Consider the following 144,179-nt stretch of genomic DNA (forward strand, 5'->3'; position numbering starts at 1 on the left):
TATATGAAAAAAATCGCCATCCTGTTGATGACACCTATGATGCAGAGAATTCTTGAGTATGAACTTGGTAAAGTTTTACTGCCATCTCAACATCCAAAGATTAACAACTCCACCAGATAACTTAGATGACTCAGGGGGATAGTTTGGAAGACCTGCATTCGGAGCCAGGGCCGGATTGGCAACCCAAAGCAGGCCTGGCAATTTTCTCAGACCAGCCCCTGGGGAATCACTTCCTCGTCCTGGGAGGCTGGAAACTCTTGCTGTTTTTGTTACATATGGCTGATATTGCAGCATTGGTGCATAAGCGGCCCTCAGTAACAAAACCGGCCTCCACCGCTGCAAAACTGGCCTCCACCCTTCCAGCCTCCAGGGAAAATGCCAGATGACCAGTACAGCTTCAAAAATAGGGGAAAACCCGGTAAATCTTTGGCATCTGGGTAAATAAAGTCGTATATAAAGAACAAATGATGCCTAGGACATCAATAACGCACTTTTAGTACTAGGTGAGATAGTTAAATTACCCCATCTTATGACAAAATATATTATCTTAAACACAATAACTTCTTGTATTTGTTTTTGTAAGGCTTCCCACCTCCACACAGAGCGCACAATATATTCTTTTTCTTATTTATTTTTCAATTTAATTGAAAAAGAATTAGATTTAGGCTAACATAATTTTTTAAAGCCCATTTCGCACGTGTAAACAAACTAACATATATATATATATATATATATATATATATATATATATATATATATATATATATATATATATATATATATATATATATATATATATATATATATATATATATAAATTCAAAATTGCCTGCCAGCCGCCAAGCTCCGCTCTTCTCGAGCCACTTCACGAAGGCGGTTCGTGTGTAGGTAGCGAGCCTTAATGTAAATTCAACTTTCAACTTCTTAATCCAAGTCAGAAAGCACACGAACAACTTCTTGCTGAAGAAACGCTTTAATGCAGGTTCAAAAGCAAAACAACTCTACGCGTTTCAGCTGTTTTGCTTTTGAACCTGCATTAAAGCGTTTCTTCAGCAAGAAGTTGTTCGTGTGCTTTCTGACTTGGATTAAGAAGTTGAAAGTTGAATTTATATATATATATATATATATATATATATATATATATATATATATATATATATATATATATATATATATATATACACATCACTTTTTACATAAATAAATACAGACAAATATACATACATTGATCCATTGGCATTTCTTTTTCAAATGTAGTAGCCCAATTTCTTTTAACAGGATGCTTGCTACATGTAAAGACTCAGCATTCCTTCTCAAGTAAGATCACCCAGACCTACAAACAAGGGGTATAACAAGTATATATCTTTTTTAGACCTATCTTGAGTCCTTTACTCCTTGCAACAAAATATATTTTCTTCACAACTTAGAATACTTTGGTTGGAGTCTTCTTGGAACAAAATGTCGGCCCTGCCCTGAGCCATATGGATTCAGCAAAGAACATGAGGCCTGAATGGCGATGGATGTCAAACTAATCCCTCAGGCAAAAAACACAGATATGGGTCTCTGCATGGAACACACCCAACTCTACAAGCTGGCCTGCAGAGGTTTAGCCCAACTAAAAAAAACAGCTTCAGAGTTGTAAAGGGATCAACTCCTAAAGGTGCAGCACATGAAGGCTTCAGAACTAAAGAGAACTCCCATGAAGGCACCACAGCTGGAACTCTTAGACGTGATCAGGCAAAACTGTGCAGGGAATGGGATACCCAGGGTTCAGGAAATACTTCAATAGCAGCCGATGGAGCTGGCAATGAAGTAGTAGCCAAATCTAAATCAACGTCATCCTTAAAAAAAATCCTGAATGCAGAATGGGTAACAGGTCAGTGGACATAGAATGTAAGTGTCACATCCCTTAAAAAAGATGCAGTGTTTAGAAATAGACAGGAGAGTGGAAGAACGCATAGTGCCTAGAGGGTTGTAATGTTCTTGCAACATCTGCAGAAACACCCAATATCTCCTGACTTAAACCTGCAGTTTCCAGGTGTTGGATTCCACCTGGTCAATGGTGGAGCAGATAAAGAGTCCACAGAGTATGGACAGCGGGACATGCCAGGCTTCTGTCACTGCTAATAGATGGAGAAGAAAGAAGGAACCACATTCTGTGTGGCCAGAATGGAGACATTTCTTTTACAAGTGCATTCTTCAACGACCCTGCAGTAAAAAGCAAACGGAGGGAAGGTAACAAATAGGCCTTTGAGTCAATTACATTGTATTGCATCTGTCCCCCATGCTCCCAGAGTATTTCACCTGGTATAACAGACTGGAAATAGATCAGTCTAAAGAGATGGGGGACTGATCCAGCCAGGGGAGTTCCCAATTGGTTTGGTATGTCCAAAAACTGATCTCACCTCAGAGCAAATTCCATGGCGCACAACATCTGCCTGGCAGTTCTCCAACCTGGATTCTAACAAACTGTGATGGCCACTAGAAAGCTTCTGCCCACTCCCTCCACAAGCATTTTGGCCATTTGAGACAGCGGTGGAGATCTGGTGCCGCCCTGGAGGTTTATGAAGCATTTGGTGACCAAATTGTCCATCTGAACCAAAAAGTCCTGACATTGAATTCTTGGTGCAAATTTCTGAGCTGCCATCCTGACGGCTTGGATTGCCTACTGTTGAGGAAAAACAGCCCAAATTACAACCGATGCCCAGGCTGCTGGCACAAGACGCCTCTTAGTTCCCATTTTGATCAGTTACCATATAAAGAGACGGGCGCTGGAAGCGGGAGTGCAAGAACAGATTTTTATTTCTCATGAGGAGAGCCTGTCATTTCGGACACGCGCACAATGTCTTCAAGAGGTGCTCTAACAAGTTTCTCTGAGGCTCCGTCTTTTATACACAGGTTTATGATGCACAAACATTCCTTATTGCAATAAAGAAGCTTTGAAGTACGAAAAGGCACGTTTGGAATCCCAGCTTCAGGCCTATTCCCAAACCTGCCGCTCGGATGTCGTTTCCCCTCCCAAATGTAACATGTGATTGTAATCTTGCAGCCGGACATTCCAACAGGACACGAGGGCAAGAGGGGGTGGTCAGATCTAAGGTTGGGCAGGCGATAAGATCGGGCACTTCGGTGGGTGTATCACGTTTTGCTATGCGGGGCCGGGGGGGTACATCCATGAGGCTTTGTTTTATGACTTGGGACCGGGTCGAGAGGCCAGGTGTAGCCGGGGGAGGGTCATCAGAAGAGGGGAAGGGTGTTCCTGGGAGGAATGCAGGGGGTGTCGGTCAGGCAGGGGTGTCACTTTTAGAGCAGGGTCGTGCAGAGGGAGAGGGTTTTATGGCCTATGCATGAGAGAGCGGGGGTGTTCACCGGGGGGGGGGGCGTGCTGGGGATTTAACAAACGGACAGAGAGGTCTTGGTGCCTAAAATGGCTGTCGTGTACGTGCGTGCATGGGCCTATGCTGGCGGGATGATGCGGTCAATGCTTCGCGGTATTCGTACTGCTTACAGCGAGGGGTATGGTGAACACAAATGAACGCCGCTTATGTACATATACATTGTCATTTTCCACAGTCGTCGCTTTTTAACATAAGTTAGTTCATTTCCGTGTTTATCATAACTGACGGGGTGTACATATAGCCATGTGTGGTCAATGAAATAGCGTTTGTCAATACTGGCGGATTGCATATAACCATGTGCAGTCGATGCGATAGACGAGGTGCAATACAGATGAATTTACATTTGTCGTGTTATATATACAAGTCTAGAGATCGGTATACTACTCAGTCGGAGTCAATCAAGGAAATGTTCCGACACATTATGGAACCATGTTCTGACTCTCTCTCCGGCGGTATCAATGTACAGTCAAAAGTGACCGATGAAACATTTTTGAAAGCAATACAGAGTGGTTGAGGGAGGAATTCAGTTCAATACAAGCAAGTAGTCAGGGGGGGGTTAGAAAGTTCAGAAAGGGGAGGGGGGTCTTCGCCACAGTGTCTTTTTAGCAGCGAGCCATCACTGGTAGGCTCTAGTAGTTCGTTTTCCTCCGTTGGCGCTGTTGAGCACCGGCGGTGGAGCTATAGGTCCAGCTCGGATCCATCCTTACACGTCGCAGGGTGCGATCTGTCCTCTGCTGTTAGACCACAGTCCTGTTTCCTAACTAATCTTTTTTAAGGGTGCCTCATGCTGGGCACCTGCATTTCTTTCTCCTTCCGTGGCAAACCCTATTCTACCTAAATGCTGTTCTTCTTCTCTGAGTCAAAATCCATGTGAAAAAAAGGGGGGGTTGTCGGATAATCGAGGGAAGAGAGGGCGGAGTGGGATCAGATCTTTGAGACAAACCAAGGGAGCAAAGGATAACTAGCAGGCAGGCCCATCAATCGGGCTCAAAGGGGCGGGGACTTCTGGCACACGTGGGTCAGCAAGCAGAGGGCTTCAAGGCAGCCCTCCATCCTTTCATTTTCCGTGTTTGAGAGTGGTACCTCGTCCCGCGTCTCGTTGCTCTGCGGCTCCACCTTTGGTCGGTGTCACATGTGCTTCATGATCTGCGGCTAGGCTGTGCGTCACGTCCGGCCCCTCTCCTCCGGTGATTGTGTATCTTTGAATGGGTACAAAACAAGCTTTAGAGAACTGGCAGGAGAAGACATTTATACATTTCAATTCCGCCCCCAATCTTAAGTAGTTGGGGATACGTTCATCGGTCACGGTCAAAAGTTATCACTATGGAATATGTATGCGGGCATTTCTACTGAGTTTGTACTAAGTCTATCATGACGTATATGGAGAGAAGTCAGACTCCTATCAACTGCGTATTCCATCAAACTCGAAATCGGATCCTTCGGTAGAGACTCGTCTTTCTAACCCAAGCCCTGGCAGTCTTCTATCATCATGAGAGAGGGACAGAGGCTAAACATTCTTTTCTCGGGGAGCAACGGTTAATCAGGTTCATCAGTTATACTTCGGGGTATGGAGCTGGGGTCAATCGGGAGAAACGAGGACGCTTTGGACATCCGTACTTGGGTGCAGAGAGGTGGGGCAATCTGGGCATTGGGGATTGTGTTTCCAATGAACTGAGAACGGAAGGCCACTGACATATAGTCCCCCTATAAAAAAGGCCAGATTAGGGGACATCAGTCGTCTTACCTGTCCTTTCCTTCTTAGCCAATTCAAGTTCCATCATTTTACAGAAAGGAGAGGTAGTAATATGGCAAATTACAATTGTTTTAGTTTCTGTCAATTTTGCCGAACACCTTTGTGATCAAAAACCAATTAGGCTTGTGCCGGCGGGACACAACGTTACCACACAAAGGAAGAGGGAACAGGGGGACCCTCAGAGAGAGAGAGAGTCGTCCGCATTTTAAACTAACTATTCGGTACACGTACGACATGGAGAGAGAGAGAGAGAGAGAGAGAGAGAAACGTGTACAATAATAGGCCATTTAGTGCGCACACAACACAGAACAGCAGGGGTCAAGTTATATAGAAACACAGGCTGAGGGACGACGTAGATCCATACATTACGTACACATGAATTCAGGCGGGGGGGGAATAGTACATGTATTATATACAAAAATCCAAGACAAAACATAGAACAGTACTTGGCCAAAAAGATTTCTTCCTGCATGCTGCGCATCCTTAGTATCCTACTTAATTCATCTGGCTACCTTTGCTGGTGGCCTCGGTTGCAAATACTTACACCTTTGTCAATTGTTCGGGAACTAACCTGGTTGGGCTAATACTCACGGTGGGATCTTCGAATCATTTTTAGCGAATGGGTATCCAGGCTGAGGCAACGGAGGGTGTCAGTCGGGAGAACAACGGGGCAGCTTTGAGTTTCATGTCTATGAGGGTGCAAGAAGGAGGTGGTAAATCTTAAACATTGACAATATTCCTAGTCTTCCAGGAGGAGGGTACTTGGGTAAACCTCACCCCGGAATATTCCTGAACCTTTCCCTATTTAGTTACCGTATGAATTTACTCATGGGTGCACGTCATCCTTGGTTGCATTATTTGGGGTGCCGGTTGGAGTCATATTTTGTCATACTGCAATAACCCGCCAAGTTTCTGCTTCAGGCCACCCTCCCAGTCGCTGGGTTCAGAGAGAGAGAGACAGTCGTTTCTAAGTAAGGGAGTGCTATATCTTTGTTTGTTCGCCGTGTATAGGCACCATGTTCAGACCCCTTTTTCCCCATTCCATCGGCCGTTCGATCATCACTTAAGTCATACATAAAACAGTTCTCTTATCAATCCAAACGTGTGCAACGTGTATTCAGTCGAGCTATACACATCAGGGCATACACGCGTGCATTCATATCACACAAATTCGTCACGTTCTCAGGGGCAGTCCCCATAGACAATATACAATTTTCCCTGCGGAACCATGGCGTGTTGCTTAGGTCTTCTCCATACTCTAGTCGACGTTCCGATGTGACCTGCAGAAAAGAAGGGAAAAAGAAGGGGTGGGGGCAGCGTTTTAAAACACATCAGCGCGATTAAACCCGAAAATGCTTTTAATTACCGCATACTCGACCTAGCTCCGCGGGATGCAGTCCCTTTCATCTCGGCGTTTAAGCCCAGAGGGACCGGTAGTGCGGGAGAGATAATCATTGATGGACTGTGTATTGCATAGATCGCCCAAGTGTGGTATTACGGATCGTGTGTAGGGAAGGGTCAAAACAAAGGGCAGTCAGTGTAAAGTGGGGGGTGAACTCGTGCTCTCCTTCGAGGAGGAGGGATGGTCTACAGTGGTACAGGGTCGTTTTTGTTCATCAGGCACGGAAACTAGAGGGGCTAGGTGGCATTCCTTCGGACTGGCTTAGGGGCATCTGAAACAACTTCCCTGATACATGTGGCACATAAAGTAAAGGCTAAATACCGGGACCTTTATCGATTGCCTTTACGTTGCACAAAAATAAAAAAATATATATATAAAAAACACACACACACAACAAACCTGGACCATTCATATTTGCAATATTTCTGTGTACTTTGCTTTTTAACCTTTAAGTAATCGAGTTGCTTCATTTCACCTGTATTTTACTTATATCGGAAACAGTGGCCATTTATTCGAAACTTACCAATCTAAGTGCTACAACTATGTTTGCTTTTCAAAAAAACCTTTATTTAAAAATGTTGGCGCACAAATACTGGCCTACAACCACGTGGGCCGGCCACGGAGCAGACTGGAACTGTACATGAGGGGATATTTATTTGAGGAAAACGTAACGGAGTCGGTGGTCGTTGATTTCATAAAGGTGCGACAAGTGCAATAAAATCATATCGAAAATTCATTGTGGGCAAGTACCATAAGTGTCGAAAATTCGAACTTTCAATAATACGGTAATCAATGACGCGTCAGAACTTAATATCAATTCATTGTCCAAATGTTCAATCAGTACCCATCCCCTCCCGCCATGCGCTTCAAAAACTGCATACATATCTCATGATATCAAGGCTGAGCAACCGGAACACAACAGGGAGTTGCGAGTTTCATTCGTACCGGCGCCATTTTGGGTGAGGTCAGGCAGGTCCAAGTATAGTCAAAATGTCTCCACCAACTCGTGGTTGGACCAGAGCCTCTTTCGGCAGTCCAAAAGTTTCGTTAAAGGGCAACAGAAGGGGCCGTCGATATGAACCATCAGTCAAAGGGGGGAGGGAGGCAACAATCTTTCCTACCGGGTCATACTGGTGTTCCACCGGAACTGATCAAATTGGTAGTCTGCAGGATTTTGGTCATTCAAACTGAGGCTGGCGCCAGCATGAGAGCGCCAACGTCTCGTGGCTACGTCTTGGTCGTTCCGCGGGCAATCATGGCAGTCATTCCCCATCGGGGGGGGGCCGCGGGGGACGGGGGCCCCTGCAGTTCTCGTAGAATCTTCAAAGCTGAGGAGAACGCTTCTGGACGGGGGACTCATTTTGTAGCTGACAAGCGACCAGGCCATCTTTGCACGCCAGGTCCAATCCTGCAGAGTCGACCGTTATTTTATGAGTTCCGCGGCAACCGGCAGTCGCTGGATCGCAAGAGCAGACGGACTCCAGCCTGTCGGGCGCGGCGTTGCACCGCAAGAGTGGACGAACCCTTGTCGGGTGAGTGGAGCGTTGGGGGTGCAGCTGAGGGGCCTCCACCTGGGGAGGTGGGAGAGGCTCGTCCGCGCCGCCTCTCCCTCCCAGTGCACCCCACGCCGTCTCCTGGCGCTGACATTCGTGATGGCCGGACCAGGCGATGAGAGAGGGGGTGGGGGGGTCGGAGGTATAAGCAAGACATCCCCCCCCCCCGTGGCCTGCAAGGCGCCAGAAGAGGAGGATGGGAAGACCAGTACATTCCGGGCCATCCACCCCACGACCTCTCCGGCCGATGGCGGCCAGCCGGGCCCCGCCCTGCACGTGTCGAGGCCTCGTCTTTCGGATGGGCGTAACTGTGGACCTGTTGCACTTCGGGAGCTTCCGGAATGGGGGTAGGTATCTGCTGACTTGTATCTATCTTATGTTACCGTTATGGGGCGTGGCGGGTGGTGGGACAGACATGTTTGGAGCAGTGAGGGGCGGCGGAACCTAGCTACCTCGTGGCTGCCGTGATGTCAAGCTTGGCTTCTCTCACCACTTTCATGTTTCTTATTGCGGGCTATTTCTAACGTTTCTTATTTCTAGCAAAGTCTAAAAAACTCATCAGTGGCCTATTGATTTTGCTCGATTTCTTTTTCCTTCCTTTTCTAGTGTGTTTCGTGCTAAAGTTTCTGTTAACAGGATACGGTGATCACTTCGTATTTTACATATGTCCTTTTTATTAGGGGCGCCCTCCGGTTGAGCCAGATGATCTACCTCTAATAAATGGTCCGGGTGGAACTAGTTTACCAATCAGTGGGGAGTAGATAGGCATGACAGATTACAACGGGGGACAAAGGTCCGCATTACCTACCCTTCACTACTTGCAAAGACTAGACAGAATATTTCTATTCCACGTTATTTGCAAACAGAGAATACCTCAAATGAACTATTCCTTGAATAATAAATGTCCAGACAATCAATCAATCAGTGGGGAAAAAAACAGGCATGACGGATTACAACGGGGGACAAAAGTCCGCATTACCTATCCGTCGCTATCTGCAAAGGGAGACAGAATATTCCTATTCTTCTCTGTTTGTAGACAGGGAATATCTCAAAAGAGCGATAATCGATCAAAAATCGATAACAAACAATCAGTGGGGAGAAAGATAGGCATGACGGATTACAATGGGGGACAAAAGTCTGCATTACCTACCCTTCACTATCTGCAAAGGGAGACAGAATATTCCTATTCTTCCCCGTTTGTAGACAGCGAATGTCTCAAAGAGCAACAGAGCAACCAATCAATCAGTGGGGAGAAAAACAAGCATGACGGATTACAACGGGGGACAAAAGTCCGCATTACCTATCCTTCACTATTTGCAAAGAGAGAGGAACGTTCCTATTCGTCGCTGTTTGCAAACAGAGAATGTCTCAAAGAGAACCAATACTTCAAGTAGCAACCAAGGCTAAATGAACCAATCAATGAACAATACCAGTATTTAAATACAGATTCCAATATAAACAATCAATTACTCAATCAATCAGATGGATAAAGTCATCCTATCAATCAGACGTAAAGACGTCCTACTTAACCTTACCCGGACCGGACCGTGTGGACAGTTCTTCGCCTTCCCTTTCCAGCGCCCGATCGTTCTCTTACTCCATGTTTTTACCGCAGCATTCCTGTGGGATCCCAGTCAGGACAGTAGGTCGCTTGAGAGAGGTCCGTTCGGAATCGGTGAAGTTCATTCAATCGGCAGCCGGACGAGGGCCCTCTCAAGGCAGGTATACTCCAATCGTTCAGATGTTCACCCCATCGTCTGGACCTCTCTTACCGGACCTTATGTCGCTGATGGGCCCCGCGTTGGGACGCCAATTGAGGAAAAACAGCCCAAATTACAACCGATGCCCAGGCTGCTGGCACAAGACGCCTCTTAGTTCCCATTTTGATCAGTTACCATATAAAGAGAAGGGCGCTGGAAGCGGGAGTGCAAGAACAGATTTGTATTTCTCATGAGGAGAGCCTGTCATTTCGGACACGCGCACAATGTCTTCAAGAGGTGCTCTAACAAGTTTCTCTGAGGCTCCGTCTTTTATACACAGGTTTATGATGCACAAACATTCCTTATTGCAATAAAGAAGCTTTGAAGTACGAAAAGGCACGTTTGGAATCCCAGCTTCAGGCCTATTCCCAAACCTGCCGCTCGGATGTCGTTTCCCCTCCCAAATGTAACATGTGATTGTAATCTTGCAGCCGGACATTCCAACAGGACACGAGGGCAAGAGGGGGTGGTCAGATCTAAGGTTGGGCAGGCGATAAGATCGGGCACTTCGGTGGGTGTATCACGTTTTGCTATGCGGGGCCGGGGGGGTACATCCATGAGGCTTTGTTTTATGACTTGGGACCGGGTCGAGAGGCCAGGTGTAGCCGGGGGGGGGTCATCAGAAGAGGGGAAGGGTGTTCCTGGGAGGAATGCAGGGGGTGTCGGTCAGGCAGGGGTGTCACTTTTAGAGCAGGGTCGCGCAGAGGGAGAGGGTTTTATGGCCTATGCATGAGAGAGCGGGGTGTTCACCGGGGGGGGGGCGTGCTGGGGATTTAACAAACGGGCAGAGAGGTCTTGGTGCCTAAAATGGCTGTCGTGTACGTGCGTGCATGGGCCTATGCTGGCGGGATGATGCGGTCAATGCTTCGCGGTATTCGTACTGCTTACAGCGAGGGGTATGGTGAACACAAATGAACGCCGCTTATGTACATATACATTGTCATTTTCCACACAGTTCGATGACCGCCTGTCTTCCTGAGGGTTGACTTTCCTAGGGCTGAATAAGTCTCTATGGTCGCACCCCAATCCTGCGTCCGCTGTGGGGATTGGTGGTTGAAGGGGGCTAGAGGTCCACTCCTCTGCCCAGATGTTCTCCCTGTATCCACCACTACTATGATCATCCGATTAGGGGAGACGCTGGGATCAATGCTTGTAGTCCTTAAGACTAAAAAACGTTTTAACATTGAACCAAGGATGTATGTCGTTACCACGCATACTTTTTCAACGCATGCCTTTACCACGCAACTTTTACAATGCAAGTCGTTACAACGACTTGCGTTGGGGGGCGCTGGATAGTGAATAGTTTAATTTACTATTCCAACTCCAGTCCCCGTGGATAGTAGGGAAGGTTTTGGATAGTAAATTAAACTATTACCTATCCTAGAGCGCCCCCCAGCGCAAGTCGTTGTAATGATTTGCGTTGTAAAAGTTGCGTGGTAAAGGTAGTGCGTGGTAAAAGTTGCGTTGTAAACACTGTTTCCCTTGAACCAAGGGTTTCCAGTGCAGTCTGGCCCAATGAACTAGAAATACCGTGGCTGACATGTTTGTGTTTTTAAGTTTTTAAGAGTATAGCGAGAGTCGGAGTGAAGGGGTTGTAAAAAATGGGAGTAAAGGGAGACCACGAGGTTTTATAATAAAAAGGAGTAAAGCAGGAGGGGGAGTAAGTGGTTTAAAAAAAGAAGGTACAGCGTGAGTTGGAGTAAGGGAAGCCTATGGTCTTTGAGTAGCTGCCCTTTTTAGGAGAAGATCGCTGACCCATTGACATAAAACCTTTTCCTTCAATGCATTCTTTTGCCAGTCTGTCAATCCTACTCACCTGAGCCAGAAGTAACGTCAGAGAACCAGGTGGTATTTCCTTCTTGGAGCACTGGTAGCGTAAGTAAAGGGAGAGCAGAAGAACCATAGAGGTTTATTGAATATGAAAGAGTGATAGAGAAGGCAAACATTGAGGGTCTTCAGTGCTCATTTCTAACATAGAAGGCAATGAAGAGTCGCACATCAACAGTGAATGAGCAAATGTATCTTTCTAGCAACCAATCACAGTTCAGCATTATAAAACGCCATATAATACCACCATGATAGCTCTAGCCTCTAATAAGAGCATATGACACTCTTTCTGACCTAATGTCTTTGGGGATATCAGGTCAAAAAAACAATTCATCCTTTGGTATACCTTATATTATACACCATTCACAATCACCTGACATTTCACTCAATACAAAACCGAACTCACAGAGGGGAGTATAGTTGTCAGCTCAAAATAGTGTATCAATCATACAGCAGTAATAGTAGAACTTATACACGTTTGTTTATTCAAATCATTTAAAACATATTGTCATTATTACAAACAGGAATCACAAAACCACCTGTTCACATATATCATATATCTCTATGAGATTCTGTATGATTGAAAGAATGAGAAGACTGAGTGTGTTTGTAGATGCATTTGTGTTGTTGTAAATGGGTGCATTTTGTGAGGTCTAATCCCGTCGAGTTTAACTGAGTCAATGGGACTAAAGTTGAAGGTGACAGTGCTTTGTGAAAAGAAACAGTTGACTCGAACATGCTTTACTGTCCTGCTAGGCAGGGAGTCTTGACAGGTCATCTTGAATCCACTGCAGACTGTCTTGCTGACACCCCAGTGCATTCTGGTCAATGTAGTCCTTATGATGTAGGCTGGTCCAACCAAAGCAGTGGTGCAATCGTTCTGTTATAATGCTTGTATAGGAACTACAAGAAAAATATATGTAACTAAAATAGTTGTTTGCATTTTTCATTTTTAACATTTCGAACGCTCCCACAGCGAACCAAAAAGCGTCTGATCTGAAGCGCGGTAAGACACAACTCAAGATGAATCAGGGTATGGAATAAACTGGAAGGAGCCGGTATCCAGCTAGAGAACAGAAGGCCAGGTTCAAGTTCAAGAGGAGAAAGCCAGTTAAGGAAGGAGTGACTTGATCAAAGTTACCAAATAACTCTATATCACAGTGGGTTTCATGTTCCATTCTGTTGTTTCTTCTAAAAGCCAATGTAATATAGGATTTTGGTCCACTAGGTTGTTGATTTGAGAAGACAGGACTACAACTCCCAGAATGCATTAGGGGTGCAGCTAAGGGGGAGTTGGTTGTCAGGGCAGAGTCAGCCCACGTTAATGTTTGCGTTAATGTTTGTGCCTCTAACTGGGAAGAGTTTCATGGGGAACTGATTATTTGAATAAACTACATTCACCTTGGAATGCAACACACACAAGCAAGAATTGGCAAAGCCAATAGATCTAGTGTCACTGCTGACCTTCTGTCTTTTCAAATATTTATTTTGTTTCTGAATGTTTTTTGTATGAAGACACCTGACACGGAAAAACTCGTAGCAATGTTGAGGGCACAGTTTCTAAAAGAACCGTGTTTAAGTGACAGTTTCTTCCAACCATTGCTTCACAAAGAAACCAGGCTCAAACCATGAAAATGGATTCCCGGAGGAAGAGCACTCCCTGGATATGCATAGGGGCATTCTGCAGATCCGTGATGTTTAATGACGAATTACAGCCCTGAAAACACCACGCATCTGGAGTTAGACTAACGCATTTAAGTGCTAGTGTGGTGGAGGTAGTTCCAGGACTTGACGGCGAGGTAGGAGAAGGAATGAGGCGGTGGTTGATGTAGTAAAAAAGTAGTAATAAGCTTTATTTCGATATAGAAACATATCATAAAAGCAAAACATGACAGCATAAAAACAATAGTCGAAACAAAGCAATTTTACAATTCATAGTACCGTTAAACATTCATATTTACACAAAAAAACATAAAATTTATACAGAATGAAAAAGAGACACTCTACTGTAACATCAGTTGTTTAGCAGATCTTATGCGCCAAGCCCAGCCTAGGAATTTAGCCAGACAAATAGCAAAAAAAGGTCTTGTATCTGAGAGCAATATTCTTATAGCTTCCAGATGTGAGCGGGTTCCCAGGCTCCTGCAAAGAGGCTTCAACCACCTCCGTCTAGGGGCCCTATAAACTTGACACTCAAATAAAAAGTGTGCAACAGATTCAATTTTTAACTCACAGAATGGACAATGCGGTACAGTTTGGAATGGTGGTTTCCAGGTAGAGGTAAACTGACATAAAGGTAAGACCCCAACCCTGAATTTAAAATATAATGCCCTGTCATGTGAGCTGTGGATCAAATCCAAGTATGGTTCTCTGGAGGGGATGTCTTTAACCATTAAGAAATTTGCAACAGATTTTGGATGATTTGAATTAGATAGTCTCTCACTATCCACCCAAGACCAGTAAGCCTTCTTCAGTTCTTGTTTGGGAGGTGCTGTTTTATTTTCCCACGCAGCTCCTAGACCAAGTTTGTACAATGCCCTCTTGACCTCTCTGAGCCAGGCGATCTTATGCCAGCCAGGTAAGGACAGAACATCTTTTAGGGCATCTGCATAACTGTGGAGCTCGGGGACGTTCCAGATTCTAGACCATAGCAGTAAGGGGCGTAATTTGGCTTGCTCGCAGATTGGGCGAGAACCTGCGTCAAGCAGGATGGGGATTGTGGGGGTGCTCTGGGGAAGCCTCATCAGATCTTTATGGAATTTATTTTCTAGGTGGGCCAAAGTATCCACTCTCTGGGTACCCCAAAGTTCTGCACCATACAGTGCTGCGCTCACAACCCTACCCCTATAAATATCAAGAAGTGCCCCAATAGGTTTTATAGAGGAAGCACGCTGCTCTTTAAGTAAAGCACCAACTACCCTCTTATGGGTTAGGAACACTTTTTGGTGATGGGCCTTCCAGCTCATACTATCACAAAGACGTATGCCCAGATAGTCAAATTCTCTGACCCGTTCTAATGTAACAGAGTCAAGAGTGGGGGGTTTAACAGATTTCTTAGGCGGGTTAAGGACAAGAAATTTGGTCTTGCCAATATTTATGGCCAGACCTCTGATGTCACAGAAGGCCTTAAAGCTGGAGAGTAGTGACTGTATGCCTGCAGGTTATTTCGAAATCAGGAGGGTGTCATCCGCAAACAGGAGCGTCGGGATTTTCCTTCCCGCCAGGGATGGTGCATCTGCAGGATGTTGAAGAAGGTGCTCCACCACTCCATTAACGTAAAGCGAGAACAGAGTGGGGGCAAGCACACACCCCTGGCGGACGCCCCTGTCTACTGGAATACACAGGGTTTTTTCGCCCTGGACACCCCATCTGATTTGGGCAAAGTTGTTATCATGGAATTTTACCAGCAAGGCCAACAGGTAAGGTGGTAGACCTAACTCGTCGAGGACCTTCCATAATAACGCTCTTGGAACCAGGTCAAAGGCTGTTTTTAAGTCTATGAAGACTAAGTACAAACTGCCCCCTCCTAGCACCACTACCTTCCAATAGAGCATTAAAAGGCGAAATGTCTGCTCGACGGTACCTGTCCCTGATCTAAAACCTGCTTGAAAATCAGACAATATCTGATTTTCTTCCACCCACTCGAGAATTCTGCCCAATACCACTTTCCCTGCTATCTTTTGCGTTGAATCCAGCAAACTGATGGGGCGATAATTAGCTGGGTCTTCCCTGCTACCTTTCTTGAAAATGGGGACTACTTCGGCCCCCCTCCAAGAGTCAGGGTAAGACCCCCCCAACATAACCTCATTAAGAAGGGCAACAATTAGTCTGCTCCAGAATGGGGGATTATTTTTTATCAGGTCGCCCGGGATCCCATCCGGGCCTGCCGCTTTGTTAGAAACAGTACTCCTGATTGCCTTCTCTACTTCCAAGATGGTAAATGGGACTTCATTTGGTAGGAGATCTGTGAAACTGGGCTTTAGGAGCGGTTCTAGGTTCAAAGGCCCTATATGAGCCGAATACAGTTTCGAAAAGTGGGCAAACCAGGCAACACCAGGGATGTTACAAGTCAGTTGTTGATCAATGGGCTTGTCTCTCGACCTTAGCAAGTCCCAGAACCCTTTAGCATCTTTCCTTGTGCTCGCCTCCGATAGGTCGCGCCAAAAATTGAAATCAAGCGGTGGTTGATGTAGGCGGGCTCGGAGTTTTGGAGGGTCTTCTAGGCGTGAGTCAGGTGCATGAAGTGGCATATTTTCTGAACGGGGAGCCAGTGAAGGGCTCTGAGGGGGGTGGGGGGGATGATGCAGTGTCTCCTGGGGGAGTTTGAGGATGAGTCTTGCTGCGGTGTTCTGGATGGTCTGATGGTGGTTGAGTAATTGTTTGGTGGTTCCAGCGTAGAGTGCGTTGCCGTAGTCGAGGCGGCTAGAGAGCAGGGCTCGGGTGACTGTTTTCAGCTGAAGTGAAACTAGTCTCTAGGCTCCAGTGTGCCAGCAGAAGCAGCAGTCTGGTAGCTTTCAAAAACCTCCATCCGGTGAAGCTCCAAAGTCATCTGCAAGAGTGTGCTCAGTATATAATCCAAATATTTGTAAATTTATGTTTTTCATAAAAAGGTAAAACACATTGAAGTGACACTGTGCCTTCATCATAGTCTGAAAACGTCTTCATAGTTACTTGCTGCATTTAGGCGGTGTTCTGCTTTTGGACATGATGCTAAAAGTGTAAACGGACTAGATTGTGGTGGTTTTTTCTAATAAAAATAATATTTACTGGACTTTTTTTTTAACTAAATAAAATAATTTGCAATATTTGAAATTCAGTTTGTGCGAATTTGTGTGTGAATGCGCGTTTGTGTTGTCATGCATTCGGGGCATGATGGGAAGTGGCAAGCCATGAAACATGATATATCTGGCAAGTCACCCTGTGGATGACTGAAATCTTCAGTCTGTTCTTGCTTTTCACAGATCACTTTGCTTTACGGTCTGTTTTAAGTCAATTTCTAAATGCGCAAAGCAAGCGTTTCCCAATATTTATCTTATTTCATGCTTAGAATTGCTTTATTCAATTCACAATAATTCCATGGTTATAACTGCTTTATTCAACGTACGATAAAGTGTCACTCAAAGTGTCACACACATGGCCTTAAAATGTCACACAAAACTGGAAATGTCACACAACTGGAAATATCACACATAAGCAAAATGAAAACTTGGCAGCTATCTCCTTGACTATGAAGATATCTTGAATCTTCATATACCAATGGATAAATAAAGCAACTTATGTTCACTTACTTTGAGTTTTTCTAAAAGATCCTTGAAAATATTTACAAATATTAAACATGCACTGCCCAGTTGTACAGCACACCAACATCTGGTATACTTGTCTATGGATATGATAGTACTTCTCAGCGGGGACAGTGACACTACTATTCAGCAGGCCCCCTTTTCAGGTTCTGCAATGCCTTCAATAGCACTTCCCTAAAGGGATGCTGTACCTTTAATGGCCTGGTACCACGGCTAGCTGGCGTTTCCAGCTGAGATGCCCAGAACTGAATGGGCACAGTATTTACTTCTCCCTCACCTCTCAGATCAGGTAAGATAAACGTGAGTTAGGAGTGTCACAAAAATAATACTGTTTGGGTTATTTAGCCATGGTGCCCCTTTCATGAAATTTCCACTCACTCATACATGTGTGGGCGACACTGTCCCAACCCTACCAGCCTTTCAGAGATACTGTCCATTCTTGAATTCTAGATTGCCAAATGGGATTGTCCTTTGATAATCAAGAAGGACCAGGGCCAATCCCAGTAAACCTTACATTTGACTGACACCGCTGCAGCCTACAGTCCGCTGTGAAATAAAGCTTGGTGGGTTAAGGTGTCTCCTTGTGGACGTCTTTGTTTACTTTACAGAAACCAGGGTCCAGTCCCACGTTTGTCAGGTCACTGAGCTCTGGTGACACTTTGAAGTTCAGTAGCTTGAATCTCATCTTCCCTGTCATGTCCCTGTTTCACAGAAGGGCTGCTGTACAGGGGTAGCTACACTTCAAAACCTTTAAAAATGTAGATTGTATTGTATTGTAATTGTATAGCTTACTATTCCATACGAGGCGTCGAAGCGCTTTTTTCGGCGGGTAGCACGCTACTCCGGGACCCATAGAGGATTTGTGTTGAATAAGTGCAGTGAAACATACAAGTAAATGTAAATTTTAAGTGGTGGATACTAGCCAGTTATTTGGGTTCGTAAGGATAGAAGAGGAAAGAAGGTTTGTATTTATATAGCGCTTCTAAACCCCTGATGGGGAGTTGGAGCGCTTTTTTGGCGAGTACCACGCTACTCCGGAAACCCATAAAGTATTAGCGGTGAATTAGTATGGTGAAATATGAAAGTAATTTGAGTGGAGGATATTAGTCAGTTACTTGGAGTGAGAAGGATAGCGGAGGGATAGAAGAGGGGAAAAGGTTCGGATTCATATAGCACCTGTTACCCCTGATGGGGTGTTGAAGCGCAATATATATTATTCATATGTGTGACACACTGAGCCAGTCCTGTGTTTTTCAGCCCATAGACGCTTTGCATTCTGGGACTTGTAGTCTTTGTTTTACCATTTAAATGTGGGTTTTAGGCAAAGCACGGGTACCTAAAAAGCATGCACCGAGTGAAAGTGTCCCACATGGGGGGCAGCCATGAGGAGGGGGAAGTTGATTTGAAAAGAAGAGAAATACGCTCACGATAAAGTACACAAACGTTGTATTCACAGATCTGCAAATGGTTGGAATTAAATTCTGATCAGGATAATAAGCCAACAATCATTTATATATACATATTTTTTTCGGAGTTTTATATAGCGCGAACTTGACCCGAAAGTATCAGAGCGCTTTATATGAGCACCAGTTGCGTTACACAAGGACACAATTATCAGATACCCTCCGCAGTTTCATAAGTTTGTAATTTAATGCTGGTTAAAATACTAATCCATATACGATTACAGTTGCCGCAGATACAGCTTCGCAGTGGACCATTTCTTAAACGTCTTCGTTTTAGCCCGTTGCAGGGTAATTCTGGGACTTGTAGTTTTCCGTTTTGCACTGCAAGAGTGGGCCTGTGTGTAATGCTGGGGGCTAAAAAATTCCAGCATCGGCTGTCGTGCCAGGCACGCACTGGGGACCCTTGGCCTTTCTTTTGTCGAATAAGGCCTTCTCAGAGTCATCAAGCATTGGCGCTTCATTTTACCTCCAGTTAGGAAACAAGGCCGTGTGTCCCTTGCTTAGGTACATTGTGCTTGGCCCCGGGGAGCGGGGTCCCCGGAAGCCCTGCCTCCCGGCCCCTGCTCAGAGGAGGAGACCGCCTCCTACCGGCTGACTCCCATCAGCTGCTGGCTATAAAGCCTCCATCTCGGGAGGCTGTCCCTCTTCCGGCCTCCTCGGTAGAGTTCTCTGTGGAGCTGTGTAGGTCAGGCAGCTCTCGGTGCGCCAGAAGCCCCCGCCATGAACTCTTTGCTGCTCACAGGGTGAGTCTGGACAGGGTTAACTTCCGAAGTGTTAGGAGACATTAGAAGCTCACTTATTTGAGGATTACGGAAATATTTGGGGAGTCACTTTTTGTGACGAGCAGTGTGAATTCAAAGATGAGGCTGGTTTGAGGCCTGTGTAAGACTAGCTGGGGGGCAGTAGTGAGTAGATTAGATAGACTTTAGAGATGGTTAGAGTTCTGGTTGCCATGCGCCCCTGTACCTCGCACCTTCTGAAGCTGTGCTTTCTCCAAACAGAAGGTGCATACTGGGACTGGTAGTTTTGTTATTTGGCTTTTGGGTCAGAAGCCGGTGCTGACCAGAGCTGTGACGCCCCTAGCCCGCGGGCAGCTACGCAAGTGAACCTGAATTTACACTACTAAAATGTAGGGTACTTTAGAGTAACTACTGCTGAGGGACAAGGAAACCTAAAAAACATACATTGGCACTACAAGTGTCAGATGGAGGAAATAAAGCAACTTTGGAATGTGCATTTCTGTTCTATAATCTCATTTTATCAAGCAGATCTTCAGACGACGATGCCAATTAGATGTATTAACTATTACAAGTGTAGAGTCGCCATGTAATTCCATGCCCGGCAGGGCAGTTATTTATACTTGTGCCCAGAACTTGGTTTCCTTTATTATGGCGGTGCATTCTGGGACATGTAGTATTGGATTAGCTCGCTTTGGAGTCGGGTCCGTAAACACCGATTTGAGAAGGGGGTGGCCGGACGGAGATAGATGCATCCTCCTGATAAGTAGACCGGTTTACTTTGAATGGCATTCTGCCAATGTGCTCAATGTTTTAATGTTATTTAGACCTATTCCTTTCCTTCAAGTGAAGGAGACCATTTTCCTGCCACTATTGGTCTGCGTTCTGATGCTTATGAAGCGATATATAAATATTGATTATACCGTTTTTTTTTCATTCTTCTCCCTTAATTTTTTTTATTAAAACCACGCTATAAATGGAAGCTGGTTGAACTGCAGCCTGAAAATGAAAAATCTGACCTAAATCACGGCGTCCCTGCTTCCGCACTGTGTGATTTTGGTAATTCTTTTTCACGAAGCCGCTTTTGTGTACATCACATATGCCCGCATCTTCAAATGCGCGAGTTCGGGAAGTGCGCTGTGAAAAAAAACCTCTCGTATTTTATTTAATAGTTTAGTGTTAAATCCTATAATAAATATTTAGGTCTAGGTATACCGCAGGGCGACTAACTTAACCTGTATGGTCCCTAATTGCATTGTCGCAAGGTTAGGAATGTTTCTCAGAGTTTATTTTAAAACTCACTTTTAATATAGACTTTTCTGTCAGAGGTAATCTGTAATACTCTGAAATGCGCCTATATGTTCAATACATGCATTCTTTTAACTTTCACGGCATTTGATCCTGTTTGTTTTTTGCGTGATTTACATGCTAGATGTTTCCAGGGGCTCGTGCACGGGGACCCGGGGCCGGTGCAGACGCTTGCCTCGAGACTCCGCGTGCCTCGCCTCTCCGTGTTCATTTGTTGTCACCACCTCAACAAATCTCCATGCCTGAACAACAAGCACTGGCAAAGCCGGGCGGTCTCGGCAACCCGAGAGCTATAGGAATTGACAATGTGTTATGGAGTGGATGTATGTGGTGTGAATTGGAATTGTGTGGGCTGGGGTGAAATTGTTGTGGATTTGTGTGGCATGGAATTGTGTGGTGCTGACTGAGTGGAGTTATGTGTAGTGGAAATGTGACATGGTGTGCATTGGAGTTATGTGGCTAGTAATTATGTGGTATTGAGTGTAGTAGAATTATGTGGAGTGGGATTGTGTATTGTGGAAGTGTGTGGTGTCGAATCTTGTAGTATGAAATGGATGTCTCTGGTGTTTTTAACTCCAGTGTTATCACTGCCGAGAAAGGTGGCATTGAATGTCTTTTTAGTGACACATACCTTACCATGAGTGGAGCAATTTAGATATGGCCATGTAAAGATACATCTGAGAAAGGACTGAGTGACCCCTTCAGGCATTATTTGCTTTTTAAACAGCAGAGTTGTATTATGGATTTGCAGTTTTGTTAAAGGAAAAAACTGGAACGAAAAGGTCATCTATGACTTGGGTGTCCTGGTATCACAGCTCACAATTTAGCCACCAGCCCCCATCCTCTGCTGGGAAGTGGGAAGCTGCTCATCACAGGCCACCTTTGCTAATATTGCTTCAGTGTCACTCGTAAGACATTTGAATATGACATATGTAATCTCAAAATTTGCCAGCTACGTGAGACAGAAGAGACAAAGTCCATACGCCCAAACAATGAGCAGCTCTGCGCACACAGAATAAAAGGAAGTGCTAACTCGGTGATGCAGCATGCGCAATGTAAATAGTTTTATTTACTTAACTCTGTTCCGCTGTATGCCGGAGTTTACTACCCCCGACCCACTGCCCGGCCACTCTCCCCCTGCAAGCTGCCACTGTGCAAATCCGTCTTGACCCTGCTCCTCAAGGGAACAGTCCAGCCCGAACTGCAAAGCTGGGTCCTCCCTGGACCAAAAAACAAACCTTCTGGGACCATTTTCAGGGCATCACCCCACATCAGCCAGGCTAGCTTGAATCCTGTGGCACAGCAAGCTAGGGGCCAAGCATAGTGAAGGCTGATTTTCATATGGCTAGGACTAAACTGGGGTAGCATAGTGAGCAAAAAAAATAATAGATTTAACTCTGATCTCTTGACTGGTGGTGCATGTTTGATTTGTTCCACATTCCGTCCATCAATTTTGGTTTTTACTTTTAGAAGGGAGACCTTTCCCTGCTCTTAGCTGTGTGTCTTGCAGCCTGCCTACAATACATGTCTGGGGTGTGTGATAGGTACACTTTGTGCATTCCCTTTATCCAGCCACAAACACTGGAAGGTTAGGTGTCGGAGTATCCATCTGCATTCTGATGGCTTTCTGGGTGGGAAGGGATGACACTTGCACTTCAATAGGTAACGGCCTGACCCCATTCAAGGGCTGGTTACCCCTAGTGCTAGTCTGGAGCCTGGGCTAGGAAGTAAGGCTCTTAACTTCAGACCCTTCTTTGAAGTTATCCCTACTCCAAAGTGTAGCTGTGTTTATTTATGGAGCTTTGAAGACTACGGAGCTGCCTGCACACTTGGTTGTGCCAATCATCAATGGGATGACTTGTGTCCTTCCAGCGCCTCCCTCTAGTGACCTTGTGCGTGCAGGCAGCACTACAGGTGGTCATCAATCTATCAGGTATGATCAGGTTTTACATCCTCCCTTGGGGTGACTCGTGGTCCTTCTAGTCTCATCTTGTTTTAGGGTTCACAGTCCGCACCATCTGCAAGGCAATGGCGGGGAAATGTCCCGCAGTTACTGGCTCAACATCTCAAAGGTGTTGATCAATGGCCAACACTACCGTGGCCTGCACGGTGGACTGCCTGGAGCGGTCCTCGGAGGCTGTCCCTGGCCCAGACAGCAGGCACTGAAGACCCAGTAAAAGGGCATCCTGCGTGGAGAGCAGGTGCCTGACCTGCAGCTCCGCAGACATAGACCAAAGTTTGCTCCAAGAAAGCCTCACATGAGGTGTGGAGGGACCCAGGAGAGCTACTTCTGCTAGACGAGCCTCTCCTCTCTGTGCATCTGCTTGCCCCTTCACCATGTCTACCCTGGAAGTGAACCCGCCTGCCTGCCACTCCAGCATACACCTCCCAAGCCCTGACCATTCCTTCTGTGATCTGCCACATCCCCTGGTGTGAAGTGGCCCAAGGACTTCTGGGAAACACAGCTTTGCCTACTTCCGAGCAAAGATGAGGGCAATTTGTTTGCCTTTTGACTGACTACGGGCAGTTTGTGGGCCTAGTTGAGCTGGACTTCTGACTTTTTTTTAAAATCCCCATCACCACCGCAGACCGTTCCGAAGTTCTCACATCCAAGATTTTTCTCTGTACGCTAGGCAAACTTCCGCCTTGTGGTTGCCGTCTTACCCAGCCGATGACGCCACCATCAGAAGTCTGTAACAGGAACTCCTCCAGGTCTGGCACCTGGAGTCTTTTATAAAATGTGACGGTACATTTCTTGCAGCACCCATGACGCCACGAGCTGATGCCAATCACCTTTACCATCTGACACCCTTGATTGGCTGATGCCATTGACCGCCAGCCAATCCGCTCCATTTTACTGGGCACATCCATAAAATGATCATCAGACACGGCAGTTTGACTTTTTGATTCTTTGTCCTCTGTTGGTGAATTGGATCAGGGTCAACTGCTGCAGGATCTTAAATCTGTTGGACTTTTGCTGGGATCTGCCTGCCTGCCCGCCCTCTGGTGTGATGGGAAAGGCCAGGCAGAGATGCACCAGTCACAATATACCTTCCTGCCCTTTTATTCATTGATTGGTCCATATTTATTTGAGGCTTGGATTTATCCCCATCCACCGCCACGAACCCGTCAGACCCTTTAAATGTCTCTGGAGATGCCTGACTTGAGCCTTTTTTTTTTTTTTTCTCACTTTGCGTGATTACACATTGACATTCTACAGTGGTCTACTGGGCTTGCAGAATTAAGTGTACAAAGCGATCCTTCGCTAACCCTCAGAGGAGCGGCAGCCCCTGTAGTGAATGATGGGACCCTCTGAGGATATTGGACTATAACCCTCTGCTCTGTTATGGAGACAACCCAGACAACCTACATCTGCACCATAGCTCTGGCATACTATGTAAGATTCAAGTCCAGGACCGACTGTAGTTGTGATTTTTGTCTGTTTACTGTGCAGGTTTCTGGTGCTGTGCAGGTCTTGGTGTTTTAAAGAAGGTGGTTCATGGAATGTGTTGGCCAATCGTCTCCATCTTCACTGGCCTTGGTGTCCCTCTATGCTCACTTAAGGGTTGCAACTGGGGATTTATATACTGATTTTGAAATTAGTGTGGTGTGAATCTGGTTTTAACCTCAAGTTCGGGTCTACTTTTTGGATATGGACAGAATATGTAAATGCAGCCATAATGAAAGGTAATCTAATGAAACATTTTATTGGCTTGTCCGTGGTTCGTAGTAAACCAACAACTTTTGAGACTATTCTTGTTAAAATATGGTATCGTCGAAAGGTGGCAAGCAGCCATTTTTTTATTGGATATGTGGTTTTTGGATGTATCCTATGCCTAAGGGAGATTTTTTTTTTCCTAAGAAGTTTTTGGGCTAAAGTTTGACTATGACTATCTATTTCTTCAATCAAAACTCATTTGTAAAGCCCAGCGCGATGACCCTTGGGGGGGGGGGGTATCGGGGTTCTGTTGGTGCCGTGTCCCCATCGCAAAACCAGGTCTTGAGCTTCTTCCTGATGTCTGCCAGGGAGAGTACAGTTTGGAGGTGGAGGGGCAGTTCCAGGACTTGGTGGCAATGTAGAAGGAGCATCACCCGCTGCACCAGATGCGGGGGCGAGTGAGGCGGAGTGCAGGTGTCTTGCGGGCAGGTGAAAGTTGAGTCGATGGTTGACATAGGATGTAAATTGTAAATGTAGAGTATTTATATAGCGCACTTCTACCCGGAGGCCTCGTAGCGCTGTATTCATACCACTGTGGAACCCATCCTGGCTTTCCTGTGAAATGTCCACTCCTGGGCACCCCCAAGGTGAAGCCAGGCATCCTAGCGCTGCTGGGACCGTTGTGGAGATTAAGCAAGCTATTGCCCAGAGTCAGAGTGGGACCCATGGTTAGACCAGGCACCGAGGAGAGAATTATCAGGTCCGGGGAAATTGAGCTCAAGACCCGCCGAGGTGGCAATTGAACCCTGGTCCCAGGCCAGACCTCTGCATCAGGGTCTGCCGATCTAACCTAGCCATTGAGCCAAGGATGGTCCTTGGTCGTGTTGGGATTTGTGTGCCAATGTGAGACTCTTGAACTGGCATCTCTTCTGGATGGGGAGCCAGTGTACGTTTCCAAGGTGGGGGGGAATGATGTTCCTTCATTTTGGGAGGTCCGGGATGAGTTTGGCTGTGGTGTTCTGTATGGTCTGGAGTTTTGAGGTGCTATGTGGGTATTAAGGCTTGGGGGGCATTGCCGTCAGGCTGGTGATGAGGGCCTGCATCACTGTCTTTCTGGTGTTGATGGGGATCATTCTGAAGATTCTGCTGAGCATTCGAAGGGTGTGGAAGCCGGAGGAGGCGACTGCTTACTGTAATTTCATGGCCGGTTGGCTGTCAACAATGATGCCGAAACTGCGTGCATGGACGGTCTGTGGGTATTGGTCCAAGTTCTGCTAGCCACCAGCTGTGCTCCAATACAGGTGTTCTCACTGAAGAGAAGTACTTCTGTTTTGTTGGAGTTGATTTTCAGGAAGTTGTCTCATCCAATTGGCTACACCGGTCACGGTGTTGCAGAAGTTGGTTTTGGCGTTGGCAGTGCTGCCACTGAGCGAAAAGAAGAGTTGAGTGACCTCTGCATAGAATGTTAAGTCTGTGGGATCTGACGACTTCTGCTAGGGGGGGGGGCGGAAATCGGGTAGATGTTGAACAAGGTGGGGCTGAGGAAGGATCCTTGGGGTATGCCGTATATGATGCCCTTGGGTGCAGAGGTGAAGGGGGCAGTTGTATGCTCTGTGAGGCGATGTGATCCACTTGATGGTTATTTGTTATATGCTGATGTTGTAAAGTCTGAGGAGGATGTGGTGGGAGACTGTTTTGAACACAGCAGGGGGGTCTGAGGATAAAGCCTGCTGTTTCTCCGCAGTCGAGAGTTCTGATGTCTGTTGTAGCAGTAAGTGCAGTCTCTGCTGTCGTTGGCCCGAATTGTGGTGTCGAGTGGGTTGTTCTGTTCCAGGTATTTGAGCTGTTGGTAGATGGCCTTCTCGCTTACTTTCCCGGAGTAGGGGAGCAGGGAGATAGGTCGGTAACTGTCGCTGGGGTCCACCAACTGTTTCTTTAGTAAGAGTCTGGCCTTTGCGTGTTTCCATCAGTCTGGGGAAGTTGCTGTGGAGATGGAGGTATTGAGGATGCTAGTGAGATGTGCTGATTGTGTTGGTTCCAAGGGTGAAGAGATGGTGGGGGCAGGGGTCTGTGGGAGCCCCAGAGTGGATGGATGACATGATGGCTGTGGTTGTCTGCGTGGTGAGCGGAAACCAGGGGGTGATCGTATGGCTGGTGTTCGCTGGTTAGGGCTCGCCTGGCGTTGGAGCGCGAAGCGCTCCCGCCAGCGAGTTCTATAGCCGCCTTGCTCCCTGTCAAGGGAGTAGCAGCTGTGAACAAGCCCGACACAGAGCTGGGAACGAGCCGACCCAGGTCTGTGAACGAGCTTCAAGGTTGAGCAGCTTGTGCACGTTTGTTGGACGTCAGGCGCTGCAAGCCCGCCAGACCAATTATCCCAGCATGAAACTCTACTTCCTGAGGCGCCACAAGACCAATTATCCCAGCAGGAGTCTCCACTTCCTCAGGCGCTGCAACAATTATCACAGCATGAGACCCACTTATCACAGCATGTCAACAGGCGCCCCAGGCTGCTGGAGCACTCAACTATAATTAATGTGCAGTTGAGTGCTCCAGCAGCGTGGGGCGGCTCTCTGCATGCTGTGATAATTATCACTTTGGGGCCTCATGCTGTGATAATTACGGCATGCTCTATTTGCAGCACTGAACATTTTCAAAGAAGGCGAAGCAGTGACATTCATTGAGACACTCACCCTCACGCCCTCACCCCCTCACCCCTCACACACCTCCTCACCCTCACACACCTCCTCACCCTCACACCCTCACCTTCACACCCCCTCACACACACCCTCACATACCCTTACCAGCACAGCAAAGCACAGCACAGCAAAACACAACACAGCACAGCACAGCAAAACACAACACAACACAACACAGCAAAACACAACACAGCACAGCACAGCAAAACACAACACAACACAGCACAGCACAGCACAGCAAAACACAGCACAGCACAACAAAACACAACACAGCACAACAGAGCAACACACAACACAGCAACACACAGCACAGCAAAACACAGCACAGCACAGCAAAACACAACACAGCACAGCACAATGCAGCACAGCAAAACACAGCACAGCACAGCACAGCAAAACACAGCACAGCACAGCACAGCACAGCACAGCACAGCACAGCGCAGCGCAGCGCAGCGCAGCACAACACAACACAACACAGCACAGCACAGCACAACACAGCAAAGCACAGCACAGCACAACAAAACACAGCAAAGCACAGCACAGCACAACACAACACAGCACAGCACAGCACAACACAGCACAACACAGCAAAGCACAGCACAGCACAACACAACACAGCACAGCACAACACAACACAGTACAGCAAAACACAGCAAAACACAACACAGCACAGCAAAGCACAGCACAGGTCAGCACAGCAAAGCACAGCACAGCAAAACACAACACAACACAGCACAGCACATCAAAACACAGCACAGCACAGCACTGCAAAGCACAGCACTGCAAAGCACAGCACTGCAAAACACAGCACAGCAAAGCACTGCAAAACACAGCACAGCAAAACACAGCACAACACAGCACAGCACAGCACAGCACAGCACAGCAAAGCACAGCACAGCACAGCAAAACAAAACACAACACAGCACAGCAAAACACAACACAGCACAGCACAGCACAGCAAAACACAACACAACACAACCCTCACCCCTCACCCCCTCACCCCTCACACACCTCATCACCCTCACACACCTCCTCACCCTCACACCCTCACCTTCACACCCCCTCACATACCCTTACCAGCACAGCACAGCACAGCAAAACACAGCACAGCAAAACACAGCACAGCAAAACACAGCACAGCAAAACACAGCACAGCACAGCACAGCACAGCACAACACAGCACAGCAAAACACAGCACAGCAAAACACAACACAGCACAGCAAATCACAGCACAGGACAGCACAGCAAAACACAGCACAGCAAAACACAGCACAACACAGCACAGCAAAACACAGCACAGCAAAACACAGCACAGCAAAACACAGCACAGCACAACACAGCACAGCACAGCACAGCACAGCACAGCACAGCACAGCACAGCACAGCACAGCACAGCACAGCACAGCACAGCACAGCACAGCACAGCACAGCACAGCACAGCACAGCGAAACACCGCACAGCACAGCGAAACACCGCACAGCACAGCAAAACACCGCACAGCACAGCAAAACACCGCACAGCAAAACACAGAAACACAGCAAAACACAGCACAGCAAAGCAAAGCACAGCAAAGCACAGCACAGCAAAGCACAGCACAGCAAAACACAGGACAGCAAAACACAGGACAGCAAAACACAGGACAGCAAAACACAGGACAGCAAAACACAGGACAGCAAAACACAGGACAGCAAAACACAGGACAGCAAAACACAGGACAGCAAAACACAGGACAGCAAAACACAGGACAGCAAAACACAGGACAGCAAAACACAGGACAGCAAAACACAGGACAGCAAAACACAGGACAGCAAAACACAGGACAGCAAAACACAGGACAGCAAAACACAGGACAGCAAAACACAGGACAGCAAAGCACAGGACAGCAAAGCACAGCCCAACCAAGCACAGCATAACCAAGCACAGCATAACCAAGCACAGCATAACCAAGCATAGCGTAATAAAGCACAACAAAAAATAGCATAACAAAAAATAGCATAACACAACACAACAAAACATAGCATAGCAAAACAAAGCATAGCATAGCAAAACACAACACAGCATAGCATAGCATAACAAAGCATAGCATAACACAACACAACAAAACATAGCATAGCAAAACAAAGCATAGCAAAACACAACACAGCATAGCATAGCATAACAAAGCATAGCATAACAAACACAACAAAACATAGCATAGCATAACAAAACATTGCATAACAAAACACAGCATAGCATAGCATAACAAAACACAACATAGCATAGCATAACAAAACAAAACACAACATAGCATAGCATAACAAAACACAACATAGCATAGGATAACAAAACAAAGCATAGGATAGCAAAACAAAACATGGCATAACAAAACATGGCATAACAAAACATGGCATAACAAAACATGGCATAACAAAACATGGCATAACAAAACATGGCATAACAAAACATGGCATAACAAAACATGGCATAACAAAACATGGCATAACAAAACATGGCATAACAAAACATGGCATAACAAAACATGGCATAACAAAACATGGCATAACAAAACATGGCATAACAAAACATGGCATAACAAAACATGGCATAACAAAACATGGCATAACAAAACATGGCATAACAAAACATGGCATAACAAAACATGGCATAACAAAACATGGCATAACAAAACATGGCATAACAAAACATGGCATAACAAAACATGGCATAACAAAACATGGCATAACAAAACATGGCATAACAAAACATGGCATAACAAAACATGGCATAACAAAACATGGCATAACAAAACATGGCATAACAAAACATGGCATAACAAAACATGGCATAACAAAACATGGCATAACAAAACATGGCATAGCAAAACATGGCATAGCATAACATGGCATAGCATAACATAGCATAACAAAACATAGCATAACAAAACATAGCATAACAAAACATAGCATAACAAAACATAGCATAACAAAACATAGCATAGCAAAACAAAGCATAGCATAGCAAAACACAACACAACATAGCATAACAAAGAATAGCATAACAAACACAACAAAGCATTGCATAGCATAACAAAACAAAGCATAGGATAGCAAAAAAACATAGCATAACAAAGCATAGAATAGCAAAACAAAACATTGCATAGCATAACAAAACATAGCATACCAAACACAACAAAACATAGCATAACAAAACATAGAAAAACAAAGCATAACACACAAGCACACACACACAACCACGCACACATAACCACAACCACACACACAACCACAACCACACACACAACTATCTATCTATCTATCGCCCTCACTCTATCTGTCTATCGATCTATCGCCCTCACTCTATCTATCGGCCTCAGTCTATCTATCTAATCGCCCTCACTCTATCTGTCTATCTATCGGCCTCACTCTATCTAATCGCCCTCACTCTATCTATCTATCGCCTTCACTCTATCTTATCGCCCTCACTCTATCACCCTCACGCTATCTATCGCCCTCACGCTATCTATCGCCCTCACGCTATCTATCGCCCTCACGCTATCTATCGCCCTCACGCTATCTATCGCCCTCACGCTATCTATCGCCCTCACGCTATCTATCGCCCTCACTCTATCTATCGCCCTCACTCTATCTATCGCCCTCACTCTATCTATCGCCCTCACGCTATCTATCGCCCTCACGCTATCTATCGCCCTCACGCTATCTATCGCCCTCACGCTATCTATCGCCCTCACGCTATCTATCGCCCTCACGCTATCTATCGCCCTCACGCTATCTATCGCCCTCACGCTATCTATCGCCCTCACGCTATCTATCGCCCTCACGCTATCTATCGCCCTCACGCTATCTATCGCCCTCACGCTATCTATCGCCCTCACGCTATCTATCGCCCTCACGCTATCTATCGCCCTCACGCTATCTATCGCCCTCACGCTATCTATCGCCCTCACGCTATCTATCGCCCTCACGCTATCTATCGCCCTCACGCTATCTATCGCCCTCACGCTATCTATCTATCTATCTATCGCCCTCACGCTATCTATCTATCTATCTATCTATCGCCCTCACTCTATCTATCTATCTATCTATCTATCTATCGCCCTCACTCTATCTATCTATCTATCTATCTATCTATCGCCCTCACTCTATCTATCTATCTATCTATCTATCTATCGCCCTCACTCTATCTATCTATCTATCTATCTATCTATCGCCCTCACTCTATCTATCTATCTATCTATCGCCCTCACTCTATCTATCTATCTATCGCCCTCATTCTATCTATCTATCTATCGCCCTCATTCTATCTATCTATCTATCGCCCTCATTCTATCTACTTATTTAGATACTGATCGCCATCACGCTATCTATCTATCTATCTATCTCGCTCACTCAATCTCTCTATCGCCCTCCCTCTATCTATCTATCCCACTCACTCTATCTATCTATCCCACTCACTCTATCTATCGCATCACCACAGCATCACTAAGGGGCACAACAACATCACTATGCGCTACCACAACAACATCACTATGCGCTACCACAGGATCATTGAATGCCACAGCATCACTAGTCGCCACCACAACATCTCTCAGCCCCACCACAGCATCAATCTGTGCAACCATTTACCAACAACTGGGTCAAATATGATCTCTCAATGTTTCAAGCTTTATTACAAATGTCACAAAGAGGTTAGTATTTCACTTCTGTTCTTGGATTTTCGTCACAATAAAATACACTGAACATATTCTTCAGAAAAGTTATTTACAAAAGTTTAAGCTATTGCCATTATAAATTACAATAACTTTTATTTAAGTATTAACCCCTTCAGTGCTAATGACAAGGGTAACTCGTCATGGAGTTTCCATTGATTTAAATGGAAATTACATTGAAGCGGCACAAGATGCCTAGCATCCAAGTGGTTAATTATTAAAAAAATTCAAAGCCATTGTTATTTGTAATATCAATACATCTAAGTCACGTGAATACAACACATATTGCATTACAAATGCTATAGGTGTCACAAGTTATAACTATTGGCATTGTAAATGACAAAGCTATTATTTTTGCTATTTTCAAAACCAACACATATATAACAAATGTGTCATTTACAATACCAATAGCTCAAACTTTCCTAATGCGAGACCTTATGCATTGCAAATGCTTGTTGTTGAGGTTGTCTAGGATGGGAGTGGTAAGTTGGGGGTCAAAGTTGTTGTAGAAGGTGGTAATCTTGCTGTGGAAGTGACTTCAGAGTCCAGGTGTTCTGTGGCTGTCGAGTTGGAGAATTCCTTGGCTATTTTGATGATTTCCTTAGTGTGGTTGGGCGTGGTATCCATGCAAGCAGTTATGGCTGGCCTCTTGGCTTCCTTGATGTGCAGGTGGTAGTTGCTGAGGGCGGCTGTTGGAGGGGTCATTGGTGAGTTACCATCACTTAAGTTGGTGGCAGTTGCGCTTTGTGTTTCTTGGCTCTGGGGTATACCAGCTGGCTTGTTTTAAGGTTATGTTGGCTTTTGCTGGTTTCCATGGGGTGACTGTTGGTGCACTTGGGGATCAAGTTGTGAAGTTCTGGAAGGCCTAGTCAAGGTGTGATAAAGTTTCAGGTTGTGTGGTGCTGAGGGCATGTATTCATGGAGTCTCGGCTACCTTGCCCCAGCTGCAGTGGGTGGTGCTGTGGTGATGGAGTGCAGGGCATCTGAGATGGTGAAATGAATGAATGAATGCATGGTCAATCCAGGTTGAGTTCCATGACCTGGGTGAATTTGATTCTGTAGCTTGATGGGAAGATAGCATAGAGTGCATTTGTGTGTGGGCTTGGTGACCAGTTGGGTGAGGCCAATGTTGCTCAGGGTTTCCAAGAGTGGTGCTGTTGGGGGTTGTTATGGATATTGAGCTCACAAAGAAGGACTTGGTGGTGGGAGTAAATGGGTAGGGGGGGGGCGATAAGATGGGGGATGGTGTCGCAGAAGGCTGGTCGGCACCCTAGGGGTCTATTAGCGAGGGTGCCTCTTATCGTGGTCCTTGAACCGTCTCTAGTGGAAAGCTTAGGTGTTACTGGGGGGGCTCGTCGTTGGTGGCGGGGCATCGGATGGTTTCCTTGATGGCAATGCCGTAGTGAAGTTTGCTGGTTCAGTCAGTGTTACCTCTTGTAGCCTTTAGAGGTGGCGATGTTGAGCTGGGGGAGGAATTGAGCCACATTTCAGTGAGAGAAGCTAGCAGAGAGGGTGGGGATTGGGGAAACGGCAGGAAAAAGGGAGGGAGAAAACGCCAAGTGCGTTGGACAAGATGGCGGTAACAGTAAACCCAACCCGGTTGAAATTCAAATGTCCACAAGTGGTGAAATCAAATTAGGATAGAATAAAATACATCTTAGCCTAGAATAGGAGGTGCCGGCAGGATACATCAACTGCAGGAGTCACCTGAGACCGAACAGACCTCCTTGAAGCTGGGGACGAGCTGCCGATTCCCCCAAGGCAACAGGAGTGGCAGGAGAAGGGCACACAGGACCAGAAGACCTGAGGATACTTGAATTTTAAATCTTACAGGCATGGTTTTGTTAACTGGGTTTATGGTCATGTAATTTCATGTAAAGTTTTTTACGTTAATGTTTTAAAGACTATGGTCTAAAATAAATAAACATGTTTTGACTGACTCTGATGAAGGGTGGAGCAGCAGACTGACCCAAAGGGTCTGATCTTGTTGTACACATCTGAAATAACAGTGCTTTTTTTTCTTCTTCTTGCAGAGTTGCATTGCTCTGGGCAATCTTGCCATCGGCAGTGATGTCTGCAACCTTTCCAGCCGGTAGGTCTCATTGGAAGATTGACTGGCAGCCATTTTGCTTAAACCCCAGACTGGTTTAACCACTTGGCTGCTAAGGGGTGTGTGAGGGGTTCCATTGACTTTCCATTGAAATCAATGGAAAGTCCATGACGAGTTACCCTTGTCATTAGCGCTGAAGGGGTTAATCTTTCATATGCCCTTATCGTGCAACTTGGGGGATGGGTAGGGGGTACATCACGATGGCTGGGATGGCTCCCAGTGATTCAATTCCTTTCTGGTAATTCCAAGACTCAAATTCTACTTCTGTCCTTACGCTGAGGTGTGCCCACAATTTAGGTCTAGGAACCCCGCTGCCTACTTAAAAGCATCGAATGAACTCTTACAAACTCTAGGTGTTTGTGTGATACACACCCATATCCAGAAACCACCACCTGAGTATCGAAGCCGCCCATCAGTGCACGAAAGGATGGAGTATGGACTGCGGTGAGGAAATCCAATCGGAGTAATGGGGTTAATGGTCATTCTGTAAAGTGTTGCCTCATTACGATCTCTGGCCAGGCCTGAACTCACGAAGACGTACCGATGAGGCACAACCAGCATCAGTCACCCACCAAAGTGGCAAGTCAGACGGGGCAGTCCAGGCTCAAAGGAGAAAGTAAAGAACCTAGAGGGTCAAAGCCACAAATGTCAGTGTCCAAGCAAGCAGACAAGCAACAAACCCAAAGGCCGAAGGAACAATGAGTGGTCCAGGGGAGATGGGACCCAGGAGAGGATGCCCAAAAATAGCGCTAGACAGCAGGCACTTAAAACCAAAGAAGCTAAAGGCAAAAACACATACATACAACCAAAAACTAGGCGAAAAAGCCAAGATGGGCCAGAAGGCAGATGCTCCAGCGGAGCACGTACCCACCAACCAATAAGGAGTTTCCTGAAAAAAATACCAAATATTACCTTCAGGGGAGCCACAACAGTAACTTCAAACACAGCTCTGATCAGACAGTTGATCAAAGTAAGCACCACTCAAGCCACCCTTGAGAGTGCTGGGGAGGGCCACCAACTCTTTGGGTGTGGTCTGACAGCCACTACACCACACCACAACGGTGCATAGGCTTACACCTGGAGAAGCCATAAACGCGGCCAACAGGCTCCAACAATCTAGGAGATCGTTGCCCAACAAACAAGGTGACGACTGAGCCCAGGGAAACGTGCCCAGGTAAGAACCTCCAAGCCAAAGGTGTGCTCCTGGCATGCCACTGAAGGAGACAAGCTGAGAAAGAGGCAGACCTACACACCATACACCAGGTCATGACCATCGGAGCACAAGTGAGACCATTCAGGCACAGGACCTTAACTTTTTTCAGACAGAACTTTAAAAAAAGAGTTGAAAGCAAGGCACCAAACGGCCCCAGTCAATGCCCAGCTGGGCTCAAATGTCCACGTTAAGCACCCAACACGGAATGGGTAGAGGAAACCCAAATCCCTAACGAAGCCTCCAACAGTATGCAAACCCATCTCAGAAGGCAGATGTCGCAAACCTAGGAAGGGGCACAGTGGTAGAAACCATCCGAACAGAACCAACAGGCCCTACAAGAAAATGTGCCACGCCTAGAAGAACGCGGACCAGGGCATCCCAGACACTATGCCTAAAGCCCAAAAAACCTGCACCACAGACTCCTCCAGATTCACAGCTGGACTGGGAACCCAAACCAGCCCTGGCAATTTAGTCTGCCCATCCCTCTCAGAGTTAGGGGTGGGGGGCGGGGATGCAGGTGTGAAGCACTGCTGATTGTGTTACTGGAGGCGGCTATTGCAGCATCGCTGCGAAACTGACCATCTCTTCCAGCCTCCCAGGGAAACGCCTGATGCCTGCTATGGCCAGTCCGTCCTTTATCAGATTCCGCAGATGGACAGAGGATGAGCATACTGTAGCAGCAGAAGAAACCACCTCTGACAGCAAAGACTTCAGCAAAGGAAGGACTGGACCAACAAAAGTCATAAATGCGGAAACACCAGCATTTATCAGGAGTTGGGGCTGGCTTACGAAGAGCACAAGCATCATTCGAGGCGGTAGAGCCATACGCCCTGAGCGAAAGATGCCCAACACTCCAGGGGAAGGCGGCTTAATATGAGTTATAACCTGAACTAGAGAACTGCCAGGCCAGCACAATTCACAGAATCCCCAGGCACCTAGAGCGAAAAGGCATCCGAAGGATGAGGATGTGATAATCAGCTAGGGCACCCAGCGGGCCCAACATCAGAGCCCAGCAGGAGGCCAGGGTACAAGGTGCGAGCATCTAACTCACCAAGAACACAACTGCCCAAACCTAAAGGCCGGAACACCTAGTCCTGGACCCTTCTATAGGAAGGAGAGCAACCAGGCACCAACCCCCACAACTGAGGCCTAGACTGCCCAGTAGCATCCTGGGTCACACCAGAAGGTCTCTAGCTTCACAGCATCCCAAAGACAACCGACCAAGGAATCTAGGGGCTCCCTTCATTGGGACAAAACATCTCATCACCAGATAAGGTCCCAACAAGAAGCACATGGGACAAACTAGGCCACATATTAAAGAAACCAGGTGAGGGCAAAATATTCTGAATACCGGACACCCTGTCAAAAGTATCAAATAAGCAAGCATGGAGGCTATAGGGCCCCAACTCTCAAAGCTGGCTCCCTTGAGCCTGGACTGCCCTTTCGGACTTGCCACCTTTGTGGGTGACTGATGCTTGTTGTGCGTCTTGTTTGTAAGTTCTGACCCGGCCCGAGATGGTGATTATGAGAACCTTTTACAAAATGACCTTTAATCCAATGACTTATTGCATTTCCTTGCCCCAGTCCTTACTGTTTTAAGTGTCCCTAACAATCCACCCTCTTCCTGCTGTCCCTTAAGCCCCTCCCTCATGTCCAGTTTGTGTTTTAACCAGATATTCCAGTGAGATTGTTGGAAAACCTGAAGCTCACCCCAATCTGATTGACCAAGTTACGCCCCTGTGGACATGTAGGACTCCAGGACTCAACACGGAGGCAAAGCCCTACTACACCCTCCAGGTAATGCCCAGAGCACAAGGGACAGCTCGACAACAAACACTGAACTCCGTGAACAACAAATGTGGAATCAGTCTGCGGGGTCTCAGTAGAGACTGCACCAGGGCACACATCCCACAAGCCCCATGCCCAGAGGGAGAAGAGTCCAGCCTACTCCCTGGACAAAGAAGGTAAACCCACTCCAAGCCCATTAGGGGTGTAAGGATGGGCAGGCTGAACATCTGAAGTAAGACCGCATTGCTCCCCAAAATCCCGAGCGTGGAGGCAAGGGTGTGCCGCAGACATGAGACCAGGGCACAGAGCGCACAGCCCACTTCAGGTGTACAGGAGGAAGTAAAAATCCAGCCGCCACCCCAGCAACCAAAGTCAATAGACCAATCTCCACCAGAGCAGGAGGCTCCCGCACCCAAGAATGAGTGCACACATTGCAGCCACCGGTCCACCAGGGAGCCAAGGAAGAAGGGCAACCAAACATCGCAACCTGTACCACGCAGCACTCAACTAACCCACAATGGTGGTGGAGTTGGACCTTCATGAGATGGGCGTTCATTCTACAAACCCAAATCCCAGCAGAGATCATAGAAGCCCATGACCAGCCCACACCCAGGGCAGGGGTGGGCTCTCGCCTGGTCACCTGTACAGAGGTCTCAGTGCTGCGTATCGTGCAGGAACCACCCAAGCCCAGCGTGGAGTACATGGGGTGGTCTTGCATCCACCAGCGAGGTGCAAAACAGCAAAGCACAACACTAACAGCAAGCTAGAGAGAGCAGGTGGGAAAACAGGTCAAACCCCAGCACCACACCGCTCCCAACAAGCCTAGCGTAGAGTACATGGGGTGGTCTCATCCATCACGGAGGTCCACAGAGCACCTGAGCCAAGCTAGAGAGGGACCAGGGGCAAAACGGGCCAAACCCCAACACACAGCACCTAACGATCAGAGGGTCAAGGACCCAAAGAACCGAGGCAACAAGACTGGGCTTCCAAAAGCCCCAAACCCTGCTCACCAGGAAAAGGAGATCTGCATGGGCACAGCAGATGGGGACACCACGAGCAGCCAAGCAGGGAGCACACAAAGTCACATCAAACACTGCTGGACTACCAAAATCCACGCCCATAGTAGTCTTCGTATCCAGGACATAAACCGCAGCCCCCACCGTGAAGCCAACAGATAGCCAGGGAGGCGTAGACCAAGTACCACATCCCAGATAAACCCAGCAAGGAAGTGTGGGCATGCACAATACCAGGAGAAACCAGACCACAAGCCAAGCGGGGGCCAGAAAGCAAGCCATGCTGGCAGTACAAGCAGAAGAGGTCCTAACTGGGTTTCCAAAGCGAGGAGGGACTCAATCCGGGGACATGAAGCAAAGGAGACCAGATGGACGGTATCTAGGTAGGAAAGGTCTTTTATAGACACAGCAGGAGGTATAGAAGTTTGCCCCCCCCCTTATAAATAGCATCTCATTATGTAAGGACCGTGTTGTGGAGACCATGTGTGGTTATGAATGATGCACACAAACACGTAGCTGCCAGGTATTAATTTCAATTGGTGTATCGCCCAGTTTTTGTGCCCTGTGCTGCCAAGTACGGTATTGAGTACAAAGGGTGCCCTGTCCTGGTTCCATCTTACGCCTCTTTCTAACACCCTACAAATGTTCGGTCTAGTTATCTAACTCTTGCATTTAGTTACAATACCTGCTTTCTCCCTTCGCCACTGTACTACTCTTCATTTCCTCCTTTTTCACTTTTCAACATTTGTCTTGCTCTCCCCAAAAATGAATGCCAGTGCCCTCCACCTGCACTTCTTTTGCCACTTCAGTCTATTAGTCTGCATGTTACCGTCTTTAGCCAATGAAATGCTGACCAGTGGATAAGCTTTGTCTCAAACCTTTCAATCGCTTGCAGCCTCAGATCATTGGTAAGGTAGCTAGTGGGTTAATGAGCCTTCTGCTGAGACTCATGGCCATGCACATCCAAAGGCCAGTATCTAGAGCCTCAGGTTTAGGAAGTATTCCTTTGATGCTGGGAGGGAGAGTGGGTGCTGAGCCAATGACTGTCACTGGGAAGGGAGCTGGGCTGAGGGCTGCTGCTTGTATGTCCCTTACACATGGAGGGTATTGAGACCCTCACAGGTGAATTGACACTTTATACATGATTGATTTGGGTGGAAATGTGTTGAACCTCAGATGTACCCAATGGCAGACTCCTCCTGGGTCATATGGGATATTCCAGATGTACTCATTGTTTCAGCTACCAATAGTCTAAACACGTTCTCTCTTCTGTCCAACCAAGGGGCGTCTCAGATGGAGTGCCGCCCCCGGGTCTTCTGGATTTGGATAAGCAAGGACTTCTTGGGCTCCAACCAGTGGCAGATCCAAGCTACGGGTGAGTATTCTCTACAGGGAGTCCCCCTTCAGGGGTGATTCCACAAACATTTGTAAAAACTGGAGGAATCCAGAAGATGGCAATAGCAGAGCATTGGTCCCTTCTGTTGGCGGTAGAGAGGGGTTTTACTCTGGGCAGTGTCAGCACTTTTACTGGGTATTCACACTGGGATTTTGCTCACCCGTCACATTTTTCTGACTTTGAGGTCTGGTGATTTGGTTCAGTCCTCTGTCAAACCAGTTTTGCTGGATTTAGGCTCTGAGCAGCTTTTGCTAGCCTCTCCAGCTCACCAGTGATTCTGGTTTGGCTGCCCGGCTAACACATTTCTGATATGCTAGCTAAGGTTCAACACCCGCCTTGCATATCTGGCTCAAGATTTCCAATTCCAATCCCTTTCCAAATCTAATGTTTTTCCCTCTCTGCCCAATACCCTGTTCCTTCAGTAAAGGTCTGAGGGAAAAACTCCTGCAAACCTCCTCCTGCTCCATTGGTCGAGCCCATGCTTTTTGAAAAAGGAGTAGCTTTTGAATGCCCCCTGACAACGCGTCCGTTCCCACAATCTTGTTATGGGCAGTGTTTCTTGGCCCAATTGCTATGTGCCCAGGGGGGTATTTTTTGAGGGGATGGAGTTTGGGGTGGAATACCCCCTAATATATTTGGCAATGGAGCCTTGACCTTACTGGGTGGATAGTTTCCTCACATCCCTACCTTCCTGTTGGTCGTGCTGGGTCAGATCCGTGCTGACGAGGACCGCATGCCTGTATGATGCACTACCAGAGTAGACCAGACTGCTTGGATTTAAAATTGCAGGCAGGACCCAGTTATACTGAGCGGGCATGTCTCAAACCGCAAGGGATGTGCACCTATTGCTGGTTTGGAGGCTCCATGTCGGGTGTCCTGGTCAGTCCTCTCAGCTCTAGCAGTCCGTGGCATTTGGGTTCACTATGTAATGTCTCCTGCGCTCTACAGAAATTACCCCAGATTTACGTACATCCTGTTGAAAGGTGGATTTTAAATGCTTGTGATTATCTCCCCCTCCCCAGCAAACCTCTAAACTTACTGAAACTATTGTATACACTTAAGACATTCATAAGCATTTTACAAACCATTTTTCAAGTAAGCATTCGAACGCTTAACTATATAAAGTGCCCAGCATTCTAAAGCCAGCAAAAAGGGAGAGTAAGGCAAAGTTTGGGGATGACCCTGCAAAAAGGGCCAGGTCCAATACTCATGAAAAAAGAACCCAGAATGAGAGCACTCGTGGAGGAATGCAAAGAGCCAGTTGAAGGTGGTACACAGGCTATGCTCCATGGGAGGGGCAAGGACCTGATGGACAGCCTACAACAAAACCAGCAAATGGAAAGAAAAGAAAATGTGAGTTTCAAAACAGTCGATTTTAAGCAAAAGGGGGGAATGCTTTCAGTATGTCCGCAATAGGTCTTCGCAAACACAGCTGTGCTGTCTGGTAAGCTTTTACCTAAAAAGGAAATTGCTATGCTGTGGCAGCCTGTGATGTGCTTTCCTGTAGTGCCGACCAGTGGCTGTGATGGCCGCATCAAAAAATTCCTTTGCCTGTCACCACTGCAAAATGTAAACCTTTTCAATTCTGTGGGCAGAAAGATTTTTTTTTTAATTTCTTCAGACCAGCAATGAATTAAGGGAGCCTGACCCAAAACAATTTTTTATTAAAAGGTTTGAGTTGGACATTAACTCTGGCTGACAGCCAAAGCAATCTGTAGCCAGACCTAAAAATGTGAAAACACCCCTTAATATAAACCACTTCAGATCATCTCTGCCCCCTTACATGTACTAAAAACAATTGATGGACAGAATGCAGAACAATATCTTACATTCACCCCAGTACAGAGATCTGGGCCTAAATCCATCTTTTTTCTTTTTGCTCCATTCCAAGTTGAACCCAGCCATATGCAAATCAGTCTTGACCCTGCGTCCAATGGGAACTGTCCAGCCCAAACTGCCAGGTCCTCCCTGGACTGAATACAAGCATCCTAGGACCGGTTTCGGGGGTTTCACCCCCATCAGCCAGAATAGCTTGACTCCAGTGGCATGAGAGCACTGGACCAATGTCTGGGCATACCGGCCCCTCTCTGGGTGACAAATGCAAAAAGAACAGTTTGCTCACTCTGTCCCTGGATTGAAGCTAGCCTTCCTGATGAGGGGTATTTCCTCAAAACCGGTCCCAGGATGCTTGTTTCCGGTTCAGGGAAGACATGGTTTGGCAGTTCGGGCTGGACTGTTCCCATGAGGCACAGGGTCTAGTCTGATTTGCATATGGCTGGGCCTGAACTGAGGTGGCAAAGTGAACTAAAGCACAATGCTGGATTCAACCCAGATCTGTGACTGGAGGCGTGCGTCTGAAAGGTTTCAGCACTCAGTCTAATATCTCCTTGTGTTGCCCTACATGTACAGCACTCTTGCTCCCAGTGGCGGTTGAGCTCTAGAAGTAATGCATAAACACGGGTCAACCGGATCCGCTCGCCCTATGTAGGTTTTGCAATACACATGCAAGCAAAAAACCTACAGGCCCATGGAAATTTCCTGAGCGTTTATGAAAACTCCCAGTAGGAAAATGAATGCGAAGTCCGTTTAGGATTTGTAGGTTTAGTCTCCAATAAGGAAAGGGGGGTCATACGTCAGTGAGACTTGTTAATATTGGTCTGAAATACGACTAACACAATTCTCAAATTTTGTTAGTTCAGGGATCTGGAGCGTGACCTTGAGAGATTTGCCAAACATCCTACAGTCGTTTGAACAGCCAGAATAGGAATTCTGTTCTCCAGCTCCCTGGGTCCTCCACTCAAACATCGCTTCTTGAAATTATTGTAACACTTTTTTACAAATGTGACTAATCCTCTCGCAGTGGTTGCCAAGCGAAGCTTAGACCAATTTGCTATTCTAACATCTGACTGGCCTGATTCTGGTGACTTTCCAATACTCCATTAAATGTGACTTTGCAAAACTTGAGCTCATGGGGTGGGATGCATTAAAAGCTTCTGTAAAGTAATTTTATGTAGCCGTTAATTTGTTCCGGTCTTCCTCCAAGTGCAGCAGTTTTCTGAATCCAATAGGCCAGCAGTGGATTACCAGAGCCAATGGTAACATTACGTTTTATTTTTTACTCCGCCTTTAGTGACCAATTCTGTCTGTAGACACTGTACCAAACAAAACAGTTCCTGAATGAGGTTTGCAAGAGGGATTTTGTGTTGTCTGCATGCTTTCCTTCCTTGCATTTGGAAGGAATCACAAAGTTGGCTGCCACAAATTCAATAGTCTATGTTGAGATCCAAATGTCTTTGATCTGTAATTGCCTGTCCAAGTTGGTACCAGCTCCGATCTATTGAAATGTATGCACTTATGGAAAAAGCAGCCATATTGAGGCAGAAGGAAGCCTCAATCATTACTCTGTATGATCTACTTATTTTTGCAGATGACTCTGGAAGGCCCTACATGTTCATGGACGCTGTTGCATCCCAGTGCGGGTTCACCATCACAAGCGACTTGGATGAGCACTTGGAAATCCGGATGTCTTACTTTGCTTGCCCGGTCCAGTCCTCAGTAAGTAACTGCTACAGAGTTTGTGATGGCCCAGGTGGGTGTTGAGTGGAGCTGACAGCTTCCTGTACTTTGCCCTTTTGGCCAGTCACAGTGAAATGATCGAATACTGTGTCGACGTAGTATTCAACATAAGGAATGTCCGTACTCCAATGTGATTCTGACGGATAACCTATTACTGTGTTGGCCAACAATACGACTATTTGGGTGTTGACCGGTCCTAAATCATCCTCCGGTCTTCGCTGGTGAGGGCCTGCCCCAGTAAGAGTTGAGGTGACCATAGTCGTCTGAGCTCAATAGATCTGAAGGCAGAGGATGGGGGCCTGAATCTGAGAGGGCCCCCATAGTGGGAGAAATGACAATCTTGGCAAAATTATAAATGTGTGTGTGCCTGGAAGCCCGCTTTTGGACCTAACGGATTGGATATATATATAATTTTTTTTTTTTTTTAAAGTATAAAATTATCTAAAGAACATTTCCTCAGCAGTAAAGTCAAAGAAATTGCAGTGCCCTTAATCGCTGAGGCCTGATTCACAAAGGTACACTGATGGTTTGCTATTCACAAAGGAATTTCACGAGTAGTATCCGAACGCAGAACTTGTGTCCCAAACGACAGTAAGAAAAAACCTTATAGTGAGCTTCAGAGAGCATAAGCATAACTAGCTTGGTTACAGAACTCCCTCTGGCAGTCTTACAGAGGCAATTCGAAGTATAAAAAATTCTTATACCTTTGAACAGGTGCTGGACAATATCCAGCCCCAGCTCGCAAAAAACTATTTATTCAGTTTAGGCACGGAGTCTTACCGCTGCGTGCCTTCATGAAAAACTGGGAGGGGTCCTCAAACAGGAAATGCCCGGCCTGTAGTTTCACTGAAGAAACTGAAATACACGTACTATTTGTCTGTAGAGGCTACGCGGAGGCCAGAATGTCTTGGCTAACACAGCTATGTAGAAACATGGGGACCAGACGCTTTAGTGAAGCTTATAGGATTTTGAAATCAAATATGCAAATTCCTATTGTTTGCTCAATATCTCGTTTTCTCTTTAACATGTGGTGTACGCGCAGGACCTTCCTCAGAGGCCTGCAGCAGTAAAGGGATATGGTAGGCCGATGTAACTTTATACTACTGCTTCATTGTGATGTGTACGGGGATGAGGCTGGCCCTCACTTAGCTCCTTTTCTTAGCAAATTGATTTTTAGATTAGCACTGTAACCAAAGGGATTATAACTATTTATTTAGCTACTTTGTGTCTTCTGAATGTATTGTGGTATGTTTTTAACATGATGCTTTTAGGGCAATCGTTTGCTGAAATAAAGTTTTTTTTTTTTAATGATATTTTTTTATGATGAGTAACTTTATGACTGAGGAGTCTGTACACCTAAGACTGTCCTATCCTTGGTCAAACTTTGACTCCAAGCGGAACAAAATGAATCCTCAAATTAACTTGCATGAGTCATCACAAGTGGCATCAGCTGAATGGAGTGATCAGTCATAACAGATTCTAGTGTTTCATTCTAAGGATGTTCACTTCCTAAGACCTAGGAATTTACAGTAGATTGCACAGTCAAGTCCATCAATTGGGAAACTTATCAGGAAAGAAAATGGGACAGCAATAAATTGATGTAGTACCTTTTGCTAAATCTGCTGTTCTTTCAGGTTTATTGAATTCCCCCACGATGCTAATTAAATCTTCTAAAAAGATGCTGTTCAATATTTTATTCCTAGATTTGATGAATGGTTCCAAGCTAAGTTTGGATTCAAAGTGTTCTCAAATATAGAAAACTAGAATACTTCTAGCAGTGTTCTACCCAGAGACCGTAGGATCTGAAATGTGAATCCATGAATGAAGGAATTTGAGTTTTTCTCAAATTAAATTGTAGGTAATTCATGGAGCCGTAAGCTGTCCATGTTCTAAAGGCATGTTGGAGACCAGACCGGTTAGTGTGATAAATCAAGGGAAGATAACGTGATGAGTCTTTGATGCACTGGCGATCTAGCTAAGAGGGCTTTGTGAGAAGTAACGCAAGGAAGTGTTAGCCACTTAAGATCTTAAACAATAAGGTGCCAAGATGCGTTCCTGGTGCATTGACTGATATGTAATCTTGGTGCACTTCTGTTTTGGTACTTTCTCAATTGCCCGCACCTCCGTACAATTTTTATATGAAATTAACAAAGATTCTAGGTTTATCCATCAACCGCTTGTGCCATAGGAGGGATCTGTGTATAAGATCTAAATCTTTGATAAAATCACGTCACTCGAAATACTCTCCTATACAAGAAGTAAATAATTGGATTTGAGTTTCAGCAATTTGCACTCTAACATTTAGATTGGGGATAACATGCAATCCAGTCAAAGTTTGCAACCTCAAATCTTTATGTTGCAATATACAAACACAACCCTAACCATTTAATGTTGGATGGTTAGTACTCTGTACAGGAAAACGAAGGCCCATGCTGTTTTTCCTTGTTTCCAGTATACATACTCTTCTGAAGGAAAATTCTGCCTTTTCACCTCCCCGTCTGCATGTCCAGGTTGTCTCCGCATCTTTCTATAGGTAAACTAGATGCGGGTCCGTATATCTCAGTACGACTGGCCAGCAAGCTGCATAAAGTCGATCCTGTATCTAGGGAAGAGTTCACCTTCATTGGCTCGGTGATAAACAAAGTTTCTTCAACCCCTTGTTTAATGCACCAGATCCTCTATAGACCTGTACAATTCCCAGCGTATCAATGTTCACCCTGTTAGAGAAGTTTGCGTTCCACCTTTTAGCGGCGACTCTTTGTTCCCTCTCAAGCAAACTTGTCTAGGTGTGTGTGCTCTCCGCTACTTGGATCTTAGCTTGAACAGCCTCTCCCTACATATCCAAAGCGCTGACTTGGTGTCCAGAATGGCTGTCAAAACTCCCCTCAACTGTTTTTGTTTTATTTTGGTTTTGGTGTTCCTTTAGTCCCAAGATTCCCACGCTCGGGGGAATAAGCGCTCTCCAAATAGCGGTCAATGTTCATAGAAGTCGCCTTGGTCCCAGTTCCTCCCAACACGTTATCAAATTCAGGTGATCACTGAAAGCTTCTCAACTTGACATCTGAGGGGCTTCAGAATGGGCAACCTGCAATACTCTGTCGCTGAATGACCTTATGTCCTCTGGTAACTCCTAAAAGTGCCAAACAGTCTGTGGGCACCGACCCACAAGCAGGTCTAATCTTGTGATTTCAACTGGAGAGGGGGCAAGAGGGACCAGCGCAAGGTGTCGAAAGAGAAATGTGTAATGTAAAAAATTCTTGTAAAGCGCGACTTACACCGGACGGTTTCTTGGCGCTGGGGAAGAGGCACAGCGGGGAAATGATGAGTGCCTATGTGTAGATGCTGCGGAAGAGGTGAGTTTTGAGGAGAGACCTAAAATGAGGGTAGGAGAGAGAGTCTGAGTTCTGACGGGAGTGAGTTCCAGAATGAAGGAGCCAGGAAAGAAAATCTGAGACCACCGTGTTTTTTGCACCTAAACCTAGGCGTCTGGAGAAGCGCTTGGTGAGAAGATCGGAGGTGCCTAGAGGGAACGTAAGGATGTAGAAGAGAGGAGATGAAGGAAGGCCCGATGCCGGCCAGAGATTTGTGGGTCAAGCATCCTAGTTTAAACTTGCAGCGCTCCGATACAGGGAGCCAGTGAAGGGCTTTAAGCAGGGGGCAGACATGGTGGTGTTTGGGTTGATGGTAGATCAGGCGAGCTGCCTGGTTCTGTACCAGCTGTAGTCTTTGATTTGATATTGTGGGATACCTGCATACAGGGCGTTGGCATAGTCAATCCGGGAGATGACTAATGCCAGCAGTGCCAAAGTGAGGGCTTCGGTGGTCAGGAAATGAGCTATTTTCCGGATCTTCCTTAATTGGAAAAAACAGGAGGACACAGTGGCACTGACCTGATGCTTCATTGAGAGATCATGGGATATATAAACTCCCAAGCTTTTCACCTTGTCCGCGGGGCAGGGAGAGGGGCCAAGGGAAAGGGGCCAAAAGGAGCCAAAAGGAGGAGTTCCAGGGGTTGGATGGGCCTCCGACAAGAACAAGCTCAGTCTTGTCGGGGTTGAGTTTAAGGTGGTGAGCACCCATCCAGTTACTGATGTGGCATAGGGTAGACTGAAAGTCCTGGGCCGCTTTGTCCGAGGAGTCGAGGTTGAAGACAAGCTGCATGTCATCTGCATAGTTAAATGCAGTGACACTCCTTCCCCGGAGGGAGCGGATCAAGGGGGTGAGGTACAGATTAAATAGGAGTGGTGACGGGGACGAACCCTGTGGGATGCCGCAGGTGAGCTTCGTCCTATCGGCAGAGAACTGGGAAAGTCGGACTGATTGGTGGCGTTTCGTCTGGAAGGAGTGGACCCAGTTAAGGGCCGTCCCACTGATGCCCGCCTCATTGACACGGTCGACTAAGATGGTATGGTCGACCGTGTCAAAGGCCGCCGACCGATCCAGAAGGATCAGGGCTTGACTAATGTTGGAGTCTGCACCTCTACGGAGTTCCTCCATGACGGAGAGGATGACCGCCTCCGTAGAATGGGCAGGTCTAAACCCTGCTTGCTGGGAGTATAGGAAGTTGGAATCTTCAATGAAATCACTGAGGATTCTGGTTACATGAGTTTCAAGTACCTTACTCAGGTAAGGGAGAAGAGAAATAGGACGGAAGTTACCCAAGACCGCGGGGTCAGCGTTAGCTTTTTTTTAATATGGGAACCACCTCAGCATTCTTAAACTGGCTGGGGACCTCACCGAGCAGAAGGGAATTGTTCAGGAGGGGCAGGGCAAGCCGAAAAGGCAGCACAGAGGATCACAGGTGGGCAACAATCTGTGGGGGAGCCAGATGAGACTTTATTAAGCAGAGAGAAAAAGTCTCCTAGTATGGGGGAAGCTTGGTCAGGGAGTGGGGGTTAAGAAAGGGAATAGCCTCTGTGAGGGACATCACGGGGGATCCAGAGGAAATGCTGTTTTTGATTTTACTGATTTTATCTGTGAAGAATTGGTTAAGGGAATCATAGTGCCTGAGATGGGAGGGGTTTGATGGTCACCCTGTCCGGGTGTGAGCTCCTCCACAATGGCAAAGATTTCTTTAGATTTTTGCGCGGAATTAAGAATTTTTGTAGAGAAGTAAGCAGTTTTAGCGGCTGAGATTGCCTGTTGGTATTCTCCAGATAGTTTTTAAGAGATTTAATTTTTCTGAGGGGTCCTAGTTTCTACGCCAGCAGCGCTCGGCTTGGCGAAGTCCCAGTTTTAAAGATTTAAGGCTATCTGAAAACAATCGGTGTGTGTCGTGGGGACGCTTAGTTCTAATTAACTTGAGGGGGCGACCTTGTCGCTAGCGGACTCTAGCCATTTGACAAGTGCTGCTTCCTGGGAGTCGATGGGACTGGGGCTGGGCAGAATCGAGGATGTTAAAGAGGTGAAAAATAGATCGAGGTCTGCTTTGTTCCAGTTGCGAGCCAGGAGGCTAGGGCCTCGGTTACGGAGGGGCGGTGGAGGGACCAGGAGAAGAAAGGAGATTAAGAAGTGGTCCGACGAATGGCAAGGTGAGATCGCAAGGGACTTGATTTCAAGATTGTAGGTCCAAACCTGGTCTAGGGTGTGGCCCTTGGAATGAGTGGCCGTATGGATGTGTTGAAGGCCATTAAGCCCACTTAAAAGGTCGGTAAAAGCCAGGGAGTGAGAGCTTTCGTGTTCGTCTGACGGCCAGTAATTGAAGTCTCCCAGGACCAGGAGTTTAGAGTTGTTAATTGTGAGCTGGGAAAGTAGGTCGCCAAAGAGCGAAGGGAAGTTGGGCATGGGTTGGGGAGGACGGTATACCAGGACACAGGTGAGGGGAGACACCGAGGATTCGAATCTGATTGCCAGGCAATCAACCTGGGGAATAGTGAGTAGGGAGAGGGAAGTGAACCTGAGGGGGAGTTTGATAATGGCGGCTACGCCACCACCGGGTTTCCCAGCTGGCCGGTTGGCTTGGAGGATATAATACCCAGGTGGAATGGCTGCCAAGATATCAAGGAGGGAATCCTCATTCAGCCAAGTCTCCGTTAGGAGTAGAATGTCGGGTCGGTCTGAATCCAGGAGGTGGCATATGTCAAGTTGGTGGCGACTAACGACCGGGTGTTAAGGTATATGATTGCTAATTCCATATTGGCAGGTGCCTGAGCGGACAGGAGTTTAGAAAGAAGGGGGGTGGCTGTGTGCTCGGGGATGAGGGAAGACAGGAGGGTCCGGATCTCTGGAAAAGTACTGCGGGCTTGGAAAATGCCTAGTTGTTGTAATCTTGAGTAGGTAGTGGAATCCAGCGGCCGGAGTGTGTGTAGAGTAGTCCAGTCCCTAGGGGATAAAGATGTATATTGGGCAAGGTGACAGTCCCCAGGCCCTGGACGGGCGCAGACGGGCTTGCCTTAGGCGCGCCTTTGGCGCGCAATCGTTGCGCCCGCTGCGCTCGTCCGCTGCGCTTCCGGAAGTGACACATACTATATACAGGTGGGGGAAAGGGTTGGAAGGGGGTGTGGCCAAGGCATGTGGGCGTGTCCTGCTGAACGCGAGAATAGCGGCAATTATGAGCAAAAACACCTCGCCCGCTGCAGCGCTAAATCCGCTGTGCAGGGGTGTCTATAAGCAAGGAGAGTTAGCTGCGCCAAGGGCAGGCAAATGTGAGGATAGGATAGGATGGGATGAGATGGGGGAGTGGATGGGGAGGGAAAGGGTAAAGAGGAGGGACCCCAAACTTATTTTGCAACCTTTAAAGGTTGTAGCCAGTCCTCTCTACTTGCCAATGTTCTGCATTGGGTTGGGGCTGCTTTGGGGAGTCACCATGGGAATTTACTCATTCACCCTAAAACTGAGGGCTGAACCTTCCAAACTGGTCTTTTAACATCCCTTGCCCTTCAAGATATTACTAAGACATGAGACTGATACTACTCTTGGTGGTGGCAACAGTTGCTGGAGTGAAGGTTGGAGGAGAATCACTCCCCTAAGTCCTGTGACCAAAACAGGGCAGTAGCTTTTAGGTTTCAAATGCACAAATTAGACTAAACTTGATGTCACTTGGACTGTATCTCAAGACCTATGGCCCGGTGGTGGATTTGCAGTAATTCACATGATATGGGATGCCGATCAGATGAAAGGACGGTTTGTTCCCAGGCATTTCTCAGGGCATCCCCCTTCGCGTCTGAAACCATTGAGTGAGTGTTGCTGGGCTTCTGCTCCATAACAGATCTCTCCGTTCCTAAACATGCCTGTGCGGTGCAGCCTTGTTGGTACCTTGGAGGGATGGGTGGAATGCTAGAGTTGAGAGCCACTGTAAGCTGCATTCTACTGCCACCCTTTTTACTGTAGCTGCTGCTGGCAGGGAGTACTCACAAGCAGGTCTGCGATGCTCCTGCTCCAGTAGGCGCAGTCCAGCCACTACTTCAGGCTGCAACCCCTTTGAACAGGACCACAAGCTATCTCGGACCAGCTTCAGCCTTGTTGGGCCGGGTCAGTGAGGTATAGCTTGAGTCCTATGGCACGGAGAGCACAGGACTCACTTATGAGCATATCTACTGCTGTAGGATTATTTATGGCGAAGGGCAAGTGTGGAATGGGATGCTTGAATGAATCTCGGGCACTGGTCCTTCAGACCTAGAGACCTTACCAGTGGCTCTTCCTACTCTTCACATAGGTTTACTGTGACCTGTGCAATGGTGAGTCGACAGCAAATGCTGCTAGTGACTGTAGTATCAGCCGGTAGGTGCGGGGCCAGTCTCTAGGAATGGTGGACCAGCTGATTGTTGCAAGTGGAGTAGAAACCCACCTGCAGGTGGGGTTTCTGCGCTCAGTGTTAAGAGGAGGATGAATTGCATTCTAATAGTCAAACAAAAGGTGATCCTCAAAGTATTGCTCCCCTGAGAGCACCGGTGTAAATCTGGGGGCAAACTGCCTACCACCCTCAGTGAGGTTCCTTCTAGGACCTGTGGACGTTGGATGACTGGCCCCGGGTGCAGGCCTCTTCACAGCATGAACAGTTGAACGCTGCCGATTATGGAAATGTGGCAGATTCTAGGCTTGGCCTTTTGAAGGGGGTACAGCAGTAGCCTTCCCTCTTCAGTCACAAAGACCATTCCCACAAGGTGACTGGAGGACTGAGTATATGGGAGAGCAGCTCGTCCCCTCTGATGGACAGGACAACGAGACCTTGACTCCAGGAGGGTGCGTAATGTGGTGGTCTCTTCTTGCTCCATCCGGTTAATCATTTAGTATTCTTCGAAATGTGGTGCACACAATGTTTTCTTGCCGCGTCTACATTGTTCATTGGCTGTTCTGCTTATGTCTCATCCGGGTCCTGGCTAAGAATACGGAGTCCCAATATGGGTAAGAAAAATAGCACATTGTGACTCTACTACCCGCCAAGAGCACTGGCAGCCATTTTGATATGCAAGATTGCGGGGATTCTGCTCGTGCACAGAACTATGCGCAGGAAACCAGGACCTCAGTGAATTGTGGTGTTCCAAAAAACGCACCTCAGTGCCCGGAACCCCAATCAGACTAGCATCGGTGTCTCATTCGTTCTCCGTACTACAGCGAAGCTACCGATTAGACAACCCGGAACAAGCGACTTAGTGAACTCCCTGGAATAGTGGGAATCCAGAACACTCTCTCGTTTTTATTCTCGTACAAGTCCACAACGTGAGTAATCAGACACAGTAAATTTTAAAATGTTTATTTTAGCTACCTGCTCTAAGATGCAGTATTTTGGCTAACGTAAGCAGGCAAATGATTTAGAAATAAAACAATCCGCATTGTTACAATTACTTGATCACAAAGGGAAAAATCATTGTTATAATGATAGTGGAACCAGGTTCATAGCGTCTTGTGAACCCCCCCCTCCCCTGGCTAGGAGCTAGGTTATATAATAGATCTCTAGGTTTAAACTGGGAACACCATACCTCCAAGATCAGATGAGGTGAATCACATCTCCGGATCAGCAGTGATCTCTGTAGATGGAAAGGTTTTATCGTAGTCTCCGAATCATGCATGCAATGCATAATTAAAGGCACCCGAGTTTATTTGCAGTTGCGTGCGTGTTGTCTAGAGCGTGGGCCGATCTACCTGAATCAACAGCATACATTGTTTGACTTTGGAGACTGCACACACTGTACAGACTAAGGTCGCTGTGTAAGTCTAGGGATGTGAAAAACAGACCGTTCTCATGCGAAGAAAAGCAAGCAGTTTAACTTACAACAGATGCATGTAGTGTCGTGTGCAAAAGTGGCAAAATGGCGTTAAAGCTTCTAATATGCTTACGCTAACATAGCTATGTATGCAAGCAGAATCGTGTCTTCACTACAGGGTGACCTCTAGGGGCCTTTTTACAAACATTAGGCTGTTTTTGTTGTCCTGAGCAAGACCCGAACAGATGTGAGTCATGTATAAACACGGGTCAAAACGACGACGGAAACTGGGTTGGGACACAACAATCTGATTTGTATACCTACCTTGCTGAAACACCTATACATTGTTAAACACATTTATACATTATACCAGGCTTAAACAATTTAGATTAAATTATATTTCATTGTATACCTTTTTCACAAGCTTTCTTATTGCATTAACTTTTTTTTTACTCTGTGCACGCAGCACCTTTTTGGCGCTATATTTTTTAAACTAACTACTGTAAGACGATACATTCCCATTGGAAAAACAGCAGTTTGTATTTCTATTTTTTTTAATTTGAGCAGAATTTACCTATGAGCCGGTTGCTGTGACAGCTTCTCCTCAAATATTGTCCCATATATCAATAGACCAGACAGACTGCATGTGTTTATATATTGCACTGGGTGAGCCCATGGATTGATGCAAAGAACACAAAATAAATCCGTACGTACTTTCCAAGGCCCGTTTAGTTTCTTGATTTCTATATTAAGGCGATAACTGCTCTTTAATGTCATTTGACTGTTAAACTATAGACATGGCTTTACCTTACTAGATAAAGGGCACACGAAAACATTCCAGTCTGTTTAATGTTCAATATTTAATTGTCTGTGGGCTTATACGAAAGTGATTTAGACACTTTAAAAAGGACTTGTACGTAAAGTACGTTACGTAAAATAAATTATTTCTATTCTGGAGAATGCAGAAAGGTCGCTGAAAAGGCTTTTCTTCTGCTTCTATTACCAGCTTTAGTTTTCTGTCCTGGTCTCCCTCCACTTACCTGGGACAGCAGACTGGTTTCACAGAGAGAGGAGCATGCTTTAGAAATCCTATGTAACGGTAAACTATGGATTTTTGTACCACAGGCAAAGGTCCAATAGTGAAGAATCGAAGTGAATTGCTTCTCTTTGGGCATTTAGAAATGATTTTGCTGAACATCTTTTTGAAATGTTAAATTAACATGCACACCTACTTAGAGTAACGCGGATATCCTTGTGTTCAGCATGGCTTAATTACTCAAACATTTTCATAACATGCCAAAATATTTTAATATACTGGCGCAGAAATACACATTATTTGTATATCTCCGAAAATGGATTTACAGTTCTAATTTAGCACCATATCTCGTGCATGGCTTTAGGGCTCATACAAGCATTTTATTCCATCACAAAGGAGGCAAAAGAGAATATAAACTGTTGGTCATAGGTTAAAGGGCACTTACCACCCCTATATACTTTATATAGGTTGTCGGTTCTATTCTGGCTTCCATCACAGCTCAGGACGCGCCCTCACTGAGGACTAGAACCCCTTCTGTTTACCATCACACTACTACCAAAGGAAATGATGGACGGAGCGTTGACAATACAAGCACTCGCCCCCAGTCAACTGATCTGGGTTTAATCCGTCACCGTTCTTTAGCCCACTCTGCCACCCCAGTTTAGACATGGCCATATGCACATCAGTCTGACCCTGTGCCTCATGGGACAGTCCAGCCCGAACTGCCAAGCCATGCCTTCCCTGGACCGGAAACAAGGTTCCCAGGACCGGTTTCTGGCATTGCAGCCGTCTTCAGCCAGGCTTGCTTGAATCCAGTGGCAAAGTGAGCAAGGGACTCACGTCTGAGCATACCCTGCCAACATATGGCGAACAAAGCAAAACCAAAGGAAATGATGGACGGAGCGTTGACAATACAAGCACTCTCCCCCAGTCAACTGATCTGGGTTTAATCCATCACCATTCTTTAGCCCACTCTGCCACTCCAGTTTAGTACTGACTTGTATAGTGATGGGTACAAGAAGATTTGGGATATTAAAGGGGTGTGATTCACAAGAACCCACAACAGACATGCAGTGCAACTTGCATGACACTCCCTTGCCAATGTGCTTGTAGCTGGCAACATTTCTCTTGGGACGATGCTGTGAATTTGCAACTCACGATTCTGGGTTATGTATCACCAAAACAACCATGTCCTGTCAAACTGTCTTTCTTTGCAAATACAACTATTGCATTTGGCAGACACACTAGGTGTCCTCGGTGTTCCTTGGGCCTTTCACCTGATTAAAGTGGGAAGGTTTTTGGAGGCGGCGATGGTGATTCCATGAGATTCAAGAGGCTTGGGAGCATTGCAGGAGTTGGATTGGTCTTCACACTTTGTCTCAGTAACACCCAGGTGTCCTGACCTACTTGCCTAGTGCTCAGCCATTCACACTCCTCCCTTTCAGTTTTCAAGTAATTAGTTTGTCAATGTTCATCTGTCGCCAGTGTTTTTAGAGCATCTCTGCTCAAACTAGTGTGGTGGTGTCAAAAGTTCCTGCCAGCAGGCTGAAGGGTTCCTTGGTGCCATCCTGGTCCTTTCACAAGCTTTGAATGTGATGATGCTTTGCTGACCCCTGCTGTCTGATTGGTCCTAGTTTTGGTAAAGAAGGCAATTCCAGCAATGTAGATGGCCAAGAAGGATCACTTCCGGGTTTGAATGGAGCTTGTAGAGGGTGTAGTGTGGAATGGGTTTGGGTCTCATTGAGGCAGAGGACACACTGGCAATTCCTGGCACTTCCTAACCCTGATCTCAAACCTGGTTCTGGCTTCTGAGCCCTAATAAAAATGAAAACCTAAAAACATTCTAAATTGGGAATGCATGTGAGACCGGTCATTGACAAAGGATTTCATTAAAATGTGATGGGGTAGATCTATAGCACGACCCTAGCAAAAGCCAGCGATTGGAGGGAAGGCAGGTTATGGGAATGGAGGTGGTTTGTTACTTTCACACTGTAGTGTCCAATTTGCCATAACATTTCCTCTTAACATCAATTAATGTGTTTAATATTTTCCACTCAGCTGATCTCCTATTCTAGCCTCGGAGCCCACTGTAGCAGGTCCTACCTGCCCTTAAAGGCCCTCTCCAGCATTAAAGGCCTGTGCCAATGGCGAGGGCCTTTAACAAGGCAGGGGCCTTTAATGGCAGGTAGAGACCGCTACGGAGGATTCTAAGGCTAGTAGAACATTCCGCCCCTAGGGCACAATGTTCTAGCTTGAAAAACAAAGGCCTCAGTCTGAGGGGGTTGAAATCCCCATGGGCTCCTTGATGCCTTTGTTCACAGCTGTTACTGTGAGTAAACATTGGAATGTTTAGGGTCCGGACTTCAAGCTGCTGTTAGAAGCCTGCAGCACTCTGTTATCTTCAATGGAGCTCCCAACATTCCAAGTTCTAATAGTCTTATAGCCCGCCGTAGCAGGCTATGCCGGCTATTAAAGGCCCTCTCCAGCACTAAAGGCACAAGACGAGGGCCTTTAACAAAGGAGGAGGACTTTAATATAGCCTTATAGCCCGCCGTAGAGGGCTATACTGGCTATTAAAGGCCTTCTCCAGCGTTAAAGGCCCCGAGCAGAAGGCAAGGGCCTTTAACAAGGGAGAGGGACTTTAATAGCCGGTATAGCCCGACTACGAAGGGCTATAAGGCTATTAGAACATTCTGCCACTAGAGGGAAGAATGTTCCAACAAATTAAAGTCCTCGGAGGTTGAGGGGTTTAAATTCCCTATGGCTCAGAGAGGCTTGTGAAAACAACATTGGAATGTTGCTTTACGTTCCTTTACCGGCCTGTAAAAGCATGGAGCACTCCATTGTCTTCAATGGAGCTCCCAGCATGCCAAAGTTCTAATGCATTAACACTTCTCTTGGGACAAGATCTAGCATATAGTGGAAATAATTCTAGCATTCTTTTGTTTCCGTAGGTAGAGATGCAAATGGTATGTTCCTCGTACAGAGCTTATATGTACAACATACAAATGTATGTAAACTGTACATTTCATCCGCGACAATGCATCACTTTCTGAAAATTGTATCCCTTTATAAACTACTTCTAGTTCGTTATACATTTTATTTCTATGGGAATATCCACGGTCCTTCTACAGCACTTATAAAAACCTGTTCAGTGTGGCGGCGTTGCACTTTCTAGAGGGGTTGCTAAGTTGCTCTTTTTCTGCTCCATGCAGGATGATTCCAGGTTTAACGTCTCGCTCCAGTTCTTGGTCTCCTTTCCTTCCGGGGTCGTTTCTTATGACATCGCCATGAATTGCCTCCTTTCTGTACCGTGGAGCCCCAGGGAGATGGTCTGCGAGGAAAACTATGTTGAGGTGAGCATTGGACCTAGCCTGCTTGCTTCCTAGAAGCAACAGTTTGAGTGGCTTTCCAGTTTAGTAATTAAGTATTGGCCAGTGACAGCAACCTATTAATTGTCTCAATTTGCAGCCTGCTCTTGAGGATTGGGGCGGTTAATCCAGAATTTGTTGCCCCTGCCTACAGGGCTGACACTGATTTTAATCTTCTGTTTGCATTACAGGTGCTCGTCTGCCTGATTTCATGAATGTACTTCTGTATCCTCCAGAAGTGAGGCATTACTGGGAAATGAATGATTGTGGTTGGAAGTAAGCGAGTTGGGGCTTTTTGCTGTGGTTCAAGAAGTAAGTTACGATCAGGGATTTCTCACACCTGGCGGCCAAACCTTGGAACAACCTTCCCCTGCACCTCTGGCCTGGGATTTCTCACACCTGGCGGCCAAACCTTGGAACAACCTTTTCCCTCACCTCTGGTCTGCCCCGTCACTCTGGGAATTGCAGAGAGGACTCAAGACCTGGCTGTTCGACTGAACAAATCACCACGAAGCAGTTGGCTACTCCAGCGCCTTGTAATCCTCATGGGTGTTTTGCTGTGCTTTATAAATCCCTGATTGAGGGAGTGAGGGCGCATGAACTCGTAATTGCTGGTGTGAGGAGTGTGGTTGCCTGGGAACTCTGCTAAAAGTTGGCTGCAGAGGGGGCTAGGACTAATCTTTGTTGGAGGAAGCGCTTGTCTATAGTGTATCGGTACTGGGTAGAGGCTCAGAATTGTATTTAAGGCTTTTCACAGCTTTGACAGAAGTCAAAGCAGTGTTTGCAGCATGTAGAGGTTGAAGACCGGGGACCATGTGGAACCCTGGGTGACTCTGCTGGTGATGGATCATTTGGCACCCGGGGGTGTCCATTGAAGACAGTTTGAGAGGTAGGAGAAGAGTCTGAAGGTTTTTCCCAGTAGTTTCCATTCAAGGCGTCAGACTACATACGAGTGTGGAGGTGTGAGGACCTGCAATATCGGGAGGTCCCCTCAATCTGTGATCAGGAGGCCTACTCTGATTTGAAAGATGGGCGTCCTGCTGCAGTCTGACATGAGGCCAGGTTAGTTGTGCAGGAGATGGTTCGCATTAATGTGATTTTGAAGTTTAACATGGACTAACTGGTTAATGATCCCGACAATGAATGAAAGGAGGGATGGGGCTGCAGTTGGCGATGCCATCCTCCTAGCTTAGTTTAGCTTTCTTTAACAGAAGGTGGATCTGGTCTTTCTTGAGAGCTTCTAGGAAGATGCCTTTAGTGAGGGAGGCACTGACAATGGTGAGTAGAGGTGTGTATCTCTAGCTAAATTAGGGCACAACCTCTTCATAAGTAGATCTGAGGGTGTGGAGTATGTCTGCAATCTGCAAGAGATGAGGCTTTGCAGGTTGACCTTTGTGGGACTGTACAGGAACGGGTGGGACTAAGATGAAGCACGCTTGATGGTGTGCTGTCAAATATTTGGTTTCACTGAATAAGTTAATGTCATTCCACTTTTCAGTGGAATGAGGAATAGGTGGGTCTGGGAGGAGGTTGATGAAATGCTTGTCTGCCTTAGTGTTCTGCTTGTGTTAGTGGCTTCACTGATGGTGTTGGAATAGTACTATGCTTTGGTTGAGTTGATGAGCTGTCTGTATTTTGCACAGTAGGATTTCAGTATCCCATCATCCTCTGAAGTTCTGTGGGATTTTTTCTGTCTATTCTTTACTGTTTGCGAATGGATAGTTTGTCTGTGGGTGTTTAGAGTACAAGGGTGATGAGGGGTTTGGCTTCTACTTGCATTTTTTTTTTAATTGGGGAAAGGATGTTCCTAGTTTTCCAAAAACATGTTGAAGTTGCTTATTTATTAGAAGGGAGTTTACATCTGACATGAACTTGATATGGTGAGATTTCACACAGTAGATTGTCTATATAGGGAAGTATTTGCAGGATCTGAAAGGTTGGTCTCCACTTTTAGGTTGAACGTGGCTTCTTGGTAGATGTCTGGTAGTGAAATGGTGACGTGGTTGGTCGAATCCAGGGATGTGTGGCTGTTTTGGATTGTCGGTGATACAAAGGCAAGGTTGAGGATGTGCCTTTTAGTGTGCATTGGTTGTGGTTGCAGGACCTGCTGCTCCATGTATGTCTATTTAGGTTGTGGATAGTCTTGTGTGGATTGAGGGGGAGTTTGTGTCCTCTAGGAGCCTGAAGTCCTCCAAGAGGGTGATGAGGGCACGTCTGATGGACCAGTTTGCGGTGAGATCTGCATATTTGCTAAAGTCCATGCTGTGCTCGGGAGGCCTGTAGATGAGATGGAAGGTGGCTGTCTGGTTGCTAAGAGTGGTGAATGGCAGGTCAACAGCTCCATAAAGTGGAGTGCTTGTCTGTGATGCAGGACCAGCAGGCGTACTGGATGGCAGTAAGGACTTCTCCTTTGTATGTAGTCTACACAATGAATGCAGTAGTCTGTGGAAGAAGTATGTCTAGGATGTAGAGATGAGCTGGATTTCTGTGATGGAGAGGGAGTTAAACTTGAGAAAGGTGTAGTGATCATTAATGAGCCTGAGTTGGGGCATTTCTTCTGTAGTTTGGGGTATGTGATAGTTGATTGGTGTCTAAGGTTTTGTCTGTGTTTGATTGCTAGAAGTGTTTGGGTAGTCTAGGTCTGGGGCTATTGTGTGATATTAGCAGTATGAGGTATTCCATGAGAAACAGGATTACATCTTGTACATTTCAGTGGAACAGGGATTGTGGCTCCAAGCCATTCCTGGCCTAAACTGGCTCAAAACCAGTCCATTCGTCTGTCTGCCATTTGCTTGGGAAGCCTGAAGAGTTGAATGAAGTAGGGGGAGAGCGTGAAGGGAGATCACTTCCTGTGCAGATGGATGACGGGACATGAAGTCTTCTTCCTCAGTGTATTCTCTGAAGATGGTTTTAGCAGGAAATAGTGATGTTTCCTGTACAGAGGGATGATTGGTAATCCGTGATGGCACTTCTATGCAAATGAATGCTGAGAACAATCTAATGCAGAGTATCCACTGGTTCCAGATGAAGAGAAGAACCTAAAACTTTTATCTAATTAAAGACCTAATTCCTGGTCATATCCAAGGCAAGAGCGGCCCCAACTGACATGACCATATTGTCCCATGTGCCTCCTCTGAGGGAATAATCCCTTACCAGATTCCCATTTAAGCACTTGGGTGGTTCCCTAGGTGGGTTTATTTGTGAAACAATTTTCAATGTTCTTAGTTTGCATCAAAGGCAAAAGTTCTACAGGTGAGGCCTTTTACGTAGAATGATCAGGAGATTCCTCCTATGCCTTTTCTCACACCTTCCAGACTCTTCTAATGATTTTTAACAGTTGCTTCATCTTGACTAAAACAGAGAATACTCTGATCTGGAAATCCAGCTGAAAGTGTGAAAATACCATCTCACTCAACTTTTTTTAGGTATCTGGAGGGTAGATGTATCAACATACCCCTTTGCGATTTCTAAATAGCGATTTTTTTAAGGAATCGCAAAATGGGATGTATGTAAAAAATCGCTATTTTTTTGCGATTTCTTAATCTTCCTTATTTGCAATTTGCGAGTTTGCACTTAAGGAATAATTTCCCATTCATTCCTATGGGCCAGGAGGCCCATAGGAATGATTGTGAAATTAATCTCAATTTGCTATTCGCAATTTGCTAATCGCAAATTGAGAATAATTTCAAGGGTGCAGGGGTGTCTCGGACACCCTGCTGCACCCCTGAAATGTACATGGGTGTGCATATGGCGCACATACATGCCCTATAGGCATGTGACGCACACATGCCACCTTCAAAAATGGCAAATTGTGCATTTTTTAAAGAATTCGCAAATTACCATCAACATAGTTGGTGGTAATTTGCAATTTCTTAACCAATTCGCTATTCAAAAATGCTACATACATAGCATTTAAGGAATCGCAAAATTGCGATTCCTTAAATGCTATGGCAAATTAAGGAATCGCAAATTTTTGCTATTCCTTAAACTGCAAATTTTTGATGCATGCCAAAACATGCAAATTGTAAATTGATACTTGTATAGCGCACTACTCACCCGCAAGGGTCTCAAGGCGCTTGTACGAATACCGCTGTGGAACCCATCCTGGCTTTCCCTGTGAGGTGTCCACTCCTGGGCACCCCCAAGGTGGAGGCCAGGCATCCTTAGCGTTGTGGGGGCCGTTGTGGAGATTAAGCAAGCTATTGTCCAGGGTTGCAGAGTGGGACTCCATGATTGGAATAGGCACCGAGGCGAGAATTATCAGGTCCGTGGAATTTTGAGCCCAAGACCCGCCGAGGCAGGGAATTGAACCCCGGTCCCGGGCTAGACCTCTGCATCAGGGTCTGCCGCTCTAACCATTGAGCCACACTTCTCCAATAGACAGTTTGTGATTCGCAAAGGCTGAAATTCTGTGAATTTCGGCCTTTGCGATTCGCAAAAGGCTTGATACATCTAGGCCTGGCTCTCTAAACTCCGCAATGAATGAGCAGCTCGGAACTGAGGGAACTTTCTGAAAGTTGGGCTCGTGAGTGGTGCACAGCCTGCCAAACTAAAGCAGTCTTGCGTGGTCATGAGTAGCTTCACTACAAGCTGGCACGACTTTGCTTTTGTCACTGGCCTGGTGATCAACTTAACTAACCCGTCACATGCCTCATTCAATATATTCACTTTCGCAGCCCCTCTCGGTGGCGCAGACGTCCCAGCGGACTCGCAGGACCATTCTCTGCTCCCGCGGACCATCCGCAGGGAGCAGGAGACCTCTCCTTCTGAAGGAGTGTGAAGGTACTTTGACCTTCACTGACCACCTCCTTTCCAAGATCTTGTCTCGGAGGTCTCCATTTATAGTCCAAATACTCCTGCTGCATAACTACATTTGAAGTATAAATGTAAAGTATTTTACCCTTTATGTCTTGCAGTGAAAAACTGCTTCCTTACTTCAATTTCATCTGGAAAGAGAAGGGCGGACCTTCAAGCTCACCTGGGAGAATCTAGAGCAGAGGGGGATTTTCTGGAGTTTTGCAGAGATCAGAAAGTTTATTCACAAGATACTGACAGAAATTGTCTTCACCTTGAACTAACTTTATTCAATCTTCACACCTGAAGCAATGCTCATTCACACTACCCTGCTCTATCGGCATCAATTCACCAAAGTGCCAGGAGTAGTGGAAGTGAAATCACACGCACTTTGGCCTTAACACACTTGCATACACTTTCCCTCACGTAAACACTGTCCTGCTCACTAGACTTTTAAAAGCATTTTGTTAATCCCCTCCGTACCCTGGGAAGGCCATGTTCCACCTTATTGTACTCCGTTTTATTACAATAATAGTGCCTAATTTAATATTCACTATTAGTGTAAGGCAAAAAATGAAATCAGCGGAGCCCAACCAAGGTACGTAAGGAGAAGCTGGCACTATATTCCTGGCACTGATTTTGCCATCTGAGGCCAGGGGTCGCAAGGAGCAAGTTAGGGGTCGCAGCTGCGTCTCCTGGCGACCCTTAAATGACGTCAGTGCCTTGCTTCTCACTCTTGCTGTACTTCAGAAGATTTCAAAACAAATTGGCAACCAGTAATTTTAAAAACCATCGACCCAGTGAGACTTTTTCCAGACATTTTTCAACTGCAGGGTAATTGACATACTGTTCCATATCTTTTTTTGTTTTTTGTGTTTCCTCCATCTGATTTCAAGTGCTTCAATCTTACTCACCAAGATAGCTTAAAATGGCAGCTGGACGTGATGGCGTGAAATAGGGTCTATATTCTGTTGAAAGATATTTACGTGGCCAATTATTGCTCAAAGCCCACCATCCCTTCATTTCAAGCGGTCTTTTTAAATGAACCAGAATGTACTACTTGAAGCCCATCATGACCCCCTCAGACAGATCTGCGAGGGGCCCCAGAATTGTATGGGAGCATGTGCCCGAGGCTGCACAGTGCTATGAGGCCATAGGAATTGTTGACATGCGCTATACCCTTGCTGATAACCTCGTTACATACAGTGATGTGAGGAATTTGTGTGAGAACCAAATCAACAGCTATACATTTCGGCAATGTTTTAACCTTTTTAAAGTCTGATAGTCAAATAATTTTTGGTCAGATTTGTCGAGGTTTGACTTTTCGCTGAAAATGGACAGGTATATATTGGAGTGGATAGTGGACTTAATTTCCTCTAACCTGGCGCGCTAGATTCCTGTGACTTGATGGACTATTGGGTTTAGAACAAGGAACGAATCCAGGGTTTTCTAATCTAGTTTCCATTGATGGAATCAAAGGGAACCCTTGCTCCCGGTCTGACGTTCTTATCACAAGCTGGTGTCCACATTTGTCTTGTGTAAAAACTATACATTGGGTATAAACACTGCATAGTTTTACAGGAATCTGATGCTTTGAGGTTTTAATATAATACAACGAAATGACCACTTTTGAGGCAAAACCTAGAACTTTTTATTACCAGAAATTGGTCAGTTTTCTTGAACCGAGAAATTGTGCTGGAAGATTTTGAGAAGTGCATAAAGGCTTTTAATGTTAGTTTTGAATACATTTTCTTGGCATTGGAATGGACTCGATCACAGAACAGTTGGACAGGAGTGACTCCAGGTAAAGATGGCCGCTGGTAGTTCACAAGTTTAAACCGAATGTGTTCTTCTTTTCCAGGTGTCGGTGACTCGAATCGTGCCGCGCACATTTGACGGGGAGAATTTGCTCCTGGGCAGCCAGAGCTCCTGGCCTGTGGTAGGTGAAAGGGGGATGCTGGGTAATATCTGGATTTCATATGTGTTAATGGATTAATGTGCGCCTAAGTTGTAACTGCTCCAGGGTGAAGCGCTATACTAGTGACTTAGACCAACGTATCCTTCAAGACCAACTTACCCTTCAAGCTTCATCATACAAGTTGGTTGAAGTAGGGATCGTTAAGTAGAATTAAGGAGCAACACCAGTGCACCAGATGTCACGGTCTACGACCTGCACTTTATATTTCCAAATATTTTATCCCTTCCACCTATGGAGTGAGTACCCTTTGAGTTAAGGGACTCTAACACCCCTTCATTTGAAGCTGTAACCCCATTTCTGGTGCCATGTGGGTACCTCCTGGTACCATGGGGTGGTAACTATTGCATGGTATATAAACTTTGATATATTGCCTTCATATTACCCTTCGGGAAGTGCCTTTGCCCCTAATAAGAAGGTAAGATCTATCCTTCCGCACAGGCGTCTGCAACTTAGCTCTTTGCGTCTGTTCAAATGAAGCCGTGCTCCCAAAATGTGTTTCCACGGTTTTGCTCTGTGTTCCAGACTTCCTGGACGTCAACATCAAGGTGGTCGGTAGCCAGCGATCACCGAAATATATCATGCACTCATCCAGAAATTCCATTTGCAGAATGATGCGACCCTAAAGTTATTCCAAAATCTCAATATGGAGGTTGGGATTCTAAAACTAAACAATTCTATATTGTCATTTCCATTGTCTTGGCTATGGATTGGGAGGGGAGGCGTGTTATTAGCTGTAATCGGTCCCAATGGAGTAGGGGGGGGATCTACTTGATCATATTGTTGGGCTGGGTTTCTTGAGCTGCACCTAGGCTTCCTGGATGGGGCAGTACCTTAGGTTGCCTGCAAGTTGATTGGAGGAGGGGTAGAGGGAAGTTTGTGAACCTCCAATCCCATTGGAGATGGGGCTGGAATTTCTAGAGCTATCCCAATCCCATTGGAGGAGAGTTCTTGGCTAACTCAACCATGTTTTCTTACGTGGCCTACTTGTTGGCGAGGACCCCACTGCTTGGAACAGAATCTATATTCTGTTCTCACTTTTCCAGAAGGTTTGTGTGCACCTCCTCAACTGTACCATCTATACCCCCAGCGTGTATTTGGTTTCAGAATATTTGGCTTGGCGTATTAAATTTGCTGGAAAGTTATTTGTAGTCCTTTATTTAGTAACTTCCCTGCCACAACATTTACTGATCTGAGCCCAAAACTAGGGCGATCCACTTCAAAACTGCCTTTAACCTCTTACTCCCTCCGGCAGGTGCTCACCCAAGACTGGTACATTGACTTTCAGTTCCGCAACGGGACCGTGCTCACTGTGAACTCTACCGCTGCCGTCAAGATGGGCTATGAAGTGAGGACCACCACAACCAGGGTGATGCTGAGGTCCCCCTACAACACGCCACAGTCCCAGATCACACTGGTAAGGCCTCCGCGTACTCTACTCTTCGGTGGTAGCCGAGTGGCGGGGCTCCCTGCTGCTGTGGGGCTAGCGGAAGAGAAGCTGGGGCTGCCTGCGACCATAATGCTTCTTGAGCCTTGTTTTGGGTAATGTGTGGGCATAAACAAGGTCTTAGTATAATGTAGTTTAAAATACACCCTGATGCTTAGAATGTTGCAAAATGTGCACTTTAATTGGTTGGTTAGGTTCAGAATTTGTTTTAGTTTTGGATAGTGCAAACTCTACACGAAGGCACCGGAGCACCAGTTGTGTTACAGACACATTAATTTTGTTGGGCACGGGGAGATTAAGTGATTTGCCCAGAATCGCAGGATGTTGTGCATCCCTGCTGAGGCTTGAACATGTCTCCCCAGCTTTGAGGTTGACCGTCTAGCTGTTAGGCCGCATCCTCGCCTCCGTTTAACTGGCCAATGGTTATCCAGTCAAATGTTCCTACATGCAGGTTCAAGGGGCATAGGTTCCTGAAGCTGAAGGGCTGTGGTGACCCATCTCTTGTGTTGCAGGTTCAAGAGCTCCCGCTGGAAGTGACCATCTCCACCATGTCCTACAAGCAGCCCTGGGTGATTCTCATAGTGGACACCACAACGGCTTGTCCAGTTGGTAAGTTTAATATCAATCAATAACAAGAGTATCTTTTAAATGGTGTTTATCAACCAGCTGTCCATTGTTTCCATCTTAGAAGTTATATATGTTTTTTTCTTCCTTAAACTTTCAGAACAGTGGTTCAACGTTTTGCCTTGACTATGGCAATGCGCAGTCTGGGAAATCTGGCTTATTTTATGCAGCATCTTCAGGTAGTCTCAGCCAGACTGGCTCTGAGGCTTCCTTGTACCGCCTCTGCTTCCTCCTCCCGGACATCTGCGCTTGCTTCCTGGTCAGAAGAGGTCCATATTTAAAATCCATTGCATGGTCCACAGAGCCTAATTTGGACCCGTACCTAAGGATTTTATGGAAGGGTTTTTATTTTTATGAAAACAGATTTCGTTGGGAGTCTTGCAAATCATTTACGTTTTTGGGTGAACAATTGTACATGAGACCGCATTCTGTACTTATAACATCCATGCATGCAAAATCTCCCTCAAATAGTGAAATCCCCCAACTCCCATGAGCCAGTATATAGTAATTTATGCTCTGGCATTGGTTGTCGTCCGAGTGCAGGAGTCGATGAGCGGGTTGGCCATGGTTATCTACTGGAGGGACCTCCTCATCCCTTTGGCCGGTCTGAAATATGCATCCCTGCATGATGGGCTATAGTGGAAGGGCTATGTTGGGGTTCCCGTAGGCAAGGGTATCGATTCAGGGGCTATGAAGCGTTCTACTAGCCTGTCCGGACCCGGGCTGTATCTAGTTTGCCAACCCCATATTTGGCTTCTTGCCTCCCAACCCACCAATTTCTCAATCTTCCTTCATGTAGTTATTCAAGGACCCTACCAGTGACTTCCGATTACTCACAATTTCTCGCTTGGCCAGTATCCACGCCAGGTCCTGAAACTTAATTGTGATGGAAGGGCATTCTTGTTACTATCTGGCAACGAATCATTGGGATGATTTGCCTCTGCCCATGGTGTCCTGTGCAATCATAAAACTTTGAGTCTTACGGTTGTATCCGTTTCATCACTAGTAGTTACTTGCGGGGTATTTCTAGTGCTACAAAAATGCCCTAACGAGTTGAATATCTAATATTTTTAAAATAAAGGCGTCTAAAGCAGATTTATTTGTCCATAAGGAGGAAAAAAACGTAGGAAATGCTTTCACAGTTACTCTTTGAGTGCCAAACCACAGTGCTCAGACCAATTGCAATGCTGCTGCTGTAAGGCAGCGTTGATTGGTCAAGAGCCTGGGTGCTTCCTGTTTTCTCCTCCAAATAGGAGGAGGAAAGGCGGCCGCTGGGAAGGTAAGTAAATAAAAAAATTAATTGACCCTTTTCCTTCCAACCAACACTGCCTGGTAGCTGGGGTATTCTGTGATGTTCCTAAAGCATAAAATAGTAAGTTCATCCTTAACCCCTCCGAGTTTATGGAAACTAAATAAGGCAACTAGTGTTGTAGAGGCCTAACATTAAGGGACATAATTTAACCCCTTCACTGCGGCAGCTATTCAGCCGCAGTGCTAAGGGGGCGGGGCGGCCGCAAGGCGCTCCCATGCTCGTTACTGAACCGCTCCGTCACGAGCCTCGGGTGAGCTGTGCTTGTGACGGAACGGTTCCGTCACGGCCCCACACGCCCAATAGAACGCTCAGCGCAGGTGTGGAATTTGCGCAGCGCAGGCGCGGCGAGTGGGCCGTGACTGAATTGTTCCGTCACAAGCCCAGCACCCCCGAGGCTTGTGACGGAACGGTTCCGTCACAAGCATGCAAGGGGTTAAAAATTTGGTTGGTGTCCTAATGTTAAAGGGTATGAACTGAAGCTGCCCTTCACATCAGAGGCATTTCTTTAGAAGTCAGGTGTTAATTACTGATGAGGCTTGATTTTACTCTACTTGTTTTTTTTGGGTAGTGGGGGTTAAGAGTGATAGAAGGCTTTTGCCAAATTTAGTACAGGACATTGTGTGGAGCTTTTGTATTGCTTTGAGATTGCTAAACCAAGGTAGCTACCCCGATAATTAACTAATAACCTGATATATGTCCATCTTCAGAGTTACCACTATACCTCTTGCTATTGCAAATTTGAAAGCATTTTTGGATGACCGGGTGCTATAAAAAATTGGCACTTTTTTGCAACCTGTATTTCACCTACAGCCCCGGGGAATGCTGTGGCATACTCTTCCCGAAGTAAACCAAGTAGAATGTCCAGTCTTCATTTTTTTTTTGGGGGGGGGGGGTAGGGTAGGTTATTGGCCCTTTCTTTGGCTTGAGACTGGTTAATCAATGTAATTTACCATTACTTTCTATTCCAGGTCCGCCATTCTTCACCCCCACTTCGTTGACCTGGCTCACGCCAGCCGTTCTCCAACCAATTGTGTTGGACCTGAAAAATTACAATGATAACGGGCCCACCATGGGAGTAAATGGAAAGCTGATTTCAGCGAAGACTGTGCAGCAGAATGGTTACCAGTTGTCTATGAATGCTACTGCTGTGGGCATTACTGTGCCCATCGGAGCCCCCGGTGGCACGTTTAAGGTTAGTAGCTGCTCTTCAAAGGATAGTGGACTTCAGAGGCATGTTTTTCACTTGGCACGACTTATACCATTACTAGCACATCTCGACCTGATTGCTCCGTAATCAATCCTTACTCGTAGACCCTTTTTTCGCTTTGGGTATATAATGGTACATTGAGGTAAATGACTCTCCGATGCCGAATCTGTGGAGCAGCTTGGGTTTCCTTTATGGGATCACCTTTCCTTGGCTAGAGACCTCCTCGCCCAGCCCTTGTCTAACAGTTCAAGTGTTGATGCACAATTTGATTTTCATTGTGTCGCATGGCGACACCGTAGGGGATACCATGGCCAGTTTTAGCATTTCATGGAACAATGCATGAAGATAGAGGTTTCAACCCTATAGTTTAAGATCTGTGGCAGCCTGCATAGGTGTGCAAGTTTCAGAAGGGGGCAGTAGTGTGTAGACTGGTCTTTGTGAAATACCACAGTTTCACGGAGACTGGCTCGGAATGAATGACGTAAGGACTCCTCACTTACTACCATCCCCACTTTGTACCATAGAATCTAGATTTCAGGGTGGCTACCAAGACAGTCCATATTTCGGCCTCGACTACAGGCATGACCGGTTTTCAAAATACATAGAGGGCTTTCAGTTGGCCCTTTGCTCATGATTGGAGAGGTCCGTCTCACTTCCCTGCTCTTGATTCAATGGCTTCCTCTATTCGTGTTTGTCCCACCCAGGAGCATTTAGGTCCCGCATTATTCTTGTTGGTTGGCTTGCTTGTATCCGGACACTGCTGACGTTGCTTGTATTTGGGGAAACAACGTTTTTTTTTTAAACTCTCTCCTTTTCCTGCCTATGGTCATTTTTTTCTTTTCCTCATTTTTTTCACCCTTGTCTTTTTTTTCTGTTCACTTTTCCCCCTTTTTCCCCTTTGCCCTTTTTTTTTTTTTTCATTGGCGGTCCTTCATTCTTTGCACTTTTGATCGTTTGCGCTTTTGCTGGGTTTACAGTTTTTTGCTACTAGTTTGCTCTTTTTCTCCCTACTGGCAGCAAAGCCATGACGCTTGGTAACAAGTCGCGATGTGTGCATCACGACTCGTGCACATGTTTGCTTGCATCATCATGATGCATGGCGGCCTTCTAGGAATGAGAATCCTTTAACGGAAAACCACTTACAAATTGCCAGACCTGTCTTGGCATATGCATTTTTATGCCGGTGTTAACTAGCATTGGCAAAGGCAATAGCTCTACCACAAAGATCAGAAGTGTTAGCTTTTCCAGTGCTAGTCAAGGGTTGGTATGCCCCTAGTCTACATTTTCTTTTGCCTCCTTTTTGAAAGTTTCTTTCCACTAGGCGGGGCTGTATTCTAGTACCATTGATTCAACCAAAGTTAGCTGATGCATGAACATCTGGGACTGCTGGAACCATGATGCCCCTATATTTGTGTTCTTCAACTTGTCCATGGTCCATACTTGGTACCCTATGGCAATTCTAAGGGGCTTGGTCCAAGTGTAACTTTGTTTTTATTGTTGCAGAGCGACATTCAGAATAACACTTATGGTACCGCCTACACCATCCACCTGTTACTGGAACGAATCTGGAGCGGATTGAGAAGTGACGTCACGAGATACATTGCATATAAATCCATCACTACCCCGTTCCAGCCCCACCCCCTCTTCATTATTGACTGTGAGTTTGGGCTCTGCTCCCTGGTGTGCAGTGGTGTCCTGCCTGGGATGATGTGGGGGTCTGTCAGACACTTAGGAACTTGTCTTGGGTGGTTTGACTTGTCATGCCTGTCCAGATGCATTTTCCCACTGCACCCCAGATCGTTACCCCTAAATCTGGGAATGTCTGGGGGGGGCTGGGGAGAAGCATAGCAATCATTCTTTCTCCCTCAGCACATGGGTGGGGTGGGCATACTGCAAGTAGTCCTGTTACCCAGTCTCGAGTGACCAGCTTAAGAGCATCTGGTGTGCTGGTTTATATTTTGGTTTTCGCCCAGGCCTGTCCCTTGTTATGAGTGAGGGTACTGGACTTGCAGAGGGCACACGAAGCATGCCCCAGTTTCTTTGGTGGTTCACTACATCCTCTGCCAAGGGTTTAACACGCAGAGAGGTGCTGGTAGCATCCGGTTTCGTGAATCACGAACTTTGACCACCTTTTTGTCTGTCCCAGGAGTGGATGCCCACTAATTGTTCTGCTAAGATGCAATAATGTCCCATTACATGTATGTTTGCGTGTATGTATGTGATGCGTACGTTGTGTATGAGTGAACCAGAGTAACTGGGAACAATAGGCTTCATTTTGGAAACCCCAGCCTTCATCTGCACAAGATGAAGATAATGATGCTACTTCAATAGAAGTGTATCGCTGACATTCCTGAAGCCAGGAGAACTAGACCCTGAAGTGGGGAAAAGAGGCGATGGGTCTCCCTTCAGAAATTAAACTGGGTCCTTCGGCTGCAGATTAGTCTCCCGGAGACCTGTCCCTTGGTAGACGAAGGTGATGAATGCGCCTTCAGGGTCTTATTCATTGTGTGAATGGTCTTTTAGGTGGTCACATCTCTCCTAGATCCATATTCGGTGGTTGATGCAGAAAGCTCACCTCTTCGAGCCTCTTGGTACTCCAAGCTGTCGGCGACCCTACTGTCTGGAGCCGCGCTCTACACAGACTGTCTGGAAGACATCCTGGAAAGGACACAAAACCAATCCACTCCAACTGGTTCTCAGTGCAGAGAATCCTCACCGCCTGTCTGCTTTATCTGTCAAAACCAAAAAGCTGCTGACCCACGTGTAACACTTCTGAGTTCTGCGACCAAATAAGGGGGTGACCCACAGAGTACCCAGAGAAGAGCTGTGCAACCAGAGCTGGTATCTGGCTAGCAGCCAGCTTCCCAGAAGTGAAGGGTCATTATCTGGAGTCTGACCTGAAAGAGAGCGGTCTCCGTCTCCCAGTACTGAAGCACCTGGAAGCTGACCTGTCAAACGGGGAAGGATGCTCCAACGCTGTAGTAGTAGTAGTGGTGGCTGGCGAGCAGGAGCTGCTAACCCCAGAGCATAGGGATTGACCAGAGTAGAAAGAGCAAGCGGCATGCTCCCAATCGGAGTGCCTCTGGCCTGAAGAACCTGCACTGTTGAGCCCCTGTGACCTTGGAATTAGCATGTGACCCTTGGCGCTAACTTGAAGCACCCCCCCCCCCCCGTGAACTGCACTGCTGTGAACTAGAGCATTCATCATGCCACCAGCAGGAGAATAGGACTCTCATTGCTGAGTTAGTGTGACTAAGCCTCTAATACTTGGCACACAAGCTCTGAACAAGAGGGGTAGAGTGTACCATTTCTTGCACCTAATTATCCAGTCGTGGAGTGGAAGGGGACCTTGAACCCTTGGTACATCCATTATTGCACTGATTGGTGATTGTGGAGTTCAGAGCCGGATGCACCTAACACTACCACCAGGAGAAGCCTCCGACTGGCCACTATCCTTGCCACGGAGTCCAGTGCTCAATGGGTAGTACGAAGCTCAGTTTGCAGAGCCATACTAGGGCGGACCTTGGGGCATCTGCAAATGTCCCAGGGCCTGCGGTTTGCACCGTGACTCCCCAAACATTCATCCCCTTCCTAAATTGCATCCGACAGCTGTCCATTCCAGGAATCTATCTGGAGCTGTGCGCTACTGTATGGAGGCTTCACACAAAATAAAGGGATTCTCCCACCACAAACCACTTGAAGCATCTTTTTTTCCCCAAACCCATGCTGCCCATATTTGTCGTTCTTTCAAGCATTTTTGCCCCTGATTTTTCCAGTTATTTACGTGTCTCTTCCTTTCGCTTGATCTGGGTCAGTCTGCTGATTGAAAAATCCAAAATGGAGTGTGATGGTCACCTGCAGCCAATTGCACAAATTAAGCACTGACTGCCAGTTCCTTTCATGGAGACCATCTCTGCTACCAGTTTTGGTGGAGTCTGGGGAGCAGGTCTTCATCAGGGCACCTTGTTTGATAGTCTGCTCAATAGACCTTGTGGCGGTAGCTGGTACTGCACCTCTTATTGGAAGGTCCATGTAGGGTCCAACTTGGGGTCCTCCAGTTTCTCAGGTGCTCCAAATGTTTTCGGGTTAACTTTAAATGCCAAGTGCATGCATTGTATGGTACATATTCCCTGGCCCGCGGAGTAAAGTACCACAAAGTATTGTTAGTTGTGGTGTAACGACGCCTGATGTAACGACTTGTAACGGATTATATTATCACTTGCATGTGTGCTGCTCTATTGCTTGCTACTGGGAATGCTTGCTTGTCTGTCCATGGAACTGATGTGCACCATGTACCATTGTTGCTGCAGTCCTTATGGTTCCTTCCTGTTTTTTTCAGACACTATTCCGGAATTGCAGTATTTTAACATCTGTTTGGGTAACTTTCCTCCTGATGTATCCGTGTCCACCCTCAACATTCATGGCCAAATCTGGACTCCCGATAAGGCTGCCGACAGGGGCTTCCAGCTGACCACCGTCACAAACAGCAATGGGACCAGCTCAATCTTTCTGCTGGTGCCGTTCCCGGATCCGCTGGTGGAAAAGACGGTAGGCATTTGTTCGCTCTTATATCATTCAGCGAGCTAGGGATTTCCAAAGCAGAGGGTGCCTTTAACTGTTAAACGCCTCAGGGAGCAGCACATTCAATGCCCCCTTGCCACTGTCCTCAAGTTACCCTCCCACTGCCACTTTATGCCCCGCCTCCCTTTCATGCCCCGCCTCCCTTTCACCTTCCACCAATGGACATGGCCAGCTAATACAGTAGTGGGTTTATGGCCTTTATTTTTTATTCATTGTTTTGACCGTTTTATGCCAAGCATGCCTGAAAACTCAAAAAAAAAATTTATTTGGTTAAGAAAAAAACCCCAATTTCATTTAAAACTGTTACAACTGCAAGTTCCTTTGCTAAATTTGAGAGTTCGGTCAAAAGTTAATTTAAATTAAACAATCTAAAATCTATCCGCGCATGATTCAGCGAGAAGTGTCAACAATTGGGCAAAACTTTAAAAATCGGGTTATAAAGTGATTTGTGCATCAAGTTAGGGAAGGTCCTATCTGTAATCTTAAAGCAGCATGGGTGTAAAACCTATAACATTTGGTCAGCTCAACTAACTCACCCATAAATAATAAGAAACATCCAATACAAAAATCTATCCTTTTCCGCAAGACCGGTTTGTGCACTGCATCATATTTTTCAATCTCACTACAGCTGAAATCTGTTTACCATGTAATGTTCAGACGGCGGAAGTTGTAAATAGGGTAGAGATGGCCTATGTCTTGAGTGAGGGGATAAATTAAAGTTTCCTCGGTACTTCATAGTTTACAGTAAAGTGTTTTGTGGATTGTACAAACTCTGAATCACCTGGGCATGGAACAAAGCCTATTTTACCAAACCAGTCTCTCAGATGGAAAACCAGGAGGCGAGCAGTGTTGACGCAAAACCTTGTTAGATGGTTCGACACAAAGTATAGGTGGAGCTTCATACAATTTGCGGTGGTTAAAAGTTGGTAAGCCGCCACCCCTCTCTTACACTTGAGGCTTCTTTTTCTCCTCCTAATCATTGCAAGGATTTCAGTTTTATCGCAGGTTTTGGTTGGCGAGCCGGTATTCTAGGGGAGTTGTTAGAGTTCCAAGCGTCCTATTGATCCCTTACGTATGTCAACCATGGATTATCACAAGCTGTATCAATCCTCAAGCCATCGTTTCTGGTCAGCTAGAAAGCCATAATATGAAGGATGCACGTTTTATCCAGTCGTCGACATGATAGCTCAATTCCGCATGGCCAGCATGGGTGGGTACACCAGTGGGATGGATAGCAACCTTTTCAAAGGCTTTCTCTGACCAGACTTCGTGCTGTTAGAAACTCCCCAGACACCCGCTCCATACATTGTCACCGAGATGCATCTGGACTTCTAAACCTCTATCGCTGCATTCTAGGGTTTGGATCCAGGTTTAGCAGCAAACCTAATCGCTACAGCAAAAGACCTGTCCAATTTGGATCTTCCCAGGTCCCTTTATTAACAAAGGGAACCCCTAGGTACGTGAGTCTGTACAAAGCAGTCTAGTCTTGCGAACATATTGAGAGCTCTGTTTTCTAGGAGACCGGTCGCAAACCTTGGTATCCGATTAGGGCTCCCGGTTTCATGTCTCTTTAATGTGACATTTCTGTCTGTATTTATCCATATTTAATTTTTGCTAATTTTGTCTGTATGTATCCATATTTATTTTGGGTTTTGTGGAACAATGAAGCTGAAATTGGTGTATTTCCATGTTTAACCAATAAATATAACTCCTGCTTGAATGCATGACAGATTTCAGTGATATGAACACCCGCAGAAGATAAATCAATGCACTTCTATGAAAATATGCACATCTCAGTATCAACCTTGTGCATATCTACTGGTGTTAAAGCCTCTTTACTAAATTTACTTTTTTTTTACCCCCCTCACCTATCAATTCGCTCAGCTATTGGCCTGGCAGTCATGTCAGACAGTATTTCGAATTACTCAAATAGCAACCCATTTTCCGTTTTTATCCACATTAAAAATAAATAGACAAAATGTTTTCTGTCTATTTATCTGTAAAAATCAGTAACAATGAAAACAGTGAGCCTTGTATACGATTTAGAATTGTTGATGGGCAGACCAAAGGATTCCTAAGCAAAGATAACCAGTAACCTCTGTAGCCCTCCGCTATTCTGGAGAGGAGTATGAGAATCCTTAGCATATGACAAAGTTGGAAGTCCCCTTGCTCCCACCCTAGATAAGTCTACCTCTACATTAATCTTTCATCTGTTATAGAGGCAAAAAGGAAAGGGCACCAGAACACTCATCTGATGCCCTGCCTGATCTTGGTTGAGGCCATTCAAATGCACTTCGTCACATCCACATGAAGTGGAGTCGGATGCACAATCGAGGGTCTGCTCAATTTCTAGGGTCCTTCCCCCTTGGTTGGGCTCAATTGACAGTCCAACGCAGAATGGGATGGCCACCACAACGGTGGATATACTCTACATCTTTTCAGAAGCGCACCTGCTGGAACGAACTGCATTTACCATAATGCCCAGGGGCCAACTCGCTGGTAGGAGGAGCAGTGTGCGACCATATGGATTGTTGTATATACAGCACCTCTTAACCTTCTAATCAGCAAGGTAAAGATTCAAGCCACAAGGTGCTTCCCGGCACGGAGGCAACATAACCAGGAAAAGAAGACTAGCCCGGGCACGTCTACAGCAAATCCTCCCTTTCCTAGATAGCTAGGATTTTGTACCTGAAACTATCTGTTCAGGGTCTCCTACTTGTAGGCAGGCGGGCTGCTGATGTCCTCCCCCACTACCTCTACTAGAATCTTGCACCACTTACCACCACTCTTTCTCTTTGCACTGCTAAACCTTTCATTTTATTAAGTGTACAGTGCAGAGTATATCTGACTTTTTGACTTCCTCCTTTTATTTCTCTTGTTGCAGGTTCTTCCGGGCTACGAGAGGGAGTACAAGCTGTATGTCACGGTTACATTGGTCCTTGCTCCCAGCAACAAAACAATCACCATTACAGCGGTGGTTCCAGCAAAGCTGCAAGATATTAGTGAGTCGACAGCGGGAAATGTCCTAGAATTTAGGGGCTCAGTACTGGTCATCACATTCCTCTATGGCAGAATTTGATATGGGGCTGCAGAATGGAGGCCCCTTGAAGGGTTGGTGGGGGGGGGATGTCACAGGGGCCTGCTTTTACACCTCTGTAATTACAGAAGTAGTTAAAAACAAGCCTGACAAAGTCCATAGGTCTGGTTTATATAGACATGCTTGTTGGTTGAATGCTGATTTGGGCGTTTGGATGAGTGGACAAACGACTGCTTCAGGGATTTAATATGGAAGTACGTGGCACAATCAATAGGTGTAAGAGTCCACGGACGGATCCATACCTGCACTCTTTAAATGTTTGGGATTTTCACATCAGAGATCCTGTAAATTTGTATCCAGGAACATATTTATGATCAAATTATTGTACCTCCACATATACTCTGCCATATACTGGGAAGCAAATGTTTGGCCTCATCTCATGCAATGTTATTAATTACTCTACCACTTGTAATCCATAACCCATGGCAACCTGTCCCCATTGCAATGCTATTGCAGGAAGAAGAGTGAATCCCACACTGGAAAACTGAGGCAACCTTAAAACTAGACCAAACTGTACTCAGTTTAGCAGGTCAAGGGGCAATTCACCAGGAGCTTAATCTCCTCATTTCGAAGAAAGTTAAAAACCTGGCTTTTCCCTAGGGCCTAGATTCCCAGGCTTGCCTGGGCTCTCCGCACTCTGCCCTTTCCCTTCTGGTCACTCCTAAGCGCTGGGATGCTCCCGAGTAGCCATACGCTATATAAGTCTTTTTCATTTCATTCATGCTCAACACGTATTCCCTCTTGAATGCGATTTACCTAGAAATTGAAGGACCCCCCCTTGAAGGGAGAGCATAATGCACTGGTCCGCTTTACAAACTATGGTAGTTGTTCTGAAGGCCCCTTTACAGCCCAATATTGGTTAGTTTGTGTTTATCCACTGTTGCATTCCTGGTTAGTCTCACTGTCTACTATAGATCATGTAGTAGAAAATAAATTCTAGCAACTGGACAAATTATCTCTCGTACGAAGCTGTGTAGCAAAACCAAAAACATATGCAATATTTCAGACCATATTTAATCTTCACATTACAGATTCATAATGGTCATTTTTATTAAAAGTACCAACAGTATCAAATATATTCAAAACATTATATCACTTCATAATACTACATAAAACACCATTTGTGCAAATCTTCGACGTGCATTTCAGCGTAAAGTAGCCTTCATCAGGAATTGCCGGGAATTTTTCCGGCTGCCCATCTTTTCCCCCAAAATGTGAGCTTGTCAAATTTATTCTGATAAAATATGCAGCAAGAAGTGATGTTCGGATAAAACCACACTCACAAAGTGCGGTATTTACTGTGTCCGGTCTATTGCTTGAAGATATACTGATTAAAAGATGGGTACAGGGGAAGACGTTTTTTGTTTGTATCAATGGCGAACTTTTCTGATTAAAAAATATACAGCTTCTGTATCAGAATGCTTGTATGCGGCGGGGTGCCATGCTGATTAGTCTCCGGCGTCTTTTTAATAACAGTCCCCGTATTTTATCAGAATAAATTTGCCAAGCTCACATTTTTGGGGAGAAAAGAATTGGCAGACATATCGGAGAAATTTGTAGCAATTCCTGAGGAAGGTGTCCTTTACACCAAAACGCGCGTCGAAGATTTAACTACTGCCACATGTGGTGCTTTATGTACATTTTATGTATTTTTATGAAGTGAGGTTTTGAATATATTTGATACTGTTGGTACTTTTAATAAAAATGACAATTCTGAATCTGTAAATGTGAAGATTAAATATTTTCTGAAATAATATTGCATAGGTTTTGCTTCACTGAGCTCCATTCTATAGAGTGATAATTTGTTCAGTTGCCTAGGAATTTATTTTCTACTATATATTTACCCTGTCCTAGGAATTGTTGCACCAATTTTTCAGGGGGTCCTGGTTATCCGCTTCTACTATAGATTGTGTCCATACATACTCTATATTGAAGGATTGGCAACTCCGTGGGGGGGTTTTTAGATCTTCATTTATTACTTTTTTCAATGTATAAGTAAGTTCATCCCTTCTATGTGCTATAGCGCCTCGTAATGCCTGTCTCTACCAGTTTCACTGTGAAAAATGCTGCTAGGGGAATTGTTCTGCTGTAAGCCTTGACCTGTACAGCGCTCGACATTGTCACGTGCTGCCCGTTCACCTTCATTTATTTTAAACATGCTCCAAGCCCAGGACCGAAGCTTTAAATGAAGTCTGATGCTCCTGGTGGATCTGCATACAGGTCTCCGAGGAGTGGTCGCGGATTACTAGACATAACCGTTCACAGCATGCCCAAATCTGGGATCCATGTACCAAGCCGCCAGCCCAGAGTCCCCGACCCGCAAGGGACTCCCGTCTCCACCAGTGCAGAGTGCCCAGAGCAGTAATGGCATGGAAGGCAGCCAGGGCTGGAAGCTTTGAGTTTTTTCAGCTCTGCTGGGGTCGCCTCCAATGCTTGGGCATCCCCACATCCTTGCATGGTAAGCCGGCCTCGGTGTCCTCATCACAGGTTGGAACTGCTCGGCGTAATCTCCGAAAGGCCCGCTCTCCTCTGCCATGGCCACACACACCACTCCTCCCCACCTCTGTAGGAGCCTCTACAATACTGCTTCTGCCCAGTCTCCCTTTGTCTCCAAGTCTGTTCTTGTTGGTTGCAGCCCCTGCCAGGTCCTGGAGACTGGTATATCAAAAAACAACTATCAAAGTACTCGTGCCAGACCTATGTTTTTTCAATGGCCTAAAAAGGCTCTTTGCATAGGTAGTTCCACAACATCAAATCTTTTGATGCAAAATTCATAGCTTTTTATAACTTTTTTTAACAAATATTTTTTTGAAAATATATTGTTACTTTTCTCAAGTTCCATCTATCTATCCTCCAAACCACGCTGCTGGCTCTCGACCTACTGAAACAGCAACCTGTGAATTTGGTTATGTAATCTTCTTGCAGAAAAGTTTTTTTTTTATATGTACAGATCACTGATAAATTTGATATGTTTGTCTAAATGATTTGATAATTGAAATGAATTGTATATGTTGATACAGGTGGAACTTCTGAGAAGTAACCATTTCAAAAGAAATTTGTAATTGTTTTTTTTGGAAAACCTTTATTAGTACTACAAAAGAATACAAATATGGGCCTACAACCGCCAGGGCCGGCCGCTAATCAGGATGCGTTACAGCAATTCAGTCATGATACATCCCGTCAGCCCGCGAATCGGAGGCATTAAAGATTCAGTGAAAACTTATTGAGTGCACCAACCAAATTACAGGATTCAAAAAGGGCTCCATTTTATAATATAAGAATGAAAGGATCAGGTGCCATACAGTAAAGCAACCACACGAAATGCGAACAGAATAATAAAACACCCATAGTCAGAACGATCGCAATTAGAACAATGGCGCTAGTGCAGATGATTCAGGATTATCAAGCATATAGCCACAGTTCGCACCAGTTAAGCGCCTGCCCATTGATACCGATAATACTGTAGGAAGTAAAAGTATTGATAAAATTAACGATAATACACCCAAAGCGGGCCCACTACGCTGACCCGAGGAATGAAGAAACAAAAAAGGGAAGAGAAAAACAAACGAGAGAAAAAGGGCCATAGAAACAAAAAAAGGGCAAAACGAAAAATCCCTTCCCCCAACTCCCCTCCCTGCACCCCTGCAGATGGCTACGGCCAACCCCCCCTAGCAGCGTGCCTGTCGCCCCAAATAACTGAAACCCGAAATATAGAGAGAGCTAAGAGATATAAAAGAATAACCAAAAACTAACAAGAATGTATGGAGGGCCTTCGTACAGGCTCCCGGCCTCTCCCTGGCCTGCTAACACTTGGCCTCCCCAGAATTCCAGACACAACAGTAAATACACTATTAGCAAAGAACGGGGATTCAATACACGCCAGCCTTGCCTCCCGGTACTAACATTCAAAGTGAACCCCACAGCGTTACCAATCAGACCAATGTCCCGAAAAATAAGTCGTCCTCAGCCTTGACCCGCACGATCAGGCATACGTGTGTACTTCCTCCGAACAGCCGCCATCCTAAAAGAGTCGAAGCATCGGTGGTATGTGCTTGAATGCAAACATGAGCGAACCCAAGATTTGAAAGAGTCGAGCTTATAAATTCTAGGTCCCATCCACGCTGATAAGGTCTCACGACGTCGCTCCAAGTCAAGCTGAACCAAGTCCGAAAAGGACGAGTGGACTGCCCTTCCGCACCACTCCCGAGTGTCCACAGAAGTAGTCGGCTTCGATACATGGTGCGGTGTTACTCCCGTCAACCTCAAAGTCGCACTCACTGACACAATCTGGATATCCAATTTATGTTCAAGAACATAAATACCGTCTAGAGTATTGTACATCTCTCGTGTCACGACCTCAATCAAACAGGGCTCAATGAACTCCGCTACTCTCTCAGTGCAGCTAGATTGAGGAGCAACCGCCTTCATATGCCCCCAGTCATAGGCAGCTGCATCCATTTTCTTTTCCAGGTTTCGGAGGCTACGGCTCAAAGGTTGAGTTCACGGATAGCCACCATTATTCCTTCGTGCGTAAGTCCAGCACCGAACCGCTCCATGCGTTCCCCCACACAAGCTAGTTTTTGGTCCGGATGTGGAGACCCCGTACAGAGGACATATCTCCCCGGGTCCTCAGTACGACCGTATTCGGGCGCCTCGGAGGAGCTGGTCTGAATCTCAGAATGATCCCTGTCAGGCGGCATGTCTCGCTCTCTGCTCACGATCAGACACCGGGCTCTTAGAGACAGACCTCCCCAAACAGACTCCCCCAGTGGTTAGGAGCGAGAGCCCGTGATTCAATCCGTCTTCATGTCAGGAGAGATCGGAGCCTCGACCAGGATATATGCAAGACCATCAGAGCACACGTAGGACGGTTTCAGCCGTGCAGGTGTCGAATTTTATCAGTATATCACTCCGCTTGCATCCACAGTGTAATTAAGTCACTCTTATCACAGCGCCATCAGTACGGTTGTTTTATGTCGAGATGGGACCAAGTTACTCTTCCGCTCCGGTAGGCCGATTCCACCCCAGTTTTATGTCCGATGTTCAACCGATAGCCGGGTGTACTCCTACTCGGGGTCCCGGCTCAAGTGCCGATGTGGGCCGCAAACTTCGAGACGACGTTTCTCCGCATTCAGAGGTCATGGAACTGTCGGGGTTGCACGACACTGTACCATTTCAGTTCACATACACGAGAGTGTTGCATCGGCACAGGAGAACTGGCAGGATTTCGTAGCAGGATGAGGAGGCTTACGGAGCCAGGAGCCTAAGCAGCCATCTTGGTCGCTAGCTTGGCTCCTCCCCTGTAACATTTTTAAAGTAATACATTTTGCATCACTTGTGTTGCAAAGATTTAATGTTGAACTACCTAGGCAAAGCGCCTTTTTAGGCCATTGAAAAAATAACCTAGGTCTGGCAAGAGTACTTTGATACCTGGAGACTGGTTTCTTCAGTGTACTGATCCGTTCCATCATGGCAACCGTGGCCAGGCGTCTGCTTTTATAATTGAGAGAACCTAAAGTATGCTAAACAGAAGACTGTGAAGTGTGCCCTATTGACTCCATTCCATCATGGCCGCCACCCAGTGGCCCTGGGTCTTACTGCCCTGCGACCTCCTGCCCTCCTCTCTGTAGAAGTGTTTCCCAGGCTCCTGTACTACTTCTGCTTCCCTGGAGCCATGCTGCATCATGGTTCCTGCACAATTGATGAACAAAATGCAGAAAGGGCAATACCTGATGCAATCTGCTGCCCCTCTCAAACATGGCGCCCAGGTGGGGGCCCAGCCAGACATTCCTTCAGCTTGGCTCGCTCACCTGGCTGAGGGGCGCGGTCTGAGGCTCATTTTGTCAACCGTGATGTAAGGAGGATCATAAACGTTGCCCATCCCTGCGTTGCAATTGAAATGTTCCATAGGTGGACTGCAGCAATGACTACCCCCATGAAATCCCTGTAGGCTATCCTGGACAAATACTCCTGGCTTGATCAAACATTAGCTGGCACGGTTTATAAGCCTTGCCCGCAAGAGGCTGGCCCAGAGGGACCAATGACTGAAGAAGGTTGAGCCAAAGCAACCAATGGATGAGGAGGGCTGACTCCAACCCTGTGCTGATGAGCTGAAGTATGACCGACAGGTAAAGCCACCACCAGCCAGGCCGAAGAATAATTAATGGCATTTCATTTAGTGGCTAAAATGGAACCCCTGATGGGGCCGGTAAACCACTGTAGTCATTGGAGTATCTTTACTGATTTGAAGAAGACGCTGGAAATGTGCAAACTTTTGAGCGTCTCTAAAACTAGCCTTGATAGGATGACTTTTGTCCAGCTCATGCCCGCCTACACCATGTATTAATGTAGACCGAACAGTGATGCATAGTCTTACTCTGCATGAGGGGCCGGCAGGGCGTGCATGAGGGGGGCAGAGCTACAGGGCGCATGCAAGAGGGTGGCGGTGCGCGCATATGCAGGGCGGCGGGGCTAGAGGGTGTTCATGGGGGTGGCGGGGCGACAGGGTTTGTATAGGGGTGGCGGGGCTACAGGGTGTGTATGCGGGCTACGCGGCATACATGGGGGGGCAGCAGGGCTATGGCGTGTGCATGAGGGGGCTGTGGGGCATGCATGAGGGGACAGCCAGCCTGGACAGAGCATAACCATTTTCTTTGGCTGTTTTTTGATTGCTGCAGTAGTGTTTTTGGTGGCTGCATTCTGACATTAGGTTCTTCATCCTTTGCCTTATTTTGATTAATTCTGCTCTTCTCAAGCGTTATTCCTGTTTTTTTTTTCTTTCCCATTTACTGCAAGAAGTGTTCCCTATGGTTGCTCCTGAAGGCATGTGCGGAGCCTTTGGTCAGGCAGTGTAGAGCCGGAGTTGACTGATTTCAGCGTGCATCTTTCCAATGGTTTACCGGTGGCCTAGAACCGGTGTCCTGCATGTGCTAGACCCCACTCCGGGGGGAGGATCCTGGCACCTCCAGACTGGTCCTTGTCCCAGGTCTATCCCTGCAGCTCACTTGCCTCCTTTATCCATAGGACTGCGCCTTACAGCACTCGTGTGCCAAAGACTAGAGTGCTACACGTCCCGGCATCTCGGGCGGATGGGCAGTCTCTGTGGGGAAGTGGGCAGGGCCTAAGCTTTGTGTGAAGCCAGGGGCTGCTTCGAGTCACTTGTTTGTATGTAGGAGCTTCATTCTACGTGGCTGCAGCGCTGGCCTCAACCTACACTAAATTTAGGAAGCCTCCCTTCCCCTCAGCCATGGACACCTGACTGGATCCATTTAATGTCTATATACTGTGCATTTACACATGTTCAAAGTTGCAAAGTACTTTCACTGCAGCTGTTAAGGGCCTTGGAGACTGCAATGTGTCAAGGGTCCCACAGGTTGGCTAATGCATTGTAACCCAGGACTTCTGGTTTCGAATCCACAAACCCAATTTAAACCAATTGGTCGGACTACTTCAATAGGAGTATTTGTAAAACCAAAGTATTAGTATCTTATACGGGCAAACCGGGGTGTTGGAATACTTGTCGGGCTTTACTGGCTTTTGCTGACTTGTTTTACATGGGGTGCATGTTAGTCTTGGTGCATTGCAGGATCAATCAGGTTGATGTGTTTGTGTAGCTGGCTGCGTCTATTAGAGTGGACAGAACCAGGCAAAGTGCCAACATTTAAAGCCTATATGGCATATGTACTGAATCGTGATCCAACTATCAAGCTCTCGGTAGATGGACCCAGCTTGCAGTCTTCTACATTAGTTTTAGCCGGGGCTGGCGGAAATAGTTGTTGAGGTATTCCATATCATAATCTTTAGTTTAGCAATTGCCATAAAAGCAAGGACAATGACTTAAACTGTAAAATCATGCATAATAACAAGATCTAAAATAGTTCGATTTAAAAAAAAAAAAAAGTTTTAGCAGCATGAAGGTGGAGCATAATCTATAGAATAGTAAATAGTTGAAATGGTTCTAATACCCACAATTAAGACTAGTAGGTTATGGAGGGAACATCACAACAGTTTTGATTTGAGAGTGAATTTCATCTACCTCCTATACTGATTATATACGGTTAGTCTATTAAAAAAATCCTAAATGATAGCGGGATGGAACTCTACCACACAATCATAGGTGCTAGATACTGGGAGGCAATGTGGCCGACTGTTGTCTCGCGGTTTCTCGCATGTATGTGGAGACAAATTGACCTGAATACCCTAGTTGCAATTATGTAGTCTCTAATGCCAAAGATATGGCAGGATTCATTTCCTCCTGTGTGCATGATACTGGATTACCAAATGATAATATTGATTCATACAAGACCTTTGATGGGAATCCTTAACTAGGGGTGACTTACGTTTACTGGTGCTTCACATCTTGTGATCTGGTTTGTTAGTTTTTCTGTTATTGTACCCGTGTACTATTGACTTGGCGACAATAAGTATAGGATCACTATTGGATTTCTAAGTAGACCCCTAAGTTTGTTGATTAGTTGCATGATACTGTGGACAAAAGTACAGCACATGATCTACAGTTTCCTTAACCTCGCGGCAAAATGGGCAGCTTGGGTCGGGTTCAGCATCAACAAGGGTGTACCGTCACTTCGCAGTAAATGATCAAAGTGGCAAAGTTTGGAACTTAATGTGGAGTCTTAGCACCCGGAGGCTATATTGTGTCCATATACCTTTCCGAGAATTGAGTATCTTTAAATTCCAAAAAGGTAGAAGTTGGTTACTTGCTCCCCCCCTATACTGGTGCAATTACCATCTACGTATCATCAATATCGCAGTATACGTTTCAATAGATTTCTTAGACTTTCAAATGGGAGAGTTCAAAGTTTTTCAATGAAGCAGACTGGTATCTTGGTTTCAGGATACATTACAGGTTGACACCAGGCACGATGCAAGGATTGTGTTCATAACCGTATCACTGATGTGCTCTCAAGTACGTATAGTTCACACCTGCCAGGATACACTGTCCTCAATGGTTTGTATTGGATGATTTCATGTTTACATCTTTCTCCCCAGTTCCTCCCGTATACAAGGGAATCTGTGGCGTCAACAGACTGATTATGGACATGACCTTCGGTTCCATGGACCTGTACTGGTTGCCCTACATCCGTGACCTCCCGCTGACCGAGGAGCTGAGCAGATCATACATAGTGGCTGTTAATAGCTCTGTGTTCCACCTGGAGGTGCCTGTTCCAGCTATTGGCTTGGTGTATGAGGTACAGTATACTTACGTGGCTCATAGGCAGGCTTGCTTGCGTTTTGTGCCATCTCACCAGCTTATGGCTGTAAGTAGCACAATGTTCACTACTGTGGCCGCTGTGTTCTGGGCAGTGGGACCCCCATCCTTGAATGCTCTAACGAGACCTTTGTGTTTAGGAGGTCACACTGAAAACGACTGCGGTCAGACTGGACTTCTCCCTGAAGGACAACAAGACATTGGAAACCATGAGCTCCTTTTCAGTCGCCTGCAAGTTCCCAACTGGCCGGATGCTGGGTAAGGCTCTTTTACTCTATTCGGTCAGCTTAATTATGTGGCAAGATTATCTAAATGATGGTACAAAAAAAATGCAGATTGTATCACCTTCTCTGGCAAGCTTTCATCTCATCTGAACTTTTGTGTAACCTGTAAAGCCATAATTCAGTAAATTCTGGAGCAATAGATTTGAATAAATGTATATAACATGGACATTGGCCTTTTAATGTTTGATAAAACAAAGGGCAATCGGTGCCCATTGTTAGCTGCACTCTGAAACCGCTTTTTCATATGAACTACTACAAAATAAACTGTCAAGTATGTAATGAATGACGTGTAATATGGTCCTCTATTGCTGTCTTGAGATTCTGTTGACATTTCCAAACTGTTCTACTTTTGAGCTCATGGTTTATGATGCAAAGCCACCCAAACTCCTCGGTGGCCAAGCGTATTGTTTACCTTTGTTGGTTCTTCTACGTGGTTCTGGTAGACCTGAAAGATCAAACAGATTCCTAATTGGTTAACCCATGAACTGAGCGTGAATGGTTTTGGTTGCAACCACCAGTCAGGGAGGTGGACATCCAGTTTGGCAGGGGGGGGGGGAGACTACTTTGAAAGCCCTTGATTAGCCAATAAGGACACCTGGTCAATGGAGTCCATTCTCCCATCTGCATCTATAGGAGTGGTGTTTAATCGCCTCCCTTTATTTCAATGTCCTGCTCTCAGGAGCCTCAACCTGCAGGCTCTGATTTAGAGGCTGGAGCCACTTGGCGCTTGTTTGACCGTCTTATTGATCTCTTTACTTTCCTTCCCCGGCTGTTAGACCACATTAGGTGCTGTTTCCATCCCCATCGCCCCTCTCGCCCCCCTTGCAAAATTCATAATTCTGACTTTGGGTGCAACCGAAAGAAGTAGCCAGTGGCTACTGCCCCATCGTGTGGTGACCAGGAGACTGACAAAGCTGGTCGTAGGGAGGAGTTTTGTATGTCTGAGAGCAGAAGATACCAACTAACAGTGGGGGAATGAAGTAGCCCTTAGCCAGACCCTGCTGTTGCCCGTGACCTTTGGCTTGTATGTTGTGTGCATGCGGTTCATGGGATGTCTTGGTTTGAGCAAGGAGTGCAAGTAAAGCTGCAGTAATGGAATGACCACCACTGGGTCTGGGCTCCCAACGGCACAGCTTGCCACAAGCTAATAATAAACAACAGAAATGCACGTGCCGTACTCGACTTGACCTGGATTATTTATCCTCAAAACATATGAACTAGAACATCATGTTTTGTGTGATTTATCACTTCATTTTTATTAAATTTTCAATTGTATTTATATGTTACCTTTGTTTTTGGTCTCTTAGTTTGCCAAATTCACATTTTTACAACCTTATATGTACAAAAAATACATTCATATTTACAAAAACAACAAATTAGTTTCAATATACACTTAAGAAAAATATTAATCAATCGAACCACCATTCATTCATCAGACATACCAACACAAACAACAATAACAATCTATTTTTAAACAGATACCGGAATCAGAATATTCACAGTAGAGCCCTAGATAATTAATAATCTCTAAAGGAGATAAAAGTTCCACAATCTTTTGGAAACCACTTTTGTAATTTGGGCTTATTGGAAGGTCTACGCGTTTCAAACTCGTGTTATATGCGAGTTCTCATCCGGACCGTTGTCTGTAAAGAAAGAAAGGAAACTTTCTTAGGTGAGGAATCATTAATGGGAGAAGCTGCCTATTCCAATATTCTACAACCTCTGTTTCGTACCTCTTGTTTGTCAGAGTGGGGTACCTGGCCAGGGTTCCCGACGTGGACAGGTTTATCTACAAGGAGAGATGTCATATGTTGTAATTATCTTCCACACTTGCTCTCATTACTCATTTATATGCTGCACACTTTTTAGCACACTTACTTGGTTAATGTGGTGTTAACCAAGTAAGTGTGCTAAAAAGTGTGCAGCATATAAATGAGTAATGAGAGCAAGTGTGGAAGATAATTACAACATATGACATCTCTCCTTGTAGATAAACCTGTCCACGTCGGGAACCCTGGCCAGGTACCCCACTCTGACAAACAAGAGGTACGGAACAGAGGTTGTAGAATATTGGAATAGGCAGCTTCTCCCATTAATGATTCCTCACCTAAGAGTTTCCTTTCTTTCTTTACAGACAACGGTCCTGATGAGAACTCGCATATAACACGAGTTTGAAACGCGTAGACCTTCCAATAAGCCCAAATTACAAAAGTGGTTTCCAAAAGATTGTGGAACTTTTATCTCCTTTAGAGATTATTAATTATCTAGGGCTCTACTGTGAATATTCTGATTCCGGTATCTGTTTAAAAATAGATTGTTATTGTTGTTTGTGTTGGTATGTCTGATGAATGAATGGTGGTTCGATTGATTAATATTTTTCTTAAGTGTATATTGAAACTAATTTGTTGTTTTTGTAAATATGAATGTATTTTTTGTACATATAAGGTTGTAAAAATGTGAATTTGGCAAACTAAGAGACCAAAAACAAAGGTAACATATAAATACAATTGAAAATTTAATAAAAATGAAGTGATAAATCACACAAAACATGATGTTCTAGTTCATATGTTTTGAGGATAAATAATCCAGGTCAAGTCGAGTACGGCACGTGCATTTCTGTTGTTTATTATTAGCAGTAATGGAATGGACACAAAGGTTTCCAAAGCGGTTCTGTCAAACCGTGCACATGGAGGCTTGTGCCGCTTGAATTGTAGCGCCTTGATGCATTACTACTTTTTGGGATTTTGTCTTTGCCCTAGTGCAACTAGAACTATCCGACCTGCTTAAGCCCTTTAAAAACACTAACCTTTGTCAAGACACCCATTCTAAGCCTAACAGTGACGACATTGCAAAGGGTATGATTTCTAAAGTTGTTACAACCGCCAGGATCACCTTTGATGGGTCTTTGGGCACCCTTGGATTCTCAGTCATAACATTAAATGAAGAATCTACAGGAAGGGAAAAGGAAAGCGAAACAGTTGTCAGCGTTTTGTACAGTAAATACTAGCTTACATGAACTCCTCTTCTGAATTGTACCTGTGGCTGCTTTCTTTAGCTTGAGGCTTGCTGTGCTGAAAGGTGCCGTTTTGTTGCCACTTTTGCAATTGTGCACGAGAACCTATAGCTCCTGGAAAAGTCATTTGTATGTGCTGCACCTTGAAAGAGTAGGAATCTGACATTCGTGCCTGGGTAATAAAGAATACTATCCATTTTTTCTGTATTTTGGGACATGTTGACATTCCTTGCAAACTTGGCAACAGCCGGACACATTTACCCACTCATGAAAACCACCCATTGCATGCTGGAACCGGTTAGGGGCGGTGCGCTGTCACTCCTGCGATTGCTTCCTTATTGTGTCGCCCCTTTGAGGTGCTACCATAAGGAAGCAAAGTATTCTAGCCCTACATTTTTGGTTATTGCAGATTCTGAGGGAGGGGCTCTCCTCAAGGAGTGGTACTACATAGTATTACCAAAGGGAATCCCAAAACACCCATTGCGGAAATCCTTATGGCGGAGCACAAAATTACACACTGAGACCCCATAACTTGCCTTGCTTTGGAGGCCGCAGTGGGAAAGTAGCCCCAGGAAGCGTTGAATGTGGCCTTGTTGCTAAAGGCACATGTCCAAGCAGACGGGCTATGAGGCTCCAGCCAAGATGGCGGCCGTAGTTTGCCTCTTGTCCATTCTACTGTGGCTCTGCAACCTGGGTCAAGTACAACCCTTGTGCGCTCAGAGCAGCGAGCCCGAGCAGTAAAAGGCTTCTCAGGGGGAGGTAGTGTGGGGGTCAAGAGCTCAGCACTCCACTCCACTGACTATTTAACCCCTTCCATGCTCATGACTAGCTCAGCTCGTCATGCAGCACAGTGCTCCTGTGCTCATGACGAGCTGAGCTCGTCATGACCACCCGTTTTTATTGCTGTCCAGCACAGCAGGAGAATCTCCCTAGCAGCGATGCGGTTAAATGACACACCTGCTGTAGCACCAGTGCTTAATTTGAGCTGGTGCTTTCCAGTGCTCAGCACCGGCACTTAATTGGTTTCTGGTGCTCGGCACCAGCACCTAATTGTCAACACCATATTTAGAACAGTCTACCACATGGTGGCGTTGCTCATCTAATTTAGAGCAGAGCAGAACAACAATTGTTTAGGAATACAACATACAAGTAGGGGAAGCAAGATGGCAGTTGAGTGAGAGGAGCCGCGGAGCAGCAGCGCGTTGTGGTGCAACTTATCCCCAGATTCTCCACCCTCGCACGGTAATAGCCATTAAATCACCTCCGGCTTTTACACATGACAGAACCCGCTCACCCATGTTGGATTACTGCTGCCGTGGTGAAACAACGCGCCTCGCAGGAGCCCGTAGGAGCCAGCAGGTGAAACCATTACCTGGAGCAGTCAGGATCCTCTGGTTGCTGACTGCGGCGTTGTCGATCTGGGTTCGGCGCCGGCAATGCGCTGGGCGTGTTCGGCGGTCCCCGGCAGTGTTTCAGCCCCGAGCGAAAGCAGGGCTTGGGACCGGGTTCTGCTGGTGCGGACGTTACCGGGAGCAGACGGCGGTGGCAATGGCCCCGAAATCAACTTCCGGGGCGGCAGCTAAAGCAGCGGCCGCCGCGAAGAAAAAGGCACAGGCTACTCTGGTCGCTTCCCAGACAGCAGTTGATTTAGTTAATACAGCACAGATGCAGGAAGCTGTTTTGGAGGCTGGGGCATTAACGGAGCGGTCAGACCCCTGAACAGATTGGGAAAGGCAAACAAAACGTCGGTGCGGTCAAAGCAGACCCCTTCAATATCAGAACTCCTTGCTCGCAGTGGTAAAAATCAGAAAAGTGCAGTAATTGCAGCACCTCACACACCGGTTAAAGAAGCAGTACATCACACACCGGTTAAAGAAGCAGCACAAGATTCAGGTACCAGCGCTGCGTGTGCTCCTCTGCTGGGGGGTGTCAGAAGTGCATCACGTGAATTGGTTGTTGAGTGTTGTCATTCTGCCTGAAGTAAGGGGTGAAGATGTACCCCAGGTGACCCCCCCCCCTGAGCCTATTGGTACAGAGACGATGGAACAGGAACAAGCTGGCGGGTCTGCAACTAGCAAAGATGCTAATGTCCGTACTCCATTTAAAACATGCATAGTGGATCTGATGATCGATGAACTCTTAGATGCTACTGTCTGTCAGGAGGGGGTGAAAGAGGTTGATTGCAGTGAAACAGATATCACACTTTTATGTCCTCCTCTCGCTCTAATGACCCTGGCGGAAGGTATGGAGAGTGAGCAGGAAAAGGACAGTAGCGAATGTTTCTATTCCTTGACTGAAGAGGCAGTGGTCTGATGAGAGGAGCTCTTCTCAAGAGGGTAGCAATATAGTCGGACAGCGACCTGGATCAGACCCCCCCCTTACACAGCTAAAAGACCTACTGGTAAGGATAAGATCCACACTCAATCACACAAGGATTTGACCTGGGATCATTCTTCAGCTACGCCACTTCAGGGTACCCAGGATGTTGAGGCACCTGCCTCTCATCCTCCTCTACTGGACGTCCTATATCGGACCATTCTTACACACAGAGAAGATGCTAGACAGGACACGAGGAAATCAGTCAGCAATGCGTAAGTTACAAGGTGTTAAACTGTCGCAAGCTCATGCCAATGTTCAGAATAGGGTCACTAATCTAGAGGAACGGATTGTGGCGACTGAGTCAGAAGCTGCCTCTGCCTTACTTAAAGTTGACTCCCAGGCAGCGCAGGTTGTTGATCTCCAGTGGAAGCTGGAAGATATGGAAAACAGACTAAGACGTAACAACCTCTGCGTCCTGGGGGTTCCAGAGGGGGTCGAGGGGGTCAGACACCAGGGCCTACACGATCACCTTATTTAAAAATGCATTCCCGGAGTTGTCAGACTGGAATTGGTCATCTGAAATCCAGAGAGCCCACCGCACTCCGTTTAAAGTCTGCCCAGGGGCTACTAGTGACAAACCAAGGGCAATATTAATTTTCATCGGAAATTTCGTCCTCAGACAAATTATATCTGATAAGGCTAGACCAGACGCAAAAAGAACTAGTGAGGGTATATCCTTTTTCGTCCGACCAGACTTCTGCCACGCAACGGTTGAGCGGCGTTGGAGACTTCGGCAGCTGATTAAGCCCCTCCAGGATAAACATATGCAGGTTTATTTAGTAAATCCAGCACAGCTCAAGGTTGTGAGAAAGGGCAAGACTCTATTTTTCACCTGAGGTGAAGGCAAAGGAGTTTCTAGACTCTTTGTGAACTATTAACATTGAGAAAAAGTAGTTGAGAGATTGAGGTGGGATGTACGGTTAGAAATGTCATTAGCCTATTCTTTACTTTCGTGTTGATCTTTGCAAGGGGGTAGGGGGTTTCTGGGGGTAGGATATGTTATGTTAACGGTAGGATTTTGGAAAATTACAGTTGCCACCACGCTGCTGCATTCATCCATCAACGCACAGACCTCGGTCTGAGCGCTTCTAGTGGGAGAGGGAGCGGTAGAAGGGGAGGGAGGTTGGGGGTGGGTTCTAAGGGTGGGCAAAGGGTCACAGGTGGTGGGGGGTGGGGGGGAAGCATTAAAAAAAAAAATGAGAATTGACGGTATAAAATTTAGATTTGTGTGGTGTCATCTGCATAGAATGGTTATGATTTGCAATCTGTTTTCAAAAACTGAGACGATTAAAAAACGAAGATGTTAAGTCTTAGTATATATTCGATCAATATACGGGGGTTGAATGATTGGCGAAAGAGCCAGACTGGCAGAATTTGTTAAATCCGAACCCATTGACCTCTTGTGTATGCAGGAAACACCTCTTTCCTGGGCGAAAAGAAAGCTGTTAAGGTTTGGTGGCTTTGAGATATTGTCGTGTTCTTCTCAGACTTCAACAAGGGCGGTGGTAATTTTAGGTAAAACAATCCGGGGGGGGCTAAACGGGTTAAATCCGATCCGTTGGGAAGATGGGCCATAGTATTAGGGTGTGGCTTATCAATTTGTGGGATCTATGGATCAAACCAGGATGACCCAGCAGTGTTTGAAATACTGGAGGGGGAATTGTCAACTTGGCCTGTACCTATCCTGGTTTGTGGTGACTTCAATATCTCAATAGATCTGACTAATAAGGTACCGTATATTGGCAGGAAGCCAAGAGTTTCCAGGGCACTCGTATCTACGATATCACACGGCCTCGTTGATATATGGGGGACAAAACATCCGGACGACCCAGGTTTAACGTATTTTTCATGCACTCACCAGAAATATTGTACATTAGATTGTGTTTTAATCTCTTCAGGAGAGATTGGGAAGGTCCATATCAAGAAGCTCCCCAGGAGAGATTGGGGAGCTTCCCCAAAGTCCTCTCGGACCACAGCCCTCTAGCAATTGGATATAACGGCCTAGGCTCGGCTAGAAAGAGAAGGCCTTGGACATTCAATCGCAAATTACTGGCTGATGTTTCATTTGTGGAACATCTACGAACATGGGCTCGCGAGTTCTTTGATGCAAACCAATATAGTGCCTCAAGAAACTCTGTCTGGGACTTGTTCAAAGCAGCATTAAGAGGAGAAGTTATTAGTTACACCTCCCAGGTAAGTAAAAAACAGGATGGGAAGAATAAACTCCTGGATGATTTGGTTAAGGCAGAAGAGCAGCACTGTCTTGACCTGTCATAAGGGTAGGAAAGTAGCCTGAGGCAAACCTAAATCTGTTTGCTTAAAGCTGAATTACAGAAACAGATGGCGGAAAAGGCATCAACTGAATATTGGACGTATAGGAAGAAAATGTACGAGACAGGGGAGCAGGCTGGGAGGGCACTGGCTCTAAGAATCAGGCAAGATAGTGTCAAATGTTATAACAAGCATACACGAGGGGCAGGACTATGTCGAACCTTAAGAGATTATATAGGTATTTGCAAAATTTTATCAATCTATATAGGGAAGAAGCAGGGGCTACATGTCTGGATGCCCTAGATGGTCATTACCCGGACTTGGGTCCCAAGTTGGAGCCACATGAGGCGGCAAACCTAGAGTGCAATATAACAATTGAAGAGGTACAGGAAGCATTAACTCATCTGGCTGCAGGCAAAGCTGCTGGCCCTGACTGCATACCCCTGGAGCTCTACAAATGCCTGTCGGTTGAAGTCGCTCCATTATTATTAGATCTGTTTAATGGAATTATCTGTACGGGCAAAATCCCCGAAACTTGGAAGGATACGAATATAGTAGTCTTCCATTAAAAAGGGAAAGCCAAAAGAAAGTACTGGATCATATAGACCGATCTCTCATAAATTCTGATAATAAGTTGTATGCGAAGATCTTGGCCACGAGGTTGGAGAGGATCATCGTTGGGCTAGTCTCCCCCTGGCAGCATGGGTTCATTCTGGGTCGCGGTACGACGGACCATGTTAGAAGAGCTAAATCGCTATTCGATGCCCATGCTGGGGGGGGGGGGGGAGAAAGGGGAGTCGCCATGATCCTCCTCGATGCAGAAAAAGCGTCTGATCGCGTTAGGTGGCAATATCTCTGGGATGTACTTTTGGAGAGAGGTTTCGACCCTAAGATTTTGACGGCCATTAGGGCCATGTATTGTGATCCGGTGGCTCGCATACAGATGGGTCTGAGCTCTGATAGAATTATGATAAACAGGGGCACCCATCAGGGGTGTCCCTGTTCACCTAATCTATTCGCACTATATATTGACCCGTTGATCGGCAGATATTGGTGAATAACAGCATCAAACCGGTAATAACCAACGGGTTTGAGAGCAAAATATTAGCATACGCTGACGATCTGGCAGTTATTACACCAGATCCGGCAGTGACCATGCAAATTTTAGTTGAGGTTACCAAGCAATTTGGATATTCTGGGTATCGATTAAACGAGGCAAAAACGCAGGTGATATGCTCAAAGAATATTACAAAATTGGATCAGCTATATGTTAATGCTGCTACCTATCTTATTCTGGGTATCGATTAAACGAGGCAAAAACGCAGGTGATATGCTCAAAGAATATTACAAAATTGGATCAGCTATATGTTAATGCTGCTACCTATCTTGGAGTTATTATTAATGCAGATACAGGCTCAATCATACAAGATAATTTTAATCCACTCCTCAAAAAATAGATGGATTTAAAGCATATGGATGCATTACATTTGTCCCTTATAGGCAGAACAAATGTTTTAAAAATGACTATGCTGCCCAAACTCCTTTATCTATATAGATCCATTCCCTATCTAATCGAGGAGGGGGTGTTAAAAAAGACTGAGTCTATCTTCAATAGTTTTCTGTGGCAATATGGCAAGATAAGGAGGGCAGCCAAATATGTCTCTCCCCCAGGAACATGGAGGTCTGGGAGCTCCAAATATAACATTTTATCATTGGGCCTGTTTACTGACCCAGATGTCGGTTTTATTTGAAGCTGTAAGTAGGGAGAGACACATTTTGGACCAGACCTATATACCCTCCCGTCAATATACAAGCTCTTAATGGGGAAGGAAGCTGTAGGTGCACTACTAAGAAACTGGGCGTAGATTTTTTAAGAAAATCAGGCTTAAGGTCCCTCTGGGAGCCTGGGATCTTTGGAAAATGCTACAGAAATCCCTACAGATTCCCAGAATCAACAGATATACACCTTTGTGGAAATCAGGTTTTTTTCCCGAACCTAAGTGTAGACGGGGCCTGGAAATTATGGGAACAGGGCATCCAGACGGTGGGGGATGTAATATGTAATGGTAAGATTGTCACTTGATTCCATTCAGCAGAAATATGATCTACCTATGGGCCATAGTTTTAAGTACCTTCAGATCTCATGAACACTCAAAGCTGATGTATCGGCCACTGCTTTTTCCGCTCGTAGTTTCATACTTGAATATTGAAGGGCGGAGCTAGGATTAGGGTTATTTATCAGGAGTTAATTGAAAAGCTACTTGATGATCTGGAGAAACACGAGGTAGCATGGGCAGCAAAATTACAAGATCCAGATGTAGATCTCGATAAAGCCCTATCTTTGGATAAGCAGGTGCTTAGGTCCTCTAATTTGAAGGCTCAACATTTTAAAACTCTCTAATTTATACTACACTCCTTCTAAATTATACGACTGGGGTATGAGGACAGATGGTAATTGCCCGAGATGTTAGCAAGGCTCGGCTTATCTGTTACATATATTCTTTTTTTTTTGTGAAACTTACTACAATTAAAACAGAGATCGAGAAATTCCTAGAGGGGCTGCTTGGCTCGAAGATCAGTCTATCCCCAACAGTGATGATCCTCTGGACTGACTGTAAGCTGGGTCTTAGTAGTAGCAGAGAAACCGAGGCATTTATCTTTTTGGTTGTGGCAGTCTTACGGATCCTGCTCTCAGCTGCATGGAAGGACCCCTCTCCCCCGACCTTCTCAATGTGGTTGGCCAGGCTCCTCGCTATCATAATATAGAATCTTTGCTCTATCTACATAAAGGCAGAAAATCACAGGATTTCGGCTATAAAATGTGGGCCCCTTGAAGGTATGGAGGGAGGGCATAGTACGTTAATTCTGTCCTGACATAATCTATCAATTTTCGGTATGAATTTTATCATCTTTTATGACCTATATTTATGTCTATCTTGGTCCTCCACCCCGTTTTTTGGTAATAATATCGAATTGTAATTATGTATTTATGTATTGCTATGATCTCTTTTATGAACTGTGCTGCATTAATCATTGTATAACTATTGTACTTTTTTGATACCGGTTAAATTCTCAATAAAAAAAAGGAATACAACATACAATTAAAATTAATTCCTGCCTCGCTAGCCATTCCTTTAGCTTTGGGGACCTGAAATAATCTGAACTGTTGCATTTACATGCAAGAGTCGTTTTTTTGGCAGCAATGACAAGGGTGATGGGTGGTGCAAGCTGCAGTGGCCTTCTGGTCAGAGACCTAGCACTTAATATTTTACAAATTAAGCACTGTTTAGCGCCCTCTCCCTGTTGGAGGAGTTATCCGACCTATAGATATTTACTTTGACATACTCCGCGGCAGAGACTAGACACAGGATTAGTTCATCAGGTATATGCTTCCTTGCAGTAACTCACAGATTTGTCACCAAAGTAAGGGGACTGCTCGTGCACCAGCCACTGTCCTGCTGCAGAACATTATCTGTGGTTCTACCTCACTCCTTCATGCCTTAATCACTCTTATTGTCGCTGTTTGCCTTCACTGGTGGACATGTCTGTGGCTGGCGCTCCTGCGGCATCTACACTGATGTGATGCCGTGCTGGACAGCATGGAATGACTTCTTGGCTGGATTTTGTGGCTCACTGTAGGGGCTTTGATGGGCTGTGGAGACCCTTCGCAGCACTGTTCAGCTGTAGCTTTTATCCCAAAAACTGTCAGCAACTTCTAGCTGTTCCTCATTCAGGGAGCACACCTGACTTCTGAGACAGTCCACCCTCATGCAGTGCCAAGCCTGCTCCTCTCAGCAGGCAGGCTTCTATGCGCTAGGTGGACCTTGAGCTACTACCACAATCCTGTGCCACGCATGCTCCTCTCAGAGCAGGCAGGCTTCTATGCGCTAGGCAGACCTTGAGCCACTGCCTCAATTTGTGCAGACTTGAGGTGATGCTCCCTCACTTCTGAGAGGCTGGCTGCCACGCCGACAACGGGCCCAGGTACACAGGAGTGCCTCAAGTACTCTGGGAAGAGGAATTGGCCTCGTGGCTAGGGCGGTCGACCTCTAATCTGGGTAACTGGGTTCGAGTCTCGGCAACTAAGCTGACCATCCTGTGATTCTGGGCAAATCACTTAATCTCCCCGTACCTAACAAAAATCAATGTGTCCTCATGTCCGCAACTGGTGCTCATGTAAAGCGCTCGGATACCCGATTTTATATAGCGATCCCGCTATATAAAACTCTTTAAAACAAAACTCTGCAGAGCGCTCCCTTCCTTGGTCACGAACTTGTAACTGGAATGAAATGGCCTGTTTGGCGTTCCCTGGTCTGGAAAATGTGTAGATAAATTGATTTGGATCCACTGTGTTTCAGAACCAGTTTCTGTGTTGGTTTCCTTTCAAATGTCACTTTCTTAAAAATAATAATGGCTTTATGAAGTCTGACATTGCTACTCTGGCTGTCCTCGGCCTTCCTGAAGCAGTAATCGGGACAGAGTACCTGCCAAACTCCTCCAACTTCCCCAGCTTTCGTACTGTTACTTGCTGCGGATGGCCCATAGAGCAGTTACTCGCTGCCCAGAGGTGGATCTCTGAATACCCACACTGGCTGCTGGACACGATCAAATAGTCATTCTGTCGACTGTGTATATATGCACAACTTTTATTCAGATCAGTCGTCTGATTCTGCAGCCAGGGACAACAAACTGCCATTCCGTGTCGAATTACAGACTTCGGGGTTCATTCAAGCATTCTATACATTACACTCGGCGCATTCTCCACACAGGCTACCTTTCCACAGCGCACACCTGGGAAAACCGAGACCATCCTGTCGGCCTCTTTGCAGTACCCAATAAGTCCACGAGATGGCAGCCAAGTTCAAGCAAACACGACCAGAAGACAACTGTCTGTTCTCAGACTGTGATCATTCCGCACTCCTGTTTTAGTGAGTGACGGCGAAGAGGGGCGGGCCCTTCCCACAGCAGTGTGGGCCACCAGGCACTTCCCTACCCTCGGAGCCTGGTTCCTAGACTCCAGCGGTGGAGCATACCTCGCAGGGTTCATATCAATGGAGGCTGATCTGAGGCCCTGTTTTGATAATGAACACAAAAGGTGTTGTCATTACAATGCCAATAGCTGAAACTCTTGTAAATGCAAGACCTATTCAATTTCAAAGAAGCGGCGGCCATTGCTCCGGGCTGCTTGGAAAATGAAAGCGTGCCTGGCGCTCATGCCTGCAGTAAGAGAAACTCCAAGACAATAGTGTTTACAGATTAAATAAGACACCCTATAACATCATGGGAGGATTCAAATGAAGACAAGGCGGTACTAAGATGGGACTAACAAGCCTATTAACGAATCAGTTGGCAGTATTTACAAATGACAATGACCCAAGCCAATGAAAAATATGGGTGGAGCTTCAACTCCATAATACCGGCCATTTGTAGCTCTTTGAAGAGTGAATGAAGGCCTTATTGTGACAGGAAAAAAGTCCACAATATCCTATGTACGCACTTGTTAAATTACTTGTATCGTTTTTAATCAGGTGCCATTACCGCAGCTCTGGAACACATTCAAAAGTGGCTTCTGTTTAGATTTGCTGTTGGAAGTATGTACAGATAAAGGCTAAAAATACCAGCTTTAGAGAATTTTTCCAAATGTGTACCAGCCAGGACATCAAAATACTGGTTGTGCTGGGAGAAACCAGGCCAGGTGGCCCCCCTAATATGGGTCCATCGCTTTGTATTGAACTCTCCGCATGGAACCCTATTGAGGAGTCCATGATCCCAAAACGGGGCAGTTTCCTCAAGCGTGAGTTCCTTGTAATGACCATACCTGTTTCCTCAAGCGTGAGTTCCTTGTAATGACCATACCTGTTCCAGTGGGGGCTCATCTTCAAGCCTCTGGGAAGGGCCCCTCTCTGCCAGCGAGCAAATGTGTGGCTTGTCTCTGAACTGGACATACTCCAAATCCCCCTCCCAAACTCTTACATTCCCTCCAGATAATGTTCAACCACCTGTCCTCCACCTTCCTAACTTGGTAACGTTTCTGGACTTTCTGGCCTTGCAGCGAAATTATATTCAGGGCAATCCAGGGGTTTGGCTCATTTGTGGCCATATGGTGATAGTCATGCCTGATTCTTTCCTGCTGCTTTGTTTGAGATTCCTTGCCCTGTGGCTATCTCCTGCCTTAATTTCCCACCCTCGTAGTGTTTTTCCTTTTTTGTGTGCACTCTAACTCCCTTTCTGACTTGAGGCTAGCTCCTGATCGAATCCTATGCATACATTCCCTAAATTAACCAAATAGCCCATTTTTTTAGCTTTAGATATTGGCTTTATTGTGTGCAGTGTTAGGGTTTAAAGTCCAGCCCCTGCTCATAGAAGCACATTGTTTCAGAGGGGACAATACTTGAACCACAGACTTTAGAAAACTCTTGCCCAGGCCTGGTGTAATGTGCTTGCTATGTATTTCTTTTATTTCTATGGATGTTATAGCTGCAGTCCACACCACACCTCTTGAAGAGTTTCTCTTCAAAGGTGCACTTGGAGTACAACTCAACGCCTCTCATCTACTTTGTCTCTTCAAATTTAATGAAGTTGTTACCTTTACACCTGGGTGGTGGACGAATGTTGACTGACGTACAAATCTGTATGGCTGGTCTGGCTGACCAAGATCATTGCAAACTTCCCTGGTTCTGGCCCCTAAACAGGTCCTGTAGCCCTGCCAGCTCCTGTGCATGGTGGTCCACAGAATCAATGTGTAGCCTTTCCTGGCACTGAAGACCCTTCTCATGTGCTTGGATCGGACACTCGCTGCCCAGGTGGGGACTCTTGCAGTTCTTGCTGCCCCTTGTAGAGGATATGGAGCGCCATCTAGCAGTTACTTCTCTCTGATTGCACAATAGTGATCATGCAAACACCTGTGTTCCATAGTGGGGGTTTGAATTGGCATTATCACCTCTGTTGATCTTGACCAGTTCTTGTTGCGTTCCATGTTTAGCCTGCTTGCCCAATGGCACCATGATCGCCACCGCCCTGAGTGAAGACGTGCTACCTGAACTGGACGCTCGCAGAACACGCCTCCGGGATCCGGACTGTCTTCCAACGGAAGCAAACTCCTCCATGGCCCTGTTCCACATTTCCTCGCATACATGTGCGACTACCAGGATGGTAAGTGTGGCTTTCTGGAGACCGCAAACCTATGCAAGAGTGTGCTTGGCGCTGAATGTGCGAGCTTCCTTGGGTGGATGGATGTTGTGGAGTTGGGCCCAACAGGTTTGCTTGGGTAGATGGATGCCTTGAAGTGATGCTGGGTGCATCTGATGTGTGGTTCCTTGGCTAGATGGATGCTGTGGAGTTGTGCGTGTCAGGTTTCCTTGGGCAGATGGATACCTTGGAGTGCTGCTGGGTTGCATCTGATATGCGAGGTTCCTTGGCTTAAAGGATTCTGTGGAGTCACGTTGGGTTGCATCTGATGTGTGGTTCCTTGGCTAGATGGATGTTGTGGAGTTGGGCCCAACAGGTTTGCTTGGGCAGATGGATACCTTGGAGTGCTGCTGGGTTGCATCTGATATGCGAGGTTCCTTGGCTTAAAGGATTCTGTGGAGTCACGTTGGGTTGCATCTGATGTGCGAGGTTCCTTGGGTAGATGGATACTGCGGAGTAACGTTGGGTTGCATCTGATGTGATGTTTGGGTAGATGGATACTGTGGATTGACACTGCTGCAAGATGGCACTGTCTGACACGGTTCCTTCTGAGCACTTCACTCTTTGCTGTATTTCTTCATGCTGGTTCCTTTGACTTAGCCTTTTCTGGTTGGGTCAATATGTGACCGGACAGTTAAAGGCGCCTGCACCGGCCGGCCCCTGTGCTTGAAGGAGGGTGTGCTAGCGTGGAGTGTTGCTCCAAACATAGGTTGTTCTTTCTGCTAATGTTGCTAGGAAAGCAAGGGAGTCTCAGTTCATCTGATTTGGGGACAGAAAAAATACCAAGCTTCTCAGCAACACTCACCCAAAGCACTCCATTTTAAAAAATCTGGACTCTGTGGGAGTCTGTTAATCCCTTTCTTTTTGTTTTGAAATCCTTGCTGCGACAGTGTGGCCTTTTCAATTAGGTTTGTTTGTGGCTCTATCATAGAAATGAAGACTGCATTAGCACTGCAGGTGTCCTGTTTCTTGGGCACCTGTACATCTTGTCCCAACCAATAGGAGCTTCACTATCATGACATGCCTACTTCCTTGACTCAATGTAGCTTTGTCAGGGATCTCCTTATTGGGTAAAGTAAGGGGGTGAGTGGCTTATCTAAACATGTTTGTGTTTACACTCTGACTCTGAATGTAGTAAGTTATTAATTACACTTTAAATGGAAGACAGAGTTGAAAAAGTCAGACATGTCCCAGAATGCACAGAATAAAACCAGGTTTGGGCCAACTGATTTTGAACATAGAACGGTGTTGGATGGGGATGTTACACTAGAAACAGAGGCGCCATAAGTCACGGGAGCAGTAGCCGTGCTCTTCTATCCGCAATATTGCTAATTTTACGCTGATGGATTAAGAACCTTGGGATGACTTGTGGGGGTTGAGCCCTCAGACGGGATCGTGGTGGGGAATGACTATTCTCCAGTTAACATGCAGAGAGACTCTTGATTTCATTAAGACAACGGATGCTGTAATTATGTATTACCTTTATTGCTGCCCCAACATGCAGCCCTTTAAAGAGCAAACCTACATTGTGAAGTTCCATTCTGGAATAATTGCACAGCATATATGACCATAGCGACAACCAGCTTCCTCTTTTAAGCTGCGATGCAAAGAAAGAACTTTAACTCGAAGTAAGATGAAACATTTGAAAAACTAACTTTCAGGCAGGAATCCAACATACACCAGTGGTCTGATCCAATCGAATCTTTTCCTATGAACTATTCTAAGAATAGGATTAAAGGCTACGTTGTGCATATTCTAAATACATGGCACAAAATCCATATTTCTCATTCATCTTTCTTTTCTTCCTTATAAAAAAATCATAAAAGGACTAAATCTCCTAACCTTATCCATGATGGAATGTAGGGTGAGGTGGGGAGAATCATGATGGCCTCAGTCTTTACTGAAATCCCGATTCTCTTTGTATGTTAATTGGAGAATCCTCATTTCGTTACAAGAGTGGAGGCTATCACTATGCATGTTTAAAAGCGCTCTACAGATAAATAGCTTGCATGCTTTATTTGTTTCAAATAAAAATGCACAAAGGTGCTGGCATTTTACCAATCTGCTTCCTTGAGGATCTCAAAGTGTACCACAGCCCCGAATACCTTACTGGCCATGGCACCTACTGTTGGAAGACCACCCAAAATTGACAAGTCTATACCTGCCTCACTCATTACTGTCCTAACCCACCTGGCTGTAGTAGCAGTAGGCGCTGCCTTGTGAAGTCTAACATAAGATATTAACCCGTTGGACGCTCGTGTGCTCATGACTAGCTGAGCTAGTCAAAACGGTCTGAACGCTCCCACGTGGGGCTAATTCCCCTGCTGTGCTGAACATTCTATGAAAACTGGTGTGGCCGTGACTAGCTCAGCTCATCATGAGCACACGGCCACCGTGGCTCATGACGAGCTGTGCTAGTCACGAGCACCGGGACGCTGTGCACGCCCCCTCTCCCCCCCCAGCACAGCAGAGAAATTAGCCCCGTGGCCAACGTGTTAAAAGCTGGTCATCACCATCCTCTCTAAATTCAGGCGTCCTATGTTCATATACCCTCATTCAATTAACCACACAAAGTTGGGGGACAATCCTTGTATGAGGCATAGAAACCTTCTTTGTCCATTTCTATATATTGAAGTGAGCACCTTCTGAAGAATAAACGGGTTGCAAATCTCCAACGTCAAGAACTGAAATCCTGCTGAATGATGCAAATGGAGAAAGAGTTGCCAATTTCTGAGATCTGCCTTAAGGAAAGATGAGAATTGCATGGCCATATGTCAAAGTTTGAATACTAAATTAACATCCCAAAGGGAATCCAAGCACGGCCTAGGAGGTCTCTTGATTCGTATTCCCTTCATCATACTACATATCAGTGGATCATTCTCAGCTGTGATGTCCCCTATGAGGGTGTGGCCAGCTGAAACCCCTGCCCTACGGCAACTAATAGTCCTGTAAGGTAAACCTGATTTGAAACCATTTGGTTAGGTAATTGGTCAAATAAGTCACAGGAGCCTCCACGGGATCCAGATCCCTTTCTACGCACCAACTACACTAAACCCCCTTATCTCTTCCTAGTTCCTGAAGACCACGACTCGTTCAGTAAATCCTTAGCCTTTCATGAAAGACCTGAGAATCTTGCAGAACCCCCGATTCTATAAACCAGGTCCAGCTTTCCTTCTATCACCAGAGGATGCCTTTCCTCACTTGGGCCCATCCGCAAACGCTTATGTACTGGTGTAAAAAGGTTCTTGAACTGTCAATCGATAATCCTTGAGGTTGTGAGTTGAAATGTGATCTGCTGTCAGAATAAATCTATGTTCCCAACACAAATACCATGTGTCCCTGGCCAATTCTGTTAACTTCTGGGACATCGACCGTCCCAGGCAATTGATATCGGAAACTGCTGGGACATTTTCAATGTGAATCCAGACCATACCATTCGTCAAGAACAGTCAAACTCTTTGGACCATTGGGCCTGGCCATCAACTCCAAACAGTTTATGTGCAATGAAGCTTCTAGACCTGACCATTGTCCGCCGATCTAGATCATAATTTATGCCAGCTCTCTGTGCTAGGTAGCAAACCTGAACTAAAACTCTGGCACAATCCCAAAGATTGTTTTGCCATTCCTACAATCTAGGCAGTTTAGCTGACCGAGCCTCTGTAGATGAACATATAGCGAAAAGACCCCTGCGTAAACCAACTATCTTAATCTCTGGAGGGTCCTGTAATGTAGGTGGCCTGGATTAAAAAGGACAGTAGAGCAATGGTTGTTGCCAAGTCTGAGGCTCACAACCTCTTTCCGCAAAATGTATCGCACTTCTTTCCTTATTTTCTTTTCTTTCTTCTTTGTTGGTCAAAGAGCCAGGATTGCAGAGTATCTACCACAAAACCCAGACTCAGAGGACTGACTGGGTATCAGTACTGATTTCTCCACATTGATAATGAAACCCCATCTCTCCAAGAGATCCTTGGTTACTCCTAACTGAACCAGCAGCTCTGATTTTACCTGATTCATCAACCGGATGTCGTCCAAATATATTATAAGCCAAATTACTCTCTCCCTTTTGAAGGCCAGCATGGGTCTTAGAACCTTGGTAAAACACAACAGAGCAGAGGAAAGCCCAAAAGGAACCACCAAGCTAGAAAGCCACTTCAAACCACCTGAAACACAGGTATTTTTGACCTCCCTGCTATAGGGATTGTGAAATATGCATCCTTTAAATCCAGCTTTCCTAACCATTTTTTTTCCTTCACAGTATCTCAAATAAATGATGGACCAAATATCTGAGGTCCCTTAAGATTATAACTGGACACACCCCTTGTCCTTTTTCTCACTAGAAAAATTGTGCTCACAAATCTGTGCTTGTTTCACTTACTATTGCACCCATTTGAAACATATGGGAAATTTCCACATCCACCAAATCAATTTTTTGTCAATCTAGCTCTCTGGGTTGAAGTTTGAATGGGGGGCTCCCAGAAATCTATTTTGAAACCCGACATTGCCCCGAAAACTCAGGGGTCATTTGTAATCTCTTTTCTTAGCCTTTCAGTAGCTTTTACTGGAGAAGAACCTGCACAAATTGCCCCACATACCTTCAGAAGCTGCTCTTGCTCTTCCTTCTCCAAATCTAAATCCACCTCTGTGGGTAGAAACCTGGCGCGGTTTGGAAACCTTGACCATAGGTAGTGGTAATTACAGCGTCATCTTAAAAATGAGTTTTTAAAAAAAAAAGATTGAGGTTCTGAGTGGCGCGGAGCTTCGCGGGGAGGCGCATTCCATGCAACAGCTGCTTTAACCGAGAGACTGTCCCCCCCTAACCGTGCCCGCTGAAATCGTGGCATAACCAGCCGACATTGGTTATCTGACAGGAGAGGGCGGTTAGGTACATACATAGTGACGCGTCGCCTCGGGTAGAGAGGCCCTTGACCATGAATGGCTCTGTAAGAAAAAAACAAGGGTCTTGAACAATACCCGTTGGGCCACTGGCAGCCAATGCAGACTACGCAGATGCTGCAGAACAGTAGACCTCCTCGAGATGTTAGACAAGTCTAGCTACGGCGTTCTGTATAATCTGAAGGTGGTTGGTCAGGTAGGCAGGAATGCCAATAAACAGGGCGATGGCGTAATCTAGGCGAGAAAGAATAAGGGCACGCGCCACTGTTTCTTTAGCCTCCCTCTGGAGCAAGGGAAAAAAATCTACGCAGGGCTTTGAGGGTACCAAAGCATACAGTGGTTAATTTCTTGATGTGATCCTCAAATTTAAGATTTCCCCAAACCACACTCCCAGATTTCTTGCTGGGTTTCCCGTCGAATGGGGGCAGGGAACATCAGATGGCCACAGTAGTTCTCTAAAGTTGGTAGGGAACTGTCCATAAAGGAGAATTTCAGATTTTTCCTTGTTGTACTTCAGCTGTGCAAGTCAGCGGAAGACCGAAAGGCAAAACTGGACAGATTAAGTATCCAGGTCATCACTCGTCTAGGTAAATAGTAGCTGGGTGTCATCAGCATAGGCTATAATTTTTGTGCCCAGTTCTTCACTCAAAAAGATCAGAGGGGTCAGATAAATGTTAAACAGGGGGCTTAAAGTAGTCCCCTGAGGTACCCCAGTGGTTAGTAGCCTGGCCGAGGAAGAATAGGGAGCCATCCACACCTGCTGGGTCCGATTATACAGGAAAGATGTCAGCCACTCCAGAGCAGAGCCGGTAATGCCAATGGAAGACAGCCGGGTGAGAAGGACATAAGATATTAAAAGCTGGTCCTCACCATCCTGTCTAAATTCAGGCGTCCTATGTTCATATACCCTCATGAAATTAACCACATAGTTGGGGACAATCCTTGTATGAGGGGTAGAAAACATGACCGACATTCTTTGTCCATTTCTATATATTGAAGTGAGCAACCTCTGAAGAATTAACCTGGTTGCAAATCTACAGAATTTCAAGATCTGAAACCCTGCTGAATGATACAAACTGAGAAGAGTTGCCAATTTCTGAGCCCTGCCTTAAGTAAATATGAGAATTGCATGACCATATGTCAGTTTGAATACTAAATTAGCATCCTAAAGAGAATCCTAGCACGGCCTAGGTCTCTTAATTCTTATTCCCTTCATTATACTACATATCAGTAGATCATTCTCAGCCGTGATGTCACCTATGAGGGCGTGGCCAGCTGAAACCCCTCCACTATGGCAACTAATAGTCCTGCAAGATAAACCTGATTGAAAAATTTGTTAGGTAATTGGTCAAATCCGTCACAGGAGTCTCCACAGGATCCAGATCCATTTCCACACACAATCTACACTAACCCCCCTCTTCCTAGTGCCTGAAGACCAGGACTCGTTCAGTAAATCCTTAGCCTTTCTTGAAAGACCTGAAATTGTTGCAGAACCCCTGATTCTATAAACAAGGTCCAGCTTTCCTTCGATCACCAGAGAATGGTTTTCCTCACTTGGGGCCTATCGGCAAACCCTGATGTACTGGTCTAAGAAAAGGCTCCTGAACTGTCAATCAACGCAATCCTGGAGGTGGTGAGAATTAGAATGTCCGAATAATCCTGTGTTCCGAACACAAATACCATATGTCCTTGGCCAACACTGCTAACTTCTGTGACTTTGAACGTCCCAGGCAATTGATATAGGAAACTGCTGAGTTTCTCAATGTGAAACCAGACCATACTGTTTGCCAAGAACGGTGAATCTCTTTAGACCATTCGGCCTGGCCTTTAACTCCAAACAATTTGTGTAATGCACTCTCTAGACCGGACCATCGTCTACCCCCAATATCTAGATCAAAATGTATGGCCGCTCTCTGGGCTGGGGAGCAAACCTGAACTAAAACTCTGGCACAATCCCAAAGAATGTTTTGCCATTCCAACACTCTAGGCTGTCCAGTCACCACTTGCGGTCTGATTGAGCCTCTGTAGATAAAAGTATTGTGTCCGCATATCAAAGACCCCTGCATAAACCAATTATCTTTTAATCCCTGGAGGGTCCTGTAATGTAGGTGACCTGGGGCAAATGGCCTGGATTGAAGAGGACAGAAGAGCAATGGTTGTTAAGTCTGAGGCTCACAACCTCTTTCCCCAAAATGTATCGCACTTCTTTCCTTATTTTCTTTTCCTTCTTCTGGGGCCAAAGAACCGGGATTGCAGAGTATCCACCTCCAAAATCCAGAAACTCAAAGGACTGACTGGGTATCAGTACTGATTTCTCCACATTGATAATGAAAGGATCTCTCCAAGAGATCCTTTGTTACTCTTAAATGAACCAGCAGTGATGGGAGGCTCACCAAGAGTGAAGGGTGCAAAATCTGCCACCAGAGGACTACTAAAAGTGTAGTTTGAATGCCTTGGAGTGTCTCTCAGAGCACACCTTCATATACGACTGGTGTGGTGCCAAATGAATACACAGTACTTGACTAAACACAACACCACAATACTAACCGGTCTATGCTTACCAGGTCCACTGGGTAGAAGCCCCAGTAAACGACAAGACAAAAATAAAAAGTCTAATCCATAAATTGGAATCGCTCAAGAAAACCTATGTACATAAAACATGCATAGCAACGATAAGTGATGAGTAAAGGCATTAATGCATTAAAAATGATACTGGAATAAACCAGCAGAAATGCTACTTATCTGAATAAAGAGTGGCTAATAGAGGAAGCTGGTGGTTGCTTTGGTCCAATATGCTGTGCCATTATTCAAGAATTGAACTTTTTACTTTATGCATAAACCTTTATTGCTGCCCCAACATACAGACCTTTAAAGAACAAACCATCATAATGATAGCCTCCGGTCTTGTAATGAAACTGCTGTTACTTGGTGAGACCCTTGCGGGGCCACCCTGCGCGCATCAACGAGATAATGCAGGCTCTGGATGCAGAGCTCAGAAGTCTACATCTATGGACCAGACTAAACGTCCATAAGACTGAGAGGAGGGCTTTAACCTCTCCCACGCTCATGACGAGCTGAGCTCGTCATGAGCCACGGTGCTCCGGTGCTCATGACGAGCTCAACTTGTCATGAGCCGTGCAACGCTCGCATGTGGGGATAATTCCCCTGCTGTGCGAGCGTTCCACGGCAGGTAATGCACCTGTGACAAGCTGAGCTAGTCATGAGCACAGGAGTGCCGTGCCTCATGACGAGCTCGTCATGAGCGTGCGGGCGCTGTGCGCGCCCCCTTCCCTCCAGCACAGCAGGAAAATACCCCCCGCAGCGAAGGGGTTACTGAGTAACACGAGCCCCACCTCCTTTAAAATTAATACCTCCAAGACGGTCTCCCTCGCATAAGGGAAATAATCCACCCTACCTCATGGGCCTAATGTTTAACCAAGCACAGAGCTCTGAATCAATCAATGCATTTGTAAAGCGCACTACTCACCTGAGAGGGTCTCAAGGCGCCGAAGGGGGGGGCACTATTGCTCGAATAACCAGGCCTTGAGGTGTTTTCTGAAGGCGAGATGTCCTGGGTCAGGCGTAGGTGGGCGGGGAGGGAGTTCCATGTCTTGGCTGCCAGGTAGAACGATCTTCCTCCGGTGGTGGTTCTGCGAATCCATGGGACGGTGGCAAGGGCGAGGCTGGTAGAGCGGAGCTGGCGGGTGGGGGTGTATAAATGTATTTTTATAGGATGAAGCCCCGCATCCACACTGGCATGTGTCTTCAGAGAGCTGTTCCTTCACCAGCTGCTAGTATTGCAGGGCGCTGTACCAATAGGCTTTTTTATATATTTACTTGTTTGAATTGGATTAGTCTAAAATTGTATACAAGGATTGGAATTGCTATGTACTGTGCCTCCCTATTTTTAAAGGTTAAAAACACTTTGTGCCAATCTGTGAATTGGGCACCTCCCTCAGCTATCATATAGTCGACATGCTTCTTTACCCTGTTTTATCAAATCCGTTCATGTTTTTCTTTTCATGAAAACCTGAACCGGACTGAAGCTTCCCCCATGGCATGCAGTCACCCACACCACAATAGTGACCACTCTAAGCCATCTGCTTACCTTTAACCTTGTGCAGGACTAGGATGAAGATTTGTGTTAGACCTCACCTAAACTTATGGTTTGTACACCCAGGAGTCTGGTAGCATGTGGCTCAGCGCCCCTTTTCTGTCCAGGCAGGATTATCTGGAGAAGTATTTCAACAAAGGGTAGCAGGTTTCAGACCACTGAATTTCCTTTTATTTTGCTGGTGGATTTTTGGTCCATATTGTCAGGTGCTGCTGTGTTATGTGAACTTTATCAGTGAATTTATCAATACTGCTCTCTAAATTCGGTGCAGTAATGTACCGATTCATCCAGTTTAATATGTCCTTAGTTCAGCGCAACGTTAGGATTTGAATCGCGACTCGCGATGAGCGCTGGGGACCGCCTCTCAGATCTCTCAAAAGCTAGCCCTTAGTTTGGTACTGGAGCGTGTCTCTGTGTCTGTGTGTGTAGTTATCTCTATATATTTCTCTATTTGGAATCTAGAACCAGTGTTTTGTGCAGTGATGTCTCAATTTATACAGAGGCCTCTACTTGGAGCCTGGGGCCACCATCTGTAAATTGTACCCAGGGAAGGCAGCAAAGTGTGTTCGAGCCATCATTTAATCCCTGCCCTGCAGTTTTACCTTGATGAACGCTGCAGAGTGTAGCCGAGCTGAACTGTTGGCCATGGCTTAAAGATAAGGCGGCGTGGACCCCTGTAGCCCACATTGCCCTAAAATAACTGCTACCGATTTCTGAAGTTTTTTTTTTATAGCTTGTTTTGTATAAAGTTGTGAATTTGTAACCATGTCAAATTTGCAAATGAGTCTCCCGGGGGGGTAATCACATTTTTTTTAAATACAATGCCAGTTTTTTATCCTAATTTATAAAAGTTAAGGCAGCTTGAAAATGTTTTGTTTAGACCTTGATTGCGTAACTAACACGCCGGAGGTCCCTATCTATGACCTTGTGTTAATAATCAAAATGATCGTGGACACCAGTTCATGTGTCCATAAACACTTAGTGTGCAATGTACACGTCGTGGGTAATATCTGGCTATTGTGGTTCATGACCGCACTCTTTCTGTGGATCTCATGGTCCATTTTGCTTCTGTTGTGTCCCCTGTAGATCTGATTGGTGTTAGTGCAACATGCTGATGAAGGCCTTTCCACCTCCTCATTTAGCCCCACTCTTTCATTAAACCTCTTGAATTCAGTTCTGCTCTTCGTAAAGCGGTCTGTTGCAGGTTTGTGTTCGATCACACTGTCTCTAATGCTGTCCATTCAAGATCCTTAAAGATCCTTAACAGTGTGGTCTATTTTTTTCAGTGCACAATCCATTTGCTGATGAGGCTTGTGTCCTACACTTACATCAAATTCTAACTTTGTGCATCACAACCACATATCTTGGGGTATGGGCAAGAGCATAAACCAGCATTGGGTGTTGCAGTTCATCAAAGCTTTGTCCCGTGTAGTGCTCAGGCCTACATCAAGAGATTTCGACACAACAAGAACAGACCCTACAGTTCACAAATGTTTATCCTGTGACCTAGAGGTGTTTTATAGTCTGTTCTGTACTTGTCTGACCTAGAGCGAATATGCACCACTCAGTGTTTAAGGGCAGCAGTATTCACAACCGAGTGGAGAATCTTTGATTAGAACATTGGAATGTAAGGCGCTCTATTGAAGACCATGGAGTGCTACGGGCTTATAATGGCTGGTATAAGCCCAGAGCATCAACATTCCAATTCCACAGCTGTTCTGTGAATAAAGGCCTCACAGAGCAAGAGGGGATGTCAACACCCTTTGGCTCCGTGAGGCTTATGTTTTACTATGTAGAACATTCTGCCCTCTCATGGCAAAGTTCTAATAGCCCTCCGCTGGGCTATACTGGCCGTTAAAGTCCCACTCCCTTGTTAAAGGCCCTTGCCTTCGGCTCGGGCCTTCAACGCTGGAGCGGGTCTTTAATGGGCGATATAGCCCGCTGTGATGGGCTGTAAGACTATATTAATGGATTTCTGTTTGGTTGACTGTGTAAGGCACCCCTGTCGCAGCAATCCCTCCATCTCGGATAGATCTGCTGGCGACACTCCTTTTAAAGATAATGGATGAACAGTGCTACCTCACTAGGGAAATTCAGACCTTTTTCTTCGTGGAACAGAAGGTACTTAATGTGTCTCCCACCCTAATTGTGAAATCTAAAACTGGTTTCAGAATGAATAGTTTACGTTGTACATTTTAGGTGTGGATTCTTTAGATTGAGCTGGGTAAGAAAATTCACACTACTTAAATCCTTCCATTCACAAAACCACTAGAGTTTAGATTACAATGGACTTGCCTCAAACACTTGACCTGAAATATTGGATGTTATACACTGTAATAGTCTCCGATGTGGGCACAAATTGCAAGTGGCTCCTATAACTCTCACCCCTGCCCTGTGCTCGCAGTGGTCTGAATTAGGAGTTTGGTAATGTTTATTGCACCCACTAATTACCAGGTGAGATTAAGTTTACACCTCATGTGCCATTTCAGCAGATCAAACCTTCAATTTTACAAGTGAAAAACTGCCCATAATTATTGGGTCATGTTGATTTTGGTGCAGCATGCACTGACATGTGCGTGTTACTTAAAATATTGTACTAGGCGCCATTTGTTGCACCCAATTAAATCCCTTATACTGCAGTGTTTCTGCACTTCGGAGTAGGTTTGAAGCAAAAAGACTGGAGCACACCAACAGGAGAAGTCTCCCACATACAGGATGGCGTGTACTTGAATGACTGTTTGTTACATACAGGGTGACTTGTCCAGGGAGGTCACAAAACCCTCTAGCTTTGCATTCACACCACTTTCCACCTCAACTTGTGTTTTGTACCCTTGACTGTAGTTTCTACTGTTAAGAGGGCATTTACTGTCCATCTGTTCTCAATATATACACTCCTCCACATTCATTATCTACCTTATGTGATACATCGATTTTTAAATGGAAACTTCCCGAATAATCGCCTGTTGGCGTTATAACCTAACTAACCTCTTTAGCCCTGATGAAGTCCAAAAAGCCGAAACACTCGGCTGCTCTTAATCTATCTACATAAACAATTGTGAACATTTGACTCGTTGAGAGCAATAAATACTATTGGAGCCAATCACAAGCCTTGAAAGGACCCTATCTAGCCTACGAACAGGGGTCGAAACGTCGACGACCTTTTCTTTGAATTTTGGGCCTCCGGCACAGTTCCCTGATTTCACCAAACTATGGTTGTGTCTGTTGTAAGGTCCCCAGTTTATTATTGATATAATACATACCGCAATTGTGTAGGTTGTTTGGTTACTTTGGACTAATTTCAAGTGTTTTTGAATTCATAATGATTTATGTTTCTTTTTTGACTCTGAACTTTTGCACTACTTTTTGAGCACTGCCTTCCTTTCCCTTCCCTTTCCCCACCTTGGGGCTATGCATTTATTTATAAAGTCAAATGTCATGTTTGATTGATTCAAGCGCAGTATTGTTTAATAAATAGCAATATTTGACAACTTTTGAGCAAAAAAATTTTTTTTTTTTAATTATATTTGTGAATTGTGATTGTGTGTTGCACTCACAACACGTTCTCCTTGCGGGGACCCCTTTACACTTACTAATCACAAGCCTTGGACCTCTTACTGATATTTGTAACAACTCTATAACCAAGGTTGGGGTGTGCTCCTCTACGTTTTTTTTACTACAAACTGTAGCGGGGACCCAACTTTACTTTAACCCATACCTTGAATCTTGGGTAGTACAGCGTTTAAGATTGTTTGAGCATCACAACTTTGTTCAAAATATGTTTCAGCTAGACTTAGTGCTACTTACTATTTTCCATACATGTTGGGCTGTGCAGCCATCTGGAATCCCAATTCTAAGGGGGCCTAAAGTCTCTCCCAGCATTTTTCTCCGCAGCCTGCTCACACTTGGGTAGTCTGCTTCTTTCAGCTTGGTGCAGGCAATAGTGTGCTATTTTGGCATCCTCTGCTTGGGACGCAATCAGTCTGAGGAGGTGAGAGAAGACATTCAAACTGGTGCCACACAGCAAAATATCCTCCCCATCCACTGATTGTGCAGAGCACCATCAGAGGCCCATGTAAAATATGAAACAAACGGAGGGGACAGAGCTAGGACTTGGTGCAAACACTTGACCGACCCCGTAGTTCCCCAATCATTGTGTAGCATCTCATCTTGTCCAGGTTTATGGATAGGGTGGTTGGGGTGTCCTATGTGTAGACGCACAGCTGGGATAATCTGCATTGGCAACTCTGGCCCTTCTGACATTCAAGTTTGGGTTATGATTTCTTACAAGTCATCGATGTCTCCTCATTGGTTAACTCATCTATGATCATATACCATACCTGGATGGAAAGCTGCTTTCTTAAGACTTGAGGGGGAAGAGTGAACCCTTCTCAGTCTGAAGGCAAGAGCTTTGGCAGAACACTTTCCTGTGATTCTGTGTCCGGTTGTATCGGACAATCTGACACTGGTTCAACATTTTTTTGTGGTGTTTTAATAAAGTGCAGATTTGTTACAAAACCAGGTTGGTCGACTTGGGGGGGATTTTTTTTAATTTTTGGGGGGAAATTGACTAAATGGAAGATGCATTGGTTTTTCCCAAGAAGAGATGTCCGAAGCTGTCTCATTGATTGTTTGGTTGATAGATGAACTATGGGGTATCATGACCATTACTTCATCAGGATCATCCGCAGTGTAATGGCACTTCTGACTGTGCACTTGAATGGGTGGTGTCTGAAAGTGACCTGTGGTAGCTGAGCAAAAACGCTTGATGGAATGAGACCTGGTGATCTGACCTTGGATAAGCCCACCTTTGCTGTGCATTGTAAGTGTGATCACTGGCTGCTTCCCAGCCCTACAGTTGAGCTTCTTGCTTTGTCTTCTCCAAACCACAGTTTGATGGCATGTATTTGGTGAATGAGAACGCAATCTTGTTCGACCGAGAGGTGATTCCTGTTGAAAAGCCAGTAATCTCCAGAGATCCAGAATACAAGTAAGTTTATTTCCTATGTTCAGGGGTAGGCCATCTTGGAGTTTTGAGGGAACTGTAAAGAGGTGCACTTTTTTATGAATCTGTAGATTGAAGGGGGTTGTGCACAGTGGGTCTTTAGCGAAGATGCGCAGGTGGATGCTGCTTGGATGTACATGACACCTGAAGGAAATGTCTTTGCATTTATCAGATACAATCTTAAAACCCAACCAGAGCTCTCCAAAGGGATATGTCTTTGATTAACCCTGTTGGGTCATGTTTTGTTCACTTGCACCTTAGTGGAGAGAGTTTTGTTTCATTCATAGTGAAGACCATGCCAGATGAGGCCCCGTTAAGGTGTATAATGTAGCTATTGTAGTTGTAAATGGTATTTCTGTAGCACTTACCACCCCCATACGAGGTGTGAAGTGATTTGTGGAAAGTAGTAGTCTATTCCGGAGCCCATAAGTAGAGATGAACAGTTGGAGCAGTGTAAAAAAAATATATAGAAAAATGTAAAGTTCTTCTTTTTTTGTGCATTAGTTTTTAGGTTTGTGCTCTTAAAAAAACCCACAAGCAGACGCGCAACCACAATTTAAAGAACATTCAAATTTATACCTTTTTGTATCAAAAAGGTACTGCTAAATGAAATTGAAGATACCAGAAATCATTTTGTTTAAACAAGTGTTTAATGGTCGTATGTGTATGTACAGAGTACCATCTACAAAATAAATCATTGATTGATTTAGGTGCTATTACCCTGGAGAGTGCTGTTAAACCTTCAGGTGAAGAATTGCAGTTCTCCATCTAAACCAGTGCTATCCAGGAATACAGTACCACCCCCAGTGTGTGTGGGCACACCTGTGGCCCACCTGGTTACTGTCTCCCAGGAATGAGCATTAAAGGCCCAGTGGCCATGGTACCTAAGGGCATAAAATGCACCTACTCTTACCCTACTGCACATAGCATGAGTGTGGTTATTGCAGTGAGGACAGGAGTGTTTTGTAAGCCCTGTGCCTCACTCTTGCCACAGACTCCCCTTCTCTTGCCTGAGTGGGTCAGTTAGTGGTTGTGTTGATATATTGTCTGAACGGATCCTCCATTGACCTTGCACAAGAGGCACCGGCTGTAGACTAGTTTGTCCTTTCTATAGACGCCGGGTCCTATTTGTGTCCTGAAGTCTAATGCCCACAGCACCACCTCTCACCTGGGGCAAACCTTCTCACTCCTTTCTTTGGGGCTTTTCAGAGTTGCTTTACTCAGCGTTGGTTTCTCTTCCAGGTTGACCATCCGTTGCCGCTACCCTGTAAGCCAAACCAAGAGGGTCTACGGAAAGAAGAGGGTGATTCTCCAGAGAGGGGCTCAAGGTAAAGTTTCTTCCCTTGCAATCGCTTAATGTATGGGTGGACTTGTCAATGGACCGTCCAGTGTAGAGTTCTCGTGCAGGCCAGCATCCCGAAGGAGTCCTAGAAGGTTGCTTGGTTTGAGGTATGCTTGGGATTTGAGACCTATTGTGACGTTCAACGGAAGACCCTTTAAATCTGTTCAGGAGTGACCGAGTTCTAGGAAACCCCTTCCAGCACATCTAGATACCCATAGCTTTTCCACTGGCTCCATCTCTTGTAGAGGACAGTGAGGTGTGTCCATTTCTTAAAGTGGGGTTAGTTACGTGTTGCATAAGTGCGCGCATTTGGTTTGTGATTTCCACTGTTTCTGGACACTACGTTGGTGGGTTGCTTGTTGGTTGGGCCCATTTACTCCTACAAGTGTTTCCACTTTGTTGAAGGAAATGAGATGTTGGTTGAGAGCTGAAGCTGGGATAAGAGGCGGGTGTCCTGGTAACTATAGGGTGCGCCCTAAAAGGCAGGCTGCGTTACAGTAGAGCTCTGAAGACGCCCCATATTGGGTCTGGTCACCCAGTCCTCTATTGTGTTGGTAATTTTGTTGTGCATTTACACATGCATGCAGGAAGAGGCTATGTCTATAGAGCCTGTGGCAAGTGGTTTCACTTTAACAATCCCCATGTCCAGGTGTGACTGAAATGGACTCTTTAGATCTCGCTGGAAAGCACAGCCATCTGCAAGACCTATTGCTACTGTTCTTTAACCTTCACAGTGGGGACAAAGGGTTGTTTCACACTTTAAGTGGAAAGTCTGTGGCAGGGGGCAATGCGAGGACTTGCAGAAAACTTGTACACAAGCCTTGGCTACAACATTAAAACTAGTCTGTGGTGCACAAAGGATTGCAATACATGTATGTGATGCATGTCCTGTGTGAAACATTCTGATTGTGACATTCACCTGATGGCCCCTTTAAGGGGGTGTGGCCTGGTAGTTGGCACTGCAGCATTCCTTGTCAAGGTGACTGTGCAATGAAGGGCTCCCTTTATCATGTTCCCTCACAATGAGGAAGGATCCGGGTAGGGTTTCATGCTGCTGTCTCCATTTTCTTTTTAGTTGAAAGGCAAGCGAGTCTGAGGAAGGTGGCCCGACATGCTCTGAATCTGCAGTTGACGCTGGCCAAAGGTGAGCAGTGGGCACGTGGAGTTTAGTTGATGAATGTTCTTCTTATGTAGAGAAGTTCACTTGATCGCCCTACGTGAGTTGGTGTGAGGTGGAAAGGGAACCAGAGGATGGAGTGTCCCTGTCCCCTACTGAGACATTGACTGCTCCTTTTAGACATAAAAAATGTGCACAATCTCAGATCTGACCACATTGCTCTACATATTCTCTATGCATTTGTTAGATCAGACTTGTCTTAAGTTTGACAAGCGGCCATAGTGCATTGTGCTTAGTGGCGTTGCTGGATGGGCGAGAGGCAGGAGCATTTTTTGTAGTCATTGCTGGTCTCCTTACGCCGGGGTGGGGGGCAGGACAGATTCTCCCAAGACCACTACCCCTTCGACAGATTTTAGTAATGTTCAATTCATAGTCTGCTTAGTGTGTTTAGGTGTGGTGTGTATAGATACACATATATACATTCTTCATAATTTCCCATTGTGGGTGGCACCACCGCTTACCTATTGACCCTTGTGTGCCCCCCTAAAAGTTGGTTTTAGATATGCCACTGAGTGCTACCCAGGAAATATTTTTACCCCCCAGATTGTGTTTTTGGGGGGGGGGCTATATTTTCCCTCATGGTAAAAACTTTCAATACAGATTTTTTAACTTTGAGGGTTTGTTGGCTTTGTACTTTGAGCTACTTGCAACATAAATGGGTGCACACAGAGCCTTGATGTAATTACCGATCGGTGATATGACTTGCAAAGCCAACTCCTTGATTGACCAATGTGATTTGTTACTGATGGGGTATTGTTCAGTGACTTTGAACAGTTGGTCTAAATTAGATCATTGAATGGCCAGCACAACCTCCGCATGTAAGGAATCCATCTTCCCTCTCTCGTTTACCTTCAGATCGCTCTTATGACACTTTTTACCCTGCGGAAGACTTCACTCAAAAGAACCTGGCGTTGGTGACTCTTTTCTTGGAATTGGAGCTGCTGCAGCACGGAGAGCATCAGGCCGTGGTACTGGAGGACTGCTGGGCGACTCCGACTGCTGATCCGGATGAGATCCCGCGGTGGGACCTCGTATCGCGCAGGCACGTATTGTGTGGATGAGTAACTGAGGTTGACAGGAGCAACTGGGTGGGGCCTCTGGAAAGGTAAGTGTATAGTGAAGTCTGTGTGCTGATTGTGATAGCCACAGCAGACCCTGGATCTTATGGTTGTTTGGTTTTGGCAGAAGGCGTAACTCATGCGTTGTATTACTTATGGAGCGCATTGTCAGTCTGCGCTCAGGTACACCTTAATTGGCTTGACTGTTGCAGATTGAGACAATGTACCTAATTATGGGGGAAAAGTGCAGTCCAAAGCATGGGCAAGAATTTTCCAATGCTGTGGAAAGTGCTTCTGCGACACAGACCAGCAATGGTCTATCAAATTGAGAGGCAAGGATTCCCCCACACATGGTTGCTGAGTTGAACAGTACCACCCTGCGAGGGAAGCCTTCTCATAAAAAGGCCCTGAAGTGTGAACGGGTTGTTTCCCGTGCCACTTCCGACGAGGCATGCGGTCACTGCCTCCTGAGTCACTCTGCCCCCACATCAGGAATCCAGATCATAGAAGCAAAGGTTTTTCCTCATTTACATGGGGCCAACCCCTATGCTGGTGATGCAGCCCCCTATGTCTGGACAGTGTAGAATGTGTTCCCTTACAACTTGTATTAAAAGGGCGGCACCAGTATCTGGGGCCCTTTTTGTGATCCCATAGACTCCAGTTGCATCCCTGGGGCACCCCAGGATGCTTCTCTAGGGGTGAGGATTCTAGGGTGTTGAGGTCCCCGCTTGAAGTGTGGAGGTTCTTGCTGATAACACTTGTTGTATATATGTCTTATAGCAGGAATGATACCGCGGAGGCGGGCCGGAACTGGAGAAGTTGAATGGGAGTGGCCTCACAAGAGGAGTCGAGCTCCTGTTGATCAACTGCTTACTGTGATTACTTTGCCCAAATAGCTACATTTTGATAGCTTTGCCCAGGATTTTGTGACTTGTATGAGCTTAAAGGCTTTGACCGCAAGATCATTAACAAACATGAAAATGCTGTTCATGTGTGACTAAGTCGGTGGTAATTTGGAGACTATCCCTCTACACCATGAAGTCTTGCTCTGCATCGCAATTCATGTCCAAGTCCTCCAGGGCATATGCATGATTGCAGTGTGTGCTGTTGGTCAGTGACCGCTATGATGAACTAGGCAGGGGCACCTGCTCTCCTGAGCCAAGCGGGAGATCTTTCTCCTTCCCAAGGGTTCTACGTGACCATGTTAAACACTCTGGCACATCCTGCTGCTCTTTCAAATCTCTTTACTTTTGAGCTCACAGCCTAAAAGGGAACAGCAGGGAAGAGCTCATGAAAGGAGAGAATTCCTTTTTAAAGCTAGTCTGACCTCTTGAGGACTCCGGCATCTTGGTTTGAGAGTTCATTTTAGTAGTAATAGCTGCATCCTGGCATTCTCATAACCTGAGGCAGGCAGGACCAGAATTTCAGTGCTGAAGGCCGCATCCTATGTCGCCTGGCTGGCGACTCCTACCAGACCTGGTATTTACCATACTGCTTGGCGATGTGGGTACGAGAGGCTGCTCTATATCCACTGTTGAATGGGGTTCATTATGTTGACTATTACTGATGTGTTGATCTTTCGTTACAGGTGTGCTGTTGATGGGTCTTCACACAGCACCAGCCTGAAGGACAGTCCTGTGGAAAATGTGAAGCGGTTCGCTGTCAAGGCGGTGCCTTCCACAGATGTGGATGGACTTCGTGGCCCGGTAACGGATGGAGGGTCCATGTTTGGTTTTGATTTGATCTTATGATATCCATAGTTATTTTGACAGGTGGACAGTGTAATGGTGCACCATGGTTGAGCTCTACCCATGTCATGGGTAGGTATCTGCTGCTATCTTAAGGTACGAGTGAAGTGCAGTGAGTGGTTATGAATGGATGTGGCTTTAGTGTAGCATAAAGTGCCAGAAATAAACTTCAATTGGGAGAGACTGCTCGTGGGTGAGAATATGGAGTTGCAGTGAACCGGAACTGTGAAGGCACTACATTTGCTCATGTTATGGCTCTGAAGGAGGGTAACTGGCATGCTAAACTGCAGGGCCTGCCCTGGAGAGGTTATCCGTAACCTGCAATATCGGTCTGTAGGGCACGCCTAACAATTACTTTGTCCTTTCTGTGAGTTATTAGATGGTCCTTTTATGAAAAATTTCAATGACGTGTGCCTGAAATTAGCCATGAGGCACAGGGTCAGACTGATTTGCATATGGCTGGGTCTGAAGTGAGGCGGTGAAGTGAGCTAAAGAATGATGATGGATTCAACCCAGATCTGTGACTTGGGGCGAGTGTCTGAAAAGTTTCAGTCCTCCAACCATCCTATCCTTGTTTGCCTTAAGTTGGCAGGGTGTACCCAGGCGTGAGTCCCTTGCTCACTTTGCCAGTGGATTCAAGCTAGCCTGGCTGATGGCTGTTCACCTAAAACCTTTCCCTGGAGGCTTGATTCCGGTACAGGGAAGACATGGCTTGGCAGTTCAGGCTGGACTGTTCCAATGAGGCACAGGGTCAGACTGATTTGCATATGGCTGGGTTTGAACTGGGGTGGCAAAGTGAGGTAAAGAACAATGATGGATTCAACCCAGATCTGTGACTGGGGGTGAGTGTCTGAAAAGTTTCAGCCCTCCGTCCATCTCCTTGTTTGCAAAATTATCCTTTAGACATGGCTAGATGGCGGGGGAAAGGTTAAAGCACTTCTGCAAGCACTGAATGAGCAATTATCTGGTACTGTGTGGTCCGCTGATTAAATTCTAGTTTACCCAGTTACATGCATTCTAGCATGTAGATTGCTTAAGAATCAAACTTTTCAGTTGACCTCTGCATCTTTCTTTTGACAGGTACACATTCACTGCAGAGTATCGGTCTGTGATGGGAGCAAAGCTGGCCAGGAGGCCTGTGCACAAAGCTGTGACCACAGGGAGGAAAGAACTGGTGAGGAAGGGGTTAAACTGGGCTGGTGGTCTATGGGGACCTGTGCACAAGTGCTGGCTTTTACCAATACTGTTCAACTTGTGATTTCACACTTGCTCTCTGCAGTGAAGAACATTCCAATTAAGTAGTAGGTAACCAGAATTGTAAGTAGGAGCAAAGGGTCTGGTGCAAGCGCTCACAGGGACAACGAATGTTGAAGGAGAGCTGATAACAAACCTGACTATGCAATGCCTGTGGCACCTGCATGTATGTATGAATGAATGAAGACCAGAGGCACCCCAGCATGTCTGAATGAACGAACACCAGGGGCACACAGTATGGCCGATCCATCTCAGGGGCCCTCAACACTCACCCCATTTGCATGCAGGTGTCCTTGTCGGGAATTTTGCCCACTTTTGTGCAATTTTCCAATCTATCAATATTGGCTTGTTTTTAGTGCCACCTTAATACACCGCACATGCGCTATTTGTTTTGAGGCATATTGTCTTACCAAGAACATAGAAAGACTTGTAGCGCATCCATTGATTAGCTTTCCTGGTCACTCATGTGCCTGCTTATTTGTGTCCCAACTTGTCAATCTTGTTTGTCCCTCCTATGAAACATCGCCCCTCCCACCGCTCACTTATCAAGCACTGTTTTTCTTTGCATGAAGTACTCCATTAGTGTTTTCTTGCAAGCTCCCTATTGAAAATCGGTACTGCCTCTCCTTGCCCTCCTGCCTCTTGTGCTTACCTCCCATTAGTGCCTAATATGAGCCGGTGGTTTCTGGTGCTCGGCATGGCACTAAATTGTCGGCACTGGTGACAGTCTGCCACAAGGTGGTGCTGTCTGGTTAATTCAGAGATGACCACAACAGTTAGTCATTTTTAATGTTTATTGAATGTATAATTAACTGCTGCCCAAGCCATTCTTGTAGCTTTGGGGGCCTGAAATAGTCAGAACTCAAACTTGTAGGAGTGTGGTGGCTAGTATTTGTAGTGTTGCGAATGTGTGATGCTAGCTGCAATGGCCTCCTGACTAGAGCCCTGGCACGTATGTTTTTACAAATTGAGCACTGCCTCCAATCTGTGCTGTCTAGCTTTCCACAACCCATGTGGCTTTCACTCTTGCCCCGTTGCTTTAGTGTCCCCTCCCATGTTGCATTACAATTTACCCCCCTCCCCATGTTACTTTGCCTGTCCCCTGCCTCCCCCACAACTGTTCCCAGTGTTGCTTCCACTCCCCCCACTGGCTGAAACGCAAATGCTTTTGCATTTTATTTTTTCGTTTGAAATCCATTTAATTAAGAAGAAAACTAATGCACCCACCGCATTTTGTAGGCATGCGCGCATACCAAGTGTGTGGCAGTGTCAACGTTTTACATTTATTTTAATTTGAGCCGCTTTGCACAGCATTGTGACTGCTTTGCAGTGTGGCTAAAACCCATTGGCCAAAGGCAATAGGTCACACGTGATACCTGTTGGCTTTGCCAATGCTTGTTTACTCCTGGTCAGGGTGTGGTTTGACCTATGCCCACTATTCTGACCCATGCATGCTTTTGTTTCCACTTAGGATTTGTGTCTGATCGAGTGACTGAGTTTGTGGCCTTGGGACCTGTGGAAATCCTGGCCATGGAGGACGTGGTTAGCTCTAAATATTCAGGTAAGCTGTGCCACCGGGCCGAGGCATTGGACGCTTGATGGATGTCAATTACCTGGAAGGGGAATTGGAAACTGGGGGGGGGGGGGCAGCTGTAGGTGACATGCAGCAATTAATCACATTTGTGCCACTTGTCATGCAAGAAGTGTGGCCTCTGGCAATGGTCATTCCCAACAGTGGGAAGTTATGGTAACTGAACCTTTGCACTGACCTTAACCCCACCGCCCCTCCGCCCCTTACACCACAGAAGGGATTCTGTGGATGGAGGGGCAGATAGCAGGATCTCCATAGAGTTCAAGCTTTCCCTCAGTGGTGGTTTGTGGCATCAACTGTGGGACGCTGGAAGGATCCAGCCGTCCCCACCTCCATATTGGAACGTTGGCAGTGGCGCACGCCATCGTCCTCTCGCCAGAGTGCTTTGTGTATGACTTGGAGGCTGTCGGAGGGTGAAACTTCCACTGGAGTGCAAATGATTGGAAGTTTTGGGTTCATTGGAAGTGCGTGGTCTAAGCTTCTACTTTAAGCCGATAAGTGGGAATAGTGTAATTTGGTCTAAAGCCAAATTGAAAAAGGGTCTATTGGGTTTATCGTGGTGTGCTAAGATGAACACTCATGGTAAGGTTCATGCAGTAGGATTTTGAAGGATTTAAGGAGCTGAATGACCTTTCCTTCTCAGTGCTGCCACGTAGATTGCTATAAAATGTTGGCAGGATAAACCCACAGTGCTGCTCCCAAGTGAGTAACAGGGCAACATCTATGCTGCTTCAGTCCATGTCTACACTTTCCAATTTCCTGGTGAGACAGCTGAATATTTCTTGCCAACTGTTTACATCAAGTCATAACTTTGTGCTTTTTGAGAACCTAGTCTATGCATGGTGTTGAAATGCTGCAGAGACGATCTCCTTATACAAACCTACCCCTAGATAGTCAAAACTAACTTCTTGATTGTGCGACACAGATGTGGGGTTGTGCACCATTGATTATGTCCATATAGGCATGTGGGTGCGATTTGTGTAGTGTGAACCTAGTTGTAAGGTAGCGGGTCAGTAGGAGCGCACCTCAGACCATGCCGAGAGGGATGCACCTAGTACTGGATGCAATGTCAACTGGATAATCAAATTTTGACTGAGAATGGGAAGGCCTTGCTGAATTGGAGTTCCTCTTGACCTTAAGTCATAGTGCCCATCCACAGAGATGATTTTACTCTGATTTTGCCCGCAAGTTGTCCATGCGAGTCCGACCGGAGTCCACCAAGGTGTTACCAAGGCTGCCCTCAAGCCCCCACTTGGTTCTCTTTATCAATGGCTGTATTGGCTAGCTGTGAAAATGATGCCCCAGACTAGCTGGGGAGAGGGTCCTGGCCTTACTCTTTCCCAATTACCTCTTACTCATTTCTAAATCTTCAAAAGTACTCCAAACCCTTCTTCATGGGTTTTCTACTTCTTTTGTTTAATGTACAGGCTGGAAGTTAATGCCCAGAAGACTAAATGGAGGTGCTTCAATCGCCAGGAAAACTCCAGGGGAGCAATGAGGGTAGGGGAGAACCACATTGACTTGTATGAATCAAATCCCCAAATCAAATTCAGTGACTCAATTGCAAAAAGCACCCTCCTTGTGAAGCTTAGCGCTTCAGTCATTCCTGGGTTTGCTAATCTTATTTCTTGATGCCCCAAGTCCCATTAATGCTGCTCTCTACAGTGCTGAGCTTTGGGTCACTGACGTTGCAAAAGTAGGGATTGAAAATGATAAATTAAGGTCTGAGGCGAATCTTTGCCAGAGTACTCTACTGCTCTTTAAGATTAGATCTTGCAGTAAAGCCCATTTCAAAGCTCACGAAGTTGAGATCTAGAATATCTTGGATCTGTACTTGTAGAACCGATGGGCGAAGTCCATTCAGGAATGTGCTCCAGGATATAGTCACTTACTCGATCATCATAGATTTCTTGACTTGTTTGTATCAAGACATCCCTAGTAGACCTTGGCCTGAGAGGCTGCTGGAGCGATCCATCTTCGATCCTCCCAAATGCAGTTGCTGGAGTGAAGGCCAGGTTTTGGGAATCATTTGAGTGCCTAGTGCTTCAGAGGATTTCTTCTACAGTGTTTGTCCCATATAGCTGTTCAGTGTGAGGAATTTTTAGACTATCAACCACTCGAGGTCCAGTCCTTGTACTTGAAGTTCCGATAGTTGGGTCATTCGCCCAATGTTTACCTGAATTAGTCTCCCATTAATTTAAAATTATGTCCTTTATTCTTCATGGCAGAAGGCTTTTTTTTTGGCCTGCTTATTTTGGACCTAGGACTACATTGAATGTTCCGCTATATTGTATCACGGACATATGGACATAAAACTGAGATGAAACGCTGCAAACCGGACTCGAGAATGAATATGGCTTCTAAATTTCTTTAGGCAGCATTGCTAAGGCTAACCCTGGGTGGTGAACTCCGTTCGCGAAATTAGCTTAGTTTTCCACACTCGGCAAAGCCGAGTTTTGGGAAATTCGGGTGCTCTGCAGAGTGGGTTTTTTTTTTCCTCGCTCATGCTTGTCCACAAAGTTGGCGAGCGAGTAAAATACACTTCCTGGCAAGATTTTTCCTTGCTCGCAAAGGTCCAGTTGGTGAACGAGGAAAATCAACCTCCTGACGAGATTTCACAATATGGGTGGTTGATTTTTCATTGAGTGGTCACGGCAGGTCATTGAGAAACCCGTTTGCGTTGAGCTGCAGCGTGAGTAGAAAATGTACTCTAGCAGCACAAAGGAAGCTGCACCCTCTTGCGCTGTGCATGGTGCCGTTGCAATGATTTTACAGAGCGGGACAATCACCTGGCACACAATCACTGTGAACGATATAACCCGAACGCTCTGTGCTGCATGCATAGCGGACCTCTGAACTACTCCCAGGCTTAGCTCCGGCTAGCAAAGTGACAGCACTCTGCAACAAGTATGTCTTAAATGATTTTTTTTCCTAAAGGGTTTTTAGAATTCTAGGTATTTATACAGTCTTAAATGTACCTACATAAGTCTGTATGTCATAAAAATTGTTTATTTTGCTGGTGGATTTTATTCTACGCTCTGACCAGACTCTGCATGTTCTCTTCCCTCCCAGGTGAGAAGCAGTGGGTTTCCTGGCCCTGGCTCCTGTCTGTCGGATTGGCGGTCATCGGTGTACTGGTAGTGGCGTCTGTCTTCCTTGCAATCAGACTCCTCAGTTGTTGAAAAATAAACTTTTTGTATGAACTAGCGTGGTCTTGTGACTTCTTCCAGACTGATGGTATTCATTAAAGGGCCTGCAGTCTCCCTGCCTGGATGAAGGGGACACTCCATTGTAGTCTATATCAGCGGTCTTGCACTGTGGGGCCAGAAACCTTCGATGATTCGGGGGGGGGGGGGCGGGCGGCTTTACTTTATCTCTGGGGGGTTGGGGGTGAGGATTGTTGTGAGCAGCCTTTGGCCAGGAGGAGCCTTTATTACGCTCCTATAGAACACAGACAGATGCCATGTTGAAAACAGGTCCTGTGTTTTTAGTGCAAGGAAACCAACCACATAAGTAGCCACTCTGGCCATTACAATGGGTCATCAGCAAAAGTCTCATCTCCTGGCTGGGAGTAGATGTCAACATGCAGTCTCGCCTAGGCAGCGCTTGCACTGTCTCTTCAAGACCTGCTGTATTCAGGATATGGGCATGAAGCTCCACCCATCTTTGTAATTGTCTCCGGTCGCTGTCCTTTTTAAATAGTGGGATTTTATTGGTCAATGGGCTCAGTCCCTACTTAGTATTACCGTTTTCTCTTCATGTAACCTCCCATGAGGACACCCCCGGTTATATGCATTACTCTGTACATTTTAATTACAGGCTCGGAGCACTATTTTCTTGACCTGAAGTTAAGATTCTCCTGCCTGCAGTCCAGCGAGACTTTTGAGCACCAGTTCTTAAGTTCCAAAGTGGCAGCTCGCCGCACTTTATCTTTGATAATGGCGGGTGCTTTTATTGCGCGCGCAGCTCGCCAATGCTTGTGCCGTTATTTTTCTATTTTGTTGGGTAAAACCCCTGCTCATTAGATTTCGATGTGGCTCTGGACACAACCGCTGCTCGGCTCTGGAGAGCCCATCCAGCCACACAACACCACTCCTATGCCACAGCATTGTATTGTATTGATGATTTGTAAAGCGCGTTGGCTACCCAGGGGCGTCCCAGTGCTATAAGCTCAACTCGCATGCACGCTCAACTCGGACTGGCCTCCTACACAGAACACTGCACTGCCCATCCTCTTCTCCCAGGCTCCCTGCCTGCTCCGCCACAGTGGCTCCTCCCCCTTCTAAACCCCTTCTCCATCAGTGCCCTGCCATTGGCTGCCACTGACTGGCATGCTCGCAGGTGCAGCCAGCACAGGTAAGAGCACTGGGGTGGGGAGTAGACAGACGACCGGATGGGTAAAATTAAATGCAAAAACAAACCACTTGCCTTGCGCTCGCTGCATCGCCAGCTTGGCAATTCATCGGTGGCTTTATAAAATGTTTTCATTTTTATCTATTCCCTCATGTTGACTCTCCCTCTCCCCACCACTCTTACCTGTGCCAGCTGCACCTGCATGCTTGACTGCCACTACCCGAGCTACGGGCTGCCCGTGAAGGAAACTGCCATCTTGAACTACTCTTTCGTGCTTTCAGTCCCAACACACTAATACTCATGGTTTCAATTATGCATGAAACTTAATACAAAAATTAAAAGTATGCCCCAAGACAATTTTTTTTATATTTTAGTTTTGTCATTCTTTGATTTATTTTGCTTGCTTAGAATATGCACCACAGACTTAAATATTGCATACAAATTCTCAAATGTTACTTTCAGTAGATGTTTATACTTATGGGTTGCCATGGTATATTCTATTTTACAAACAACATGCACAACAATGACGCACAAGATGGTCACCTCATTGTCTTGTCTGTGCGCCGAACCAAAGTTAACAAACAGTGCGCATGAGACGGATAAGAAACGAGGCATGCTTGCTGCTGTTTATGGGCAACGTGTGCTGCTGAGGGCATCTCGCTCAACGATAAGAGGTTCACGGCATTTCAGAAGAGAACGCAAAGCTGCGCCGGACCTGATCACATGCCAAGGGCCAACTTGGTACAAATAAAGGTTCACTACTTAATAGATTTAAAACAAGCATTTGCAATGCAACAGGACTTGCATTACTGAAAGTTTGAGCTCTTGGCGTTGCTAATAATGCAACGCCAATAGCTCAAACTTTCGGTAAAGTGAGTCCTATTCCATTGCAAATGCTGGTTTAATCCATGATTCCGGAACCTCAAGTGATGAAGGGGGGATGATGGCGTTCATACACCTTGCACTCTCACATGATGCAACTAACTCCTTGGAAGTCCATCTTTCCCACCAAAAGTGGACAGGACTTAATATCGAACATTTTTCTGGATTGATGGTCTATGGTAAATGGCTGTCCACAATGCAAAGCAATTCATTACATGGGAACGTATGTAGTGTTACCCTTGCATGTATGTTATCGTCGCTGGATTGGGTCCTTCATCAAAAAGAAATTGGTCAACAGCAAGAAAAGGAGTACTGCATTGAGGGATTGCCTTTCTTAGAAAGGGGGGAAATCATCCCAGTATTGACTGTACGATGAAAGAGGGTCACAAAATCCCCTTCCAAAGTTTGAAGTGGGTCCCACCCAGGGATGCCATCTCAACGTTGCTGACGTTAGTATTCTGTTTATTCCTTAAACTGAGAAGAGACTTAATGACCATAGCAGATCTATACCCCAATTTAATGTCATTTAATGGGGAGTGAGGGGGGGGACTCCTGTAGCCCCCTTTAAAGGGGGTACTCCAGTAAAGACTGCTACATCTTTTAGCACAACATTGAATGTCTTTGTGTAGACGCTTGTGTTTTCCCCTGATCCCTTGCCTCAAGATTAAATTTGTCGCACAAATCGAAGAATCCTGAGTCACCATAGGTCTGTTGTGTTGGGCCCCTGCTGTTTGGAGCAGTACATTTCTGGTATGATTTGCCCTTGGAAGGATTCAAGAGCCCTGAGGCACAGTAAAACTCCAAGGTTTGAGTGAATGGTAGTGTTTTTCACACTGCGGGAAAGTGTATTCAGCGAACAAGAATGTATTTAATGTTAATAATCTCAAAACGTGTTCTACCATTATAATCACAAATGAAATAAATCCAGTCTTCAACCGAATTTAAATCCTATTTAAATACATAAGATGTAGATGGAAAAGAGCCTGGTGCTGAACACAAAATTAGTCTCGAACTGCCTGAATTTATTAATCCCATCATTAAAATTATTGTATTGAAAATGTTAAGACTCTGAAATCTTCTGTATTTTACCTTGTACCAGTGCAACACGTGCTAAAGTGGGCTGGTGGCCTTCCTCAGTGCAGCTTATGTTCTCTGCTCTTGATTCACCAAATTTCCCTAGCGAATGATTCCTAAATCCAGATTTTTTTTCATGTACCCTGATCTGCTTATACTGTTTCCAGTGCATAATGTACTTCCTTTTTGGGAGAAATTTGATTATTTGGAGAGCTAACTGCCTACCTCCTGGAATGATCACATCTTATTGAGAAGTGTGGCTCAATGGGAGAAGTGTGGCTCAATGGTAAGAGCGGCAGACCCTGATGCAGAGGTCTGGCCCGGACCAGGGTTCAATTCCCGCCTCGGCAGGTCTTGGGCTCAATCTTCCCGGACCTGATAATTCTCGCCTCTGTGCCTATTCTAATCATGGGTCCCACACTCTGGGCAATAGCTTGCTTAATCTCCACAGCGGCCCCAACTGCGCTAGGATGCCTGACTTCACCTTGGGGGTGCCCAGGAGTGGGCACTTCATAGGGAAAGGCCAGGAAGGGTTCCACAGCGGTATGTGTACAGCGCCTTGAGACCCCTTCGGGGATGATTTGTGCGCTATATAAGCACTACATTTTACATTTTTTATGTCAGTGAACCCCCCCCCCCCAATCACTAAATGAACCTGTGCTCAACCCCAATGTATAAAATATTTATGCAGTACCAAAAGAGTAATAAAGTCAAAATTCAAAACAATAAAAAAAGTCAAACCAAATTAGGAAAAAGTAAAATTCAATAAACTTAATGAGACCAATGACCAATCCAACCAGGGGTATATATATTTAAAGGTGAAGTACGAATAGCATCAAACTGGGCAAAGTGCCAATGATCATGAATGGTCGCAGTAGACCGAGACCTATGCGGAACCTTATGCGGACTGCAATGGTTGGATATAATAAGTCTAAAGTCAGAAGGTAAAATCTGACCAGGTTGGATCTGGTTATGTCCCAATCCACCACAGGAGTGCACCTCTAAAGCACTTGGAGGCACTTGGAGACTCGCAAGGGATCAGGCAAAGGCCAACAGCAGGGTCCAGGCCGGCTCCAATCTTCACTAGGTAGCTGCAGGAAAGGCTCTTGTGGCTTGTTGTATCCTTACAACTGGAACAGGAAGCAAACCTTATGACCCTTTGAGTCCATGTCTTTTTCCTGGGTACAAGAGAGCAGGTCCTGTCCTTCAGGGCTCCTCTCGGGTCAGACAGCTAGTACAGTCCTCTTCTATAGTCCTCTGCTACCTCTGGTCCAAGAATGTTCTGAAGTGGGTGCCTGGAGATGCCAAAATGATGCCTGGCACTAGCTAGCTGGTGGAAAGGACTCCTGGGCACACCCTAGCCAATGGGATAAAAGGTCCCTGGGCCAAACTTACCCCCTTGGGCACTTTCAAGATGTCAAGTCTCCGGCTGCACTAAACTTGGGCTGGCGGTGTGAGTGGAGTGTACTTTGGTAGTTCTAGTGTCCTCCCACATCAAATACTGAAATCCAGTTTGAGGTACACTGCACCCACAATAAACCCAGCGCCTGACATCAGGTAGAGGGAAGGTGGGGTTCAGTTAATGGTTACTAAACTGTCTTGGCATCCTGTTACCTTCCTTTCAAGTAGTGCGAAAAAGTGGTTTACCCAAACGTGATTCTAAGGATCCAACCATCATCAAAATCTTTATTTCGGCAAAAGTTGCCATAAAAGAGATGCACACATACATACAATACAACAAAGAAATAAATTTCAGAGAATTAAACAACCATTATAAAAACATTGGGCCAGCTTCTTAGTGCATGTCAACCTGGCAAACACTATAATTAATCCATTAAAAAGTTAAAACTAGTAAAAGGTAATTACATGTGATGATGATTTTAAGATTGCGCAGGTAATCTACAGGCCTGGGTAGCAGACTTCTTCTCTTCAGCCAGAAGGTTTCCAAGTATTTTGCTACCGCACACACTATCATGGGAGAAGGGTCGGTTTTCAGAACCCTTTATGCCTGCATGCAGTGAGTGAAACCTAGATTTCTGCAGGCTGGGACTATCCACTTCCTTCTTGCTTGCCCATAAGATCAACAAAAAAGAGTGTGTGCAACTCCGTTTCCTGATCGTAGTTGCACCCAGGGCAATGACTCAGTGAGGGATCAGTCCACTTGCTAGTGAAGGCTCGGATTGGGAGACATCCGTATCTCCACTGTAGGTACAGTTTCCTAGTGTTGGATGGAAATATAACATCTAGGAATCCCTCCAGTTTATAGATGTCCTTAGCCTTTAGGAAGGAGTCGGTCAGGGTACCTGACTGTGTGGCCTGTCTCCGAGCCACAATTTTGCTTTCGTGATGGTGAAAGTAGCTGTTTCCTTGAAACCGTGAAGCAGGCGGTCGCAGGGTCAAGCCACATATTGGGTAGTCCCAGGCACATAAATTCATTTTTTATGTGCTGGAACCAGGGGATATTCCCTGCGATCGGATAGTTCATGACTTCTTGGAGCTCAGACCTGTAACTTGCCAACTCTGGAGTGGTCCAAACTCTACGCCAAAAGATTAGGGGCCTGACCCCCAGATCTTCGCCAAGTGGCCTTACTCCCAAATCGAGCCTCATCGGCAAAAGGGGGGTACTAGGGGGTAGAGATAAAAGCTGCCTGAAATTTATTCTCTGTTACCACTAGCTTGCGGTTGCACATATGGCCCCAAAGTTCACCGCCATACATAACCGCGCCCCTAGCCTGCGCTCTGTAAATCTCTAGCGGGGGGCCAATTGCCGTAATGGATTTGTTTTTATTTATGAGGGCGGTGACTCCTCCCTCCATTTGGGCCAGTTTGAGTTGCGATTTAGTCCGATGGTGACACCAAGACATATGCTCATTTAAGGTCGCCCCCAAATATTCGAAGGTACGAACCCTCTCCAGCCTATTTCCGCCAATGCAGGGATTAGGACGTGTTTTTGATGGGGGGGGGGGGTAAAAATCATGTATTTGGTCTTGAGAGCGTTGATCTCAAGGCCATGGGTTCCACAGAATTCCTCAAAACCCTTGGACTCGTTGAATCCCCATAGGTGACTTAGACAGAAGCAGGGTGTCATCGGTGAGCATGATTGCCGGCACCCTGCTTCCGGCAAGTCTTGGGACGTCGCCGTCCTGTATCATTTAAGTAAGAGATTACCCCGTTGACATAGAGGCAGAACAGGGTCGGTGCAAGCACACAACCCTGTCTCACCCCCCTGTCAACAGGGAATCTATGGGAAAGGGAACCATCCCTGCCACATCTGACCTGCGCGTAATTGTTTGTATGGAGGCGAATGATCATATTTAGGAGGTGCTGTGGTACCCCCCATATTGGACAAAACAGACCAGTTTTCTACGGGGTACGAGATCAAATGCCGCCCATAGATCTACAAAAACGGTATAGAGGCTCCCACCCTCCATTTTTACCGTTTTCCAAAATAGGAGAGCCAGGCGGAAAATTTGGTCTATAGTGGAGACTTTCTTTCTAAACCCCGCTTGATAGGGGCTCAGGACAGTGTTCAAGCATCCACTCCAATAAGCGGTCGAGAATAAGCCTTGCAAAAACCTTTTGCGGGACGTCTATGAGGCTAATGGGCCTGTAATTGGCTGGGAGCAGAGGAGAGCCCTTCTTGAAGATTGGTACAATATCTGCCCCCAGCCAAGTGGTACCTCCATCCCGCCCAGAATCGAATTAAAAAGAACCTGTAAATATATTGCCCATACAGTTGGTTCATGCTTGAACAAGTCTCCAGGGAGCCTGTCCAAGCCCGGGGCTTTCTCTGCACTTAGTTTATCAATGACAGCTGCAACCTCCTCAACTGTAAACTCATTCTGGGGCATTTCTGAACCAGGGCCCCTTGGTAAGTTGCATGTTTCATCTGGCTGGTCTGTTAGCCAGGGAATATAAAGTGCTAAAATGAGCCTCCCAGACGCTGGGAGCAATATGTTTCTGCTGCTGGTGTTGGGTCTACAGAGCCATTTTTGACAATCTGCCAGAATTTGCGGGCATCTCTAAAATTAAGAGTGCCCACCATTTCGGACCAGTTGTCAGTGTCCCACTCAATCTTGGCAGTCTGGACTTGGTGTCTGTATTCTGACCACCTTGCCCTAATCATCACAGTACTAGCCCTTTGCTTCATAGTCTTAAGGAGTTCAACTTTGGCCTTTCTGCAGGCTGTGTTGTACCATGAGGCTTTTATTGGTTTGCTGAGCTTTTTATTTACTCGTGGGTTCAACACATCTGCTAATGCGTTGGTGAGCTGCAAGTGGAGATCACCAAGAGCATTGTGTTTCTCCACAGAAGGGCTTAATAAGATTAGCTCTTCTACACTTTGAAGGATCCAACCTCTTTGTTTGTAGAACATCTTCCTATCAAGAGCACGCCAAGTGTTTATGTAAAACCCAGAAACAGACTTCTGCTAGGAAGCAGCAGAATTCTTCAGCAACCAAGCAGTGGACACACACATTCTTTACATCCTGCTCCCCTCCTTTCAAGTCTGCCCCAAGTGTTGTATGTAAACCCAGCAGACTTGATAAGTAGTGTTGGAAACCGGCTATTTCTGGTAGGCTAAGGCTGATGCCAAAGCCAGGCAGAAACCACCATTCCAGTCAGGGCAAGGAAGTCACACGCCAAGATAACCCCTGCTCGCCCTCTAGGTAGCATGGCGCGGGCAGTCTAGGCTAAACTCGGAGGCGATGTGTAAAGCATTTGCGTCAGCGCACAACAGCAACAACATACTAGGTACACCACAAAAGAGACTCCACACAAGGTTATATTAAAATAACTTTTGTATTGTCAAAACATATCAGATAGAAATTACACATGTACATTGTGCCAACTGGCACGGCAATATTCACAAGGGATTATTTACAAGAGTCCCACATGGACCACTGTCTGAATCAACACTTTGCAGATATAGAAATACTTGTCAGAAATTAGAATAAAAGTATATAAACTTCACTGTAACACAAAGTAACAGTTATAGATCACATCCAGTAACTACTGGGGACAGGTAAGTACCACCTACGCAACCCTAAACTCCTTGGGAGACTGTCACGCAGGGGACCAGGACCTCACTAGGACCACCTGTACTAAAAAGAACAACCACCTAAGTATCACACAGCATTTAGGGGTCTAAGAAAGAACACATTACCCATGATGCACAAAGATACATTCAGAGGAGTAATAAAGAGAAACACATAATGTATAAACCTACACATTCAGCGGTGTTAAGAATAAAGCACATGATGCAATAAAATTACATTCAGAGGTACCAGAATAATACAGTAGCACAAAAGTCACATGATGTCTAAAACATTCAGAGGTGCAGGAATAAAACATGATGCAAGGAAATACATTCAGAGGTGCAATAACCATACAATTGCGCAAAACCTACATAAGCCACCACCTGTGGCAGTCCCTAGGCCAACTGGCCTTGTTGGGGCTAGAACGCCCTGAGTCTCAATGTCAGGGGCCTAAACGATGCAGGGGCCCACTACTTGCTGGGCCCCTGGGAACACTCAAGGGCCTAAACGTAGCAGCTGGCACCAAGTGCTGCGCAGCTGGGTAGGCCTGGCACCACGGTGCCCTCGCTGTCCCACACAGGGACTCTCTCTCCAACTTGCGCCTAAACGGTGCAACTGCCCACTAATTGCTGGACAGCTGGAGAATCATCAAAACTGCGCCAGGGCCCTCACTGGCCCTCAGGCGCAAACTGCGCCAAACTGTAGGAGCCACACAGGCTCTGGGCAACACTACACAGACGTTGGAGCCACACAGGCTCTGGGCATCACATGCCCAACGTTGGAGCCTTCTGGGGCTCTTAAACAACCATGGTGCTCTCACTGGCACCAGAACTACACAAGCCCAGGAGGGGACGGGCATCGACAATATGCCCCGAGGTGTCCCAGGAGCCATCTAGACTCCTTAAACAAATATGGCCTGCGTTGGAGCCTCTCAGGGCTCGTAGGGGTGTCACCCACTCCGTTGGAGTCCCACTCGGGGGACTCAGGATTACGACATGCCCCCTGCGCCTCCCGGTGCTCTCAAAATGAACAGGAGCTTTGGAGCCTCAGGCTCCGTCGACCTGGGGGCGGCCCACTGTCAGCTGGGGCCGCCCTACCTCCACTCCCGCCTAGGTGCCGCTCTTCGGCACCAACAGCAGCTGCACGGAGCCCTCCCCAGCCCTTCCGACTCACCGGGCTTTCTTGGGCGGGCTCCTCCGGAAGGCGGCTTCTCTGCTGGGCGGCGGCTCACTCTCGCCGCCTCCTAGCAAGTCCGGTCTCCCTCTCTGCAGGGCTCCCTCGGCACACGGGAGCCCTGTCAACCGGCCGCCTCTTCTCCTCGGGGCTCACTCAGCCGAGAGGAGCCCCGCAAACGGCCGCCATCTCCCGCGCCTTCTCCTTTCTTCTCGGGGCCGCCTCGACCAGCCAATCCCGTCGCGGCCCCGATGATGAGTTTCCTCTCCTCCTCCAATCACGGCCCGACAGGGGCCATGACGCTGCGCCGCACGGGCCTATCCCGTCGCGGCGTTGGTGAGGGGGCTCGGCTCTCTCAGCCAATGAGAGCGCGGCGCCTTCGGTTCTGCCGGCGCTTCCAAGCCCGGGCGGCGGCGGTGACTGGGAGGCAAATGCCTGGGGGCACCGGCCAAAGCCCACCAAGCGCCCCCCAGCGCTAGAACACAAAGCGCTCCTAAGCGCTATGGCCAAGGATAAAGCGCTCCTATGCGCTAGGGGGAAATCAAGCGCTCCATAGCGCTAGCAAACAGGCAGAGCGCTCAGGGGGAAGCTCAGCGCCTCCAGGCGCTAGAAATACGGTTCCAGCGCTATCCACAGAAAAATGCAGCTCCTTCATGCTGCCAAAGCCCCAGAGCTTCCCAGGGGGGCAAAGCTAAGTCTCCCCATCAGCCCAGGCACGGCAGAGGGGTCCCCCAGGAATCCAGGAAAGTCCATCAGGAGTCCAGGGGCTGGGCAGGACTCAGGGATTCCCTGAGCCCAAGCATCAGCATGCCCCTGGCAGATTTAAGTCAGAAAACAAGAACATTTTGGAAGGGGCAGAGCCCCTTCTTATCCACAGAAAAAACTTTGAAGTCTTTAGAAGTCTTTGTGTAGGCGAGCCCTAAGCTCTGGGAGTATCTGGTTTCCCTCTCCTGTCAGCTTCAGGTCAGAGGTGACAGGGGGCCATCGGGAGGGAGAGTCATCCAGGGTGGGCCGACAGACACAGCCTGGCACCACCAGAGCTCTTTCCACTCCCCCCTAACAGCAGATGGGGGGCCTTTCATCTACGGCTTGACTCAGACCCCCTCCTCCAGACAGTCCATCTACCAACAGGCCCAGGCATGCCTGGGCCAGGCCCATCAGCCAATCACGTGCTAGCAGACTCACTACACAATTATGCCAACTTCTAAAAGTGGCGCTTCTGGACTAGATACAGCCATGCCGCATACACCATTCTGCAGCATTCATTCTCACGAGTTCATACTTATCAAACTCGCCCCTGCACTCCCCACGCATCAGGAATCTACCATGGGCATACATATTTCCCATTCATTCCTATGGGAGGGCAGGGCGCTCACTATCCCTACACAGAAAGCACACGCACTTTACACTGTACCACAGTGAAAAAGTGCGCAGAGGTCTAAAATCACCAATCCAGGTTCCAAAAACAGGCTAGGAAAAAGCAAAAAGTCACGGGGTGAACCTGCCCAAAGGACCGGGTCCAACAAGTAGTATTTGACACTAGTGGGAAACAGGATTCCCACAGCCGCCGTCTTGTGAGATTCATAGTAATCCTCTCAGAAGCAAACAATAGGATTTCCTGTTTGTGCAGAGACACATTTCGCACCTTTTTCTGGCTAATCTCTGGATGGGAGAGGTTGGAGATCAAATGTATATTAGCCATCAAACTTCAGGCAGGGAATAGGTAACTTTCTTAAAGTTTAAATTTCCTTAATATTTGTTAAAAATCTGACCACTGTTAAATTGGTTTTTTAATGCCTATTAAATAGCTATTTAATTTGCTAGCTAGTCCCATACCAGAGATACAGTATTAGCATTTTCATCTGTACTCTGGTTTTCTGCAAAGCTAGTTCTGAAGAATAGCTTTTGGGGACTAGTCGCTGTAAGGACATGTTGACAAATGTCTACATGTCCTACTTTTAAAACCAGGACAAAAGATGCCAGGTTTAAAGGTGACTGTATCCATTCCACAGCATGGGGCTAAATGGGTGAATTGCCTTCCGACAGCCTTCTCTTGCTTGGTAAGTGAAAGCAAAACTAGGACGTTTGTCTGTTTTAGCCCATCACATGGTTGGGAAGAAATGGGCAAAGTGTTTACAATCCCAGGGTCCCTGGGCAATTCCACAGTCTTTCTCTAGCTAATCTAAGTCTATTTCTAGATCTGAACCTTCCCTCTCAATGCCTACCTCTCCCTCTTTGCCTGGCATCTTCTGAGGGATTTGTGGGGTCCTCCGACAGTATGTTTTTGAGCCACAATTAGCAGAAATGTGGATGGTAAAATTCAAAGTTATGAATGGGGTCAAAATATTCATTGCCCAGGGACCAATTAATTAAGATGATACTGCTTCGAGAAGAGCCAACTCTACACAGTGAGTCCAACTTCAAAAAATGCATGACTAGTTACTAGGCTTGTGCAATTTATTTATTAAAAGGTAATTTGTTGTCGATCCTGAATACCGCGTTTCCTGTAGATCGTCTTACACACACCTGTTGCATCATTTTCTCTACTGGGCAGTGCTTTGAATGAGCAGGTACTATCCACTACTGAATACCTGCACTCCTTTGATTTGATGGAGTGTATCTGCACTTCTCAGCGCTGGTGCATCTCCGGACAAACGGGCACTCCAAATAGCACCAGCACTTATAGATTTGCATCTATTTATAATGAAATGTAGTAAGCCCAGTGTGAAGTGCCGCAACATTTTTATTAACTCTTAATAAACTTGAATTCACTAATTACTTTTCCTACCTAGGGATTGTCATTGCCAACAGGGGCTCATGGTCAAAAGCTATCCACTGCAGAAAACTGTTTTTTGCCAAAGCCACTGGTACCTTGATTAATTTTACCAGGAAGTTAGGAATGCGCTCTGTTGGACTCTGGGTGGCCAGTCCACTTAGGGTAGCCTAGCACAAAGTGGTAAAGCTTAACTCCCAGGCAAATTGTTGCACTTGCGTCACACTCAATACAGTAGCACAGCGTACTTCCACTCAAAAATGACAGCACACAGTCTTTAAGTTTAAAGTATTTTATATTTTAAAACACATTGAGACAAACATACAGGGTACATGCGGTATCAGGTCCATGCGAGTAAGGCTGTGTCCCTTACGGAGTATCTGCATAGTACAGTGCAATCGTGGGATCATCAGTAGCGGTACTAAAGGATAGGCATCATGGCGAAAATAACGCAACTGTCCTTCCCCCAAACCCCTAACTCCTGGATACCCAATCCCCCCCCATCGTCCAGTGTGCAGATCCGTTCCTAGCCGTGTACCTCGACACCCATAGCGAGAGAGGCTAGACCCTCATCCCCTCAGTTGGCTGGGTCCATGGGGCTCGTGAGTCTTAATAGGCAGAGATATTTGGGACATGAGTTCCTTAAATTCAGTGAGCAGCAGAGTGGAACGGTTGCCATAAGTCGTTAAATTGCTCCACATCCCCTTCTACCGTGAGTGATAATTTCTCCATGCCTAGCACATGCCATAATCTATGTAGCCAGCCCGTGATGGAGGGTAATGTGGTGGTCTGCCAGTGTAGCAGGATGTTTTGCACTGCAGAACCCAGCGCGATAGCTGTGTCTGCCCCTGCGGGATCTGAGGGGATACATTAGACGGTTTGGGAGCCCCAACAGGATATATGCAGGGAAGCGTGGCAGTTCGGTATTAAAATTGGTATCAATTTCATCTAACACTTCTTTCCAATAGGGCTCTAGGAGTGGGCAGTCCCACAGAATGTGTCAGTGTGCCCTGCTGCCCACACCCCCTCCAGCAAGTGTCGTCTTTGCTACGGTCCATTTCGTGAACCCGCTCCGGTGTGTAGTACCAGTATGTAGAGACCTTGGTCAGTGTTTCGGTGAGGCCCATGTGGTATGCCGAGTGCTGAGCTCTGTAAAATATCTGCTCCCATTCTTTATGGCTTGGTGTTCTGCCCAACTCCCTTTCCCAGCGCTCCCTGCCGGGGTTGTAAAAGTGTGCGGCAAGTGGTTGTAGTAGCTTATAAAGATCGGTGATCAGTTTTGCATCAGAGGTGCGTGTCATGAGCCATCTCTCATAGGGGAGGAATTGTCTATCGGCCGACCCCCTAACATCCGTATGCAGTGTCGTGCTTGCATATAACGGAGCCTTTCAGACTCCGGGAGGGAAACTCCTGTCTGAAGTGCGGTAAGGGGATGACCCCCTCAGGGCCGTACATATGTCACAGAGCGCGACAGCCGGCTGCTCTCCAGTGGGTAAAAGCCCCCCTCTCCATCCCCCGGGGTAAAGTCCGGGTGGTCTACCAATGGTGTGAGTGGGGATGGGAAGGAAGTGAGGTTGTGCTTAATATTAGTGGCATCCCAGACCCGCAACGGAACTCTGGTGACAAAGGAAGCGTAGAGATTCGCGGGGCGATGAGTCCGGCGCAGGAATGGCACCTCCTGCAGAGGCCGTCCCACCACCGCCTGGTCCTGAAAGAGCCAGTGCTTATCTGACTCCCATCTACTCCATTCCACGAGGTAACGCAGTTGTGCTGCCTGAAAGTATTTGCGCAGGTCCGGTATCCCCAGCCCTCCGGCCTCAGGGGCTAACATGGAGTGCCCTGCGCATTCTGGGCTTCTTGCCCTGCCAGATAAAGCGTGAGAGATCTGTTTGTGTCTGTTGAATCCACCCAACTGGCGGCTGGAGCGGCAAGGCCCGAAACAGGTAAAGAACCTGGGGGAGGACTGTCATTTTGACAGCAGCTATCCTGCCTAGCCAGGAAAGAGTGCTGCGGTTCCAGCGCCCGAGCTCCTCCCGGATCTTTTTGCCCAATGCGGCGTAATTAGCCTTCACCATGGCAGGCAAGGTGGGGCCAGTTGGAGTCCTAAATAAGGCACCAGATCCGATGACCAGAGCATGGGGAACAGGCGTTGTAGGTGAGATCTGGTGGCGGGCGCAAGGGAGATGTCCAAGGCCACAGATTTCCCCATATTAAGTTTAAAAACTACGGCAGCAGCAAAGAGATCCAGCTCTTCAATGCATGCCGGGAGGGCCTTTCGGGGTTCATCTAAGGACAGTATAATGTCATCCGCATAAAGGCTGATGGTATGAGTAAAGCCCCCAAACCGTATTCCAGTCGCCGCCGGGTTGGTGCGCACCCGCTGGGCGAATGGTTCCATATAAAGCGCGAAGAGCAGGGGCGAAAGCGGACACCCCTGCAGAGTACCTCTCTCGATGTTAAAACTACTCGAACTATACCCGTTCACCCGCACTACCGCAGTCTGCAGAGTGTAGCAATTAAGGATCATGGAGCGAAACTTGTCTCCTACGCCCGCCTTCAGCAAGACTCGTTCGAGATAAGGCCAATGCACTTGGTCAAACGCCTTCTCGGCGTCCACCGCCAGCATCATTCTCTCCCCCGGGATCAGGGAAGCCTTCTCTAGAAGGTGGACAATCCTTTTAGTGTTATCCACAGTTTGTCGCCCTGGAACGAATCCCGCCTGGTCCGGGTCTATAAGGCCCGGTAGGAGGGGGCCCAATCGTGCCGCAAGGATCCCCGTGTACAGTTTTAGATCCACATTCAAAAGGGATATCTGCCTATAAGAGCCGCATTGCGTCTGATCCTTCCCGGGCTTGGGAATAACTGTGAGGGAGGCTCGCAGGAGATCAGGCGGAATGGCCCCTGGTGTAGCGAACGAGTTGAATAGGCAGGTAAGGAGCGGAGCCAACGTCGTGCAAAACGTTTTATAAAAAAGGGAAGTATAACCATCCGGCCCCGGGGCCTTGCCGTGCTTAAGTTTGGTGATAGCAGAGATCACTTCCTCTATCCGAATGTCCCGTTCTAGGTGTTCTGACTGCAAGGGGTCTAGGGAGGGGAGGGCGACCGCATCTATGTATGCTGACGTCGCGGTATCATCTGGTGGTCTCCTGTATATAGTTCTGTGTAAAACCTACGGAACGTATCAGCTATATCGGCGTCCTCCGTGACCGTCACCCCAGCGGAGTCAGATCTTTCACTTGCCGGTTCTGATGCGCCACTCTGAGCCTATTAGCCTGCAGTCTACTGCAGCGGTCCCCCCCGGTGTAGTAGGCATGGCGCAAGCGAAGGGTGGCATATTCCGCTCGGTCGAGATCTAGGGCTGCCAATAATTTCCTGGCCCCCTTAAGTTGCTTCCAGATCCTGGGGAACCGTCCAGCGGTGCATCTGTTCGAGCTCGCGGACCCGCAGGGTAAGTTCCCTCTTAATCTGCCGTTCTTTATTTTCAGCAGAGGAGATGGCTAAAAATTCCCCCCGCAGGACTGCCTTCAAGGCTGCCCACTGCGTTGCTAGGGAAGTATCGGGATTATCATTATGGGACAAGTACTCCCGTATGGCACCCTCGATGCGGTCAACCACTACCTTCCTGTGTAGCAGGGTATCGCGGAGGCGCCATATTTTCGGAGGGTGAGATACCGGCGGAAGACACAGCGTGGGGGAGACCGGGGCATGGTCTGATAAGGATAGCACTCCCATATCCGACTCTGAGACCAAGGCCCGTACCGGAGTCATGACCAGAAGATGGTCCAGTCTCGCGTAAGTCTTGTGGGCTTGAGAGTAATATGAATACCCTCTATCGGCGGGATGCATATGACGCCAGAGATCGTGTAGGTCCACCTCAGACAATTGCGTCCTACACCCGGCCGAGAACTCCCCGACCTGCGGGGAGCGTTGCGCGGATCTATCCAGGGCCGAGTCAAAGACCACATTAAAGTCTCCTCCGATAATAACATGTCTATCCTGCGAAGCTGTAATATCCTTCAACGCCGATCGCAAAAAGCACTCTTGTTGTTCATTAGGGCTGTACAAGGACCAGACTGTAAAAGCGGCGACTCCGATCTTAAACCGGTAGGCTAGCAGCCGGCCTCTGTGCTCTGCGTGTTTGTGAAGGATCTCTCCCCTGAAGTGTCTGGCTACCAAGATTGCCACCCCCGCAGTCTTAGTGTTACTGGAAGAGAAGAATTGTGTCGGGAATTTGTGTGAGCGCAGTCTGTGGGTGTCTCGGGAAAGTAGGTGTCTCTTGAAGGAGACAAATGTCTGCCCGTGTGTTCTCTAGGAGAGATAGGACTGTCCGCCTCTTAACCGGTTTGTTGAGGCCCCTGACATTGAGTCCCCATCCTAAAAGTCCCAGGAGGCATAGGGAAAGGTGTAGATAAAAGCGTAACATCCTTTTCTGGGCAAAGCAAGGTTCCTGCATGCCACGAACAGCGTTCGGGTCAGTAGAGCGCACTGGACGATCCCTTCCCCTCCCTCAAACTCCCCAACCACTACCAAAACACCCCCTCCCCCGCCAACCAAACACTCAAAACATCCCGCTACCCCTCCCCCCCTGAGCCCCACTCAAATCCAGAGAACATCATAGTCCCAGTCCGGTCCTCGAAGGACGAGTCTGTGGTAAAGTACTAAAGTGGGCGTCGGACCACCACACCTCCGGCTGCAGCCCGGCGAGCCCCCCAACCTGCAGTGCGAAGGAGGCTGTGTGGATCTCCCCCTGGAGACATCTTAGGCCGTCAGCGCTGCCCCTGTCATGACAGTGTCTCCGGCCGCCTCTCGTAGCGCATCGTCCCTGCCAGCCCGGATGGTGGGAGAGTCTGGTCTAGCAGAGGAGGCCGAGGATCGGTGGTCAGGGACTCTCGGCCAGCCGTCTCTGGTGATACGCCTGCGACGTGGCATAGGAGCGTCTTCATCCGTCGCGGTGATCCCCAGCACTTCACAGGTGTCCTGAAGGGACCGAAGTTTATGTAGGACGCTGTTCCATCGAAAGATGAGCCGGAAGGGATGCCCCCAGGAGTACTGCACATCATGGGACCTCAAAGTCCGTCGCTATTTTAAACGCTCTAAGTTTCTGAAGCGTGATCATCGACAGGTCCTGATAGCGAGCGACCGGGTGCCCCTGGTATTGCAGCGATTGCAGTTTCCGTGCTTCACGAAGGATTCGCTCCTTGAGCGGGAAGTCCGGCAGGAATGCCAGTATGTCAGGCGGGGGTGCCGAGGCCCGGTGCGTCACGCCCACTCTGTGTGCCCTGTCAATCCGTATAGGGAAGTGCTCCGGCTCACCCAATATCTCCCGAAACAGTCCCTGCAGATAGCCGGCTACGTCTTCCCCCTCTTCCCTGGATGGCACTCCCCGGACCCGGATGTTCCGGCGGGACCGGTTTTCAAGATCTTCGTTATGTGCCTGGAGGTCCAGCTGTTCCCGTAAGCGCAGCACCTCCTGTTGCAGGTGCCCGATCTCCTCATCCCTGGAGTGTCCGGAATCTTCCATGGCCGCCACTCCGTTCACCTAGGCTATCGACCTCTCTCCTCACCTCCCGGACTTCTCCGGCCACCTCCTGTTTCAGCGTCTGAAAATCCTCTTGAAGGGAACTAAAGAGTGATTCTAGGAAGGACCTGGTGACCGGTGGCTCTCTATCCCCTGAATGCAGCGAGCCGGTCGTGGGGCCAGGAGAGTGCTGCCCTTTGTCGTGTTTCGCAGTGTTCCTGTTCATCATTTCCGGCAATGTCGTTCCCCTTTCTTTACCCCTCTATTGCTGGCCATTGTCGAAGTGGGCACCTCCTGAGCAGAACCTTGATGTCCTCCGGCGTCCTTCGGCCGTCCACCGTGTGAAGGGGGGGCTGCCAGTCGCCCTCCTTGTCACCGACCTCCACTACGTTCCCAGGTGCAGTCGCTGTGTGGCAGCCACCAGTAGTGGCCATCCAGTCACGTAGGGGGGTCAACCTGTCCGGCACGGCGTTGTACCGCGCCCCTCTGGGACCTCAGACCACTGGTGCTGTAGCGACTATGTCCGTCTGGCCCCCGCTGCTGCCCGGCAAGATCCCCACCGGAGTCCCCGCGAAGCACCGACCTGTCCGTGAGTTTCGGACAGTCGTCTTCGCTGTCCGGGGTCAACACATGTGCACAAGTCTCTAGTGTGCGGCGTGGCACGAGCTCCTCCAGACCCCCAGTATCTGAGGTCTCTGCCCTCCTACCTCAAGCCTCTGTGGCCTCTCGGATAGCCTGCCTGGGGTCTTCGGTCAGGCCTAGGTCTCCTCGGCCCCTCAGACAGTTTCTCCCTCGCGATGCACCAGGAGGGGGGGGGGCCGACAGCTTCTCACTCGCGTCTCTCCCGCTCAGCAGATCAAGTCCTGGGGACCAGGATCCGCAGCTCACCACGTCTCCCTGCCACTGAGGACCCAGCCCAGTCCGCGGGGGTTCTCTACTTCTCTCCGTAGTGTGGCGCAGGCAGCCGCTCCCTCGGTCGTGCCCCGACGAGCCCGTATTCTCTGGGCCGGCTCGAGCACTGGGCTGCTCCTGTCTCCGGTCGCCGAGCGTTCGCGCCCCAAGGCGCTCGTCCACCACTGCTCCTCCAGCAAATTCCGGCCCTCTATCCGCTCTCCTCCTGCGGCCGCGGGGGTTAGTTCGCGCAGGCCGCGCCACCGGCCCTGCGCCTCCGGTCTTGCGCCCCGCACCCTCGTCGGCTGTGTCACTCTGGGCCTGCTGCCAACCCCCTCTGTGTTAGCCCCTGGCTCGGGGTCCTGCTCGGGGCTCCGATAGTGTTGTACTCGCCCAGCCGCAGCGGTTGCCGTACTCCGGCCTTTCGCAGCCTGGGTTGCAAGGCCTCCTCTCCAAAGGCTTCTGCCGCAGGCCCCTCCTCCGCACTGCTCCGGCCTCCGCTCGGCCTCCGGCGCTGCTCCGCTGCACCTACGACGTCCAGCCGGGTTTCTTAGGAAGTCGAGGGCGCTCCGGAGTCTCGGCTATCGTTAGGGCCATAGATCGGGGGAGATCCATGCGATAACGAGGCCTAGGGGCTCAAGGTCGGGAGAGCTCGCGCGGGGTGCGACTCCTCACGCCGCCATCTTGGCCACG

The 144,179-nt window shown here is 46.6% G+C and overlaps 1 protein-coding gene and 1 long non-coding RNA gene across 2 annotated transcripts; both read left to right on the plus strand.

The window, feature by feature from the left end:
• Window positions 1-19,098: 19,098 nt before the first annotated feature.
• LOC144797860 (uncharacterized) lies at window positions 19,099-116,357 on the plus strand. The gene is made up of 19 exons (XM_078668663.1): window positions 19,099-19,199; window positions 33,594-33,652; window positions 38,967-39,059; window positions 42,508-42,635; window positions 56,051-56,191; window positions 62,862-62,939; window positions 64,231-64,392; window positions 64,935-65,031; window positions 67,327-67,550; window positions 69,069-69,222; window positions 71,905-72,113; window positions 75,031-75,148; window positions 84,253-84,452; window positions 84,613-84,730; window positions 99,402-99,571; window positions 113,504-113,601; window positions 114,859-114,944; window positions 116,034-116,102; window positions 116,323-116,357. Exons 1-19 carry the CDS (start codon window positions 19,177-19,179, stop codon window positions 116,355-116,357), a joined length of 2,262 nt encoding a protein of 753 aa, XP_078524789.1. The 5' UTR covers window positions 19,099-19,176.
• Window positions 116,358-116,994: 637 nt separating this feature from the next.
• LOC144799027 (uncharacterized) lies at window positions 116,995-120,116 on the plus strand. Its single transcript, XR_013603732.1, has 3 exons — window positions 116,995-117,177; window positions 118,782-118,899; window positions 120,022-120,116. It is a non-coding gene; the product is annotated as an uncharacterized LOC144799027 (long non-coding RNA).
• The last annotated feature ends 24,063 nt before the right edge of the window (window positions 120,117-144,179 follow it).

Source organism: Lissotriton helveticus, chromosome 12 (assembly GCF_964261635.1).
Source record: "Lissotriton helveticus chromosome 12, aLisHel1.1, whole genome shotgun sequence".
NCBI lineage: Eukaryota > Metazoa > Chordata > Amphibia > Caudata > Salamandridae > Lissotriton > Lissotriton helveticus.

Bases quoted from the DNA above. Each gene is read 5' to 3' on its own strand.
- LOC144797860 (XM_078668663.1), top strand. From the start codon at position 19,177: ATGAACTCTTTGCTGCTCACAGG. The intron at 84,731-99,401 runs GTAAGGCTCTTT...TTCCATGTTTAG, and splicing joins CCCAACTGGCCGGATGCTGG to CCTGCTTGCCCAATGGCACC. The intron at 113,602-114,858 runs GTAAGTTTATTT...TTTCTCTTCCAG, and splicing joins TCCAGAGATCCAGAATACAA to GTTGACCATCCGTTGCCGCT.